A 144179-nucleotide genomic window follows, 5' to 3' on the forward strand; every position below is an offset into this window, starting at 1 on the left:
TGACAAACAAAAAAAGCTATAACTTTTTTTTAGCTAGTCCTCCTCCTTTGTATCTAAGTCTTTGAACTGATAAATTAGAATGCACATTCTTTTCTTTCAAACCACTTGATAATTTCTTTCATACCTGAGGTACAATATGTTCATTAAGAAACATTCTGAAGATGCACAGCTGCACTGGTATAATTTCCATCAGTGCTTTTGAAAAATATTTCCATAATATGCCAAGGTTTTAAAAGACACAGACTAAGAAAAGTATAATCAGTGATGTTTCAAACTAGGATAACACAGCAGCCTTTTGAAGATGAGAGATGAGCTGACATCAACACACTTCACACAGATTGATAAATCGCTATTCAGTATGGTGAAGGGGTCTACAGTCTAACAGACTTAAAAAAATGTTTAATAGATTTTTTCTTTTTTTTTTTTGCCAGTCTTTATACTACACATTTCTTATATCCTCTTAGAATGATAATTTGGTCCATCCAAAAGAAAGGCATAGTGGGCAACAGTCAAATACCCTTTCAGTACTGCTTTGTGATTTTTATGAGAGTATAACCTGTGGAATGATTCACATTAGCTCTGAATTATTAATGGAGTTGAGTGATCAGATTGCTTTTTGTTAAATTGTTATGGGTACTAATAACACATTTACATAACAGTACCAAACGGTTGTTTCTTCAGAGCCCTTCAGATCAATTTTGTAACTCTCCCTCAAAATGCACGTTTCCAACTTCTGGGACTTGAGCGGCGGCCCGGCACCATCCCACGCGTGGGCGCAATCCCCCCCCCCGAGGGCTGCAGAGGCACCAGTCGGCGCCGTGCAGGATGCCCCGCTGCGGGGACAGCCCAGTGAAGAGGTACCAGCACCACGAGCAGTGCCCCCACGTTACCACCGACCGCGGGACCGGGCTCCTCCAGAGCAGCCACTGGCGCCGCAGCCGCTCGCCAGCCGAACTCCAGCCTCCTCTCCCAGCAGCAACCGGCGGGCGAGCGGGGACGGGCGGGCACGCGGCGGGGAGTTGCCGGCGCTGCGGGGAGCTGCTTGCGGGGTGCAGGGCTCCCCTCCAGCCGCCTGCCCCGCGCCGACCCCCGGCCCCGCCGGCCCCTGCGGGGGCGGGGGAGACGCGCTTTTCCCAGCACCGAGCCGAGCCCGGACTCACCAACTCGCTCAGCGAACAAGTGGAATGCGGCAGAAGTTTTACTTTGCCGGTGCCGGCTTCCCCCGCAGCCACCCCCGGGACCTGCCGCCGTAGCACCGGGACCTTTTTCTCTTTTAAGTTTCGCGGCGCGTCGCACGGCCCCGTCCCTCTTCCCCTCGCCAAGCCCGGCCGGCGCCCCCCGAGCTCAGCCCAGGGCGTGATGCGCAGGTAGCCGAGAGCCGGCGGGAGGGTGCGGGCAGCCGGGGCCGAGTGCGGGGGTCCCCGCCGTACTCACCCGCTCCCCAGCCGCACGGTCAGCAGCAGCAGCAGCAGACGGGCCCCGCGGCGGAGGCTCCAGCGGGGCGCGCCCCCCCACCACGCATCCATGGGCATGAAGGCGCTCTCCCTTCCCCGAGTTTTCTCCGGAGAGGCTGGGGAATAGCGACCCTGCCAATCCCACCTTCCCCCCCTTCCCGGCACACGGCAGGCAGAGGGAGGGGAGGGGAAGGGAAGGGGGAAAAAAATAAAATAAAGCACCCAAACAGGTAGGAACCCACTCCACAAGGACCGAGCAACTCGCCCAATAGGCTCATCAGGTTGCTCCATAAATTATCCGAAAAACTGCTGGGCGAATCAATCCCTAGCAGAGGTGGAGCCTCCTTTACTAGAAGGGGAACGTACTTGGGAGAAAGGGTGGCATTGATTTGCTATTTTCTCCGAAGAGGGAAATAAAATAGATCTTATATAGGTATAAATATACATAATATATAAAATGTTAAATAGATATTTAAAGTTATATATATAATATTTAAATCATTTTATTTCTTTTAAAAGCTACTCAGAGGGCGGCTTGCAATCTGAGAAGCTGCCCCTCGGCCCTGCCAAGCGGAGGGGGGAGAAGCGCCGGCACGACCGCGATTTTGGGGAGGGCAGCACCAGCCGCGGAGAAGGGGGTACCCTCCAGCCCTCCGTCCGTCCGCAGAAGAAGGGGCCCACACCTCCAACCGCGGTCCCTAAAGCCGTGCTGGAGGCAGGCGGCACGCTCGGCGCGCAAGTGCAACCGCGGGAACTCCGCATACCCAGGAAAGGAGAGCCGCGCAAGCCCGGAAACTGCAGGCGGCTCTGCGCGGCCGCGGAGCGCCCCCGGGGGGGAAGGGGGAGGAAAGCGGGCGGTGCGCGGTGCTGCGCTATATAATGCGCCGGGGCTTGCTACAACATGCAAAACGGGGTTTTTTTTTCTTCTTCTTCTTCTTGTCTCTGCTCGCTGCTACCTCCTCTGCCTCTGTCGGGAGACCTACGGGGCAAAGTAGAAAAAAAAAAAACCAACACAAAACCACAAACAAACAAAAAAACCCAAAACAAGCCCACCACACGCCACCCTGATATAACGCCCACCAAACCCAAACCCGAGGCAGGAAAAGCAACTGCTGTGGCAGAGACGCGCCGGAGGCTCCGCGCCAGCAGCCCTCTGCCGGGGCGGTGGGGACAGGCGGTCACGTCCGGGCGGGACTAGCGCTTAAATAAAGCGTATTTCTGTGCACGGCTTCATTTCGGGTGGCCCCTGAATCTCTCCCCAACCCAGTTCCCTGGCCTCGGAGATGTCCCCGCTTGCAGCTCTCTATGGGGCACTCCTGGAATAACCTGCGCTGCGTGATTCTCAGCGTAAGGAGCAAACCGTTTGATAGGCATCATCATCCTTTGAGTCAAGATGTAACCACACAGAAATGTAAATAATCCCCCGTTTAGTGGTTATTCTGATGAAAGGCAATGTTTTGTTTTGGGTTCTCCTGCTTCTTTACACGTTATCATCTGGTTACTATTTTATATATACAGTTTACAGCTGCTTTAATGGTTAAAGAAACTCACCACGCTTCAGAGAGCTGCAGTACATTAAGTGAAAATTCAATGACTTGAAAATTAATAGCCAGTCCTGGGGGTACTGGCAGAAGGTAAAGGCACATATTATTGTATGACCTGAGGTCTCTTTATTGGTGGATTAACACAGCAGGCAGCGTCCTAGCGTGATGGCAGAGGCATGAGCTCAGAGGAGAGAATATGCATTTATTACAAAGTGCAGAAGCAGCTCCACTGCTGCAGCTGGTGGCACTGGCTCCAAGGAGCAGGATTGCTGTCCCCCTCAGCAAGCAAATAAGCACAGCTCGTCCCCAAGTCCCTTTCTCTCTGGGAAGTCCTTCTGCCCTGAAAATAGCCATAGTCTTTAGGTTTATTATGGATTGATCTGTCAAATTGACTGCAGTTAGCAAAATATGCAATGAACTCTTCTTATGCCTTTGCATTTTGATGTTTATGGAGCCATTAAAACTCTAATCTATAAAATTTCATCCTGCCACTAAAATACATTATGCAATTAATGTGACTACTGAGGAAGTTTGACATAAGAAGTTTAAAGGTACTTACAGGATTACAAGATGTCTTCTTTCTACATGAGCAGTTTGGAGCATCTATTTAAAAACACTTAATTTCACCCATGTGTAGCTCCAACATCTTGCTAGCACTGAAAGAGGTGGAGGAATACAGCTAAAATAGCATGTAACGTGAATAGTGATAAAATAAATTTTTTCATTTGATTTCTGGGTTTAGAATGTTAAGGCACATAAAAATGTCATTAAAAATGATTTAAAATAAAATCAGCACCAATGAGATTTCTCAAATGACACCAGACTAAGGATAATATCAGGACAAGCTGTTTTCAGATAGTCCCAAATCTGAATTTTTCTTGTACTTTAACATAAACAATAGAAACCCATCCCTCTCAAAACTAGAGAAGAAAATATTCCATGAGTAAGTAAAATACTAGATGAAAAACAGGTATAAAAATTTTGAAAAGCAAACAGGAAACAAAAATAACAAAAATTCTTTAACTACCAGAAGAAAAATTGAGGGAAAAAGATAATCTCAGATTGTCTGTATTCCTAAGGAACAAAAGAAGCAGCAAAGGAAAACTGAAAAAGAGGATATTGAAGAAAAGCTGGGGAAATGACCTAGATGAGTGTCAAAAGACAGAGATGCTGATGCAGGATGATCTAAAGGACAGTGAGTTACCAAGGCCTGCTAATATTCATCAGCCACTAGGTAGTGGAACAGCTGACCTAACAACAATATTTAAATTCTCAGTTAAAATCTTCTTCTCCTGCTCAGAGTAGGGGGGGCTGTCTTGGAAAAAAAAAGAATGGAGGTGAAGAAAGGGGTCAGCCATGGAATTTCGGACCTGCTAGGCATCACTTTCAAAGCAGCAAGTTGAACAATGTTAATGTCCAGGCAAAACTGTAGGATTCAGATCGCTGTTATTACTGAAGAGGCACAAACCAGAATGGCTTCTGCAAAGGAAAACCACTATCTCTAACTTCTTCAGTCATATTTAATGAGTCTGTGAATAGAACAGGGCTACATAATTCACTGTCTTTCAAAGACTTTTTAAGTCTATCAGTTATTTGTTAAAGGAGCTGCATAGTTATGGGATGAGTAGGACACTAATGGCATCTTTCAGAAACTGCTCGAGACTACTATAAGAGTGGTCCACATTCCACATTAAAAAGATGAATCATGAGTTCTTTTGAATCTGCTCTTGAGATTATTTTATTTAACCAATTCCTGACTGATGTAATGGTTTTAAAGACAAGAAATAGAAAAATTTACGGATGAAAGTTTCAGTTTGGTTAAGTCTATAGAAAAAAAAATAGAGAATACTGATCAATTCATCAGAACATAGAAAATTAATTGTAAAATGGGAAGTGATGGTATGTTGGCAAACAGAAAAAGAAAAACAACTCAAGGGTTGAATTTGGTAAAGATTTTAAGTACCCAAATGTAACATCACATCTCAACTCTCAACTCTTCTGCTACCTAATAGTGGAAGATACAGAGAAAGCATTTGTATTTAACTGTGAAATTTCTCCAGGACTGTAGAGCAGCACCCATACAAACACCCAGAAGAGCACTCATTTGAGCAGCTCAGCACGTAATTCTGCCCAAGCTCATCTGAAAGCTTTCTCTACCCTCCAGATTAAGGAGTGCAAGATAATAGGATAATCAAATGCAATGTAAAAGTCCTCTAAAACACAGCCAGGGTAGATCACCCCTTTCCCAACTTCTTAAAAGTGTAAGAACTGACCTGGATTCCATACAAATGCACCTAACCCTCTGGCACTGCAAAAGGAGCAAAGGCACTTGGCACAAGCTTGTGATTTCCAGTCTGCAAGTCACCTATTCAACTTCAAGGTACCTACAATCTGTAATGCATCTAAAATGGCATGAGAAAGAATTTTCATGCTTAAAGCTGAAGTCCAAATAGGAGGAAGAGAAAAAAAAAAAAAAAACAGACTAGCTAATATCACTATATTTTGCACCTGGGAGCCTTTACACCTAGTATTGAAAAAATTTAATTGTTCGAGACCACAGAGGAACTTGTAAACACTCATATGTAATTTTCCATAGCTGACATCACACATCTGCTGTATTTCTCTTGAACATAACTACTTTCCTGACGGGAACATGTGTAACTTGATGGCAGGTTTGTGTGCCTGCATACCACTTTGAGTGCATAAAAAGCTTTTAAAATCTAGCCCTAGTGGGTGACCCGTCTTCATTCACTGTTCTTGAGGGAAGTTGGTGGTCCTCACTCATGTAGCTGAGTAAGGAGCACTTACCATGCTCATCCAGTGCTCATCAAAGTCATCCAGTGCATGGAGATGGAAGAGAAAATTATTATGGTGTTCTGTCCTCCATCAAAAAAAAGTATATACAATAGCAAGAGCTCAAGGGCCATAGCAGCCATGTTTCAAAAGGATAGATTAAAATTTACATAACATTTTTTTGGTGAGGTTACATTTGTAGGCCTTAACTGTGGATGCACAAAGCAATTTCCTGTGTGTACCTCACCCCTTAGATTCATAGAATCATAGAATGGTTTGGGTTGGAAGGGACCTTTAAAGGTCACCTAGTCCAACCCCCCAGCAATGCACAGGGACATCTTCAAAAAGTATGTGCATGTGATTTATGTGCTTGCATTTGAGTGAGCACAAATGCAAGTGCAGAGTCACATGCACAGTATTTTAAACTTGCAGCCCAAATGAAAACAGTTCCATTCTTCTTAGGGCAATTCAGTAAAAGTGTTTTTAAATATGCGTAATCATGCTTAATCCTATCTGAATATTTACTCTTCAATAAAATTCAGGAATGGTATCCTAAACAGCACAGTGGCCTTCTGTTGCAATAGAAGTAAAAAACATCTCAAGAACAAAGAAAATGAATGCAAATGTTTTGGCACTGGCCTTTTAAAATGGGTCTGTAAAGATGAGAATGGTGGATCTCCATGGGAGAACAGAAGGATGCAGAAATGTCACTTCAGTGCAGCTTTCATATTGTGATTGATTAAAATCACAAAATAATTGCATTCAGTGAAACAGTCAACATCTTAATAGAAAATAAATTATAAAACTCTCACTTCCCATAGCCAAATACCATTTTAATTAAGATTTCATCTTCGATACATTGATTTAACTGCTCACTCACTTATGTTATTCATTAAAATGATTACTAACAGTACAACTTTAGCAGTACTTAAAAATTAAATAAGAGAAGTAATCTCAAGTAGAGAACGACATTATGTAGGAAAAGAGAAGACTGCACCCATCTTTGCATCCAGGGGAGAGGGGAAGGGTTAGACCATATAAGACGATATTCCTTTACATTTAGCATGTTACCCTTCTTCTCCATTTAAGCTATGATGAAATGAAAAACAAATTGAAGTGTAGGTAGAGCTATGGTAAGTAGACCGAAGTGCTTGTGTACAGAAAGATAATTTCAAAGCACAAGTAGTCCCTTGGTCTGTGACTATTGTCATCGCCTTTCACTAGACCTCTGAGTATTTTCAACATGAGTCAGAAAACAGAAAATAAATACGTTTTGATCCTTCCTCTTTTACAGGGCATAAATAGACAATCTCTCCATCTTCTTCTCCCCAAGAGCACAATTTTATCTTTGCCTCTCCCTCACCTCTCAAACAATATCCCAGAAAACAGAGGCCAGGGCCCTGGATTTCTCAGAAGCTTGGATTTCCCATCTGCCAAGACACACCTTCAAAGACAGCAGACTTTGCTAGGGAATACAGTGACCAACAAGAAGAGCGACACATCATACTTGCATGTGTGAGGCACAAGTATTCTGCAGTAAAATCAAGGAGTCTTACAGGGGACTGGGACACCAAGATGCATTCTAGTTCATTTAGGAAGGTAAATTCAGCTTGGACTACTTCAGTGTCATGGGCAGGAGGTGAGCACTTGTTCAAACTCTTCTCCAGTCTATGCTCTGTTTTCCCTGGCAAGGAAGTGACATAGTTCACTCCAGTGAACCGCAGTGATGCAAATATGCAAAGAGCACATTATATACATTGGCACTTAAGTTCAAATGAGAAGTGTGCTTTTAAAGTAAACCTCCCAATCACCCCTACCTCCTGAGCTTTACCTGCCATGACAGAGAGGCCCTGGAACACATGAAGATGCTTGCAGCATCTTTTTGGAGGCAACTAAACCGGAAGGTGTGTTCCAGGAGTGCTGGAACCTGCTAATGGGTCTTCAGTTTATGGGACTAGATTAGTGCTAGTCTAAAGTAAAACTCCCCCAAAACACACATACTGTGGGTGTTGGATCCTCAACTCCAACTGATCCTCTCTGAAGACCTGCTCTTTTCTTTTCTCTGATTCCTCTTGTCTCCAGGCAGGATGGAAATTCCCTGCAAATGGTAAGAATAAGAATTGTTTCACAGCTTATAGGATGCTCTTAGGAGACTAATATTTGATTATCTGTCTGCCCTTATTTTGTTAGAGGCTACCAGGGCAGCTGTTCTACCCAGCTACTGCAAGCACTTACTGTTCCAGTCAGATCAGGAGGACAAAGACATGTGAAAATGAAAAATAATGGGGCAGGCAAAAGACTGTGGTCTGTACTTTTTTCACTTTCAAAAAGATTCAGTTGATACTTGGCTCAGCCTTTGTTGAAAGTTGAAAGTGGCTTTTCAGTATACCTTATCCTGAGCAATCCTCTGTAGAGTACAAGTTTTTTAATCTGCTTCAGTATACCCTATCTTGACCAGTCCTCTGTAGAGTACAAGTTTTTTAATCTGCAAAGCATAAGACATAAAAAGGTCTCTTCATAAGACTGGTCTGTCTGATAATTGAAAAACATCCTCTCCAGAATGCTGATTTAAGCTCTTGGTAACAGAATCCCATAGCAAATCTAAATGAAAGGGCGATATAATTACTGTCCAGCGTGTTAACACTCTCTCTGCAATATATTATGTCATTGCTGAACTTCTGTAATTGTTATTAATTGACATCTAGACCTCTCAATTGTAGAAAAAGCCTGAGATATTTAGAGATTGCTTTTTGGTGTGTTAGATTGTATTTTGCTGCCTTTTACAGAGGGTATACGTTCTCCGAAGTCGCACTAATTTTCTCCTTTTCTTTTGCATCTTCATATTTCTTCTTGAGGTTCTTTTTCCATCTTCCCATTATTGTTTACAGTAAGACACTTTAAAAAAAAAAAGTGTTTAATTTCCGTGTTGAATACATCACAATCTTCAGTATTTCCTGTGCTTACTAGAGAAATAAACAGAGATCTGTCTGTGCCTCACATTATTTTAATCATTATGGAGTATTCACTATGTAATCAAACAGAACTGTTCTACAATATAGCTTGGTGTAAACTCAACTGTCAAGTCAACAGTTTTATTTACAGTGGCAGGAATAGGTCAAAATACATGATGTAAAACGAGCATTGCTTCCAAGAATAATTATTGAGAGGAAAAAAAAAACAAAAAATGTTCCTAAATAGTGTGTCATTAAAGGTCCTACTAGATTGTGTAAAGAAAATGCTGTTAATTACCAGTAATCATTTGCTGATGATTTCAAGCATGTCAACATTAATACATGGCTAAGCGACTGGTGCCGCAGGTGGGATTTTGGGTTCTTTGACCACGGGGCAGCTTTCATGGCACCGGGCCTGCTTATGCCGGATGGGGAACAGCTGAGTCAGAAGGGGAAAAGGGTTATGGCCCAGAAGTTGGCAGGTCTGGTTAAGAGGTCTTTAAACTAGGTTTGATGGGGAGGGGGATAAGACCAGGGCAGCCACAAATGAACCTAGGGGTGACAGGCCTGCGTCAGGGGCAAGACCACTAGCCCAGCTGAAGTGCATTTACACCAATGCACGCAGTATGGGCAGCAAACAGGAAGAGCTAGAAGCCACTGTACAGCAGGAAGGTTGTGATGTGGTTGCCATCACAGAAACGTGGTGGGATGACTCTCATGACTGGAGTGCTGCTATGGATGGCTATAAGCTCTTTAAGAGGGACAGGCGAAGCAGGAGAGGCGGTGGGGTAGCGCTGTATGTCAGGGAGTGCTTGGACTGTGTCGAAATTGAGGAAGATGATGAGGATGACAAGGTTGAATGTCTATGGGTAAAGATCAGGGGGAAGTCGGCAGGGCGGACATTATGGTGGGAGTCTGTTATAGACCACCCAATCAGGATGAGCAGGCGGACAAGGTGTTTTACAAGCGTCTGTCAGAAGCCGCCCGGTCGCCGGCCCTTGTACTCATGGGCGACTTCAACTTGCCGGATGTCTGCTGGAAATACAACATGGCAGAGAGGAAGCATTCTAGGAGGTTCCTCGAATGTGTGGAGGACAAATTCCTCATGGAAGTGGTAAATGAGCCCACTAGAGGAGGGGCCCTGCTTGACCTGTTGTTTCTGAACAGGGAGGGACTAGTTGGAGATGTGAGGGTCGGTGGCCGTCTTGGGAATAGCGACCACGAAATGTTAGAGTTTTCGATAGTGGGGGAAGTAAGGAGGGGCAAGAGCAGAACTTCTGCCTCAGATTTCCAGCAGGCAGACTTTAGCCTGTTTAAGAGGTTGGTGGACAGAGTCAGTCCTGAAGGGCAAAGGAGTCAGTCCTCGGGAGTCAGTCCTGAAGGGCAAAGGAGTCCAGGAAGGCTGGATGTGCTTTAAAAAAGAATTGCTAAATATTCAGGAACAGGCTGTCCCAGTGTGTAGGAAGACAAGCCGTCGGGGACAAAGACCAGCCTGGTTAAACAGAGAACTTAGGCTAAAACTTAAGGAAAAAAAGAGAGCCTATTTGCTCTGGAAGAAGGGTCGGGTAACTTGGGAGGTCTATAGGGATGTTGCCAGGTCATGTAGGGAGAAGATTAGAAGGGCCAAAGCTCAATTAGAGCTTGATTTGGCTGCTACGGTCAAAGATAATAAAAAAAGCTTCTACAAATACATTAACAGCAAAAGGAGGGTCAAGGAGAGCCTCCAGCACTTGCTGAATGAGGAGGGTAGTGTAGTGTCAGGGGATGAGGAAAAGGCAGAGGTGCTCAATGCCTTCTTTGCCTCAGTCTTTAATGTCAAGACCGGTTGTCCTCAGGAGACTCGGCCCCCAGAGCCTGAAGTTAGTGACGGGGGCCTCTGTGAACCCCCCATAATCCAGGAGGAGACAGTTAGTGACCTGCTGTGCCAATTGGACATCCACAAGGCTATGGGCCCGGATGGGATTCACCCCAGCGTAATGAAGGAACTGGCAAATGAACTTGCCAAACCACTCTCTATTATCTATCGGCAGTCCTGGTTAACTGGAGAAGTTCCAGCTGACTGGAAATTAGCAAATGTAACGCCCATCTACAAGAAGGGCCGGAAGGATGATCCAGGGAACTATAGGCCTGTCAGCATGACCTCGGTGCCAGGCAAGGTGATGGAACAGATCATCCTGAGTGCCTTTACACGGCACATGCAGGACAATTGGGGCATCAGGGCCAGCCAGCATGGATTCATGAAAGGCAGGTCCTGCTTGACCAACCTGATCTCCTCCTATGACCAAGTGAGCCGGTTAGTAGATGAGGGCAGGGCTGTGGATGTAGTCTATCTAGACTTCAGTAAGGCATTCGACACTGTCTCCCACAGCATCCTCCTAGACAAACTAGCTGCCCGGGGCTTGGATGGGTGGACTCTTGGATGGGTTAAAAACTGGCTGGATGGCCAGGCCCAGAGAGTGGTGGTGAATGGGGTAAAGTCCAACTGGCGGCCGGTCACTAGCGGTGTTCCCCAGGGCTCAGTTCTGGGGCCAGTGCTGTTCAATATCTTTATAGATGACCTAGACATAGGGATTGAGTGCACCCTCAGTAAATTTGCAGATGACACCAAGCTGGGTGGGAGTGTCGATCTGCAGGAGGGTAGGAAGGCCCTACAGAGGGATCTGGACAGGTTAGATAGATGGGTCAAGACCAACGGCATGAGGTTCAACAAGAACAAGTGCCAGGTCTTACACTTTGGCCACAACAATCCCATGCAGCGCTACAGGCTGGGGGAAGCGTGGTTAGAAAGCAGCCCGGCGGAAAGAGACCTGGGGGTGCTGATTGACAGCCAGCTAAACATGAGCCAGCAGTGTGCCCAGGTGGCCAAAAAGGCCAATGGCATCCTGGCCTCTATTAGGAATAGTGTAGCCAGCCAGTCTAGGGAAGTGATCATCCCTCTGTACTCGGCACTGGTGAGGCCGCACTTTGAATACTGTGTCCAGTTCTGGGCCCCGCACTTCAAGAAAGATGTTGAGGTGTTGGATCGAGTCCAGAGGAGGGCGACCAAGCTGGTGAAGGGTCTGTAGGGTATGACCTATGAGGAACGGCTGAGGGAGCTGGGGTTGTTTAGCCTGGAGAAGAGGAGTCTCCGAGGTGACCTTATTGCTGTCTACAACTACCTGAAGGGAGGTTGTAGTGAAGTGGGAGTTAGCCTCTTCTCCCAGGCAACTAGCAATAGGACAAGAGGACATAGCCTCAAGCTTCACCAGGGGAGGTTCAGGTTGGACATTAGGAAGAATTTCTTCTCAGAAAGGGTCGTTAGACATTGGGACATTGGAATGGGCAGCCCAGGGAGGTGGTAGACTCACGACCTCTGGATGTGTTGAAGAAAAGACTGGACATGGCACTCAGTGCCATGGTCTAGTTGACATGGTGGTGCCGGGGCAATGGTTGGACTCGATGATCCCAGAGGTCTCTTCCAACCTGATTGATTCTGTGATTCTGTGATTCTGTGATTCTGTGAACATGAAGCAGTGTTGAGATAGGGTGGAACTTAAAGAATGAAGAATGTAAATATGCATATTCCACTGTGTCAAAATGCGCAAGGCTGCTAATCTTTAAAAGATGTATTTCATGGTATGTTTTCAAAACTACTTCATTGCATCATCAATATAAAAGAGCTTTGATTTTGTTTCTTCACATGTCCCAGAGAAGGGTATTTTTCTCTCTCAAACAGTACCAGAAAAGTAGGCCTAGAAAACCCTTAGTCTTAGGTCTTTTGCTCCTAGACAAACTCTTGCTTCCGCAGTTGCTTTTAGTCACTGACTTGCATATTCTAGCATCTGCATATGATGAAAATTCATTCTAGCATGACAAAAAATTGTTGCTGTGCATAGAAAATTCTAGTGAATGATGTGGAAATCAACTATTTTTAAAAGTGGAAGAATTATCTTACAGTTTATCATATGCTCTCAGGAAGGTCATTATCAGTTATGATTATCAATACCAATTCACCCTTTTGACTGGAGAACAGCTGTTTCGGTTTGTGTCAATTACTCTGTTCTTGAGTATGATCCTTCCCTGGGGTAATTCAACCATTCACTTGGAGGTATCATCTCCTAAAAGAATTCCATGACAAGATTGGTGATATTTGTATTATCTTCTGCTTTAGCTGTGTTGCAAATGATACTCAGGATGTTGTAGTCTTTGATTTCCCTAAGAGCTGTTAAAAGCATAGCATGTTTTTGCAAAGCTTCACCTCAGTTACCACACTGTATTAGCCATGTAAAACAGATTCTTTGTTTGGTCTGAAAAATATTATTATATTTTAATCTGATTTAATAAAATAACATGTAATTTAAAAATTATTTTCTAATCTATTTTGTTTCATAGTTCCTTTACTTTAAAATATTTCTTCTAAACTACTAATCATTTTTCACCATTAAATACTCATTAGTTCCTGGCAAAATGTTGTCCACCCAGAAGCTAGCTTTCCTCTTTAGGAAATATTGCAAAGACTGCAGTATGTTAATAGCTGCCAATCTCAATGTGTCACAGCCTTATCACAAGTGTCAAGTAGAGGCTGCCATTCATGCAGAATTTGACAGTGTGTCCCATAGCTGAGGACTTTCCGCCACCCATCTTCCACAACTCTTTATCATAGTCCCCACTTCCTTCCAGATCAATACCAGGACCTGGACGTGTATTTACAAGAGAGCTTGCAACGCCTCCTGGATCACACTGGTTTTGCTAAGAAAAGATTATTTTAAGAGAACCGTACCCCTACTCCCATTTTTCCAACTGGTATTTTTCTCACCCCAGAATTTCTTCGAAGTAGCTAGTATAATATCAGTTTTCTTAAACTACCTCATTAAATTTCAGTGGTGGCTGCACACACTCCACTTAGTCAAAAGTGTCGGGTTTGAGTGGAAAATCTTACGGAAAGACAAAAAAAGACAGAAAGATATAAAGGCAGTCACTCTCTTCAGTGTCGTCTTTCTGTAGAGCCTTGCATCCATCATGAACCCTGCTTGCCTTTGCTCATTCTACAAATTTCTTTCAGTAAATTGTTATGTCATCTTCTGATAAATTCCTGCCTCCAGGTTTTAACATTTATAGCCTGGGTTGTGAGCATTAACTGAAGTCTAGCTGCGCTCTCTAGGTGAATCACATCAAGTGCTTTTAGCCAGTCCCAGACTTTGCTGTAGCTCCATAGACTGGGTCCGTAACAGAAAGAGATCTACCCCTTGGAATAAATGTAGCACCAATGGAAAAGATACATTCATGCTATCTCTTGGCCCTGAGTCACTGCCACATTACGCTGAGCAGTAGTCCCTGTGTAAGCCCCAGATAAAGTGAGTCATGGCTGCGTAAATACCAGAGATTGCCGGAGCCTACTGCAATTGCAAAATACTTTTGAATAGCAGTGATGTAGTCCACTGCCAAACAGATATCACAGAACATTTTTCTCATGGTAAGTAAACACTAAAATCTGTCTTTAAAAAGTAAAGCCAAAAGTAAATTCTTGCTAGCAGGAAGTATTCTTGCTGGAGCCTTATGTGACTGTCCTAGTCAGGAGCACCTATTTCTTGTTTGGACTCAGAGTGAGCTGCCCGTTCACAAGCATATCACCTTCAAGACTTGTGACAACGTGGTGACCACACACACTGCATCTGTTGAGGACAGATATGTTCATTAATCCTATTCAAGCCTTTCATGATTAAGAAAGTATTGAAAATAAATCCATAGACTAAATTACAGCATAGTGTTTTGATAATATAAAATGGTGGGACATCTTATTAGATGTACCTAATCTAATCTTACCTAATACATGTTGTTGCGAATGCATTTTGTTCTTGTTTAGAGACATTTCAAGATAGCAGGATAAGCTTTTGTCCTGTAAGAATGGTCCCTGAAATACTGTCAAATTTTCATTGGAGAAGTAATCTAGGTAAAAATTTTCACCATACTGAAACAATCTTACTTCTTTTATCTATCCATAGGAAAGAAAAAAAAAAGTAAAGTTTTTAAAAGTCGTATGTATGGTTTGCTAGTGTATGTGTTTGGAAAGCAAGGTGATTGAGTCTAAGTTATACCTTATCTTCAGAAGGGCACAACTTGACTTCATTAATATCAGTGTCTACAAATGGAAAGGTGCTCCTGAGAATAAGCAAAATTATGTTAGTAGCCAAGTGCTAACCTAAAACTAAACTGATTTATTAGCCTAAATTATTTAAGCTACCACATTTCTTTATTAGCACATATGCCTTAGGAGTACTGTATTGCAGTGGTCCTGTTCTCTCAGATGTAAGTATGGCGTTATGACTGCAATGCTGTAGTGCTTCTGGGAAGAACAGGTCAGAAAAAGAAAAGTAACTATTATACACACAAGCACTACTCTCACATTGTAAATTGTGGTGGTGGCTTTTAATAGCAATTTTCCTGATATTTTACAAAGATTAACCAGCTAATCTAGTGGCTTTTTTGTTTACCTTTGTAGAGGTTTTAAGAAAGAAAGGCAAGAAACGGTGAGTATGCTGCTGTAGACATAGCTCCGATATCTTTGGGTTTGGTGCAGACATACAGGTCATGGTAGCACCTGAATTGGCAGCCATGTGGACTTTCATTTACCTGCAAAATAGGTACAGCACACGTAATCCTATTGCACAATATCTTCCTATCTACAGGATGTGAGAGAGTGAAAGCTCAGCTCATTCTTTTGGCCTAGACACGCATGCTGTCTCTGAAGCTGATGACTACATCAGCTAGCATTAACTACGAGGGTCATTCTTCATTCTGAAGAACTACCATCTCACACCAGCAGGAATGACTCATTATTAATCTTACTCTGGCAGCAACTAAGTAGGTGACCACAATTAGAAAGTTCAGTGTTGTATAAGTATGTCAAGCTCTCTGAATTGCAATTCTGCATTGGTTCACTAAATATAAAAATATTTCAACGTTTTTCTGTATTTGTGACCATGAAAGCCAAAATATTTATAATCTTACAGCTATTTTAACAGTTAAACACTTGGAAAGTGAACAACTAAGATGCCAGTTTAGCAAGTAACTAAATAAATGCAACATGCAATTGACTTTTATGTTGTTCTGAAGTGCTTATGTTAAGAGATTTATTTCCCAGGATCCCTATGTAGTCCATGGAGAGGGAGATAATTATCTTTTGGATGATTCAGTTTCTCTTTCTCAGCTGCATAGAAAGCATATAGTTTAGCTGTGTGACTAGTCCTTCCCTCCCGTTCCTTCAGATGAAGTTCACTGCAGATGACACTACTGGTAATTACTGTTTCTGACAAATTAGTACAGTGCACTTAATGCCTGGAAGCTCAATATGATCAGTCTTCCTTCTGCCTTATGCCCCACCATACAGCCTCTCACACTCTTCCCCCCACAGTGCAGATATTTGAAGTTTTGAGGTGGTAAAAGACAAAAAAAAACCCAACCCAATGCTTAACAGGGTCTTGCAGATCTCATGCTACAAGTTTTACTTCTTCCCAGAATTTTTCTGGTAGCTGGGATGCTTTATTTTTTTAGCTCTTTCTCCTAATGGAGCCAGTCCACATTTTTCAGTAAGGAATTACAAATTGCATTTGGAATATGTAACTGTCAAAATGTCTCGTATTAGATGGGAGAGGACTTGGTAATAGGTATATCGGGCTGCCGTTGTTGTACGTTACCAACCTGCTTAAGGTGATGTCATTACCTGTGCAAAACATAAATGGATTTTAAACAACTGTTAAGTTTGCGATCAGAATTAAATCATGTTTGTAGTAACAATGAGATGGAATCAATGAGTTAGGAATCACATCCCAGTGCTACCTACCAATGAATTTTACATTCAAACAGAATTACTCCACCGTTAACCCTACACAGCTTTTGACAATGTGCAAAATACACTAAGGATTTGAGTTCAACAGTTCAAATCTGCTCTGAGCTCTAGAAGCCACTAACTCGCACTGCTGAGTTATAAACTTGCGTTAGGATGGTCACCAAAAGCAACACCCTATAAACTTTTTAAAAGAGCTACTCCAATTCTAGTGACTGAAATCCCTCCTTGTAAAGAAGTTTTGATAACAGTAATACTGCCATAACTAATAGGTATTAATAACAAGTAGTTACCAAAGCACATTGGTATACAAATAGATGTGCCCATGGAGCATACGTTTTGTAGACTGAATTCTTGAATAACCCTTGAACAAGAATGTATGCTTGACTAGGTTGTGCTAATATAATCTTAATTACATTATTGTGAAAAAACAGCTCCAAGCCTTTTGAGGAAAAACAGGGTCTTCCAAAAGTTCAAGCACAAGATGACAGCATGGACCTTGAATGTGCAAGAGCAAGATGACACCAGAAGACTTTAGGACTGCAGACCACTGGATGTAAGGATAACAAAGACAGCAAAAGACAAGTATCTAACACATGAAAAACACACTATATATACTAAAACCCAATGATAACATGGAATTTGCAGACCATTGAAGAAAGAGCAAGTAAGTTTGTCAGTAAACATACAAAAATAACCCCAAGCGAAACCAGAAATGAGGAGGAAGAAATCCTACTATAACCACCATGTTCCTGCCAGTGAAGCACCTGAGATGCTGGATCCTCAGTATAACTCCCCTCTCCTGTTAAATTCTTCTTAAGGAACAGTAACTCCATCGATCTACTAACCCAGAGTGAAAAAAGGTGAGCATAAAAGAGACAAGGATAGATACTAGGAAGTCTGTGTTCAACAATTGTATTATAAATGAGAATAAGCTGTAATTGGATAATTTCAACTGTAAGTGTTAGTATCATTGTAACTAGATTAGTAATAAGTCTTTGATTAGATTTCTAATACTTTAATTGGACTAACCATAAATTATTGACTTTGTGTAAGGTGTATTTCTTTAGCCCACATACACTGCACAGAGTGTTTGGTCTGGTACCCGACCCATGAGGCATGATTGATTGTAATTTGGATGCATCACTCCTAAAAGATACATAACATATCTCAGGTATCTTTTATTCTTTGGCTTCTTAACACATACATTCAATGTAATCATAGACAGATCAACAGGATGGCTTTTCTTTGAATGAATTGCTACGCATATATGAGGGCCTAGTGAGTAGGTGTGTTTCATCACGTTCTATGCCAAAACAATCAAAATGAGAATAATGGCAATTTAGTGAAAAGACTGTCATGACTGCCCCCTAGCCCCTGATGCTCTGGAAACAAGCAGGGATAGCAAGAGCTAACAGCACAAGCCTTCATAGCATTAGCTAGCTGCAGTCACTGAGCAGTGCTCCCTAAATCACTCCACTAAGGAGCCCCATGTCACACACGTACAAGTTAACTGAAACCCCAGCTCATCCATACAGACACCATTCGACCTCCTGGCCATCTCTGAAATGCCTGCATGCTCTTATTGCCGCAATTGCGGATGGCCAGGTAATCCCATCTTGATGCAGGCTGGCTGGAGGTTTTGTTTATCTAAGTCTTGTCCAGACACAGTTCCTCGTCTGCTGCTCCTGTAGAGCACCTGAGGAGGTCAAACTCTTCCCTTTGCACAAAAAGTCCTATTTCCTCCTGCCTGTAGAAGCCTTCTGTCTAAAATTATAATGTTTCTGAGACATAAATGAGAAGATCAAACAAAAACGTTCCTCATATCTTTGATATTTATTTTGGGATACTTAAAGATTTCACTAATAGAGGCAGCTTGGGTAAAACATGTTTATAAAATAGTGGTAAATAATTATGAAATCAGCTGCTGGAATCCTTGATAAAAATCATGACCAGTCAGACCAAGACACAGTTAGTGAAGAGCAACAAACCACTTTGTATACCACAGCATGTTTTTTATGAGGTATCCTTAAAGATAGCAGGCCCTGAAATACATAAATACGTAAACCCCCAAAAGTTCTGATGTGTCTGATTCCTTCAGTTCACAGAAGTTCTTAAATAATCTGTCATTCTAACATAAATCAATAATCTTTGAGCACAATATCTTCAGGAAATTTACCCTTAAGGCAGTAATACAGTAACTTGTGATAAAATACAGCAAATTATTAATGTGTTTGCTTATTCCTTTCCCTATTCTGAATTGCCTAAGCATAATTATTTTATTTTATTTTCCCCTGTATCTACTTCGTAGGTATTCTTTCCATTTCAAAATAGCTGTGTTAGTCATAAAGCATAAAAGAGCTATAAAAACTGACATTAAGTGGTGTCCTAAAATCCCTTAGGGACCATCCAGCACTCAGCAGATTAAAGTAGTAGTTCTTCAAGACTGAAATGACAACTAAGTGTCATTTTAGAAAAAAATAATAACTGTTGGATACTACAGTAGACAAACAAGTCTTAAAAGACAGGTCTTGCAGAGCACAGTCACTACCTGGGTATTAATATATGTCTCATGTCATTTTACATGGACTCTAAATGGAAGTGCCTGGGATAAAAAAAGGCTGCTTGTGCTCCCTCATCGTTTACACTAGGCAGCACTGAACATGGCTACTGCTTAGTCATCTCCCAGCTGCACCTGTTGCTGTGTAAAGGCTGTTATAATGGAAAACAAACTATTTCCACTTAAGATTCATTGCAAAGTTACCAGCTGCGCTTTAACCTCAGCATCTTGAAGGTGCCGTGGTGACTAGATATTGCGTAGCAGCTCTAACACCCTGACAAAATTCTTATCTGCTTACAGACCATAAGTTATAAATGTTCTTTTGCTGATAAACATAAAATGTTTGTGCCAACGCAAACACAATTAAAATGCAAGGAAGTTGTGTAGGTAAATTTACTAGTAATAGAAATCTGTAACAGAACTAAGGAATAACATTTTATAACATATTACTCCAACAACTACTTCTTTGTGTCTGAAGCGCAAGCGGAAGGGGCACTACCTGTGGGCAGACTCCTAGGAGCTTTATAGTGTTGGAGGGAAAAGCCTCATGGGTTAGCAAAAGCCTCATAAAACCTCAGATTCAAACTTGAGAAGAGATACCTGAGAGAGCAAGATTCTGAAGTGTCTACATTTAGACCACACCCAGGGCTAAACTATAACAGTTGTTCTCTCACCTAACGTCCCTTCCCTGACCAAGGAAGGGAATTGGGAAAAGGAGGGGGGTTAACTCATGGGTTAAAATTAAAAAGATTTAATAAAATAAAGAAAACAATATAAATGATAATACAAAACACACAAAATTATACTGAGCTACAAAGTTGCAGCAGGTTGCTCCAGGAATAGCAATCATTGGGAATAAGAAAGAAGAAAGCAAGAAGAGAGGAAAGCAAAAACAGCCCCACCTCTCCCCAGCAAGCCCTCCCCTTTATAGTGAGCTTGATGTTAATGATATAGAATACACCTGTGGGCCAGCCTGGGTCAGCTGCCCTGGATTTAACTGCTAATGGCCCTGATCACCATGGCTGGCCACAAACTGAAACAAAATCCCAATGAAACCAAGACACGAAGATAACCTTTGTTATTATTTCTAGAGAAGGAAATGATGGGACTGTTTCACTCTTCCTGGACAGGCAAAAAAATAAAGTACATATGGGTACTTTGTGCATGGAAAGTAAGTGAGAAGAATTCTTGTGAGGCAAGTTAAAGGACAAGCAAAATAAAATTATTTTTCATGTAATTCAGACTAACTGAATTGGGAATGGAAATGGTGAAGGAAAGGAAATTGTAAAAGTCTGAGCTGTATTTTATCAAAAGCTACAATGTGATCTGCTTTAAGAGAATCCCCTAGAGATCAGTGCAAGGCATTCGAGTGCAAGAATTAACATACTCTCTCACTCTACATTTCAGAAATAATTTGAGACACTAGGCAAGTTTGAGGAGGTAGAAAATACCTTAAATATGCTTAAGTTAAATATTGCTTGTCAGAATATTGTGAGTTTTACAAGCTAAGAAGCTCCTTTAGGGCTATTTAATACTTGTTATGATTTCTAATTGTCTCCCACATTATTCCAATACTTAAACAATCCCAGTTGCTTCTAAATGGAAAAAATATAGCAAGCTACTTTACCAAAATACATCAGGTAAAATGATTGCTAACATCTGATACACGTAGAGGGAATTTTATTCTCAAAGGCACTTCTAAGGCACCTACTATCTTACTATCAGAACAAATATACTTGATCATGTTTATCATAGACTGCTAGCATGGGATTTGCTGGGAATTAATAAGGGTTTGAATCATCTCTAGGCCCTTTCTGGGCAAATTTTGGTTTCTGTAGGAAAAAAAAATCTAACTATATAGATCATCTAATTGACTTAAATGCATGTTCTTTTTTATGTCTTGGTAAGTTCTCCCACTCTCTCCAGGAAACTTACTGTAATTCTCCACCACAGACTTTTGGAATCACTTCATTACTGCTCTTTGATCTTACTCAAGCCTTCTCTTCTGCTGCAGACGGATGAGACTCATTAACCTCCATCCTGTCTTGCACAGTCTGAAGAGAGTTTGCAAAAGAGAAAGAGGGGACAGCAAACAGCCTGGCTGCTCACGCATAGCAGAAGTGGTGGCAGTCTGCCACATGCCCTTGCTGCCTTGCAGGAGCAGGGGACTCACCGCACCTTTCGCACCCACCTGCATCTCCCAAAACCCCTGCTTTATCCCCTCTGTGATCCTGTGACTGAGCCAGTGTAGGGGAACCAGGCAGAATTTCTCAGATGATTCAGAAAAGCTAAGGAAAGGATTATGGCTTTACATACATTATAAATGCCTACACCTTCATACCTTCAAACTAACTGCAAAGGATGTTATGTAGCTGAGGTTTTCCTGTTATTGACTTCTCTCTGATGCATGCAGAAGTTTCTGAAAATAAGTGTTTCTTCCTCAGAGTTCTGTGCCTCAGAAGTAAGAGGTGCATTGAATCTAATCTCCCTTGGGTTTGGGGGGAGATAGGGGACTCGCAAATGCTCTTGTAAGCTCTCACACTTTTATAGAAAGAAATATGATGTTAAGTATTGAAGCCAAGGAAAAATTCATTTCACTAAGCTAAGAAGGAATTCACTAGAATGAAACATGTTAAGAAAACAACCAAAACCCAAACAAAAAAAAATCCAAACCCCAAACCTCCAAGCAAATGGAATTTAAATAAATCAATTTTGGAAAAGCTTGAAGCTGTAAAAGATTGGAAAAGATCTGGAAAATCCTGATGCTAGGGGAGAATTCTTTTCATTAATCTAAGGAAAAATTCACTAGGATGAAATGTGCAAGGAAAAAACAAAACCAAACAAAAAGCCCGTAAAAAAATGGAATTGAAACAAACTGATTTTGGAAAAAGCTATTCCCCTTCAATTGCTCGGCAAGTTTTCTTTGAGAAAGTACAAGTTCAATAGTTTTCTGTTTGTCTGACTTTCTGCTATGAGAAATAAAGCATGAAACCGAAATATTTTTCTTTTGATAAAACCCTCCTTGCCTTCTACATGCATTACAAAGAGCTGAAACACAATAACAACTGTCTTTATCCTGCACAAGTCACCTTGAGAGGTATAATCTAACCCTGAATTTATTTACGGTGACTATCAAGTATGACTATGAAAGGGATGTATAGTACTGAAGAATGAATATGAAATACATTTTAGTTGAGGCAGTACATTATTACATAACCTCTCCTTTGTGATATAGCCTCTTGTAGCCTGATAGAAGGCCGCAAGAACAAAAATGGAGGCACTTTAAGTACAGGAAGGTTTTCTAAAAGTCAACTGCAACAAGAGCTCCCTGTTAAGTATAAAGTTGAATTCAGTACAGCCCCCTCTTCCAAAATCTCAGTGGCATGGCTTCTCAATAAAAAGCACGTCTATGTATTGATCTTTTGGGGAAGAAACAGGTATAGAAGAAGAAAGAGAACTCACAAAAATAGAGGAATGTTTTTGCATGAATTTTAAAGAATCTGCATTTCTCTTTCCTCATGCATGCCCGTATCAGAGGGAAACATGCCCAGGTGAGAACTACACCTCTGCACCATCATCTGCCTGGGGGAAGAAATTAAATCAAGGGTCCATTTATTCAGAGATTTCAACAGGATGTGAGTTGCCATAGAAGTCAGCAATACATTTTCCTAAACACTTGAATACTTATTTTAAATTATTCACAAATAATACAGGCGCTGATATTCATATTCTGCTGCATTGGGTGTGAGATAACTTTGAGTTACTCCCTAATTACCTAACTAATGACAATTCTCTAGACTGAGTTTCTGATTCACAGTGAGGGAAATATACCATGAAATGAAAATACAACTGTCATCCCACATTAAATTTACCGAAATCCAGGTGCCTGTTAAATATTTTTATGTTTTAAAGAGTATTATACAGTTGCATAAGCAGGGAGGATAGAAAAGTTACACAGGTTTTTTTTATTTTTCTAAATGTCAATGATGATTACTTTAAAAATAATCCTTAAAGCATCAGTGATCTCTCTCATATAAGACTTTTCTCACTTATTTTGGTTATAGGTGTTACTTATAAATGAGAAGCTTTGCTTTCATGCTTGTGTATACAGTGTGGTTTGTGCAATCTCCATTTTAAACCCTAATTTAACACTTTACTGAAGTGTTCATATTTCTGTCTTGGCAAGAAAAATGTCTGTTGCTCTTTTTACTGAATTACTTTTTAAAACAAATGTATCAATAAATCATGTTCCTGTATGCAGTCAGATTTTCTGAAGTGCAAAAGAAAATGAAAAGCATCGATTCTTTAAAGGTAGGTCAGTCTCAGAGGCAGTCCAGATTAGAAATAAGAACATTTGCCAAGATTTTATCTTTAAAATCCACTCCAAATATTTAAACATACAGATAATATACCAAATATCTAAGCAATTTGTTTGTAACCTGCTATGAAAATAGTGTGCGTCATGTTCTGAAGTATTCTCGGATGATTTCCCCTCTTTCCAATTATTTCCCAATTGAAGTAATTATTTTCTTAGCTTCTTTGCACATTTTCCTTTTCTTTGATTCCCTATGGTACTGTACCATACAACAGATGTGATTTCCACAGCTTTTTGCTCTTTCGTTTAAACCATTTTCCTTTTTGTTTTGTAGGGAATTCACTGAAATATCATTTGAGTGGGATGCTAAAGAGACAACCAGGTTATTTTACAGCCTCAACATTGCATTATATTTTAAAAGCTTTTATGCAAAATGGCAAAATCTGAACAATAATGGTCCTTGAAGACTAGATAATACCTTCAGGCTTAACTGTTAGCATTGTTCCTTGATTAGATAGATTGAAGACAATTCTTGGTACAATTCCTGTGAAAAAAGTCATTGTCTTTTCTGCGACGAGACCACAGTATGGACCACTGCAATGGGAGGACAGAGCAATGTCCTCACGCTCACTGCACACCACCCTGCTTTCTTTGGGATCACAATTAAGCTTACGAATGAGCAGGTCAAATAGCAGAGAGACCACCATGGACCTTCCCTTCCTGCTGGACAGCTGCACCATGACAGGGTGATTGGCAGGGTGCTTATCTTCCTCAGCCAGTTTTCAGTGGCTCACTTACTATATACCAAACCAAATGAACTGTCACAGATCACCAGAACCCCACAAGATTTAAGACAGAGAGCCATTAAGGTTTGCTCTCCTACGGTGGGTCGCACAACGTGCCTGTTGGTGTTGAAGCGAACCAGAGAACCTGGAGGGGAAAACCAAAGTCACGTAGACCAGACCTGCCCTTGTGGCCCACCTGGGCAGGAAAGTGTTTTGTGAGGAGCTCCATTAATTTAAACAGGATTACTTGAGGAAAGTAACCACCATATGAGCAAGTGAGCAAATCAGACCTGAAAAGAATACCAAAGGGTTCTGCCTCAAGAGAATGCTGCTCCGCATTTGGGTCACTATGAGTTTCCCTTAAATGTAGTGTCTATTTAGTGCCTTCCTCCTGAGAGTATTCTGGTCACTGTTGTCAGAGGCTGAAATGACTCCATGACAGGGAGCCTTTGAAGTTCAGCAGGGCAGGAATGCAACCTACACCAGCCTTCTTCAGCTGTGACCTAGGAGGGCTTGCTCTGCAATTCGAGCAGAAGTCTGAGCTGATGAGGCACGAGGTGAAGGACTGGCACTTAATGTTTAGTTTGATCTTTTCCTCAAGTTAAATGTAACATATAGACAATTACATATGAGAACATCACACAGATCACAAAGTCAAGTGCTCACCAGGTTAAAAATGCCTACTTACCTGTGCAACTGCAGCCTCCTTGGTTGTTTGCGGTATAATGCTGTACTTAATTCAAAAATCAAATGTTATGGTTTTCCTCAAGGAATAGATATGAAGCAGACCTTATCATCTGAACGGTAATTTCCTCTAATACAGGTATGTAACTCCTATATGCAGTGACCCGTTACCCCACTGAAGAAATCTTTAGGTGAACTGAGCCTTTTGTTTCAGATTTTATATGTGGTCTACATTTTAGAAACTGTAATCAATAAGTGAACTTGCAAGTTAAACCATTAATCGGTGTGAATAATACATGTTTCATATATTAATTAGAGATTCAAAACTTACAAGATTCCTTTACCATTGATCAAAATAAATCCTGATGAGGGAGACTTACAAATGTTGTGAAGAGCAGTATTTATTCTGTGATTGCACCACATATCAGAATGAAAAAAAAAAATCATTGTTACTGGAAAATGTAATTGGATGCAAGAATATAATAGTCAATTGGTGCTTGAGCAGGTGTGAGAGATTCAGGTATAATTGCTACCATGAGAAATCAAATGCCAACATCCATAAAAAATAAATGTCAGAAGTAATTCTCGTATGTGGAAAGGGAATAGTTTATGTGCCTCTAGAAAAAAAAAAATCCAGTTAATAAAAACAAGTAGAAACTCTGAACAGAAAAGATCAAGATCTACGATAGGAGTTAGTGGGGGAAGTAATAGGTGAGACATACTTCTTGTCATAACCCAAATACGCTACTAAAATTAACAAAATACCACTCAAAGCAAGTTCTCATTTAATTATGATTATTCCTTTAGCATTGACGATCACTATTTCAACAATAGTGAAATAATTAAAACAATATTGATATGTGCATCATACTTACTAGCCTTGAAAGATGATGATTTGCCATTATTATAACTTGACAACAAAGCAACTACACTTCAGGCATAAATACTTATGCTTTAGCAACAAGTGTAAAGTGTGAGTACTGAGAAAGGCAATAATTTCAAGTATTCAGCTCTCTATGACATTGTAATAAGCTCAGAATAAAAGGAAATAATCTGATTGTCATTAACACTCTACAAGAGTGAATCAATAATTTAGAAATTTTTGTCCTGAAAATGGGGAATGAATAGCAGATGAAACAATGATTCAATTGCAGGATCATAACATAAAAAGGATAATTTCATGCAATTTTAGACTAATAAACATAAGAAATCCAAGTGTAATATGAGATCTAGTCATGCAATGAAGAAGAAACAGCTGACAACATGAAACACGTGAAAAGCCTTCTCACACACTGGCTTTTCCGTGGTGGACAAAAGAATTCTCCCTACCACCACCAAAACGAGGTGTAGCTGCAATTCTATCTGTGTTCCACCATGGGAAATGATCCTTATTAGAGGGCAAGCGTTCGTATTGTTGGTAAGATCTACAACTTTCTAATAACTTTTGTAGATGCTTTTGAATAAGTTCTTCCTTGCCTTACAACTTGCAATATTTAGTTCTGTCTGATTCATAATAGTGTTGCACTGCATAAATCTCGGTTTGCTCTTCTTTTATGATTTCCTCTTTCCCATCTCCTAAGCACTATAGGTATTTGTAGCCTAGCAGAGGAAACAAACCTCTTCCTTTTTTGAATTACTTAAATGATCTTAATTGGAGTACCAATTAAGTAATTAACTGATTAGTCCACAACACACTAAAATGACACTTCTCAGAAGTGATCTATTGAGTCAGATTGCCTGCAGATTCAGGGAGTGCTGTAACTTTTGATATTGAGCATACAACTCAGAGGTTTTCTTTGAAACTGCAAGGAATAGAAACTGTTGTTCTAAGGAAAAATGAGACATCAGCATACGAGGTAAGAAACAGGGAAATAGCAATGGGTTGCCTATTGTGTTGACTGTTGTGGGTATGTAAGAAATCCAGCTAATTTTTCCTAAACTCCCTTAATGTAGGACAAAAATATTTGCAGAATTAGCAAAAATCCTGGCAACCCTAGTGGTACTGTTCTGCTACATACAGATAATACTGGAAAAGACGCAGTCCTTGATGCCACACTTTGATGTGTAATGTCACTCACAAAAATTGTCCCTGGAGTTCAATGGATCTGCTAACATAAGTGAAGTTATTCCTCTCTATAGCAGGGTATGAGCCATGGGGTTTAGACAGACAGCTCTGCTTTTCTGGCTGGATAACCAAGCAGGGTATGGGAGCATGCCACTGAATAGGAGGAGAACTCAGTTGTTAAAAGATGTTGCTGATAGACAGGAAAGATGCCTCCTATGAAAAATGTCATACAAATTTGACGTTTACCAAAAGGCTAAATTACAAACAAAAGTATATGCTAGTAATAAAGTGTGGGACAAACCCTGGAGCCAAAGGGAGCTTCACACCTCGTAGGAATCAGGCCAGGATTTCACCCAAGGATTTGAACTGAAACAGAGCAGGCAAAGCTGAAAGATGTGGTTTCACAGCTATGCTAAGCCCTTCCCTCACCTCTGGATGCTCCTTCCAGTTCCTTCCTTTTGGCCAGCACTTGGTCTCTGTTTTAGCTGAGCTGATCAAATCAAGGAGCTAATCTGGCCAAAAATAGATAAATAAATTTAAAAAAAAATCATCATTTAGCATCACTATCAGTAGTAGTGTTTCAACATCTTGTACTATTATATCTATCCATATTAGGAAACTTCCTTGTTGATGTAACGTTTTTGTTCAACAGGCGTTAGCTGTTCTGCTTTGAATGTTATAAAATGTAATTCCAGCAACAGTTTTCAGTCATTCACAAATTGTAACACAAACATAATTGTCATAAAACTGTAGCTTAGGCCCATAGCTTACGCAGAAAGTTTCTCTGATAATACATGGTTCATTAATATCAGGTATAACTCAGAATCACAGAATCACAGAATCAATCAGGTTGGAAGAGACCTCTGGGATCATCGAGTCCAACCATTGCCCCGGCACCACCATGTCAACTAGACCATGGCACTGAGTGCCATGTCCAGTCTTGTCTTAAACACAGCCAGAGATGGTGACTCCACCACCTCCCTGGGCAGCCCATTCCAATGTCCCAATGTCTAACGACCCTTTCTGAGAAGAAATTCTTCCTAATGTCCAACCTGAACCTCCCCTGGCGAAGCTTGAGGCTATGTCCTCTTGTCCTATTGCTAGTTACCTGGGAGAAGAGGCCGACTCCCACTCCACTACAACCTTCCTTCAGGTAGTTGTAGACTGCAATAAGGTCACCTCGGAGACTCCTCTTCTCCAGGCTAAACAACCCCAGCTCCCTCAGCCGTTCCTCATAGGTCATACCCTCCAGACCCTTCACCAGCTTGGTCGCCCTCCTCTGGACTCGATCCAACACCTCAACATCTTTCTTGAAGTGCGAGGCCCAGAACTGGATACAGTACTCAAGGTGCGGCCTCACCAGTGCCGAGTACAGAGGGATGATCACTTCCCTAGACCCGCTGGCTACACTATTCTTAATAGAGGCCAGGATGCCATTGGCCTTCTTGGCCACCTGGGCACACTACTGGCTCACGTTTAGGCAGCTGTCGATCAGCACCCCCAGGTCTCTTTCCGCCAAGCCGCTTTCTAACCACGCTTCCCCCAGCCTGTAGTGCTGCATGGGGTTGTTGTGGCTGAAGTGTAAGACCCGGCACTTGTTCTTGTTGAACCTCATGCCACTGGTCTCGGCCCATCTATCTTACCTGTCCAGATCCCTCTGTAGGGCCTTCCTACCCTCCAGCAGATCGACACTCCCACCCAGCTTGGTGTCATCTGCAAATTTACTGAGGGTGCACTCAATCCCTATGTCTAGGTCATCTATAAAGATATTGAACAGCACCGGCCCCAGAACTGAGCCCTGGGGAACACCACTAGTGACCGGCCGCCAGTTGGACTTTGCCCCATTCACCACCACTCTCTGGGCCTGGCCATCCAGCCAGTTTTTAACCCATCCAAGAGTCCACCCATCCAAGCCCCGGGCAGCTAGTTTGTCTAGGAGGATGCTGTGGGAGACAGTGTCGAATGCCTTACTGAAGTCTAGATAGACTACATCCACAGCCCTGCCCTCATCTACTAAGCGGCTCACTTGGTCATAGGAGGAGATCAGGTTGGCAGGCAGGACCTGCCTTTCATGAATCCATTGTTGGCTGCCCCGATGCCCCGATTGTCCTGCATGTGCCGTGTAATGGCACTCAGGATGATCTGTTCCATCACCTTGCCTGGCACCGAGGTCAGGCTGACAGGCCTATAGTTCCCTGGATCATCCTTCCGGCCCTTCTTGTAGATGGGCATTACATTTGCTAATTTCCAGTCAGCTGGAACTTCTCCAGTTAACCAGGACTGCCGATAGATAATAGAGAGTGGTTTGGCAAGTTCATTTGCCAGTTCCTTCATTACGCTGGGGTGAATCCCATCCGGGCCCATAGCCTTGTGGATGTCCAATTGGCACAGTAGGTCACTAATGTCTCCTCCTGGATTACGGGAGGTTCACACAGGGCCCCGCCCCTAACTTCAGGCTCTGGGGGCCGAGTCTCCTGAGGACAACCAGTCCTGACATTAAAGACTGAGGCAAAGAAGGCATTGAGCACCTCTGCCTTTTCCTCATCCCCTGACACTACACTACCCTCCTCATTCAGCAAGTGCTGGAGGCTCTCCTTGACCCTCCTTTTGCTGTTAATGTATTTGTAGAAGCTTTTTTTATTATCTTTGACCATAGCAGCCAAATCAAGCTCTAATTGAGCTTTGGCCCTTCTAATCTTCTCCCTACATGACCTGGCAACATCCCTATAGACCTCCCAAGTTACCCGACCCTTCTTCCAGAGCAAATAGGCTCTCTTTTTTTCCTTAAGTTCTCTTTTTAAGCAGGCTGGTCTTTTTCCCCAACGGCTTGTCTTCCTACACACCAGGACAGCCTGCTCGTGAATATTTAGCAATTCTTTTTTAAAGCACGTCCAGCCTTCCTGGACTCCTTTGCCCTTCCGGACCGACTCCCGAGGGACTCTGTCCACCAACCTCTTAAACAGGCTAAAGTCAGCCCGCCGGAAATCTGAGGCAGAATTTCTGCTCTTGCCCCTCCTTACTTCCCCCACTATCGAAAACTCTAACATTTCATGGTCGCTGTTCCCAAGACGGCCACCCACCCTCACATCTCCCACTAGTCCTTCTCTGTTCACAAACAACAGGTCAAGCAGGGCCCCTCCTCTAGTGGGCTCATTTACCGCTTGCTCATATCCCCTGTTCCATGTGCATAATTTTTTTTTGTTGGAATACATTTTACCATTATATTATACTCATCACATGCTTAAAAGCACAAACTTGCATAACAAAATCCAGGCTGTATCGTATTTATAAAGTATGACTGTTGCTTCTAGTGAAATGCACATGGATGTACACTGAATTGCAGCTGTAGTAGAGTATATTAGATTCTGTTTTCTGAGCCAATTGACATTGCGTATCTCTTGTTTGCAGTGTGATGTGTGATCGGAAAGCAGACACTAACCAAAGGCTATGGAAGGCTAGCAATTTGGTCAGGTTTGTCAAAATAGCAAGTTGCATGCGTTAACTCAAGCTGTGCTGAAACCTTTGTCATTGGTCACACTAAATGCTTCCCTCACATCAGGCTCCTCATTTTCTAAAGGAGAAAGCAAATCACTAGTTGGACTATAATGTTCTGTGTTTGTTCCCATACAGAAATGGACTATATTCCCTTTTCTGTGCACAACCATTTCTTTCAGTGTTTTAGAATTTGAAGGTTGAAATATATGCATGCATACCTGCATTTATGTATACTCACGTAAGCCTTCCTACCTTTGATTTTTTTTTCTTTTTGGTTTGGATTTGTTTGGGTTTGGGTTTGGTTTTCTTTTTAAATCAAGACTATTCTTAATTTACCATATAATTCACCAAGAACCAAATTCTGAACTTTTCAGATTAGCTAGGTCACTTGGAGGGCAACAGAAAGAAAGGTGAGTCATATACTGCCTCAGGCTCAATTTTAAGGCTAGGTATATCTTTGGGAGTTTGATAAATTAAGTTCTCAATGTCCCTATAGGCTCCTTTTTAAAAATTTAAGTATTCATTTCTTTTTATAATAGATTTATATGCAAGTCAATCTATTTCTAGAGTTAAAGGGCTATCATTGTGACTTCTAACTTACTCACACTTTCTTTATATAGCCTGTGTTGGTAGTGGGATCTGAAGAAAACCTGGCTGCTGTTCTTACAGATTTGGGCCATTGTTGGTATCAGTCTTTGGTGGAGCTGCATAATCCAAGCGGCCAAAATGATCTCCTCTGACCACAAGCATAGATCTTCAGAGCTGTAAATGACCCATCTTGGGGATCTGTACAGTCCAGATTTAACATAGAATTTGGAGTTGATAATTCCAAGGCAGAAAGCCAAGAACACATTAGCAGAAGAGGAAATAAGATTGAACATAGAGCTTGTTTATTTTTGTGCCATGAGAGACAGTGATCTGCTTGGATCCTTAGAAAGCGATTTAATAGCTGCAAGTTCATCCTTCCTTCCATGGCCAGCTTTGTCAGCTTTTGCACAGAGTCACACAATCACTGAGGTTAGGAGGAACCTCTGGAGATCATCTAGTCTAAACGGCCTACTCCAAGCAGATCACTAACAGCAGGTTGCTCAGCACCGTGTCCAGATGGCTTTTGCATATCTCCAAGGATGGAGACTCCACAACCTCTCTGGGCAACCTGTGCCAGTGCTCAGTCACTCTCAGAGTAAGACAGGTTTTTTGTGTGTTTAAGTGGAATATTCTGTATATCAATTTGTGACCTTTGCCTCTTGTCCTTTCACTGGATATCACTGAGAAAAGTCTGGTCTGGTTCTCTTTAGTCCCTCGGATATTGATGCACATGGATAAGATGCTTTCTGAGCTTTCTCTTTTCCAGGCTGAATAGTCCAAGCTCTCTCAGCCTTTCCTCATATTTCAAAATCTACAGGCCCTTAGTCAACTTTGTGGCACTTCACAGGACTTGTTCCAGTATGTTCATGTCTCTCTTGTGCTATAGGGGAGCCTAACACTAAAGACAGTACTCCAAACATGGTATTACCAATGCTGAGTAGCAGCAAGACTTGCTGTCAGTGCTCTTCCTATTGCAACCCAGAAAGCCTTCTTTGCCACAACAGCACGTTGCTGGCTCAGTTTCTTGTCTACCAGGAGCCCAAGGTACTTCTCTGCAGAGCTGTTTTCCAGCTTGTACTGGTGCATAGGCTTATTCTTCTTGCATTTCCCTTTGTTGAACTCATGAGGTTCCTTTCTGCCCATTTCTCCAACCTGTCAAGATTCTTTTGAATGGCAACACAACCCACTCCTCCCAGTTTTGTATTGTCTGTGAGCTTGCTGAGAGCACACTCCATCAAATCAGCCAGGGCATTACTCAAGATTTTAAACAGTATTTGCCCCAGTATCAGCCCCTGGGTACATAACTAGTGATTGACTTTCAAGTGAACTTTGAGCTACTGATCACAATTCTCTGAGCCTGGCACTTCAGCCACTTTTCAGCCCACCTCACCTCTACTTCATCAGTTTGTCTAGTAGGATGTTATAGGAGATAGTGTCAAAAGCCTCACTGAAGTCAGATAAATGAAATCCAGTGCTCTCCCCTTACCAACAAAGACCAAGGCAAAGAAGGCATTGAGTACCTCGGCCTTCTCCATGTCCTTGGTCACCAGGGTCCCTGCCCCATTCAATGGTGGGCCCATGTTTTCCCTAGTCTTCCTTTTGCTGCTGATACCTATGCAAGTCCTTCATTTTGCGTTTCATGTCTGTCATGAGATTCAACTCCAGGTGGACTTTTGTTTTCTCATGACTTTCTCTGCATACTCAGACAATGTCTCTATATTCCTTCCAGGTCACCTGGCCCTGCTTCCACCTCCTGTATGCTTTCTTTTTTATATTTGAGTTTAGCCAGGACCAATTTGTTCGTCTATACAGGCCTCCTGCCGCCTTGGCTTGACTTGTTGCATGCTGAGTTGAACTTTTCTTGAGCTTGGAGGAGGAGATGCTTGAAAATCAACCAGATGCCCTTGACCCTTTTTCTCTCCAGGGCCATCTACCAAGGGACTCTTTCAATCATATCCCTCAGCAGCCTGGGGCTGAGTATGGAATTAGCACTGTGGGGAGATCAGGGTCAGAGCCAGTCCAGGGATGCAGTCCCGTTTTTTCCCTTAAACGAGGGAGCCCCTTATCCTTAAAAGAGCCCCTTATTCCCTCCTCTCAGGATCCTGAACATAACCATCTCATGTGCACCCAAGGCTTGCACATCCCCAACAAGTCCATCCTTGTTTGTAAGTTTGAGGTACAGCAGTGCATCTCCCCTGGTTGGTTCCTCCATGACTTGTCTCAGGAAGTTGTCATCAATGCACTCCACAAGCCTCCTGTATTGCTTTGGAGTTTTTCCACCTTTTTTTTTTTTTCCTATGCTATGTCTTAGTGTGAAGTGTGAAGGTACTTTCACCTTGGGTAAATGACAGGGTAATCAGATGGGTCTAGTTTTTGATATTCCCAGTACCACCTAGTCACTGGCTCATTACTCGACACTTGTTCTACTGTATTAGTTCTATCAGACTTCTTTTTTTAAAAGCAGAAACATTGACCACCATGCACAGCCCACAGTAAAAGAAGTTGAACTCTATCTGTAATGCAGTGTGAAGCATGGTTTGACTCTAAACTCCCGTCACTGTCCTTTCTGCAAACACTAACCTATTTAGTGTCAGGTGGCTGTGATAGGAAGAGCAGAAAGGGATTTTGAAGGAAAATGTGTTCCATCAGAAAGATTTAACAGCAATATGACAAGACACAACTTAGGGGAATTTTCATTGCCAGTTCTGACTATCTCAAAATATTGACAATTGATGTGGGGGTGGAGGGTGAGGAGTGCAGCACTTAAATAAGTTGCTCTGCACAAAATAGTAATCTTCATAAAACTCAGTCACATTCTTTGCACTTGCCGCTCACGTCCAGTATTAGCAAAAAAAGTTGCTAGTCTTTGGAAAGTGGAAGAGACATTGAATTCCTTTCTCTTTAACAATTTATACCAGGGTCTCAAAAGATCTGCAAAGAAATTGAAAGCAAAGTTGCTTTCAATATTTAAAATTTTATGAATATTCATCTTTCACTTTTACTATGGCTCCTATCCACAACAAATGCAAAGGACAACTGTTCAGAATGTTTTCAGTGCTGTATCTAGTTAAATGCTTCTCTTCTTCCATATGATTTGTCAAGTCTGCAAATATTACTCAGGCTTCTTGTTTACTTCGTATCTGTGCATAAAGCATACTGTTGAAAAACAAATCCTCATCCATTAGAATCTGATTTTTGGATTAAGTTTCCTGAAAAAATGTACTATGTTATAGACCATTTTCTGCATTGCTATTAATCCCTCAGCATTCCTTAAGAGTGTAAAAAATACTCTTTAATACGGGTGAAATATTCAGGGAAAAATATTCTAACTAAAGAGAAACACCTTCCAATGAAACAATAGGAATCTTTGGACAGTTGCTAATAAGAGAGCATTAGAAGCATATTTTGCCCTCCAGGCATATTTTGTCTGCATAGATTTTTGCATCCATGAAGAAGAAAATGTATACAGAGACAAGCAGAACAGACTGCTTCTTCACCAATAACTTCATCCTTATTTTTGTCTTGGCATTAGGATGTTGCCTTGCTTTATATTACAACATTGTCTCTGCAGGGGAAGAAATGAAAAGGAAGCCAAATTCATCTAGTGGCTCCAGGAGGTGTTATTTGCAGTGTCCTAATAAATCAGTAAATCTCTTACTAAGCAAATACTGTGAATAGATACATAAGAAATGTACTGGTCATACAGGTGAGCTTGGACCCTGTCCAGCAACACTCCACAGCTACTGATTTACGTTTCTAGAGAAAAGCAGGGAGTAATGCCCAAATGGCACAAGTACACACCTATCAGTGCGTTTGAAGAACGATGTCCAGCCTCTTGCCAGTAGCAGCCCCATGTGAATCCTGTGTTTCATGGAGTCGGCCAAACTCTCAGCACTGCTGTTTGTTTTGAAGCAGTGGCAAAGAAATGGCCAACTATGAAGTGGCAAAAAGAATTTCACAATATACTTCTCAATATGCATCGTACTTGTGTACTGTTCATAGGCTTTTCCCTGGGAACAATGTTGGTGACAGTGTTGTAGTAGGACTGGAGTTCACTGAGAATGTTGTACTTCAACATCAGCCTCTAATGCAGTAATACAGGCTCTTTGGGACTTCAGGATCAAGACTGGATTAGTTGTGTAAGGTGTGCTACCAAAAAAAAAAAAACGATGACACTTTTGAGCTATCACAAAACAATCCAGAAAAAAGCTAATCCATTAGCAGAAAGGCAATGCCCTCACTCAGCCTATGCCAATCTGCAGATGGGGTGTACATCCTAGTGCAGGATACAGTTAGAGACATGCTGTAAACAGCAATTTGCACTGAAGACTGTAAGTGAACTTCCTTTGATTTTTTTTACTCCTCACACTTAGATTTTCCTTCAAATCCAGGAGACTGGGATGATAGAAGGAAGCTGTATTCTCTGACAAAATTTGAACACTAAGGAATATATTTGTTGGTATTGGTACCTTTAACACTCGTTTACAAGCCTGAAATTCAAGATTAAACATCTAATATAATTTGAACTTCAAGCAATGTAATATCTTGAATTCTACAAGGTATGCCACAGAGCTCATAAAGAGGCCCTAGCCAAGGGCCACAAGGAGCAAGAGGATTTACAGATGTGTTTCTGAACTGAAGGCTGTTACTGATGCAGACACAATGCACCTAACTGGTATAGCCTGCCCTGCCAGCAACAGCTGTGATACATTACCTTGGGACCACAACTGCAGTTACCCAGCCCTGCATTTACAGGTTGGCATCTTCCCGCAGGGAGGTGCTGGCACCAAAGCACAGGGCTTTCCAGACCAAAAGGCTGTGTAAGCAATACAGGGCCCTTTCCCCAAGGGAAGAGTGCACTGTGAGCACTGCCTGCCTGCAAATCCTCCATACATTTTCAGCACCTGTTAAGGGAGGAGTCCTGCTCCTACAGGGCTTCTCATGCAAATGGCTCCAAGGCTGACAGGGCAGACGTTTGGCTATGAAGCATCACGCATTTGTTTGCCTGTGTTTGAGCTGAGGGTTGCAGCTACCTGATCTATAGCACTCTACAGTCAAGTACCTACCTGCATTTGAAATTTAAAAATTAAGTCCATCAGCCACATTGTAACCCTTACGTCATGACCAATGGTAGTCAATGTATAAAAGGGAGGGCTTTCCTCACCTGATATAATATGTATTTTGTATCACCTCAGTGCCTGAAAATTTACTGTGGGAAAGCTGGTGCAAAATCACCCAGTTTGATTATGTGATGATATGTGATTGTAAGCCTCTTCTACTGCATCTTGTTAATTGACAGAAGTCATCATACACATACAATGGATATTGTTCTGATTCACAGAGGCAAGTAGAGTTTGTTATCCACCAGCCCAAATATCTCTTTTGGGGTACAAGCAAGTAGGATCTAAGCAGTGATCTTGCAAGGAAAACCCTAGGAAAGCCAGCCTTGTGGTGAAGCCTGGGCTCACATGTCAGCGTTTTCAAACTAAATTACCAATAAAGCCAAAGCTATAGCTTGGACGGTATATATAGGGACACTCGTCTCAGAAGTCCAAAGTGACAGAGCAAGTGGCAACAGGCACAATTCTCAACATGGGAAATTCCAATCAAATACAAAGAAATGTTTTTATGCTATGAGGGTGGTGACAGGGGAGCAGGGACCCACAGAGCTTGTGTAATCTCCATCCTTGGAGATGCTCAACACTTGACTCGACAAGGCCTCACACAACTTCATGTAATGTGGCTGTGCTTTGAGCAGGTGATTTGACAGGATGACCTCCAGAGATCCTTTCCAATGTAAATTATTACAACTCTACTATATTTATCTATTCGCAACATAGATTGCTCACACACTGTCCTGGCACACCCAGGTATTCCAGGAGAGCATTACATACTCCCAACCCCAATACAAGGAGCCCCAAATCCCTTCTGATAAGCAAAATTGCTTCCACCTTCCATACAGAACATGTATGTGTTTGTTATGAGAAGCTGCAACTATAAAGGAAAAGAAAGGGCCATCCCTGAAATGTTTATAGCCTTTCAACTGAAAGACTTGGAACTCAGAACACTCATTTTAAAACAAACAAAAAACAAACCCACGCCCTACTAACAGTATGTATATTTGGGGTTGTTTCTGAGTAAGCTTTGTTGCCCCATCTACTCCCATTGATTAACCAAGCTGTCTAGTAGGAGGTTTCTTTGCACATCAACTGGTGGTTAGTGTATACCCTGCAGCAGTATGTTTTATAACCTTCTGAAAACATGAAACATTGCCATGCGTAATATGAATATATGAGGACATTGTCATTATATAAATAAAAAACCCTGTTAAACCTCACTAAACTAAGGAATATTTTCTTTCCAATATATTGTTTGCTTCCTTTGGGAAATTCTATCCTTAACAAAAAAGCATATTCATAGAGGCTGTAATAGGTTGCTTAAAAACAAACAAAACCAAACAAACAAAAAACCCACACACAAATCCTGAGAGAAAAGCCATGAGGGGAGTTAAACATTTGTGCCATCAAAGCATTAAAAACAAAAATACAAAGTGTGCTATATTTAAATTAACTTTAATAAGAAGTACAAAAAGATAATGTTAAGCAATATTTTGCATGTGGTTAATAAATAGTCTTCAACAGCAAGCATTGACACATTCAAACATAAATCCGGTTATTTCTTTTACATTTTAGAAAAGTAACAACTTTTTCCAGTTAAAACAAGGTCACAAATTACAGAATATGATCATCCTCTTTAATTATTTATAACTATGAAACCTACTAAATAAGTGAACTGTCACTCAGAAGATTTTATATGATGTTGATGTTCAAGGTTAAGTATACTTACATATATCATGCAGTATCTTACTGTGCATATTTGATTGGTGTTTAATTTTCTTTAAAATTATTGGTTCTATTCTTCCTGTTTCCTCATTTCTTGTTAATATACTGGAAGCATCTATTTTCAAACTCCTATACATTTTCACGCCAAAGTGACTCACTAAAGTAGATTTGTCATCCAATGCATAAATGCTCTGTGACTCCAGCCCAGCTGAGAAATTGCTAAAAATGTCTGAATCAGACTCCATGTTATTTTTTTTAAATCAAGTGTAACAAGATTTGTAATGTAATCACTTCCATTAAAATTAAAGTGCCTTCAAATATTTCCTAATAAAGTGACTATTTGGAGAGGAGAGGGCAAAGGGGTGCTGTTTAGGAACCGATTTTTTAACAGTTTATAGATACAGTGCATATTGTACATATGTATTCTAATAGATGTAAAGTACTACATTGCATTCCGTGCTAATGCTAAGCTACAGTAGTCTATAAACTGATAAATTCAGCCAAAATGAACACCTAATAAAGAATAGCAAAAGCAGTTGATCAAAGCAATATCTTGTTCCATTCTCTATTTCCATCTATCCTCAAGAGCTTAGATAGATGGATGAAGTACTGGAAAACAAATATAACACTTCAACCTGTTGAAGCTCACCTCTTTGAATATCAGATGAATGAAAGCACTCAGTGCAATCATTAAAAACCTTGAATGCATAAAGACGCACTCCAGGCCACCTGATCAAGTGAAGTATTCACAATGTTATATAAGGAATTAAAATTTAATTTAAAAATTAAATTAAAATTTGAAAGCAAAATATAGCTTTTAAATCATCCAACAATAAAAATATATTCATATATATTTATGTAGACACCAACACTACAGGAAGAGTATACATAATCTTGCATATTTTAAAACATCCTCCAAATTCCTTTTTGTGAGTGTTATCACCTACTCCTAACTCATAGCACTTTCACAATATTCTTAAAAGGCATTAATATATACCAGGAATGAAACAGACATCAAGTCCTGTATTTCAGTATGATTGCCTCTTCTTTTAAGGGCTTATTTTCATGGGTTAAAGAACTAAGCACCTCTATCCAAAGGTGTACTCCCCTTCTGTAAAATATCCGTACTGACTTCAGTGACGTAGATGAATATCCTGAGGATGATAATCAGTTTTATTTTAAATTCAGTGCGAATTATGCCCTGATCTCAGTCAGAGATGTCAAGCCCCCAAAATATAGCCTTTTCCAGTAAGATGTAATTACAGACTCCAAAACATGACCTCAAGGATTCACCTAGAGAGATCTGGATTTAGAAAATGGTTTAAAAAGTAGAGGAAAACAACCGTTTTATGTGATTAACATTTGTCATTCATTGAAACAAACTTTTGAGCCTTTAGCTTCTACTCCTAAATTTGGGGGAAGAGTGGTTAGAAAGCAGCCCAGCCGAAAGAGACCTGGGGGTGCTGATCGACAGCCGGCTAAACATGAGCCAGCAGTGTGCCCAGGTGGCCAAGAAGGCCAATGGCATCCTGGCCTCTATTAAGAATAGTGTAGCCAGCCGGTCTAGGGAAGCGATTGTCTGTCTGTACTCGGCACTGGTGAGGCCGCACCTTGAGTACTGTATCCAGTTCTGGGCCTCGCACTTCAAGAAAGATGTTGAGGTGTTGGATCGAGTCCAGAGGAGGGCGACCAAGCTGGTGAAGGGTCTGGAGGGTATGACCTATGAGGAACAGATGAGGGAGCTGGGGTTGTTTAGCCTGGAGAAGAGGAGGCTCTGAGGTGACCTTATTGCTGTCTACAACTACCTGAAGGGAGGTTGTAGTGAAGTGGGAGTTGGCCTCTTCTCCCAGGCAACTAGCGATAGGACAAGAGGACATAGCCTCAAGCTTCACCAGGGGAGGTTCAGGTTGGACATTAGGAAGAATTTCTTCTCAGAAAGGGTCGTTAGACATTGGAACGGGCTGCCCAGGGAGGTGGTGGAGTCACCATCTCTGGATGTGTTTAAAAAAAGACTGGACATGGCACTCAGTGCCATGGTCTAGTTGACATGGTGGTGCCGGGGCAATGGTTGGACTCGATGATCCCAGAGTTCTCTTCCAACCTGATTGATTCTGTGATTCTGTGATTCTGTAAGCGATGAAGTCCCTCACTGATTCACATTAGATGGCTGGAATTAACAATTGGATTTAGAACAGAATTAAAAGGTCTGTTTGTTAGGGAGTTTGGGTTATCTACAGAAATGAGGCAAAGGGAGTCTCGTTGACTAAAAAAACATCAAGAGATGGTAATGTTAAAGGGATATAACTTAAAAGTTATATTGCAAACTGACAGCATTCTACCAGAAGGTACACTGTCGCTGGGAAGAGGTGAAAGGAACCCTAAAACTCTGCTTTCTAAAGAACCACTCCCTTTACTGGGGGCTGAAGCGTGAGCTGACTTTCATATAAATTCACTTAATTACTTTAATGTTTCAAAGTCTTTAAGACAAAAACTTTATACATGACATCAAATTATACCACACTCAGAGATTCTATTTAGATGTGTTTAGACATTTGTACATTTATCATGCTCTTGTGTTTTTTAAATGAAGCTGTTTAACTTTCTTGGCTCGTTTGAAAATATTTTCTTCCTCTGCTTTAAAACCCATTGCATTGCTTTCTAAACTTTTAGCATTGTGTCTACACATAATCAGTCATAGACTGATGATAGCTTCATATCCATACTGAAATCATCTTTCATGCAAATCTGTTAGGAATGAAAATGTTCAGAAGCATAGACTTGTGAAAGGCCAAGGCAAAAATCTGTGCACCACTAAGCTTTTGGAATAGGAATGAGAGGTATGGAGGATGGATGCTGACTATCTGTGCTTATGTGAAAGCCACACCTCTTAAGAAAGCAAAGCTTAGATTTAATGAAGTTCTACTTAATTCCTGAAGCTTCTTTTCCCCCTCCGCCCTAGATGTCCCATACGGCAAGAAGCACACAGCATTTAATGGTTTTCACAAAGCAGTCAGCAGAAGCTTGTCAAAGGCACAACTCATGTCCCTCAAGTTCAGCAGAATTATACAGGACATATTTCAATTTCATATGCTCTAAAAGTTACTTTCCCACAACTCACATATGGTGATGAAGGCTCAGAACTGAAGCTGAAATGAAAATACACATTACCTCCTTCAATGGCTTCTTCCTCAATCATCTCACAATCCACTGACACAGTAACAAAGCCATTTGCTTCTTCTCTTTCACCCTTTCCTCCTCCATACATCCCTACCTCCTCCCAGCTGCTTCTGGTTGCTTTCACGCAGATTGTTTATGGTTACCCCACTTTTAAAAAGTCTCACCACCCCCATATGCTAGCTATAATCACTGGGAAGAGAGGGTGATTCAGTAAGGCTCCTGTTTGGTGTCCAGTGAAGCTCCTTCATGCTCTCTCCTGTGACTATCCAGGCAGACTAGCTCCTTGATTTAGCATAATGTTCAGTCATATGAGTAGTCCTCAAGCTGAAGCTCCTATCTCAGGACATCTACCATAAAAATTTTTTTAAAGATGCTCAACAGTGCAGCAGTTACAAGTTGAATTAACTCAGATATGGAAGGTGAAGGTAATTTCATTGGCTACAACATAACTGAGAACTTTGTAAGCCACTCTTTTAAAAGCAATCTGTTAAGAAGTCTCCAGCAGACAACCCTGGCTGATAAACCCTGCTGATCTCTATATTCTTCATGCTGATTTATAAATTACTGTTAAATTACTGACCACATACATCCAGAAATGCGTGCCCCAGTACTACATTGGAAACCTATTTCATAAACTTTATTCAGAATTATGGTAATTCCAATCCAAGTTTACCACAATAATAAATACCATGGTATTTATTGTATTCATTTCTTAAGTCACATAAAATATGACCCAAGAATACTGGGAAAAATAAATTAGATTAACATGTCAACCAAAAATTGCACTAGTAGATTCCATGTGCAAGTCTTTGACAGTGAAGTGATTTGCGTTTTCTCACTCTCTCTCCTTGCTTTAAATATTTAAAGACCAGCAAGTTTTACTCAAATTAAATGAACCTTCTAGGTATTTGGCATATAAATTTGTGAGACCAGCTTTAAAATACCAGACACAGATTCTATACTGCTAAATGGAAAAAAGGCCTAACTCTTGTATTCCAGTGTTCTTTGCACAATGCTTGCGTTCACTTAAATGTTTACATTCAAATTCACTTATCCAGCTGTTAGTCTTACAAATTTGCAACTTCTGTGTAGTCACTTTACTCACTATGTATGTTTCAGTAGTGAAACAATAAAGCAGACTCCTTCCTCCCACAGAAGGAGTTTGCTTTAACACAGACCAACTGAACTAAATGTAAAAGTGAAAGTTTTCTGGAGCATATGCACTCAAAAGCTTTGATGATGCTTACAATAACTGCATGTGGATGTTTAAAATGTATTATCTTCCACTGAGTGAATTTATATAGTATGCCTATTTTTCTATGTTAGTGCGCGATAAATGTATCTTTAGCATGTGATAAACACCTGTTTTTTTTTCTGACTGACCCTAAGCATAATACAAGCATAGAGAAAATGGTCAGTGAATAAAAAAATAATTGTACCCAATAAAAGCAGTAGCAGCAGAGCTGACTAACATGAGACAGCATCATGCTTCTTGTGCAAACTGAAGGTATGCTTTTTGCATGCAACTTTGAATTACACAGATGTTATCTTCCAGAGAAGAAGTCTTGTTGGAGAAGACTTGTACTGTTAAAAACCCGTCAGGGGTCCCGTTCTTAGATAAGGATGCAAAATCGTTCCTTATCGGATAATTCAACACACCTCTGAGCATACTCACGATTGTAGTGGGAAGAGTTCTGACTAAACAGTGTTGTGCATGGAGCAACACACAACGTCGTTTAAACACTGTGAAAGGTTCCGACTACCTGGGATGTGGCCAAGGGTGAAACACAAACCTGTTTCTCATACCCCAGTCCAGAGAGTCCCTAAATCTTCCTGAGGTGAACAGAAGGTAAGAACTCCCACTAGGTCACAGGAAGGAGACCTCAGCTACAGAAAACATAAGAAAGCTACTCAAGTTCAAGAGAAGTTTAGCAGGGGCCTCCATTAAACTATACAGTCAGAGCCCTTTGCCAAAAACAGAGTTAAATGTGAAGGGATTTTTCTACAGTTCTAATATTTACAATTATTTGTACATATGTACATATTTATATATTTATTCATACCTGGACAATGTGACATTAAAGGGATAATTTATAATTTACAAATGAAACATTTTTAAAATGTATAATTATACCATGAAAAAACCCTCTTTTTTTATTGCTTGCCTTCCAGCCTTATGCTCATAATCACACTATTGCACGCATCTCCATATTACATGGAAGATCTCCATTTATATATAAATATATATGAAAATAAGGATATTTTTATTTTAATGTTCTGAGTAAAGTGCTCATTTTTTTAACTACTGTTGATGAAAAAGGTTTAATCTGATGGTTTAATTAGAGGGACTTCAAGGGTTACACACTTTGTCCATGCTTCTCCCTTTCATTTATAACTTACGAAATGTCTTTATTTTACTGATGTCAACTCTGTCTTAACTATTAATTCTATTCATAATATGCATTTGTGACCTTGGCATCTATACTGTCACACAAAGTACAAAACAGAATCACATTAAAAGCAAAGAAAAAGCAAAAAAAATAAAACAGCAAATGAAAGCAGTCTTTCTCTTTGTTGTTTTTAGCAGATTTCCATGTCTTAAGATACTCTTTTATTTGATTTTAGAAATATTTGTACAACTTTGTTAAACTCTGAACATACCTATTTTATGCACTATACTCAAGTACTGTACAAAACTGCAATAAATGACACTATACGACTACATATGTCTCTACTAGAAGACATCATCATAAAGGTGTATCTTTTTTTAAAGGTCAACTAATAACTGCTAATGTATGTGTGAATCAAAACATTTTTGATTGGCCAAGTATACTAAAATCTAAATACAGTACACAATTATTACTTATGTCATGATTTACCAGGTCTTTAGCGGCATAAAGAATCTTTGCAAAGGCTCAGATGAAAAACAATTTTACTGATCAGTATTAAATGTTCGTATAAAATTGCAAATGGCAGCTCCAATTTTGTTATATTTGTGTATCTGAAATACAGTTGATGGTACCTTGATACCTACTGATGATGCATGACCTTTTATTAAAAAAATAACATTCAAATCTTAGCAAAACCATTTCTAGTATACAAAGTTGTTGTAAAGTTATGTCAGCGAAATGTAAAGTTGCAATTTACAAAAGCAGCAGTAAATTTTATTACATGGACAATTTCCTGAACTTAAATCATGGTTCTTGTTTCCCTTGAAAACAATGCTTTCTGGGACAAATACAGGTAAATATTTTAATGGCAGTTTTTAGGATAACATTAAGCAAGGAAAAAGAGTGTATTCTATTATTGATATACTTAACCCTGAAAAATTTCTGAGTGATTTTATGAACCTAACAATAATCCAATTAAGAACAAAATCAAAAAGCAAAAAAATCCAACTTTGCTGAACCAGACAACCTGGCTTAGCAACATCAAATAAATAGAACAGTGAAAAGAATAAGAGTTTCACTAGCGGAAGTTGGTTGATATTGGAAATTTGATTAACACTTGCTTTTCCCTGAAGTCAATCAGAAGAGTTTCTTACCAACTTCAAACAGGACAGAAGTAAGAAACTTGTGGCTTTTGCCATATAGTAGTCTTTACTACCTCTTCAGCCTAACTAGTATCCAGAATGTTTGTGAACAGTAGAACTGTACGACCTCTGTACTCTGTTATGTACATGGGTACTGCTATTGTATGAAACAATTACACCTTTTTAAAAAAATCACTTTTTAAATGACAGTTTCTTTCATTAAAGTAGAATTAGTTACTTTATAGAAAAATATTTTAACTTTAAATTAAAAAAATACTGTTCCTAAATAATTATGTAGGATCATATCTTCATTTCATTGTACGGAGAGAATATAATTCTGTATATTTGAATCCTAGTTTAACAGAACTCCCCTGGGTATAACTTTTAAAGAGCTGGCTATACTTGCCATGGGTGCTATCTGTTTACAGATCCATGAATTAACTCTGTGTCCCTCCTTTGGAGATACACAGATAAGATATCTATATACACTCTGTACATAATGGTTCACAGATTAGCAGTTATTAGTCGTACTGTACATAGTGAACAACCTATCTGATTAGAATGATGCTTTAAATTTTCAGTGCAATTCAGCTTTTAGGTCGATGGCGCAAAGCCAAGTAAGACAGGCTCCCTGTTTAAATATGTAGCCCAATACACTAAATTAAAAGTACCAAATAAGACTGGAAACACTATTCTAGACATTCTGTCAATTTTACTAACACTGTTGAATGTCTTCTTTGCTTCCTGTGGCTTTGCTTCTGGTTTTGCCTTGTTGGGTTCTGCAGTTGTAGCACTCTTGGAGATGGTTGGTAGCACTGAGTCCTTGGTAATATTTGGAGCATAGTTGGCAACAGCCACTGCATAGGCATTGTTTTTCTTAATGACAGACGCTTTTTCTTTTTTCTATTGGAAGACAGTATGAAGTTAAGTATTTAATGTGTATTTGCCAGAATAGACTTAATAAAACATTATTTCAAATGTAAAAGAAACAAATGAGTATGCATGAGTATGTTAAAATAAATACCAGGGATACCATACGGATAAATTCAAATATAAAGAAAGACACTTCCAGTGTCTATGCAAAAAGGAGGTACAGGCAATATAAGAATGCTCTAAAAACATGGACTCTTGCACCATCTTGCCCTACTGAAGTTTTATGAGGAAGGGTCTGTTACTGGGATTGTAAGTATAACTGGAAAAAAGTTGGTCTTTCTCTAGCTGCTTTGTATCTGGCTCCTTACAACAGAATTGCAAGATCTTTAAAATGTTCTCTGTTAAGAGAACTAGAAGGAGTGAATGAGTAGACTGGAAAAAAAAATTACCCAGCATTGTAATAAAATGAAAGTTAGGCCATCTTTCCCATATAAATCTGGCATCACTATTATTTGAACATCTCATAACATACCACCAATAAATAAATTCCAGTATTGGTCTACATTTTTAAGAGATTCTGGAGAAATATGTGTGTGTTTACATGTATATATACATAGATACACATACACAGAGGTCAGAAAGAGATTGCGATTAAGAGAAAGAAGGACTCCAGCCTGGTAGATGCAGAGGTGAGCTGAGAACTAGCCCAAGAACTATTTATGTTTTTCAGAAATTATTGTTTAAAAAATGCATAACAGTGATTAAAATGGGGATTAAAACCTAAAAAATAAGAGAAGATAAGAAAAGTGGGGTGGAATGACAAGAATTTAGTGAAGTTCAGCAAAGGGAAATTTAAGTCCTGCACCTAGGGAGGAATTACCCCATGCACCAGTACAGGTTGGGGCTAATGGGCTGGAAAGCAGCTTTTCAGAAAAAGCCCGGGGGTCCTGGTGGACACCAAGTTGAACACAAGCCAGCAATGAGCCCTCACAGAAACAAAGGCCAACAGCCTCCTGGGCTGCATTACAAAGACCATTGCTAACAGGCCAAAAGAGGTGATCGTTCCCCTCGACTCAGCCCTGGTGAGACACATCCAGAGTGCTGGATCCAGTTCTGGGCTCACGAGTTCAAGAGAGATATGAACATAATGGAGTAAGTCCAGTGAAGGACCACAAACATGATATAAGTCCTGAAGCATCTGAAATATGAAAGGTTGAGAGAGCTGGGACTGTTCAGCCTGGAGAAGAGAAGGTTCAGGGGGGAATCTTATCAATGTATATAAATATCTGGTGGGAGAGAGTAAAGAAGACCAGACCAAATTCTTCTCAGTGATATCCGGTGGAAGGACAAGAGGCAATGGGCACAAATTGAAATACAGAGTATTCCACTTAAACATACAAAAAACCTGGTTTACTGTGAGCGTGACTGAGCACTGGAACAGGTTGCCCAGAGAGGTTGTGGAGTCTCCGTCCTTGGAGATATTAATAAAAACGTCTGGACATGACCCCAAGCAACCGTCCCTAGCTGACTCTGCTTGGAGTAGGGGGCTTAAATTCAATGATCTCCAGAGGTCCCTTGCAACCTCAGCAGTTCTGTGTTTTTATGGGATTGCACATGCTTTCAAATGGCTGAAGTTCAGCCAATGGCAGTCCAATGAGAGGCTATGTCTATAGATAGATACAGGGATGTATAGGTAATGAGTATAGGCTTGAGTTTTTAGACTAGCTCTGCATTAAGACTGTAATGCTATAAGTTGATTCACAGTTTTGCAGCAATCTCAAACTAAGGAACTTCTAATTACCTACAGGAAAGAATGGAAGGATTTCAGTTTCTCAGGAAGCAAGGCTCTCCATATATAATTTAGAAGCAGGCAAATAAATATTAGATTCAGTACATCTCATCCACAAAATACAGAATTAAACAGATGAAAAAATAGTTAACTATTGGCTTATATAAGAAACCATGAGATGTTGTATTGGTTTGGTTTGATTTTTAATCTAATGGAAGTGGCACAAGTGAGGGAATTCTTGTGACATTTCTTGTACAGGTGCATTCCAATTTTTTACTTCCACTGGGAGGCATCTACTCAATTTCCAGTTTTGGTTTTAAATTAGCTCCAATTTGATATTTATCAAGGCCATCTGCAAATCTTGATAAGATCTTCATGTTTAGATGTTGTGCCCCAAATACCTAGTCTCAGGAGATGGTGTCACATAAAAAGAAAATCTGGGATTGGGTGGGAATTCAGCATTGTTCCTTATTGACTGGAGTGTGAAAAATGGCTGATCAAATACGTAGGTTGTCCCTGCACCTGCTTTTCTATGAGACAAATTCCATGTTGACAGCACTTAGATGGGAATTTCCATATAATGTGAACACAGATGACTGTCACTGAGGAAACATATTTCACTTTATTTGGTGAAGAGTAAGCCTGGCTTTAGGTCCACAGATGCATTTGGCAAAAATAAGAGCAAATTACCAAATCAAATTATGAGAGCAACACTCAAATTGATCTATAATTCCTTCCTTTCAGATACACTTAGTGTGTTTTCAAAAGGTATCTGTAATACCATTAATGACACCTGCATAATAAAGATGAACCATATTTTTGTACGCAAAACTATGAATATGTTAAAAGTTTAGCTTTTTGTTAAGTCAGTTTGAAGAAAATAGAGAACTGGACATGTGAATGGTATATAAATCTTAAAATAGAATGGCTAATTTTGTCATTCCTAAGGAAGGAGTACCTAGCTGTTAATCAGCTGCCACTAAGATCATGAGACAACACTGTTACATTAATTTAAAGGAACAGCCCAAGGATGATCAAAGAGTTTATAAGGGCTCCCTAGATTATTACAATGCCAGGGCAATGTGCCAGTCTGAAAAGCTTCACTCGTGACATGCTGAAAACTTGTAGTGATTCGGTATCTACTTCTAGCATGAGGGAACAGATCCTGAAGCTATGGATAGTTCATGCCCTTCCAGAAGCCACAGGGAATTATAAACAATGTACTCATTTCCTCTAATTCTCCTTTACCATTAACTGAACATTTTGGTTCTTTATGCATTGTGCTTTATGCATTCAAAGAGCTGAGAAACCATCAGTTAATTAAACTTTGTTTCACATCTACTATTATCATCTAGGAAGCAAATAATATTCTACCCTATTTTAGGGAGAACCACAGAAATCAGAGTATTCTTTTTCAGAAGAAATCCTTTTCCATTGGTAGAATTGGGGACTGGGATAGGAAAAAAATTAGATAATATAGTAAGTCAGTCAAAACAACAAGTCAGCATTAACATTTGTTCTGTGTTATTAAAATTATAAACTGTAAAGCTTGACACAAATTTAGGCATATCACCAGTTCATTTTGTTCATGATATAAGAAATTCTATCAGGTTAAAATTTCTTCATGCTATCACACCTACACTATTATCAATACCAGAAAATTAATGCATGACTCTGTTTCTGCGTACTCAGAGCATCAGTACATCATAGGTGAAGAAGTACTCAGAATTTTGTACAACTGCTATTTAAATTAGTTTAAAAATTAATGTCTACATATCATTAAGGATAAGTTTCAGAATACTGAAAATGTTCAAAACTTTTAGATTTTATTATTAATAGTTTTTACACATACGGGCATTCAGTTGTTTTTCTGATCCTTAGTTACCAGGAAAATTCACATACATTATTTCTTTCTGTAATCTTTTTCTTATTTCCAACTTAATTGGATTAAATAATAAAAAAGTGATCAACCAATATAATGTGGATTAAATTTTCTGAATAACCAGATAAACAGTTCTATCTGAGGAGTCGAGAAACAAGTCAGACTGTTCTCAACACGAAAAAAACAATGTGCTTGATAACTACCTCTGGATATTGAGACCAAGTGAGATTAGCTACATCAGGACAGACATAATTTTGTTCAGGACAGAAAATACATCTACTTTTTTTTTTATTTAAAGCATCATGTATTTTTTTTATATATAGCCAATTTTATCAAAACAATATATTACAGCTGTTCTAGTGCAATTGACAGGAAATAGGGCTATTTCCTTAGGACTTACCTTATCATTCACTACACTTTTTCCATCCCAGGCCCATCCTCGTTTTGTGAAATAATTTACAGTTGCAAATTCAATTAATGCAGAGAATACGAATGCATAACAAACAGCAATAAACCAATCCATAGCTGTTGCATATGCTACTTTGGGGAGTGAATTTCGAGCACTAATGCTCAGTGTTGTCATTGTCAACACAGTTGTTACTCCTGCAGGGGGACAAAAAAAATGAACATCAACAATTTTACTTGGATTTTGAATGTTAACAAAAATACAAGCCAAAAATTATTATGTTATGTTTGTGAAACACAAGGGAAAATTTGTTTATCTAAGTTCATGATGAACTGCAAGAACCATATTAAAAATGCTGCATCTGGAGCTTCCTTTGAAGTATTTTAGTTCAATTTTGTTGTTTAAACTTCTTGTTTTTAATCAGCTGAAGATTTTACTTACAGGAGATAGATAATACTTTATTTTATTTTTTAGCTATCAGGACAGGTAAGGGACAAAATGAACAATTCCTTAACGGAATCATAATATTTTGCAGCATTACAGTAATAGTGATTAATATGTTAATGTTTGGTAGCTGGCTTCACTGTAGTGGCTGCAGGTCTGTCACCCATCTTTACTGACAGTATTACACAAATTGACCTTTGTTATTGGAAATAATGATTTTTTTTTTTTTTTGCCAGTAGCTGTCTCACTAACCATCCAGTGACATAGTTGAAGACACAAACAGGTTAAGTTTTCATTCAGGTAACATGGATTTTTTCTAGAACAGCATATTGATTTGAAATGCCAGATTATTATAAATGTGTATTATGTGTCAGAGAACAAGACTTGATGACAGAGGAAGATTGTTCTTTCACTTTGGCAGTTATTAAAAGCACTTTACAATACTTTGGTCTTAATGAAGACCCAGTAGGACGCCAGGAATTGTACTCCAAAAAAATCAGAAAAAAAGATACATGGGAGAAACAGAAGAGAAGAACATTTTTCTGAATCAGTTCTAGCAAGCAGAAACCCACAGCCACAAATGCAGTCCCCATCCCTTAAGTAAATCAGTTCTCCCACCTCAAGCTGAATCACACTTAGACAAACTAAACTATTCCCTTTGTGGCACACCATTAAATACATCTCCAGAATGAAAAGCAATGCCAAGTAACATACTTAGCACATATTGTCAAACCTACACTCCCTTATGACAGGCAAAGGAGATGCCGCGGCAGAAGTATTAGTAACCGCACATCATAGCTTCAACAACTACACACTGATAGAATTGTTGTAAGAGGATTCCCAAGAGAAAGTCACTCTCCCTAAGCCAGATCCTCCACTGTCAGCAATCCATCGTCTGGGTTCTGCAGCATCAACCTCGCTCAAATTTTCCTTCTGCATTTTTAACGACTGTGTGAGGGGGAAGAGAGGCAGTAATTACACCTACTCAGACCTCTTCAGGATTTGCAATTTCCATTCCTCCTGTAAAAATCTCGATCTCTGAGTTTGCTACAAGGGGTGACAAAGCAAACCTAAGTGGACTCAGCCTCAGCACTACTCTCCCTTGATGCACTTCCAAAGACCTGTGCAGCAGGGGAAACAAGGCACAGAAACATCCTGCTGAGTCACACAGTATCCAGACACTGTGGCAAACATAATTCTCTAATTGCTGGTTTTCAGCCTCCATAAATTAAAGTGGATTTGGTCTGGGGTCAGCCATGACACTGTTGGGATCTACTAGCCTATAAAATGAAAAGGAAGCAGCTATCATACTATATTTTGTAAAGAACTTATTCTCTCCTAACACTTATACAACATATGGCTTAATTATTTTCAGCACCTCGGGGAAAAGGCAGTCTATCTTACATTTAAAATTATCACATGCAAATTTTAGCACCGGTCCTGAGCTGCACATAAATAATTTTAATTATACAGAAGTATCAGTAAAGTGATTGTTTCTCAGAGATAAGATGACCTTAGCCACATGTAAATATACACAGTTGCTAAGGTACTCTTCTGTTTAAGTCCTACCTTTTAGAATAAACTAATCTTGTGGAAGCCCCATTGGCTTCTTCAGAAATCTAATTTAAGATTAACTGCTGACCTTTTCTAGTCTCAATTAAAACATCATGAATTTACATCTGTATCTTGCTACCAGTTGACATTTTCTCTAAAAAGTTCAGCAAGCCACACCACTTTGTGACCCAAATGCTAATCAAACAGCACATTGTCAGACAATTGCCAATGCACCTTCATTTATTCCTTCACTCTATAAATTCAGTGATGTTCAAGCTACCACAGTCATTTAACCTGAATTGAGTGGGAAAAAATTGGACAGAAAATTTAATCTGTGACACCTGTCAGTTTAGGAATCTCTAGTATTTTTATACTTGCTATTCTTCTTCAGTCAAAAGACAGATGATTTTGCACATTATAGTTAATTTGAAAAATCTGTATTATCAAGTCTTCCTTACAAAAAAGGACTGAATGGAAATAACCTGTCTCCTTGTCACTGCTAAACCTGAGAGGACTGAAAAATTATTAATGTGGAGGAATATGGTCAACTTGTAAAATAAAACACATTTCTTTCACAAAGATTAACTTGAAACCCCTTAAAACCCATATACTGACCAGATCCAAAACATTCCTTTTTGTGTTATCTAATTCATAACACTAGTGAACTAAAATTGATATAAAAAACAGTGAGTAGATTGTCCCCCTACAATGAGGTAGTCAAAATATCAGAGGAAAACAATCTTCTCCCCTGAATCATATACTACTCTGAACAGCCTAAATAATTGAACAGGCTATGTAAAGACTGCATGATGTAGAAAGACCACAGTTTATATACAGGTCAAGATCTTCTATAGCCCAGCACCCAGTGGATGTGGCACTGAACAGGTGCGAGAAGGACATGAACAGGTATCATCTTGTAAGAGACCACGAGCAGTCATCAGTTTGTCTTTAAAAAGGATCATAAAAATAAACTGTTGACATTTCCCTTCTCCAAAGAGGACCAAGCATTTTATACTTGACAAAAATATACCCCAACATCAGTACAACTTTTGTTCTCAGCAGTGCATGCCTATAAAAACTAAATATCTTCTACCATTCAGGCCAAGACCGGAGCTATTTGATTGCGTAGGATTTTTTTTTATGTTGCTGCGTTTGAAACGGCATCTGCTCACTGGAGAGTGAGGACTGTAAATTCAACACTTTTCACTAAACTTATATACCAGCTCTGTCATATTTTGGATTCCAGGACAGATGGATATCATTCAAGATGTGTTTAATCTTAGACAGCCATCTTTGGGGAAACAATTTCTGTCACTCAATGGGATAAGGCACTGCCACACAACAGCAGAAGAGGTAAACTGAAAAACTAGAAATGCCTAACTAAAAACATACAGTGGAAACTGGAGAAGCCAGCACATAAATATTAAAGGTAAAATCTGTCATGATGACTAGTTTATGCCCATGTCTGTGTGCAAAAGTCAGGCTACTCCTTGAGAGGGACGACTTCTTTGGACCCTAATTTCACCTCTTGCATATCAACTCATTTTTTCTGATTTTAACAGATTTTAGTCAACTAAATCATGTCCTAGCTTTCTCATGTTAGAATGGGGACATCTCCTTTGAAAATGAAAGTAAAAGGCCTAAATAACAAGTTACCAAAGGACATTTCTGTAAAAAAACAGGTACTTCAGCTTTGCAAACAATTTGTACAAAATGCTTAAAATGTGTTCCATTTCTTACAATGTCATGCTACTCCTCCCACAATTTTATCTTTTCATCACAGCACTTTGCAAAGATACACATAATGGTTCAAGAACATATCACAAAAGGACTGATAAATTACTTTTTTTTTTAATTAGGAAGCTAATTCCATTGCTCTATTATTTCATTCCTTCTTTTTTCTTAACAGTAATTGCAAATGTTTTTAGGTAATTAAATCACTCAACCTGGTCCAAAATCTGAATAGACTTAGAAATACAAATAACATAGCAGAAAGAAAAGACTGTTGCCCCTTTTAGAAAGATACATATTACTACTTTATTTTATCACTGTGAACAGTTGGGAGTCTAAACAAAAGCTTAAAACTTCTGGAGAAAGTGTAATTTTAAAGTATTATACCATAATATTTGGCTACACACCATACTGTTTCTTTTTCACTTATGCAATCTATATGTATTACTTGAGAATACAGTACAAAAGGAGTGTACGTTGATTCTGCTTAGACACTGGGAGATAAGTTTGAACAACCATTGAGATAAAGACCGTAGAAAATAGCTCAAGTGCTCTGTCTTCCCTTCTTACTAAAAGAACAATAGAAAAGGCCAGAAGCCTTTTCAAATAGCATGGGAGGCCAAGGACCATAACATTATCTATTTCCAGAAAAGCAGCATTCAGTCAGTCAGTTAAGCTACATACACATATCATGAAGTCAGTGCTCATGTTGCTTCACTCTACCAATACCGAGCAACGGAACAGAGTTCCCCATCGATCGACAGCCGAGCTAATTCCAAAAGATGAATGGCAAGTGCTATTTGCCCCTGTTGCAGTAAAACTTGCATGTCATTATGCCACTAGGGTCTTGGCACATCACTGAGCTGAGAAGACCTGTTAGTTCGTTTGCAGACAGCTCAGTCTCCAACAAGGGCTACAGTTTTCCAGGTATGCTTGCCCACCGCCTACCACTAGTGTGTTATGTCTACAGTTAGGAGAAATTCCCAATTAAGAAATTCTAGACTGAAAGTTGTGGGTGCATAAAAGATAATATGCAGCATGTGAAAGGAGAAGTAAATAAAGACAGCTGAGATTTTTTTCAATAAAATGGGAAAAGGTACTTTGTATATACAGAATTGGACAAAAGGAATGGTCTATGTTTTTTGATTCTCATGTAAAAATAACCAGAGAACAAATCTTTTTCTAGGTTCCCCTTTCTGTAGCTGCACAATTAAAAAGTCTGTTTCAGGTCTAAATGGCATTTTGCTTCAAAATGTACATTAATTAATATAAGTTCAGAAAAGATAAACCAAGAACAAGCAAAACACAGGGATAGGAATGCAGCATAAGAATAAAATGACCACAGAGAACAGAGTCCTGACAAAAGAACATACCTATGTGAATTTACACTTTTGCATCTTGGACAATGTACTAAAAAGAAATATGACTATTAATTTTTGTTCTTGCCCGCCTCATGTATCAAAAAATATATACCTAACTACATTCACTTTAACATTCTCATTCCTACTCCATGTGAGTTAAAACATATAAATAACTGTAGCACTAAGAAAACTGATTTTTCTGTCACCTGCATCTAATGCTGCTATTCAAATATGCTTCTAAATGTTGTGACCCATTAAAAATGAAGCAAGAATTCAATAAGCTGCAGAAGATTAGTTTTGCTAATATTGTTGACAGTAAATGCATAACAATGAACACATTACTAAATGAAACAGATTGTAATCTTGCACTAAATGAAGGCATTATGAACCAGGCTTATTCGCTTTCGTTAAAAATGCAATCAAATGCTTTTCAAATTTATCTGCTGGAGAAAACACATTCAAGACTTATTTAATTAACAATGATAAAACTTTCTTTTTCCAATAATTTAAAGCAAAGTTTAAACAATATAACATTATGCCATAATTCATTTGGGATAGCTTGGGTCAACAATATTAAGTAGATGCCGTAAAGGAAAGCGATTAAAGAGCTCAACTATAAAAGAAGCCTCATTATACCAAGCCCTTAATGTTAACCTAGAACTTGAAACTATGTTGTGAGAGAATAGAAAGGGGAAAGAAAAGTAACTTCTTTCAAACATGAAATAATAAATGCTAAGTGGTGCTTTGAATAACTGGGAGTTGTGTTTCTTTGAAAGGAACAGTACTCCAGCAGTTGGTCCTTTCCAGGACTCAATAGCTCTCAAGAAGGTACTTGAAATAAATTTCTCATTGATTCTGAAAAACACTTTATCAAAACTAATACTTTCTACTTAATCATATTTTTAATATTGAAATATTTATTATGTAATGCAAAGATGGGTATCTAGCAAGTGACTACTCCATATAGAAACTAAAAATTAATATGATCAATAAAAATGTAAAGTAAAATCTCCTGCAAGTTTTATATTCCCTGCCTGAAGTAGCTTGTTTTATTACCTTAGCTGTAGTATGAGCTTCATGTATCACTGGGTGGAGTCTACCTGAAAGTACCACCCAGATGAGACCTTGAGTGTACCTGCCCAGCTCTAACTGTCCAGATTAATTCACTACAAGCCAGAAAACAGTAAGAAGCAATAGATGAACTCTGCTATGAAACTGTGGCTAACTTCACATTTTTGTAATACATTTAGGCAGGAGACCAGAGGGTATCAGAAATCTCAGTGACAACTGCTGCCAGTAAGTATTGAGGAAGACTGGGAGATCTGCCTGGGGCTATATGATTAGAAAGGCCATTGGCAGCTTATGCTGACAATCTCATCTGGAGTGTAAAAAAACCTTAAAAAATAGCTTCTTGGGACACCCAACCCAATGCAGAAGGCTAAGCCTGAGGTGCAAACGCTGCATGCAGGGGCTAGGCTGCTTCATCAGGCAGAGCCCAGACACGTCCTGTTCCCCTGGGTTCACGATGCCAGTCTAAGCAGGCCTGGAGGGGATGGAGCCCCGACTGGTGCGTGAGGTGCACATCTGTGTGGCAGAAATAAAATACTAGCATAGAAATTGCCATGTCCTTGATATACCCATCATGCTTAGTAAACAGATTTTAGATCTTATATCACTGGATGGTGTGGTTCTGTTCTTGCACCCACCCTACCCAGATCCCTCAAGACATCCTGAAACAGAACTCTGTTCATTATCCTTATTATGCAAAAGCCCCAGCAGAGTAAAGCAGCAGGCTGCTATGCAGATATTACTTCTTTCAAAAAATCATAAATTAAATGAAAAATAAATCAGGAACAAGAAAGAGGCATGCAGGAAGGGTCATAACATTCCAGGAAAATTATTCTAGTGCCTTGTTACTGATGACACAGTAACAGAAAGTGCCTTTTAGGAAGAGAAGATGAGAGACTTTTTTTGGACAAACGAGTTACTGTGTCCTAAATGTGTAGGAGGAGAGTACAGAAGAGGGCAAGAACAGAGATACAGAAGGATTTGACAGTGTACTTGCAAAGCTGGCAAACAGGAAGGTGCATTTTGATAAGCAGAAGCGGACAAATTCACAGAAGATTTTGAAGAAAGAAAAAAAAAAAAACACATGCCTGATAACTGCCTGGGAAAACATGGTAGAATTCTGGTCCCACTAAAACTACTGACCCATGTCATTTAACTTTAGTAAGGCTCATATTCAAACCTGCAATTTTCACAGTGCTTTGTGTGGCATTTTCTCTACCAGGAAAGACAGTACGTGCTTTGTTGTGCATCATACTCAATAAGCATTTGAGTTTGCCCTATTTTTTGAAGAGAGCATGGTGTTTACTGATGACTAATCATACGGCTTTAGGCAGCATTTCTGATGGCTGATTCCATACACACATTAATTTTTTTTTGTTGTGCTAGTCTCTTTTTCTTTAAAAGCAAACAAATTAAAAGAACTTTAAGTCATGCAAGTAAGAAAGACATTTGTTGCTTTGCTTTAATAAAGAAGAGAGCAAAACCTTAATGTAAAGAAAACACCATTATTTTGCACTGCTGAAGACATTCGCTGCCTTATAGTACACTCCAATTAGAATTACTGAGAAGGATGTGCCAAGACCCCCAGAACAGGGTTTCTTTTAAACAACTGCAGCTTGCAAATTTAACACATTCAAATAATTCAACAGATTCAAATTTAATTTGCTTAATTTACAAATATATTTAGAAATGTGCTTACCTACCAAGTACCAAAATGTTTGGATAATATCACAGTAAGAAAGACACTCCAGAAAATAATTTAAATTTACTTTTTACATAGAAACATTATCATCTTTTTCCATTCTGTGAAAACTTTTTCCTTTTAAAAGACTCAAGGATATATGGACAGTTCTCTTGTATATGCTAATTTCCAAAAACTTTGGGATTCTCAGGAGATCTGTAAGCTGCACTTGAAAGCTGTTTGGACTGGAAATAGTATCACATTCTACAAACACACTAACTTGAATGAAAAAGGCCTTTACCAAGTAGACTTCAGAAATCCTTCCTAACATCTTCATATGCTGCAAACAAAGCTAATGCCACTCATTATACTCACCAAAGACTGTCCTGGCAGGTACAGATTCTCTGTTCAGCCAGAATGACACTTGAGAGAGAATGACGGTCATGATACAGGGGAGGTAAGTCTGAATCACAAAATAACCAATTTTTCTCTTCAAGTGAAAATGAGCCGTCATTACTGTATATTCACCTAGGTGCCACAAACAAACAAAATACAATGAAACAAAAGGTTAACCTTAAGTCCATTTCTTTGGTAAAACAAAGTTTGGTACATTTATGAGAACCAAATGTGCTAGGGTTAAATTGCACAGAATATATTTTGTAGTAGAAAGCATCCTACAGAATATAAGGAAGTTTTTGAGTACAACTACATCTTATTCCCACTGAGCTCCAGGAAAGATCAGTGTTCAGAAACTTACAGGAACTCTCGTATTCCCTGCCAAGAACTTTTGTCCTGCAGGCTTCTGCGCATAAGCAACTCTCTGCGTTCACACAGAGGCACCCTAAGAGCTTAGTCTACAGTCAGAAGGCAATCATGGGGGTCCATCACATGTAGGAACATAGTCTAGAGTCAGGTAGAATAATCCAGTATTTACAGATAGGCCCATAACATGATGGAAGGAAAAAATGGTTGAAACCAGCATACTTTACCATTTAGTAGACAAAAAGTCTCATTTATCACATGACTTTAAACAATTATCCAAGTCTTGGGTTACAAACATTAGGATTCAAGACTGAGCTCCAGATAGCATTAAAAAAACAGTCACTGGGGAGTTTACCTCTGCTATCACTGGTTACTTTTTAACTTGAAAGAATCAGTAAAGTGCTGCTATGTGTTACTTGTACCATACATTAATAAACGACACCTAATATCTCACACTTTGCAACAGTTTTTTTCAGCAGCCTTCTAACACCAGCAGCAATGCCTACATTCTTCGTAGCCGAGTGAGTGCCTTTTTCTTCAAAATATCTTTCACTAACCTGTACTTGATTTAACTGTCTCTTTTCCAATTGTTTGGCCTAAAAGATCATACTGATTCAATCTTGAACCATCTGGTGCCACCTGCACTGAATCTGAAGCATTATAAGTCCAAATGTATGTCACTTCTGAAGTTGTGTATGCATCTGTGGGAAACAAGATAGAATATTTTGTCAGCAATTTAAATTAAATAGCTTCCATCAAAACTCACAGAATTAGAAGAGCTACTTACTTATTTTTCAAAAAAAAAACCCCACCCCAAAAACCTAAAATGATGTGGTAAAAAAATAGCTTTACTGTTGAGTAAAAGCCTATTGCAGCGTCAGAACAGGGCACTCATTTGTGATCTTATTAACTACAATTTATTGCTATTAAATTACAAACAACTTTCTTCTACACTGTTAAAAAATTTGTCAGAGATTACATATTATATGTATCCTAAAACTCAGAGTAAGCCAGATGGAAAGAATAACAATCGGCAAGACTTAGGGCACACGACATTTTTGAAAATTCATTCCTGTATTGTTCTGACTTCCTATTGTCCCCACTCTCCAGTTTGGGACTGTATCACAAGCATTTTATTATTAGCTGAAATTCATACCTAAATATTGGAAGCCAGGTTCAGTGACAATGCCCTTAACAAACTTGTAGTGGCTCTGTGCCTTGCCCTATGTACCCTCTTAAATTTCACTCCTTATCACAGCATCTTTTAGTGGGACACGCTGACGTTAAGCAGGCTGCTCTCTCAGCACATTCATGATCAAACATACATTTAGCCTAGGGTCTGTCAAAATAAACTAGAATGGAAGCAAATCAACACTCTATTTTAGATAGCATTAATGCCTCTAGAGTAAGTAAGAGAGAAAAATATTGGGCATGTCCTGCAAGGTTTTCCGGTCTAATACGCTACTAACCAAATGGGGTATGAAAGGAAAATGGTAAACCAGTGATGGAAGAGATTGTGTGTTCATTTTGATTGACTGAGACAGGAACATTTTAAGTCTTATACCATAACTGTAGTGAAGTGAAAAAGAAAAGCAACATTTCTGTTGGGCTGCAAACATTTTCACTTGAGAAATCTCTGGAGGCCCTGAAAGAAGCTTCTTCATGCAACTAGCCATAAATTGCATGACTAACAAAATCTAGCAGGTGGGTAGCATGTATTTTTAACACTTCCCTTCTATCTTTCCAGCTTCCCACAGGAAGACCTCTGCTTTAATGCAAACCAGCAGTACTGCCAATTGCTGATTTGTCCCCATCCTCCCTACTGTTGGCTAGGCTTTTTGATGATGATACAGAAAGGCAACCTATTAACCTACAGCATCTCCAACACATTCAGTTTGGTTTTTCTCTTGTATAAAACAAAAAAACTTGAGACATTCGTACAGGCCAATGATCCTCCTAGCAATGCAAGATTAGCATCATAAGAAGAGCTGTGATAAATATATACCACTGGCAGACTTGCCTCAGCTAAACCAAAATCCTCGGGATTCCTGCTTATTTTCATCACTATTCATCATTCAAATTCTATCCCAGAATAAAAGCTGAAAAATGCACAGTAGTCCAGAAATGAGTTCTAGATAAAGAAATAAAATGAGTGTGAAGCAGTTCAAAATGAACAAAAATAATAGCTCCCTGGATGTGCCAACAGGCTGGAGCACAGGTGACTACAGGGGAAATGAAAGACAGCTTTTCTAAAATCACATTGCTCACAGTTCGAATTCTCCTGTTTACTAGAAAACCAGAAACTATGGACAGGGAACAAAGAGCAAATTAGTAAGCAAAAACCACAATGAAATGAACAAGAGAAAAAAAAACAAAACAAAACAAAACTGGTCACACAAAGTCTGACATACCTAGTCAGGAGGGTTTCCAGTTTAGGAATGCAAATGAAGTTGTACTGTAAAGTAGCCTCTTGGCCTGAGTACCAGTTTCGTTATTACAGGGTTTTTTCAGTTGTTTTGAGGCTACACACGAGTCTTTCCCCCACACACAAACCTTATAAATCAAACATACCTTGCTGTGCACATATATGTAAATATTATTAGTCAGTAGCCGATTTTGCCTAATATCTCTGGTGTTAGTTAGTTAAGCTGTATTATGTATTATAAATACAATATAATATTTAGGGGGCAAAAATCTCTCCATGATACAAATATTATTAATTCTAATGATCTTTTATCTTCATAGCTAAGATTTTCTTCTAGTGCAGAAACATCATCAAAAACAGAGGCTTGGTTTAATTTGTTCCAAACCCCAAGGAAAGAGGGTATGTCAGGGTTATGGATAGAGTGTGCACAATGTTCTGACAATGTTTGTCTGGTTAATGATGTCCTTAGTGAAAGTATATCACCTGTTTTGTAACCTGTGGTAGCTGCAATTAATGTAAAACCAGCCAGAATTTAAAGGTATTAACCAGTTTCCTCAAAAAATCATTCCCTTTCCTGGGCCCAGCAGAGAATGTAGGCTGCAGCCAAAGGAAAAACAGAAAACCTTTTAGTGTACAAAATCCAGGAAATACATATAATGTGATCCTAATTCACGAAGAAGAAGAAAAAAGGCTGTAATACAGGTAAACAAAGTTATACTGCTGTTAAAATAATACTAGTGAAATCAAAGTCCACCTATCTAACATGCAGATGTGCTAACGAGTGTAATTTTTTATCACGAGGCCATTTGTTGTTGCCTTCATTGACTAAGAAAGTAAAACCAAATATCTAACAATAAAGAGAAAATATATGTTTCAATAGATGAAAACAAACATTCTTTGAAGTCTTTAATCTGCTCTTCATTAATACATCATGTACATTCTACACAGGCTACATGCAGCCAGGTCTGCATCCATCCATGTGGTTTGCGTGCTGGAATAAAAGTAGACCAGTGCAGTGCCGAATTAGGTGCATAGAGTTTATTGTTAAATGGAGACAAGAAAGCTTTAAAATACATTAGAAGACACAACACTGAATAGAGAAAAAAGATTTCGATGTGTCAGGCTACAAATTTTTTTTAAATACCGTCCCGTGTTTTAAACCTCTCCTGCAACAGCTTATTGAAACAAAGTGATGCTGATCAATGTTAGATATTCACTAACCAAAGGCTGTACTTCTTGCTATATACTTACAGCTGCCAAATTTCAGTGGGCATGAGTGAGCATCCATAGGGAAGTCCTCCAAGTGCATTGGACATTCAGCTTGGACTGTAAGCCTAAAAGGCAAAAGACCGCTCTGCATTTAAGGCAGTTAGCAGGACAAGAAAATCAATTCCACAGAAATGAACAGAGTTCATGCTGATTTAGGAGATGAAACTGAAATGTTATATTAAACTAATTAAAATTTAAATCAGCTCTTGCTTCTTCCCTTTTTTGTGTTCCTTTGGAAGGCATTGACTTATCACATCAAAAACCTGAAAGAGCTGACCTCAAAACTATGAGGAAAGGCCATTTAAATGAAAATATAAATTATGTAACTGCTGGTTGTTAAGACCAGTCATTTTCTGCTCATAGTATTCTGAGTTACATGTGTGATTATATGGGTCTCAAAGGCTTATTACAAAAGCACATAAAATACAGTTAATTTGCCAAAGGACTGTGCTCCATAGTTTTCTGAATTTATTATTTTTACAGTTTGAATGGAAGATGTAGGAAAAAAATTTTGTTCTTTCAAAAGGTTGCTGCTACTCATTCTCCATGTTATTTGTGATTATTTTTATGTGTAAGCATGACAGTATGTTAATGCATTCACTTTTTCTCATTTTGTGAAAAATTCCCAGCATTATCCCAGTATCAAATATGGGGATTAATACAGTAAAAAATCATTTAAAACAGTTTAAAGAAAGTTTTTGACAGACTTTTATTTGACACTATTTTTAAGAAGAAAAAATAAAAGAAAAATAAAAAAGAAAAAAGATCTGTTTCTCCTTCCTGTCCTGTGAGTCTCCTCTGGGTGGAGATTTTTTCTGGACATCTTCGTTCCTCTTCATCCAGCCTCAAACATCAGCTACATCCTCCTGTACTCCCAGTGGCTCATAGCCATTTTATTCCCCACTATGTTCTCTCACCTTCCACCCCAAAATATTCCATATTCCTATTACTCCACTCCCCAGAAAAGCTGTTCTGAAATCAAAGGGGAGAAGAGTCAGCGAACAGCTGAAGGCACAGGAAAGAACTGCATGAGCCTCTGATGTAAACCACACCATCACTTTAAATAGACACAGATAAAAAATGACTGTTTAAAATCTGTACAATGAAAACGGTTTAATCTCATACCCTCAGAAGCAATATACTTACAAGTCATGAACTTATGAACATGTCATGAAAATGCTTAGTTAATTCTAGCTGACATGATTCATCTTATGTTTTTTTGAAAAAATCCTTCACAGTAGTTTCAAACAATATTTCTTATTACTTATAACATATAATACCTTCCGGACGGAGAGAATTTCAGTCAGTTTATACAGATACAAGTTCAATTATTGATTTAAGCCCAAGCGAAAATACTATAAACAGGGGTCTCAATTTATTTCCAACAAACTTTTCTGAACCTCTCCAACCACCACACCATTCAAGATCATTAGTAGTCTAATTAATAGTCTAACACTCAGTACTATAAGGGTTTGGGTGTTGTATACTAAATCAGGTTTAAGGGATGCCGGTATAACTGCATGGAAAACATTACACAGTACATGTTTGCTTTACAGCTCAGGCTTTATATCTTAGACTGGGAATTTTATGTCTACTTTCACAACCTATTCAATTTATTAAATATTCTCAAAGAACAAGAAAGAAACTAAGTAAGGGGTTTACGGAAATTTGAATAAAAAATTTCCAAGAACTTTGTATAGGTAACACTATTGTAAAAAAGAGTAATCAAAGAAGAAATCAGTCTTATAAAAATGCTGCTTATGCCTTTGCGTATATTATGTTTATAATTTTTCATAAATTTTTTTCTAAGCAAATTTAATACATTTTACCAGCTAAATGTTTACCTTAGGTGCTAATCATGCACAGGATGCAAAAATTAAAACCCTAAGTGAAATATTGTAATTAGATATAAAGAAACAATTATTACGAGAGTAAGACATATTTTCCCTGTAGATCTTACTGGAAAGAATTTGAGGCCTTATTTATTCTTTCTTCTTACTTTTTATTTTTTATTGCCACTGGTCTTAATTTGCTTAATGGCTCACATGGTTGGTACAATGGGTGCAGTAACAGGCAAAAGCATATACTACTTTGATCATTCTAAGGTGGAGTTGGTAAACTTTTAGTATTCTTAACAATTCTTGCACAGTGATTCCCATCTGAAGGTCTCAAAGCACTTTATGAAGGTGATCAGCACGTTTTAATACATTACAGAGGTATGAAAACCAAGGAACATGCAGGAAAACTGATCTCATAATCAGCCAACAGACTTGTAACAGAACCGGAAACAAAACATATGTTTTCCTAGCATTTTTTCTGCTGGGACAGAAATGAAACAAAGGAGAGTCCTCCTGGAACCTTATTTAATTGTCATCTGGGAAAATCACATCAAGAAATAGCTTGAGTAGAGAACAGATGAAAAGAGTTACCTCATGGTGTACAAGAGAGTCCCATCATCTTGGATTCGTAGAAGCTTGTTTGGCATTGTCATGTTATGAGCCACTGACTTCTTCCCATTGTGAAAAAACGTATCTGGGGTCCAGATTTTGCTGGCCATTAAGTTGTTCAATCGAAGAATGTTCATTGGGCCCTTAAACTTTAATCTCTCATCCTTCCATCTCTGGCGGAAGAAAACATCTATCGTATATTCCTGTAATGGAATAAAGATAAGCTTTTTTCGACACAATGAAACATTAATCTGCTTTTTGAGGGCCAAACCAGAAAAGTTCTGGTTGCATAAATTCCCTTGGTAAAATTGTCAAGGGAGAACAACCATCACACAAAATTGTATAATACTGGGAATAATAATCAGGAAGTCAATTTATTAAGGATATTACATTCTCCTTCATGATTGCTAGCTGGTTTTGTATATCAAACCCTGCCAATATTTAGATTTCTGTACCTGATATGTGACAAGGGTAATTTCAATATCACAGCTATTTTACATTACGAACGATATTAAATAGTTCCTGCAGCAGATGCACCTGAAGGAGAGTAATCCAGCATTTCAAAAGCACGGAGAATGGCTGAGATGATTGGAAGGAAGGAAACAAGGCTATCCATAACGGGTACAATATATCCAGGCAGATTGATACAAGGAAGATTTTTCCAAAGGGGAAACTGAGGCCCTGTAGTGATACAGATTTTATTAACAAAAGTACATAGTCAGGGAACAACAGCTGATGACTAACAGGGGACACACACTGTCTGCTGAACTTTACTTTGATGCCTAATCTTGGGAAGGAAGTACACTCTGGAGAAAAGGGTGAAAGCGAAAACAGACCGATGACCTATACCAGATGCCTGTGTCACCCAGCGCTGGATATCCCAACTGATGGGTTTTGTTGCTGTTCTCAATTAACAAACAAACAAACTAAGATACTGATTAAACATTGATAATGTAAATTCATCAACTAACTTCAAATTGGATCTGTAAATGAATTTAGTGGTTTGCTACTGTTAGCGCAGTATATAAATTAGAAATGGAAAAGCTTAAAAACTTTTTTGGAAGCAAACTGTATTCTGTGTATTGGCAAATGCTACCTTGGTGCAATTTCAGTTTTGTTGGAGAGGTGCAAAATGGACCCATGATTTCAAAATATTAATATGTTACAACAGTCTGTAATATTGCAATTACTCTGCAAATGCTACAGTTTATGTAAACCATTTTCAAGTAATTTATCTTTGAAGGACAAGTACTGATAAAATTGAATTACTATAAAATATTCAAGTGATTTCAATATAAAAGTGATTTCAAGGAACTTATCAGCCCCCATCCCTTTCTGCTGGATCCCTTGTGTGCTGATTAACAAGGCCTAAGTTTTTCCTCTGTCAATCATATGGTGGTACAAAAGGAGTGCTGAGTAGACAGTGAGAAGCAACAGCCCTTCTCAGCTCCTTTGGTCTATGAGCCCAGGAGCTGTGAGGACCTATTCCAGGTCAGGGCCAGAGGCCGAGAAGAGCATGTGGAATAAAGGAAAGATAATTCTGTTCCCTGAAGGAGCATGGCAGGGGCAGGAGAGAAAGCAGTTGTCATTAGGAACTGTGACAGGCACTTGGGGGACATCTTTTTGGAATGATATAATGGGATACTTATAAACTAACCTGACAAAAACAACAAGCCCAATTTTTAGCTGTATCAAGAGGTCTTAAGTTACCATAATACAATTTTGTCATTTTTCTAATTAAAATTATAGATAAACAAATACTAAATAAAACTAACACTACAGTACGCTGAAAATTAATTTGCTTGGGTTTCTTTAATGCCAGTTGCTATTGTCTCTGATAATATTTTAGTAAACGTATCTGTGAAATACAAAATTATGCACTTCTAAAACACGTATTTCTTTGACATTGTACCTGATCATTTACTGTCTCTCATCACTGCCAGAGACACTGCCTCATGACAAGTAATTTTCCCATTTCTCTATGATAGATCACATACAATTGTCCTATTTTATTTTCTGATTTATATGTTGTTTTATTTGCTAAACATTGTGTGACTTAAAATCCCATTTACAAATTCCAAGCTATCTGTCAGTTCAGTTGTAGATCAGGGAAAGTCACAAAACACATAAAATCATGGAGGATCAGGAACAGCAGGAACAGTGTGCTTGAAGTATCACAGAATCACAGAATCACAGAATCACAGAATGTTAGGGATTGGAAGGGACCTCGAAAGACCATCTAGTCCAATCCCCCTGCCCGAGCAGGATTACCTAGACCATATCACACAGGAACACGTCCAGGTGGGTTTTGAATGTCTCCAGAGAAGGAGACTCCACAACCTCTCTGGGCAGCCTGTTCCAGTGTTCGGTCACCCTCACTGTAAAGAAGTTTTTCCTCATATTTATGCGGAATCTCCTGTGTTCCAGCTTGTACCCATTGCCCCTTGTCCTGTCAAGGGATGTCACTGAGAAGAGCCTGGCTCCATCCTCATGACACTTGCCCTTTACATATTTATAAACATTAATGAGGTCACCCCTCAGTCTCCTCTTCTCTAAGCTAAAGAGACCCAGCTCCCTCAGCCTCTCCTCATAAGGGAGATGTTCCACTCCCTTAATCATCTTCGTGGCTTTGCGCTGGACTTTCTCTAGCAGTTCCCTGTCCTTCTTGAACTGAGGGGCCCAGAACCGGACACAATATTCCAGATGTGGCCTCACCAGGGCAGAGTAGAGGGGGAGGAGAACCTCTCTTGACCTACTAACCACACCCCTTCTAATACACCCCAGGATGCCATTGGCCTTCTTGGCCACAAGGGCACATTGCTGGCTCATGGTCATCCTGCTGTCCACTAGGACCCCCAGGTCCCTTTCCCCTCTGCTGCTCTCCAAAGTAGGGGGAATATATGAAATCGGGCTAGAAATACTAGGTAATTCAAGGAAAACAACTGCCCTAAAAGCTTCCTTGTGGTTTCTGTCTGAGGGGCTTTGCCAATAAATCATTGCTATGTATGAGAAGATTGATGTTTGAGGTATAAAGAAGTGGAAAAAAGAGCCTGAGGGAGTAAGACTTTGAAATTCCACTGAAATTCAACAGAAGTGAATAATAAGTCCTACAAGTTCCTTTGACAAATATCCCCTACACATAAATGATAAGAACATAAATCTTAAGTTTTTGTAATAAAGAATTTCAAAGGTCCTGCTTCTTCACTGCCTTCCAACATATAAAAAAAGAATTACAGGAGATATAAACCAGAAAAAAAGTAGACATGAAATGCCACTAAATCAAAAGAGCAGCATTTCAAAGAAACACGTCTGATGCATGGCAACTGCTTAGGAAGTGGAATAAGCAGGAGAGAATCTGAGCTGCAGCCTTGAAAGATCCCACTGACAAATCTCTGACTGATCCACAGGTAATTCTATCTCTCTATTGCAATTTTCCATTCAGTTCGTGCTGGAAATCTTTATTTGCAGAACATCCCATTTAGAAGATGGAAACGGTGAATAAACCAAGGTTTGGTGTGAATGATCATGAAGACCTTCTTCTTCCATTCATCACAATAGCAATAAAATCTCACATAGTTCTTAAATAACTTATCTTTCTATAGACCTCAATGCATTTTTCAAATGAAGTATTGGGTTCTCAATTTTATATGAAGGGAAACCAAGGCACTGAGATGAAATTAACTTGTCCCAGTCCATTTACAGAGCTATTATGACAAGAAAAATACAATGCATGCCTCTTTGCATCCCAGTGCTATATTCACCAATCTCATGTTCCCTCCTGAGCCAAATCTGTTCTACTTATGATCACAAATATCCCTATGATGAATATCATAAAAAAAATAAATAAGAAAACAGGAAGCTATTAAAGTATTTTGAATATAATCAGCGTGATAAAAAGTCACCTTTTATCAAAAGATGCTACATAAAGATTTTACAACTATTTCCTATTCCTTATACATACTACTTTGTGGTAAATGTTGTATAATGTTTATTTTCCAAGCGAGACTAACGTTCTGTTAGAAATGCAAATCTGGACTCTAGAAAAAAAAGACTCAAATTAATACCTGATACTCTTTTCATACAACCTGCAGATATTCTCCTATATGAAAAAACCTGTGTGATCTCTGGACATTACCAAACCACTCTCCAGTGCATAGTGCAGTGTCTCCACAGAATTACAAGAGCATGCTTCCAGGACCACAAAGGACCCCTGTGATCATTTCTGGACAAGCAAATGGTTCCTACTGATTTGTGTCTGAAATGGTGGTTTCACAGCTGGACTTTAACACAGTACAATTAAACATAATCTTTCAAGTATGTATTACACCAGCTTACAGGAAATTTTAGGGACAAATGAGAGATTCTTACTACAGTGTTAAGAAGCACTGAACCTCTGCCAGTTCAATGGTCAGAAGAATAAAATGGTGAAGGAATTTCACTCTTTTTTAAAATGCAGTTGTTGTGCATAACAGTATGCAGAGTAAGAAAAGTCACTGGTATCTCTGGGAGAAGCTTTAACTAACGTGAGTATAAGCCATCCCTTGTCAATACATGGCAGTCTTCTTATTTGCTGAGGCTAGATTTGTATGGGAAAAGTTCAAACAACTAAAAATGTACTCTCATCCTCTCAGCTAATGGTTGGCAGATTTTAGCAGTCTTTGGCATCTGAAGTAAAGATGGAAGTATTCCAAACATCTCAAAAATTGTGAGTGTCCATTACCAAGCAGTATCATCATGGAGCAGACATTGTATTAATTAGCCCCTGGAACACAGCATTTTGTTTAGTGAATAGTTTAGGCCAGAGTTCCTCATTTTCTGCTTGTAAAGATTTGTCTCAGTTCTCTAAAAGTTTTACTTTTTCTTGACCACTCTTAAAGCCATTGACTGACACACATATATAACCATGAAAGTAAACTTTAAACACTGTAAAATATAAAATTTTTAAAAGGCAAATACAAAAAATCAAAAATAAAGAGAAAATGGCACACATCATCTTATCTATTCCTTAAAGATAGTAAAAAATACTGTGGCTGATACACTGATGAGGCAAACACATAAGATTCATGGACCTAAATCTCACCTAGCTAATATAGGGGCTTCATATTAATATTTATTTTTACATTAGTATAATTCCTTAATTTTATTTCTTAAAAAGCACATTCTTCGTGTTATATCTGCCTTAAGGCAATGTGTAATTTTTCTTCAGTTTAGCTTAAAAACATTAACAATATTAGTATGCAACTAGTACTGTTGAATACTAACATGGTTGGTATGCAACTAAATATCAAAACCACTTCCAAGAAAACAAAGAAGGAGTTTTAGATAGCAGACTCAAAAAATGCAATTATTCAAAGCAAAATAATCTGCCCAGTATCTGCATTCTTTCTATAATCTGATATTTGTGTGTTTGATGAGTGTAAGTTTGTGATGGAACTTCTGCAAATTAATTTACCAAACTTCCTCACTAAGCATTTGGATCTAGCTTTTGAGTGAATGCTGAAATTAGCTTTACAGTGGGAGGATCAAATCATTAGTTTGTTCCCTTGGTCATTTCATTCTCTGTGAAATAGATTTATGCATGATGCAAATGGCGTACACAAGGGCTAGCACACTACAACAGTCTGCAAACCTCATAGTTCTTGAAGTACACCGTTGTATGGCTTGGCTTTACCTAGGCCTGTCTGCCAGATTGAACAAACAATATTTCTACCATCTCCATCTCATTTTCTACTTCTCTCTTCTCTAAAAAAAAAAAGTCTAACAATATCAAGACTGAGAGTGTTCAGGATGCAACTCTCCTCTCCCCAAAAACCCCTTAAGGCTCCAATCACAAACACTGACTACTCAGGCTCTGTAAAAGTATTTCGCTACCTGTGTATCTAACAGCAAACCTTACTGCACAGATGTATAAAATGAGTCCACCTGTTCTTTTCCAAAACTTACCTTCTGATGTGTACAAAACACATCAGCACATAGAAGGAAGTAGCAGACAGCAAGATATTCCTTTCAGGTCTTTGGGAGGTGTGGATCTTATACACCGGTGAACAGAATTCTTGAAAATATTCCAGATAAACTCCCTTATGGAGGAGGGCTGCGGTTTGAAACTGCACTGTTAGTTATTTTTTGTCAAAACTCTTAACAGCCCTGTCAAAAACTTAAACGTTATCCTATCACTGCATTTCAAAGGAACATGTGTTCATTTTTAAGTACATAAATAAAGTCTACCAGACATACACAACTTTTAATACTATAAAGAAAATGTGGTATATTTCTAGGGAATTGTAGCATGATTTTCCTCTATTTGAAGAACTCATTTCAAGCCTTTTATTTCTGCTTCGTCTGCCAACTTCAGTCATTTTTGTCTAAGTGTTTAATCTAAACATGAAGTATTTGAAAAAAATCTGGAAAAAATGTGTTTAACCAGTTTGAATGACAGTGTCTCAGGAAGAGAATGTCTTCCTATTCATATGCATTTATGAAAAGGACCTCCTCTGAATGCTTTTCTCTCCCTTTCTTTCCATAGACCTGATGTAGAATGAACTCTGAGTCTAAAATAAACACTGAGGAGGGATAAGAGAGGAATGTGAAAGATACAAACAGGGATTACTTAGAAAAGAAACTACAGGATATTATTCACACTGCTGCCACTGAAAATACAAATATTTCTCACTACCCTTTTTTATTCAAACATGGAGAAAGAGCAGTCCTGAAACACAATGAATGCCTGGTGCCAGGGACAGGAATCCAAACAAGAGGTACACTGAGAGCTAATGTCAGTGAAGGGCTTGGACACAGCCTCTGACAAATCAATCTCCAATATCGATCCACTTTGGCAGGATGCTGCACAAGGGAACAAGCCTTCCCAACATATAAAAGGATAGAAATTCTGCAAGAGATCATATGAGATATCCTCCTCAAAATTTCAGCCTATGGATTTAACTTGAAAAAGCAATAAGCTGGGCCTATAATAAAAGGGAATAGAGCAAACAATTTACTGACTTTTCAGAAACATATCAACAACAAAAAGACAACCTAGATGCTCCCCAACACACAAGAAAACCAAGTGTATTTAACATTTCTGTTTACCTTTTAGTCTTTAGTCTTCTGTTACCCAGTTAAAATAAAGGCTACAGTAAACTAGTTGCAGTACTTTTTTTTTAATCTTTGTGAAAAAAATAATCTTGGAGCACTCCCTTATTCTGTCCTGACTTACATATTATACATCCCTTGTAAAGCTTCCCTCCAGTTAAGGAACCATAGCTAATAATTAGACTTTGAAACAGCTAAAAAGTAAGTTTCACAGGAAAAAACAAAATCTGAAATACAAAATGAAATGAGGAACTCTGAAAAATAGATGCAGAAAAAGAAATATGGTTCCCAGTTCAGCCACTTTCTCTAAAGAACTATCCTCAGTTGTAGTGAGAGATGCTGTAACAATCCTTGTGGACGTTTTGGGATTTGACCTTCAGCCTTCATTGAAAATTTCTATTCTGGCTATATTTGAAAAATCAGAAATGCTTATTGAAAGTTTAATTGAAAACTGACAAGATGGAAGTGTGTATAGTGATGAACTAGCTGGGTATGATCATCTCTACAGAGAAACGTTCATGTTTCTTGACTCGAGTGAAAAAGTAGAAGTATACTAGCAAGAAACTAGGAAAAATTGTTGGGTACAAACAAATAGGGAAAAACAAAGATGTAACCATAGTAAACAAAACTCCCCAAAGACAATGAAAGGCTAAGGTTGAAAGTTGAAACACAAAACTTTCAGGAAGCTTATTAGAAAGGCTGCTTTGAGGCAAAACCTGGCAAAAGCTTTGCAAACTTTCTTCACAGCAGACCTCATATAGAGGCTCTCAGTGGCTATATGCTCTGTCTTACATACAATAACTATTGCTTAAAAAGTAGATACGTTTCTCATTTATTATTTATGGGTTTTTTTTCTCTCAAGGACATCAGCATTTATGGCTGTCTTGGCTATCTGGGAAATTTTAGAAGCCAAAGTGTCCAGAGAGCTTGGAAAGAAAGTAAGTCTCAGAAAAACAACTGTAAAAGTACTTTGCTTGCAGTGCTAAAATCAGAGCTGTCAGCATACGTATATATATAAAGCTACATCAACCTACTAGACTGCAATTAATTAATTTTGAAAAAAAAAGGGAAATAATCAGTTTTATTTGTTTAAATTAAATAATTTCCATTTTGTTATCCTACAAACCATATCCCAACCAAAATTATCCTTCACCTCAGAATTCTTAAATATTACAGATTTTAATTTAATTATAAATGTTTTAATTAGCCTCTTAAATCACAAATTTAGATCACAATTTTCTACCTCTCTTTAGAAAATTCAGAGATGTTTTGGGTTTTTTTTTAATTGTTCTGTTCAATTTTTGGTTTGTTTGTTTTTCTAAACAATGCAGCTTTTCCTCTCTCAGGCTAATGTCAAAATACGTTTGTGTCACTGATGTGGTTGGAAGCCTATAAGGCATAGCATCGTAATACTGAATTTAAACACTTCAGAGAAATAACAGCTCAAAAAGACAGAACAGTGAAAGTAAAATCTGTTTAATCCCATGTTCTGGTTTGCCTTCCTTGATTCTCATAGTTTGCAAAATGAAGCTGAAAATTCCTGTTGTATATTGGCATTTCCTTTGACATTAAATACTGTGGTTGACATACAATAGCATTTTTATAATACAGCTAATATGAGTACACCCATCTTTTAGTCACAGCAGTTCATTTGAAGCACAGTATGCAGCAGAGTTCTGGCCAAGAGTCAAAAGATTTAGTAGCTAACTATTTTGGGCAGAACAAAGAGTAGCATCTTTTTAACTTAGTCAAAATGTTAATCCACAAGGATGAAAAGTTATTGAATCTTAACACATTTGCAGAAAAATCTCAGCTTCAGCTTTTACCTCCTAAATTTTTCAATGACAACTTCAACTAGACTGAAATTAGTCAAAGATCAAATTCCCCTGGACTGAATTATTTTTTGGCAAAATTATGATACTGGAAAAATACAGGGAATATGAATAAAAACCTATATTCTGTCAATCATACTGATTCATAGATTGCACATGATACCATATTATCATTAATAGGAACTACTATGCTTAGGGAGGAAAACAGAAACCTCACAAACTGCTATCAATTCAACAATAAAGGTTAGGATGACATTTTATCAACTTTGTGAATCAACACTGCTATGCGACAACAGTGTTCTTAGCACCTGTCATTTTCAGTGTGCCACCTCCCTGTTCCATACTATAAAACATGTTAATCATCTCCAATGGCAGTGAGTCCCCTTCCCGTTTTCCACAGGCTTTTCTCCTAAGCACTGTTGTTCTGCACAAGATGCTAACGAAGGGGAAAAAACACAAACTAGAAAATATATAATACAAAGGGGTGCAGTCATACATCTGCTGACTTTCTTTGCTATGAAAAATCCCAGGAGAAGGAATCCAACTGGCAGCAATGACTATGAGAGTTTTGGGCAACAGTAGTGTCCAGCCTAAAAACCTGATATGACTGAGGACCTCACTACTCACGCTATGAAAGCAGAGAACTTCAGGGGTTGGGACCCAACTTTCCAAAAAAGGTCTGAGTTTCAGTTTGGGATCCTCTGGAGATTTAGGAGGACATGGGCAAGAGTCAAACTTATTCTTCTAATGAAGCTTATAAATTGAGAATATTCCACAGCTTCCAACATTTACAGAAGGAAATATCAGTAAACCCTCTGCATAGCAGTTTACATTATCAATTCAGTAATTCAATACCTAAATGAAAGAGTAGTCATGGTAAAAACTCTAATGTCACCTTCATGTTTGACAGAACATGTGATAGTTTGGAAGCTATTATTTCAAAACTCACATGTTGAAATTTTCTAATTGACTGCTCATATGTTTCAAAATGATTTTATAATTATCAACTGAACAAGCCAAATTAACCCTGAAACTTGTAGTAGTGAGTATAAAACTGCTCTTACTTACCTATCTACTTATCTGCAAATAGACCTACCCGTTACAGTAACAGCTGCCATTGTGATGCACTGCACTCTGTTGTGATTAAAACCTCTGCTCAGACCCATGAGAGCTGTAGTATCAACCAACCTGACTCCTTACTGTGCCATCATACCTGTCTGCAAATGGAGTTATCCACAGATTTACACACTGATGTCAGCAGTGATGTCAGCAGTGTTTCAGGAGCCAGGGATTAGGTTCAGGGAGCTTTTCATTAAATTTCCATTCAAGCACAGATGACTTGCACAGCCTTGGGTAAGTCTCCTTGTGCCTCCATATCACATCTTTAAAATTGGGTTAACATCTTCTCTCCATTTCACGGGAATACCGTTAAGTGTAAACACTGTGAAGTCACGAGATACTAGACTAACAAGGTCAAGATGTTCATATTGTTTGCATAGATGTTTGCATATAGCTGTGGATACTTGTTTTTATAATTATTAATAAAAAAAGAATCATTTCAGAAACTTAATATCATTAGGAAAAAACCTATACAGTGACAAAAAGAAAACAAATATCTATTTTTCCAATGAAATGAAGCCTCAGTAATGTATTCATCACAATCAAAACAAAGCTTGAAAACTGAAACTATCACACACAAAAAACACAATAAACCCGAATATATTCTCCAAAGCTATGACTACCTGTTAGTCAGTGAGCAAATAACTTAAAATGCACACCATACTGTGAAATATTTAGTTTCATTGCAACCTAGCTTGTAACAGCAAGATGTTTCCTGTTTTGTGTGATGCATAACCTGAAAGTTTTCATAGAAAAAGTAAATATTGGCTATTTTTAAAAATATTCATTTTTTAATACCTAGAGATACACATAGGTAGTATTTTATATGTCTCGTATATAATCATGAATGTTCAAAACGCTTGAAAAAATAATTTCATGCAAGAAATAATTTCTTGCAGGAATGGCAAGGGCAGCTAAAGTAACTTTCAGATTGTCCTTCCCTTCTTTCCTTTTAGAGATGTTATATCCATGAAGATCTTTCTCCCCAGTGTGACACATTCTCCCCAAGCTGTGTATGATTTGCAGTGAGCTCACAAAGGACGCCTTGCCTCTGCGTTTTTTCCATTGCTGTTTTCATGAAAAACTGTAATCCAGAGAAATATTCTGACAGTTTCTTTATTTTAATGTCACTGACTTCCTTTAAATGGTTACTAAATAGTGCAAATTATGAAGGACAGATCTGCAGAACAACACAATCGTGATGCTGACCCAACTTCCAAGATATGTCTTTCAAGAAGTTTATTTTAGACTGACTCCAGTCAGGTTCCTCAGACTGTTGTCAATATTAAGTGTGCTCCTACAGTGCACTTTTCACTCTAGTTTCATCCAGGAGGAATCCAGTTCACCCACCTCAAGATTGCTCCAGAATATGAACCAAAGTACAGTCAGTGGAGACAATCAGAAGATTCACTGGTCCAAACTAAACAGCTACTACAAGCATACTTATCATGTAATGTCTATAAACCAATTTCCATCTTTAGAACTGCTGGGATTTGGCACTTCCTGGCTTCATTGAAATTATTTCCAATTTGTCCACAATAAGTAAAAGCACAATACAAGTTTAAAGGAAGCTAATAGCATATACCTTATACCATATACCATATACGCAAAAGATTCAGAAACTCACCATATCAGTATCTGAAACAGGTCCAAAACTGGTCACATAGATGTTAGTGAAGACTTCAGTAATACTATCTGATATAAAAAGAAAAAACAAGCAAATATTTTAAATTTATAGTACTTCTTCAAACTCTGTGCAAAATTATGGGATATTTTGAACATGTTTCTGTCCTTATTTACTTCTCCTAACTAGTATCCTGTTGTAATTACTGGGGCTCTCTACCCCACTTAACACAGAGGTATTGGATGAGAGTTTGTCCCACTGAGCAGTTTGTTTCAGTTAGAGGACTATACAATCACCAGCAACTACACACATATTTCTCATTCCTCCACCAGCAGAAATAACCACACTGTCTTGGACTTCACATGGTAGTACAGTTCTAAACATAAAATGCCTTTGTTGCAGAGGTTTTATCTCTGTTGTTCCAGATCATTCCTATTAAAGCCTTTTTAGTTCAAGGCTTCTTTCTTCATCCTGAATGGCTTTTTCAAAGCCAAAGACAAGAAAAAGCTTACAAAGCAATTATTGACCACACCAAATGTAACACCCAACAGCATCCTACTTTTTAATTGGGTATGTTTTTAAGTGGCACTTATTTTAACATAATAGTTCCTTCCCTTGATACATGATGCTCCTGATATATTGTTGTGGTACTGTAAATACTATAAGAAAATGTTCTTCCTAATCATTGTAGTCAGACAGCCGTGAAATCAGAATATTAAATATTGTACTGCAGGGAAAAAGAATTGCTGAGTTTTCTAGCTTCAGTTTTCAATTAGGCTCAAAATGGAACGATATTCACTAAGAGGGATAGCACACACTTGCAGGAAATTTCTTACAGCAGTTGCCAACTACCGTCTGCACTCAAGACAGTCAACACAAGGAATTCTCTGCCTTAAAGGCAGTTGCTGGCTGGAAAAGAAATATTTGAATACAACTAGCTGCAACTTGACTCACCCCAGAATTTTCCATTCCTAAAACTAATACAGCTGCCTGTTATATGAGTGATCCTGCTGTTAAATTATGATTTCCATATTTAATTTAATATGGATAGTCAATACTCTATATTCCTAAAAGCTACCTTTTGACAAATATGTGGCATGGGCAGATTTTACTTTTAATTGTATTGAGGCCAACAGTATAATCACTGCCCTCTCTTGGGAGAAATCAGCAGTTCTCACCCATGATGGGAGATGCTCTACCAGCCACAGGGCAAAGGCAAGACTGTTCCTGAGGATGTACATGACGAGCAGTGTATTTTCAAAGGGATGTAGTGGCACTCAAAGCAGAGATGGGGTGATACAGTACTTTCAGAAAACTTCTGGAGCATGGAGGAGACACATTCTTGCACTCTCATCTTGAAGGAAACTTGAATTTCCTTCTCCAGCTGAACACTAGGCATGTGCTTATTAGAATACAGGACTTTGTAAAGCCTTTCCTAGCCAAAAGAATCTTCTTTCCAGGGTCATCTCTGCTTTTTAAACAAACAAATAAAGGCTGACTCTTACTATGTGTCACTCTGAAAGGTCAAAAAGCACACTTCCCCTGCACATCCTGAGAGATATTTGTGTGATAGAGACTTCTGTAACCCCATATGCAGCATCCATACACAAGCCGAGTTGAGTTGTACTCCAAACATCTTACAAACTAATTTTAAGTCAGTGAACAACAAGAGGTGCAGAGTCTGCACCGTTCTTAGTATTCAACAAGGATAAAGTATGGGTCTGGCAGAAATACCATACGGAAACCACAGGTACAGTTCAGAAGACTAGTGACTGCACGTTGCTTGTGAGAGACTCTCCAGAAAAAAACATTATTCTCTCCAAATGGTTACCTGGCACAGGCTGAGATGAAATGGAAAAGTGACAAGACAGCTACTCTTCAGGGGGTAAAACAGTGCTGCAGGGACTAATTGAAATTTGGCCTGTAAAGTGAAATTTGGCTTGTACTATAAAGACAACACAAAATCTTAAGTACAATTCCATGAAAAACACTGGTATTACAAAAATATAACTGACAATCAAGTATCCCAACAGCAGAGAACCAAAGCTAATTTCATTTATACTGATATAATCTGGGGGAACCCTACTATAGGCAACAAAGTCACTCAGCAAATCTTAATCTGTACGCACAATCCCCTCCGCAATGGTTGGAAGTATGGTCCTCTTGTAACCTCACCCTATTGCTATCAGTTGTTTGCATCTGACGTATTATTTGACAAATGAGAATGACTTTACAATTTGCATACAGTAAACTACAGGACATGGAATCTTCAGGTTTGCCTTGCATTTTAAGTTTTAATTAAAGAAAATGTCCCATATTCTATCATATTATTTCTACATACTTCTGGATTCATGCCCCCATCAGAAATGAGCAGAGAAGACAGAGCTGAGAACGAACAAACTGACCACAACATATCGGTGAATGCTACTACAACAGTCTGCAGATGCCCCTTGTTGGTGTGCATTACTCAGTCCAAAACACTTCACATCCTTGGAGTGAAGGATCAAGACTTGGGGAGTGGAGGGGAGATGGAGAGGAAGAAGAGGGTTTCTATCCACAGATCCTCAGCTACAAGAGCTTCATTTCAGGTTGTCATAATTAAGACAAGCATTTCAATGTATATAAAAAGTCCTGTTGAGAACTCATCCCTGGTAGACTCGGGAATGGGAATGGGCGCAAATTAATCATGCACCTTTATTTCTTTTTTTGCCAAAATGGCCTTAAACCAGCTTAGCTCCAAGCAGTGGTGACAGCAGTGAGTTTCAATGCAACCAGTTGCTCTCCCCCGAAGTGAGGGTTCATCCTGATGGCAGGTGCTCCACCAGGCTGCTTCTCCTCAGGCGAGAACCACGCCACAGCAGAGAGTGAAGGGAGTAGGTAGAACATCTTGAAACAGGGTATGAAAGGGACAAGGGAAGCTGAAAAGTTACAAGAGATGAGAAGACTAAGGGAAAAGGAAGGATAAGAAAACAGAACAAAGGAAGACAGGAAAAAAAGAAAGAGGAAAGTACACAAAAGAGGAACTGGCAGATTTTTATTTCTGCCTTCCATTTTCTCTCAAAATTCTGCATATTTTATAAGTTCCTATTCATACTCTACATACAGGGAAAGTGGTCCTTAAAGAAAAAAGAAGCTGAAATGTAATAAATCTTGAATTATTTACAAATATATTATTATATTGTTACCATCTGTTAGTGTTAGCAGCCTCAGCCTCGTGTCTGTTTCTTCTTTGTTACTTCACATAGTGTAACAATAAAGATTCTTCTGAATTACAAACTTGAACTCATGGTTTCAGAATCAGTGTCTACAGAAAAAAAAAAAAGAATCTTCCTTTTTTACAACAAATATTGTAGTTATTGGTTTGAAAAAATACATGCTTGTCAAATAAGTCTGTATTAAAACATACCACTTTGTCCCACTAGTAACCTACTGAAAAGAATTCAGAGGCACAAAGCACAGCTTCAGACGGACTCTCTAATCAGAATTCATCCAGCAGGCACCACAGTTACAGGCTTTTTATAACTCATGTTCTGCCGAGAACAGCACAAGTCATCATGCTTAGCCCACTGGAGACTCAAACAGTTCTGGATCATCAGTGCTTGTGCAAAAGACAAAGGAATGTACTCAGCTAAAACACATTCAATTCAACATGTGTTCGTGTACAAATCTAGAGTGTATTTTATTGAGATAAATTAAGGACAAGTTTTTTCCACTAGAATTATAAAATCTTTTTCTTCAATTGACATGTAAACACATAACTAAAAGGCTTGATTTTCAAAAGCACTTAAATCAATGGAGGCCTAGTACTTTTGAAAAAGTCTAGTTTTTAAAGAATAATGCTCTGTTGGGAGGAGGGGTGACTCATTTATACTTGTGAGCTGTTAAGTTATTCAGAATCGATGCTTTTAAAGGTTAAACAAAGAAACAGAAACAGGAAAGGGTAAGGATATAGTTTCTATTTCTGATGTTTCTTTTAGGGGAAAAAAAATCTCAGCCAAAGAACATGACATGTAGGTGCCATCATCACATGAAGTGCTCTGAAATTCAGTAAATGCTATTATAGCATTGTTTCTAACTTGCCTTGGTCATAAATGTTAAAAGAGAAGCCTTATCTGACTTAGCTTAGGCCAATTTCTCAGAAGATGGAAGCCACAGGTAAACTACAAAAAAAGAGTCATGAAGTTAAGAATAAAGAGAGGAAGAAAAACACATCCTATAGAAGCAATAAAACCAATAACAATTAAGATCGTGTTTCACATGGTACTCAAGAACTGGTTTCTTCTAATTCCCTTTCTTTACTTGAACTGTCATATCAACACTGAAAAAAAATCAAGAAGTAAGAAAAAGCAATAAATATATCAAATTACAGAAGATTTATAAGTCCTTATCTATCCTTAGCTGGGTTTACTGTGTGCTTTAATTACATGTAGGATTTTACAAACATTAATTAAAATAACCCCTCTCTGAAGATAATAATTTTATTATCTTCATTGTTCTGAACTTGGGAAGCTGAGGCAGAAGGATTAAATGAAGTGCAAGTAACGTGAAGTCCAAGTGTTTACCAAATCTGGCTTCAGCTGTCCAACATTAAGTATTCATACTGGAAAATGTCAACATCATTGACTCGTCAAAAATTAGAAGAGGAGTTCAGAGCTCAGTTACAGCTGGTATCAGTGCCTTTGTCCATTCCATTATGCCAGCTCTCCTGCTGCTGGAATACCCTTTCTGGTGGTCTGAAGTCCTGCTGACTTGTTCCTCAGTAGAAGAGCTGGCTCAGCTGAAGTATGCTGCTTGGCAGAGAATTTGCAGTGGCTGAACTCTAAATCAATCACATGTTGTGTAATGGAGATGGTCAGAAAAGGCAGATGAAAAGGTTCCTCATCAGCATTTACCAATTTGTCAACATTCGAAATTTCCACAGAGGCAATTCACTTTTGAATGAGTTCCTTTGAACTGCTGTCTGACAGGCAGTTTACAAAACTTCTCTGCTTTCTTTCAAATGTCCCTTCTCAGCTGCCTGCACCTCTGAAGGCGTACACAGGGTTCCAGTGTCTGTGACGTGGGGTAGCTAGACATCCAGGGTTGGGCACACCTGAGAGCTCTCCCTTTCCTGGAGAACTCTAAGGCAGCATTATCTTCTTGAAATAAATTTTCTGAATATTTCTCAAATTTGAGAATGATCTGTTTTGCTCATTCCTCCTCTCCTCTCACCAAAATAATGTACAATCATTTCTTCGTAGACAGTAGGGCCAAAACATGCATGGCTCATTCTAGATATGTTTAAAAGAAGAGAAGAAAGGAGTGTGATCATTGTGAAGTCTTCAGAGTGGACCATCAGTAAGGTTCCAGATGTTCATTCACGTGAAGCTGGCTATATTATCCATTAATGTGTCAAGGCTATCTTCACAAGAAAACAGACTAGTAGATTGGGTTGGACTTTTTTTTTTTTTATTTTATTTGAATTTTCAGTCAATAAAACTATAAATCCAGGGTTTGGGCAGCTAAAATAAAAGCCAATCTGTTTGAGTTAATCCAAAACCATCAAAAGTATCCTTGGTGGGACAGAGCTTTTAAAATATACATATGCAGTTCTAATGCATAGCATGAAAACAATTTCTTACAAACATCATTTTAAATGTAAAGTAAATAGTACCCAGGAGAACACTGCAAGGCTGTAAGTGAAGGGTTGCTACAGCATGCAAAAAAAATGTGAAAATAAAATACCGCTCTTTAATTATGTCAACAAAAAATAAAAAAGGAGGTCAAGCTGCAGTGCTGTGGGAGCCTTAACTGAGGATTTCTGAGTTTTTGTGGAAATGCTGTCAAAAGCTTGATGTTACTTTAATTATTTTGCTATAAAAAATACTTAACTGGAATTGACATTGTTCTGACATTGTAATATGGTCTCCAAGGGCATGCTTGGCAATGTTGCCCAAAGGCTTTGAAATTGTCATTCATAATACAAGTCAGGAATTGCACAGGTGAAACAGCCAGGGTCTTAATCCATCAAACACTGTTCCAACTCAACATGCTGCCCTTATCTGACAAGCTCCTTAGTGTTTCTCTTGACAGCTCAAGACAGTTGCTGGCTGGCAGAGAATGGGGGGTTAGAGGAGGCCATGCAATGTGGAGCCATAAGAGAAGCAAAATCCATAGGAATGTAGATATTTCAAAACACTATTCTGACAGTTCTTCTTTATATTTGGTTTTGGTGCTTTATGTGACAGTTTTATCTATCCAATTACTCAGCATCTTCATTCATTATCCACTGTTAAAATACAACAGTTTCAAAGCCACATGTGCATACATAAATACACTTCCAATTTGTAAATTTAAGCCAACTGTGAGAAGAAACAAATACACTTCCCTCCTTGACATCAGCGCTTCACTTCCAATAGCCTCACTCTATCCTCGATTATCAGCAAGACAATTTCTTAATAGGAGCCATAAGTAAACTTTTCTTTCAAACGAAGCATATGTAGAGTAAGCTTACCAGTAAGACCCATTATACTTGTGTTCCTGTTAACAGTTGTTCTCTTGATTCACTTTGGTGTAAATGAGACCTGAATTGGGTGCTGTACTTGATTTCTCATGGTGTTGACTGAAACAGAATATATCCCGGAGAAAGATACAGGAATTGACAGCCAGTAGGCTAACAAACCCCAAACAATTTCCTTCTGAAGAGCTTGTATCTATTAACAGACATTATATCATATACTAAATAGACAGCTCCATGTAAAGACTATCAGAGAACCTCCTGAGGACTACAAAGAACTCATGAAGTTGGGCAACCCTGTAAAGCAATCCTGTAAATAAATATAAAAAATATTTTAAAATAAATAAAAATTACTGAAATAAATACCCTTATTCCATTTAGACTAACTGAATACCTGGTCCTGTGTCATGTTTATAAATATGTAAAGGGCAAGTGTCATGAGGGTGGAGCCAGGCTCTTCTCAGTGACATTCCTTGACAGGACAAGGAGCAATGGGTGCAAGCGGGAACACAGGAGGTTCCGCATAAATATGAGGAAAAACTTCTTTACGGTGAGGGTGACCGAACACTGGAACAGGCTGCCCAGAGAGGTTGTGGAGTCTCCTTCTCTGGAGACATTCAAAACCCGCCTGGATGCGTTCCTGTGTGATATGGTCTAGGTAATCCTGCTCCGGCAGGGGGATTGGACTAGATGATCTTTCGAGGTCCCTTCCAATCCCTAACATTCTGTGATTCTGTGATTCTGTGATAAAGCCCATTCTTGAATTGGAATTTTTATTTCAGAAAAGTAGTATTTATTATTCAGCATATATATATATCAAGTCTGAAATAACAGGAAAATATAAACTTAAGGGAGAATTTACTGTAATATAAAACTTAAGTTAAAAGTAGATGTATCTTTAGAAGTGAATGAGACTTTTTGACCATTAAAAAAACACACATTAACCTGGAAAAAAATGTTTAGCTTAACTGTCAACATCCTTTTCTTCTGTAGCAAAAAAAATGACTTGGGAAAACATTTTCAGGTATGTTTTTAGCTGAGCTAAGGTCTTTTTTAGGGGTAGGTTACCCACAAAATGTGCACAGAATGAAATGTAGGCATATCTGCAACTCAAATAATGTGATATATCTCCACAGTTGGGTAATCACTAAGATTTGTCCTGTATGTAAAAAAACTGGTGCAAACTGTAAGAATACTGTTTCCAGCTAGCAAATGGAAAATTAAAAAGTTCTTTCTGTGCTGAGTGATACATTTACACGTTACTAAGAGAATTTTCATATGCATATGACACATTTGGGGTTTAACTGTAACTCAAAAAGAAGAAAAAAATGCAGATCACATACACAAACATTATCTTTCCTACTTTTTCTTCTCTCTCTCTATCAAGAGACCTTTAATTTGTAAACCTTATTACTTCAGGTAACAAAATTAAACACACTTACAAAGGATCCTATGAACGAAGAGTCTTGGACACAAGTGACATTTGAGATGCAGTTTTAACTTTATTATAGGCTTCCTACACAAGTTTGAGAAAGTCACTCAAGGGTAGGGCTAAAGACTGATTTTGGTGACCAAATATCTCTTTGAGTATATTGGATAAGCTCCACAAAGTTATTTAACCTCCAAGTTTCCACTTAAATCAATAAAAGTTAATCTGAATGACTCTGTGGTCCAGATCATAATGACTACATTTTGCACTTATATTTGTCTGAATCCCCTTTAGTCCCAAATTCCTGTCTAACGTTGTCAGTACCTAAAATTCCCTGTCTGCTTAGATTTCCACCTTAGGGTAAAAATATCCTCATGCTGCCAAGCAGCTTAAAGATCTGGCTCTCAGCCAAGTCACAATGAGTTCCTCAAACTTTAAATAATTACAAATTTACTGGGCCAGAAAGACTTTGAGAGAAAAAGCAAGAAAATAAGCAAGAGACTGATTCCACAGCCTAGCAGTACTCATGGGATGTAGCAGACATAAATTGAAGTCTCTGCTCGATATCTAATTATTTACACAAAGCAGAACAATTCCTTCCAAAGACTGAGGAAGCATGCCCTTAGAAAATTCACCTTTGTGGTAAAGACAGACCCTGACACACAGTAACTTGAGTTTGTATCTCTGCTTTAAATCAGAGCATGCACTTGACAAGAGGTGCTCTCTCTCTCTCACAAGTTTCCATCACCCCAAGCTATCAACTACTCTCACGGATCTTTTCAGGAAAGGAGGAATGGCATGAGGTCTAGAGGGGGCACACCACAGAGAAGAGATGAAGTGGAAGCTGCTAATGTTCTTCCACCCAAACTTGGATGTTTCACCTGTGATGGATAGAAAAGGCTTCAGCTGCATGGCTCTCTTCAGCATTTTTTAATTGGTTAGCTTGACAGATTCCCACTCAGTTTATTGACTTTATGAACTGCTTTTGCAGACAGTTAAAGCTATGCCCACACCATTTCTGAGGTGTGCCAACATGCCTAGCTTTCCCCATCTTCCACAAAGGAGACCTGGATGTTTGAAGCAATGAATGCCACTGTACAGGTGGTCCTGAGAAGTAAGCACTGCCAAACCTAAGCCCTCAGTCTGTATGGGGCTGACTGGCCAAAGACTCTGAATGGTTCTACAATCCAGCAGTACAAAACATCTGCCTCAGTCCATGCTCTGCTCCATATGTAGATATTTTACACACAGTGAAACACCTCCAGTGGAAGAGACCACTCTCACAGAATGATCAAAAGCCCTGTGTCTAGTTAACAGAATTGGAAAGTAGGAGACATGGATTCAGATCCCTTTTCCAAATCAGGTAGAGAATAAATAAGATGTTTAAGTTAGAATGCACTTCATCCTTGATGAGAAGGCTACTGTACAGACTGGTGCAGCCCATACCACATCGAGCCAACCAATCAACCAGCATCTTCCTTGAATCCTGCTTGTACTTAAACATGAGAGAGAGTTTGAAGTAACACAGAAGTGCATAACTTAATTGGTTCTTTGCATGGGGAATAGAAGAAATGTAGATAATCTCGGTCATTACTGTTGGGCTTTATAGACCTTTGGCACCTCAAGCAACATTTTTACAATCTCAGAGGTATCAACTGCCAAGTGATTAAGACAGCAATTAACTATCTAGACATCTTTCTGGATTTTTTCCCTATCTTATAAACAGAATATCCCTCCAATTTACAGGTTCATTCTGAAGATAATGTAACATGGATGCTTTGGTTGTATAAACATTTCAGACAGTTGAGTAATTATAAACAGTAGTCTTGACTATGTTAAAACTAACAAAAGGAGAAACAAAATGTGGAAAATAGAACAAGGAGTGAATGAAGTCATTGGGAAGGGCAATCTAAACACATAATATGAAATCTGTTCCCATAAAAACAGACTATCATGAAATCCACCAAATCTCAATTTGTTCCCTTTTCATTACATCCTCACACATCAAAAAAAAAAAAAAAGCAAAAAGAATAAAAAAGCATCCAGCTCTAAAATACACAACAAATGTGAGTCATTTTTAGTTGGAGTTGCACAAAATGTTCAATAGAAACATGAAAGTGAAAATATAGTTGAGTTTGGCTGGAAGAAATGTGATCTTACTGAGAAGGGTTACTTAAAAGGTTAAAGTAAAATGAACTCAGCTAACACACAACACATGTGGCAGCAAACTAAAACTACATGGTATTCAAATGAAAAATAAAAAATCAGCACTAAACCTTATCCCTTTAGACACTACAGCTTCCATCAGGTTGTATACAATAACGAGGCTGAGTAACAAATGGGACTACTCCATTGTTTAGATCAACTGGATGGGCACGATAAAGCTAAAATGAACCTAACTGCCCCAACACTGTCTAAAGAATGATACAGAGGAAGACAAAGAAAACAAGAGCATTCAAACAAGTCTGGGAATGGAAGGGAGCAGACGTTGATAAAGTGGAGCAGTAATTATTTAGACCAATCTGAATCAGTGTCATCACACAAGTAGGGATAGCAAAGTTATTATTCCTATGCAACTATATTTCCATCCAATCTGCTTAAAAGCTTGTGCTATTAGAAAGGAAACCATAACATGCAGGTAAGTCAGAACAATTCCCAAAATTGTTTCATATTTTAGAAACATATTCAGAAGTCTTTCTATCTCTCTTTTTTTTAACGTTTGAATTTTATGACCTTGGTACTTATTCATGGAATACCCTGTCAAATTCTGCTGCATTACCCTTCTAGGTTAATTTCAGGTTTAATCTCTGTGCTTTATTCCAAGTCACAGCATTTATAATTCGCCCCATTTGATACACTCACTCTGCCAACCCCTCCTGTACTCCAAAACACATCTCCCCATAATAGCGGTATCATTTTAAAAAAGCAGCAGCTTCTAGTTTCTCTTTACAGTCATGAAGTGGACAAGTTTGGCATTCTTAAGATATGTCTTGATTGCACAATAGCTCCTGACTCACTTGATTTTAGTTGCTAGCTTACTTTCTTGTTCATCTCCTCTTGCACAGGCTTTTCTATCCAAGATCACTCAGCCTAGATTTTTTTCAGGTTAGATTTCAGGAGCCACTTAGGCTTATGCTGGTAACATGTCTACTTGCCAGTGAAAGTACAAGGTATGAGAGGCGGCTGTCCTTCAGTACCATCCCACATTCCAAACATTAAAAAAAAAAATAAACAAATTCTCATAATTCTCTGAAAGGGCATCAGAGGTCAAATCTTCCCCACCCAGGACATGTGAAATGGCCACAGAACTCACACTGTAGTGACCAAGGAACTGTGATAATGCATACATAAAACATACAGGATTTCACCCTTTGGCTACACACTGCTTTTTCTAAGCTAAAACAGACGTTGTCACAGTGCTTATTACCCTTGATAATTATTTAATGAAGATTTGAGTAGCATGCCAGAGTGCCCTGAAGTCAGTGGAAAAGGCTTCCACTGGCAATGTCCAGCTTCAGAGGAAGCCTTTGGAGAATGCCTGTCTCTGTGGTCAGCCATGACAAAAAGAGTTGGAACCCTGGAGCTGACAGAAGCCAGGATGAAGCTCTGGGAAGAACAGTCTTGCTTATTCTGTGGCAAACATCATTGTCACCAGAGGCTGGCATCTTCCCAAGGCTTGCTGCTATCAAAGTATGAAATTCATATGTTCCCAAGTTCCAAAGGCTGATTGAGCTCCTCTAGAGATCAACAGACTTAAGAAAGCATTGAAAATTATGATCCTTTCATACAGATTAATTTTACTGTCCATGTATAGTGCCTGGTTACTACAGTCATGGATTGTACAGTCATTAAAAATGGAGCTACTGTTCTTTTATCTTTTACTAGCCTTGTACTTTGCATTCAAGCATGACAGGAACCAATGGTAGAAAAAGGTAGTGCCTTTATTTTAATAGCACTGTGTATTAGTGGGCACTCAATGCATTTTTTGCAGCAGGAGCCTCAAATATATTTTTAATAGGTAACACTCTATGAAATTCTGTAATAGCATTTCAGAAGATTGTGACACAGTCGGAAAAACTAGACTGCATTCTAATCCTTCTATCAAACCCGCCAGCAGTTCATATTTTAAGCCAGGTGAAATAACTATGAAGTACAGGAAATTAATGTTTATTGCGACTACTCTAATATTCTCAAAAAAGCTAGCATAGACTTACTAAAATCAGCTGGAGGTTCTGTGTATGTTAACACCCTAAATACCCAGGGTGCATAAGAACAGGTAGGCACACTTTTTCTTTACACTTCCCTGACCCCACAGTTGCTGAAACGCAGGGAAAGGAGGAATAGAGGTCTGGGTTTTGAGACACAACACAAATCAGATTGGCTGCCAAGCTGCCTTTTTTTTATTCTTAACATTTTTTTATTTGGCAGGACAACCATGGGATGGTCATGGATATAAGCTTCTTGCTAAACAGAAGTCCTGACAAACAATGAGTTCATGGCTTGACCCAGCAGAGAATCATATTCATACTTAAATCAAACAAGTACCCACCAAATGAGAAAAAAATAATAACATGGACAGTAATGGGGCAATCTTTTTTGAAATCCCATTTTAACACGTTACAGAGTTGTCAGTTACTCTTCTGTTATCTAGTTAATAATAATAAAAAAGGTCTTGGATTAAGTCTGTGTATTGTGCCTACAAAAAGTGTGCTGTAGCACTCAAAACTCCCATGGCTGAGTCACTTTAATGTCTCCAAGCTACTTTACAGATAGCATTGTTTCCTAGAATCTCCTCTAAAACATATTCCCAGGCTACTCCCAGAGCTTGGATTAAGCAGCCTCAAATTTGTCTTTTATGGTCGCCTGTGACAAGAAAATTCCCCTCTGGCTGTCTATGGGACTTTCAGAACCCATCAGACTTCCATATGTGGAAAGGCTATATATTTGGGACAAGAATCTGCTTTTAACATTAAATTAACAGAATTTGTTTTTTACAGGCAGGAAATATAAAACAGCATTTCTTTATTTTAAATGATGCCTAATATGTGTTTAATTACAATCCAGTTTTTTAAAGTGCATATTCTTCTAAGCAGATACTACAGCTTTGTGAAAATGCAGACAGCATCTAGCACAGAATATTATTTTAAAGCAATTGGTTATTTTAAAAATAGCACATCAGGCAGTAGCAAACAAGATTATCTGTTCATTTTTTTTTTATTGTCAACTAAAGACAAAATGCCTGGTAAAAAAATAAAGAATTCCCTGACAGCTTTTAGCACCCAGAAGATGGAAAGGGATTATTAAGGCTGTGACCATTCCCTTATCTCAAACAACAGGCATTTATATTTCTCCCTTCTCATCTGTATTTATTTATTTATTTTTCCAGAAGGGAATATCTTCCCTTTTGTTCAGAAACTGCACGAGGCAATGCAGTACCAAGCTCACATTTAAAGATCTAGCAGAAAGAAGTTGACTGTTTGGTACTCAGTTAACACTATGGACACCCATAAGGACGGTCGCTGAAATGCTATGGCATGCCCTCAGGATGGCAGAGGTGTTTTATCAACACAGCACTGAATCTAAGGCTCAAAATTCTGTTTTTCCTCATTTATATACTCCACACTACAAATGCTCCTCAGCCTCTTCTCATCCAGAGGGACTTCATTCCTCATTCAGTGAGCCTATAAATTGTGAAAAATATAAATTACTTCAAATAATGAGAATAAAAAGGCATTTACAGTAGCCTTTAGATTGTCAGTCAGAAGGAAATATCTAGAACATTAGGCTGGTATATTCAGGGCAGGAATTGTCCCTTCAACCCCCGCTAAATTCTTGAAGATAAATGCAGACTCTCCTTCCCCCTCCATTCCCTTTCTGCTCTCTGGTGTTGTGCTGAAAGGCTCACACACTTGAGGAAATGGAAGAGGATGGCTCTAATAACTCCCGATCTCCTGACAGAAGTGGTCTGAAGAACCTATTATCTTAGGACAACTGAGAATAGATACAAGAAAGAAAAAGCAGGAAATGTGTTGGAAGACAATTACCTCTCTTGGATGAGAGAATCAGCACCAAGCAATGGAGACCAACAAAGAGATTAAGAACTGCTAACAACAGGGCAGTCTTTCAGTCAGATGATACATTATTTTTCTGACATTCAGGTATTTCAGGGATCAAGAGAATGCAATTTTTTAAGTTAAAACAGAAGAAGGCATTAAACACAGATAGGTAACTCCAGGAAACTACATTCACATGTAAGAGCACAAATGCAAGCAGTCTTTGAACACTTCAAGAAAAAATTTAGGAGTTTCTAACTAAAACAGATTATTTAGAAGTCATCTTTCCAGGTAGAATATATCTTCTGTATAAACCTCTCCACTCAGGTCAAATATGTTAGAAATTATGTGACCAGTAAAACAGAGCACTGTACTAGGGCTTGGAGACAGGGATCTGTTCCATCACCAGTGGTGGATCATACCTCCCAAATACTTCACCCTCATGTACCTTTTTTTATTTACTCAAATATAAAGGTCACCCCTTTTGCAAAGTAGCCTGAGTTCTCTGATACATTTTCAGTGGTCACTGCTGTGAGAAAAGCCATGATATACAGTTAATGGACATGTAGGGTATACAGCGTACATCAGTTTTTAACTGATTCTTATTGAACAACATGTGTCAGAACATAGTGAAGGTCAGTGGTCCATGGCACTGAATTTGGATTGCAATCAAGTCTATTAGTCATAACATTACAAGATTACAAGATACTCAATTTACAGTTTGTAAAAACCACAGATTAAGCAGATAGAACAGGGGGCATCCATGTTTTTCCCAAACAAATTGCAGATTAGGATGCATGATCTCTACTGGTTCAACAAAAAATGCATGTACAGGACCGAGTATGTATGTATGGACATAAAAAATAAATGTAATTTGGTCAGATGTAACTAAATCCAATCTCTGATTGCAGCTACACAACTTTACTAAAGCATTTCATGTCCTTTGATGTGCACAATAATCCCAGGTAAGAGGGAAATTGATTTACACTGCTTTCACAGAGTTAACTGCTCTAATTATTAAATAGCCCTCAACATATGGCAAGGAATTACGGAATGTAAATCAAGAGCCATGTACTACAACGTAATCACACAAATGGTTCCCAAATAGCAACAGTAGTTACAGAAGATTAGCAGAATCACACCTTCCTGATGTACGGACAATTTCAGAAAACTAAGACTGACATACTCTGCATTATAAAGCAAACTATTATTAGGATGACAGTGGTAAACAAACCTTCCTTTAGCTTGTGATTAATTTAATTTGAGCGCTAACCTGAAAAAAACAGACATAAAAATGTGTTTAAAGATTAATCTTGGCATATTAAATTGCTTTGATTCTTATCATTAAAATTTATTAGACTTTTGACAGTATTAATTCAAAATCTTCTGCTGATGCTTTAATTTAGCAGGCTGGTGAATTGTGCAGCAACACAAAACATTATCTGATGTATCCTCTATAGCTGCTTTTTGAGACAGATGACTCATTGTTGAAAAACATTAATGTCAGAAATTTAAATACATGCATATACCATAATGATAAAACTGCTTACACTATTCCACTTTCAAATTTCCAAAGGGCATTTGAAAAAACTATCATTCCGCTGTCTTAACCTGCCGGTTGTTTAAAAGTGGCCAATGTTTATATCACCATTTTATCTCCCTCCTTCAATCTCCATCTCTTTTTTCCTGCCCTCCTGCCCTTTCCCCTGTTCCTTCCTCATAGTGGTTTTTTACCTTGGTTTGTATTACCCTAATGCTAGGTTTTTGAAAAACAGTGCTATGTTCTACTTCGTATCTGTTTCTTGGAGTCTTTAGAAGCTACTGTTAGATACTAATAGTAGCCACTACTAAGAGCTACTAATATGAACAATTAATACAGACCAAAATACTGTAAAAAGCAAAGCAGATGCAGTTTTAATGTACAGGCAATTACAATGTCCTTCTGCATTATCCTTGTTGATGAAATACCTCTCTCTCTACACACTACTAATTCTAAAAACTGGATGCACTAGACTCTGCATTGTAAAGGTTATTGTTTAAAATGGTCACGAAATGGTGGCACTCCAAGAAAACAGAAGCAGGATTATGTAGTCAGGAATACTGCCAGAAGCAACAGATCTATCTCAGACCACTCAACAACACCAACAAAATTGTACTGGCACAAAAGGAAGGCCACACAATCTGTGGGTAGAGAAGGATCTTTGCTTTATACCTACCCAGGAGGCTGCCTTCGCATCATTCTCAACCTCCCCAATCCAGTTTCATTAGATATGAAATCTTTCAGGCAGCTGGATGTAAGCAACTGTACCTGGGAGGAGGGTAAGGCAAGTCTGGGTTCCACACCACAAAAAAAAAAGAAAAAAAGCAAAATTAGACAGCTGCATCTACATGGCATGTCTGGCCTGGATTTGGGGAAAGCTATATTTAGACTGAGTGAAATAAATTCATGGAATTTGTGTCAGAGGAGAAAGTTGGGCATTTTCTAGAAGAATGCATGAAATAGGTATTTAGAAAGCAAAAAGGCAACTATGAAAACAGAAGAAGAAAAAAGGAAGACCTCTGTCAGGACACTTCAAAATGGCAGGCTTTAGAGGTTCCTGGCTCCTTCCTGAGGAGGTGTTGAGCTCTACAGTGTGGTACAGCTTTTCAGGTCCCTGTACACTGCCCATCTAATGATGACAAAGTAAACTGGGAATGATTCAATGAAATACAGTGCCTCTCTTTAAAATACTGTCTTTTCCCATATATAACCCTTTCTGGAACTCCAGGTTGCGGTGACAGTGGGAAAACATGTGGCTAGAGTCACTTTTAGTCTATTAGTCAAGTCCCAGCTTCTCCTGAATGTTAGAAAATCCAAGGCAAAGACCACAAAAAAAGGATATGTCCTCCGCATTTTTCCAGACCTTTCCCATTTACCTCAAATCTTCTGTTTATCACAGAGGATTGTTTATGAATAATAAGCTCAAGAGTTGCACAACACTGTGCATTCTGCTGTCCACAGGCAGTTTAAATCTTTCATCTACACAGGTATTTTTATTCAGCTATATCTCTCAGAACTGACATTCTAAAATTAATTTTTTCACAGTTGCCAATTAAGATGGAAAACTTCAGCCATTATTTCAATGTCTTGCTGGTTGTAAGTCACAGAATCTTAGAATAATTCAGTTTAAAAAGGACGTTTGGAAGGTCCAAAGCAGAGCCAGCTCTGAAGACAGATCAATTCTGTCAAATTTTCAGTGTCTCCACAACGATGGAGACTCCACCACTTCTCTGAGCAACCATTATCTCTGCGACTGTGTCGAAAATCACCATCATTGGCCTAATAGTTATAAGCTTGCCTCTTAAAGACAATGAGGGGAAAATGAAAGTAATATTTCATCATTTTTTTAGCATTTTAGATTATGTCTCATAAATAAAGACAGTATCACCCACAATCAGGCCTTGAATGGAGTAGAAGCCTCTGTGCTATGCAGAATATAAATACATAGGAAGAGGTGTGACTCATGGCAGTTTTTATTTACGGGGTGCTAAAACACAAGAAATATACTTAAATATATATTTGCCATCAGAGGCTGCAAGAACTGTTAAAAAAACACAACCTTTTCTACAGAAAGAAGCTGAAGGAGTTCCGCATGTCCTTTTAATCCCAGGTTTTTAACTTCCATTGAAGATAAAATGTCAAAACCTCCCAACGAATTATCTTGAAAGTTATGCATGACTATTTGCTTAAATATGGTTGTTGTCACATGAGTAGAAACCTACAGCACTGAAACAGTGATGCCTACTCATATCACAGTATGATGTAACTACCATTTTTCCTTAAATTAAGCATACTCCTCTAAGGTCCATTTTTCCAGCTTTGTGAAGGACAGTGTATTCCAAATATTGTCTGTCCCCTATATATCTAAAAACAAAAATTCAAAGAGCGTCAATGCTTTTATTAAGTGCTGGTTTAATAGTTCTTCACCAAAACTTTCTTAATACCTTCAGGTGATTATCTAATTGAATAAGAGATCTCTATATTTTCCTTCTTAAATTCTTTAGTCGGCACTCTTTTTTTGGCCTACCTTATTAAAGAAAAGATTTGAAACGTAACTTTCTGTGTGTCTCCTATACAAAGAGTATATTAAACTGAGTAGTCCATGGCCACATCATAGCAGCAAACATTAAAGGATTTCCCTGTTACTGTACACCTTTTAGTGTAACCTAGAATACTATTAATTTTGTATTACAAAATATGTCTTTGTTGCTACAGAATAACTAACATTTTTTTCATTGCAAGCAACATATACATTGATTTCTACATTTTAAATTCACTTTTTGCTTGGTTAAAATCCACTACTAAAAATCCATGAAATCCATTAAAATCCCCCAAAGATATTCTGGATGAATTTCTAATGTGTTTCTGAAAACATTTCAGAGTTAGATTATTTAAATAATAATTATATTTCCAATTTAGGTGGCATTACACAAATTGTATCATTTCACAAGGGTAATAAAAAATTTGGAACTCTAATATTGCAGTCTTTTGGTACCTGGCTATTAAAATTAGTCAGCCTGAGTGAGAAGCAGCTCTATATTTTGGATACCAAAGTCATTGCAAGATTTATGCAACATGATAAGAGGTCTTAGAGGGAAGCAGTCAACAGTAGAACACCTTGGATATCAGCAAGGCCACTGCTTTTCAACCAGTTTCTAAATAATCCAGAATAAATGTATTGCTGAAAAAAGGCAATGTTTGTCTTAGCCCATCAAATCTGGTTGAAAAAATAAACCAACCCGTCAGTCTGATTTACAATGAGCTCCAATGCGCTCCACAGGAATCTGCAGTACCTGCTTTCATGTCTTCCTTGTAGCTGAGATAAAAGTAAGCAAAGCCTTAACTCAGCTTTGGTGTCATCAGCAGTATTTCTAGCATTAGAAGCAAATGCTGATGCTTTGCCATGAAAAAAAAAAGTAAGTACTGAATATACATGTTCAGTGAACTGGGAGATCCTCCCAGACAAGCTCCTTTATAGGCATGTAAACTTTACTGTAAAGTACCTAGATTTTTGTTAATTGTTGTGAAGCATAGCATTCTGCCTCTTTGCACAGTGCAACACTTCCCCCGACTGTAATACTCTGCACAGCATACAGTAGTTTACTCCTTTGTATCCTGGCATAACCACATAGGTAGCGGGCTTTCAGAAAATGCAAGTGCTGCTCTGAATTGCTCTGCACTAGCACTGGCAGAGAGACGTCATCATTTCCAAAAGATGAAACTGGAGCAAAGGAGTGCTAAGGAAGCAACCAGAACTGAGCAGGGGAACTGCACTTTTTCCTTTAAAAACAATAGTGAAAGCTTTCCTGTAGTGTTCTGCAGCAAAAACAGTCAAAGGGTCTTCTTCTAGGATACTCTGAATGTGTATTAAGCATGATGAGGCTGACAAACACCACTAAGTTTTGAATGTCCAGCTAGGGGAATGCTACAGCTACAAACTCTTCCAAAGCTGATTAAAAACTCCGAATCGTAGAGATATATAAATACACTGCCCTAAATTTAACATATTCCAGATTATCAGCATATGATCATGGCCTTGTTTCCTGGCAACTGAAGACATACAGCTCTTTGATAAACACACACACACATACACATATATAGCTCTCCTGATCTGGGGAAAAAAAAAAATAAGTGTTTTCTGTGAAAAAATGTTTTTTCCCTTTTAGCTCTTATTGGTGAGCACATCATACAACTTTTAATCACAAAGTCTGATACTCTACGCTACTACACCGATTCTATGCAAGAATATATCCAGTGCTGCAACGACAATGTGGTCATGGATGGCTACGTCCTCTTCAGGAAAGACAGGCCACTAAGGAGAGGTGGTGGAGTTGCTCTTTATGTGAGTGAGCAGCTAGAATGTATTGAGTTCTGTCCAGGGGCGGATCAGGAGCGAGTTGAGAGTTTGTGGGTGCGAATTAAGGGGCAGGCTGGCAGGGGTGATACTGTTGTGGGTGTCTATTACAGGCCACCGGATCAGGATGAGGAGGGTGATGAGGCCTTCTACAGGCAGCTGAGAGCAGTCTTGCAATTACAGGGCCTGGTTGTTGTGGGGGATTTCAACTACCCTGATATTTGCTGGGAGGCCTACTCAGCCAGCCATCCTCAGTCCAGGAGGTTCCTCCAGTGCATTGATGATAACTTTCTGATGCAAATGGTGAATGAGCCAACTAGGAGAGGAGCGCTGCTGGATCTTATCCTTACTAATAAGGAGGGTCTGGTTGAAGAGGTGAAGGTTGAGGGCAGCCTTGGTTGTAGTGACCATGAGATGGTAGAGTTCAGGATCTCATGTGGCAGGAACAGAATAGCTAGCAGAATCACAACCCTGGACTTCAGGAGGGCCAACTTTGGCCTTTTCAAGCAATTGCTAGGGGAAATCCCATGGGACAGGGTACTAGAAGGTAAGGGGGCCCAAGATAGTTGGTTAGCATTCAAGGACTGCTTCTTCCGAGCTCAAGATCAGAGCATCCCAGCAGGTAAGAAGTCAAGGAAGGGTACCAGGAGACCTGCATGGTTAAACAGGGAACTGCTGGGCAAATTCAAGTGGAAGAAGAGGGTGTACAGATCATGGAAGGAGGGGCTGGCCACTTGGGAGGAATAGAAGTCTGTTGTCAGAGGATGTAGGGAGGCAACTAGGAAAGCTAAGGCCTCCTTGGAATTAAACCTTGCAAGAGAGGTCAAGGACAACAGAAAGGGCTTCTTCAAATACATTGCAGGTAAAACCAACACTAGAGGCAATGTAGGCCCACTGATGAATGAGGTGGGGGCCCTGGAGACAGAGGATAAAAAGAAGGCGGAGTTACTGAATGCCTTCTTTGCCTCTGTCTATACTGCTGGAGGCTGTCCTGAGGAGCCACGGACCCCTGAGGCCTCAGAAGAAGTCAGGATAGAGGAGGAATCTGTCTTGGTAGATGAGGGCTGGGTCAGGGACCAATTAAGCAATCTGGACGTCCATAAATCCATGGGCCCTGATGGGATGCACCCGCGGGTGCTGAGGGAGCTGGCGGAAGTCATTGCTAGGCCACTCTCCATCATCTTTGCTAAGTCGTGGGCAATGCGAGAGGTGCCTGAGGACTGGAGGAAAGCGAATGTCACTCCAGTCTTCAAAAAGGGCAAGAAGAAGGACCCGGGGAACTATAGACCGGTCAGCCTCACCTCCATCCCCGGAAAGGTGATGGAACAACTTGTCCTTGGTGCTGTCTCTAGGCACATCAAGGACAGGGGGATCATTAGGGGCACTCAGCATGGCTTCACCAAGGGGAAGTCATGCTTAACTAACTTGATAGCCTTTTATGAGGACGTAACCCGGTGGATAGATGATGGTAAAGCTGTGGATGTGGTCTATCTCGATTTCAGTAAAGCGTTTGACACGGTCTCCCACAGCATCCTCGCAGCTAAACTGAGGAAGTGTGGTCTGGATGATCGGGTAGTGAGGTGGATTATGAACTGGCTGAAGGAAAGAAGCCAGAGAGTGGTGGTCAATGGGACAGAGTCCAGTTGGAGGTCTGTGTCTAGCGGAGTCCCTCAAGGGTCGGTACTGGGACCAGTTCTATTCAATATATTCATTAATGACTTGGATGAGGGAATAGAGTGCACTGTCAGCAAGTTCACTGATGACACAAAACTGGAAGGAGTGGCTGACACAACGGAAGGCTGCGCAGCCATTCAGAGAGACCTGGACAGGCTGGAGAGTTGGGCGGGGAGAAATTTAATGAAATATAACAAGGGCAAGTGTACAGTCCTGCATCTGGGCAAGAACAACCCCATGTATGAGTACAAGTTGGGGGCAGACCTGTTGGAGAGCAGCGTAGGGGAAAGGGACCTGGGGGTCCTAGTGGACAACAGGATGACCATGAGCCAGCAGTGTGCCCTTGTGGCCAAGAAGGCCAATGGCATCCTGGGGTGTATTAGAAGAGGTGTGGTTAGCAGGTCAAGAGAGGGTCTCCTCCCCCTCTACTCTGCCCTGGTGAGGCCGCATCTGGAATATTGTGTCCAGTTCTGGGCCCCTCAGTTCAAGAAGGACAGGGAACTGCTAGAGAGAGTCCAGCGCAGAGCCACGAAGATGATTAAGGGAGTGGAACATCTCCCTTATGAGGAGAGGCTGAGGGAGCTGGGTCTCTTTAGCTTAGAGAAGAGGAGACTGAAGGGTGACCTCATTAATGTTTATAAATATGTAAAGGGCAAGTGTCATGAGGATGGAGCCAGGCTCTTCTCAGTGACATCCCTTGACAGGACAAGGGGCAATGGGTGCAAGCTGGAACACAGGAGGTTCCGCATAAATATGAGGAAAAACTTCTTTATGGTGAGGGTGACCGAACACTGGAACAGGCTGCCCAGAGAGGTTGTGGAGTCTCCTTCTCTGGAGACATTCAAAACCCGCCTGGACGCGTTCCTGTGTGATATGGTCTAGGCAATCCTGCTCCGGCAGGGGGATTGGACTAGATGATCTTTCGAGGTCCCTTCCAATCCCTAACATTCTGTGATTCTGTGATTCTGTGATTCTGTGACAAATGATCATACCCACAAGTGCTCACTGCTCACCATCTTTCTGATAGCAATAACGAGCAATAATCCTTCTCAGTTCTTTTCGGTTTTCCTGCTCAATTTATTTACAAAATGTTGTGGAAAAAAAAAAAGGTTTTGATATGTCTGTAAGTGAAATGCAATGGAGAGTCTTGTTTAAAGCAATCAGAACGTCTGAAAGTCATCTTGCAGCAGAGATGGATCCTTCAAAATGGAACCACAGTGGCATTTAGTTTTCACATTCCTACTGTCTGATCCTCCTCAGTTTTTTAATAACCAACATTCACCTCTGGTTACAATGAGAATGCCATTCCTGAAGCTGGTGAGACTGACAACAGTTTGTGGAAAGATCCTCGAATTGTATAAATTTACAAAGCTCTTTTCAATGTCAATATGGCAGTTGAAAATCTGGCCTCCAGGCTAGGAAGTCCAGTCCTCTATCCTTGTAACTTCCCTTTGTGTTTTTTTTCAAGATTTAAATTTTATATTTTCTAAGTCTTGTATTTCAAGATTTAAATTTTGTATTTTCTAAGTCTTGTATTCAATTATATAACAGACAGAAGTTCTATAGCAGCTGGAAATGACCAATTTCAAATGTGAGAAAGCAAAGCAGGTTGAATAGCTTACGGAGATGGTAAGACTACTGAAGTATCCAACAAGATATCAAAATCTTAGCACCATCTCCACTCCTTCTCCCTTCCTTCCTCTTTTTCATCTCTAAAAAGAAGCTACCATTTTAAAAAAATGTATGTTTTTGCTGATACACCTAATACAAAAGAACAGCAACATATTAAAAGAGGGGATTGCCTTAATCTATGTCCCTTTTTCCTTTAATCCTGTCTGTCCATGGGGCAGAGGAAAGCAGACAGAGCAGACAGATAATTCAATCACTTCCAACCTTGAATGCAGCTGTATCTCAGCTTCAACATTCTGTTGTCTCACTATTTGAAGATCTAAATTCTCTTTTGGTCCCTTGCTTAGTTTTAGTGTTCATTTTTTGTGGATTTCTTTTTCTACATGCTAATAAAAATCAAAGGATTTATGGGAAAGTGCTATCCTAAATGTCTTGCAAACATTACAGCAAATAAATAGAAGAAAATACTTTCATGATTTTGAAGAAAACCATAAACAATCAAACTCTTCATGACTTGTCATTTGCATAGCTATATTTCATACAAATTAGTGCTAATGACATAGGGAAATTGTTTTGAAACCAAACTTGTAATTTATTTTGATGTCTAGACAGAAATGGCATGGAATGTTTGGGTAAAGTAGTTCATGTTAGAACTGAAAGGGCAGTCAAGAGTGTTCCAGCTGCAATCCTGTGCTTAGCATAAAATGAATACAGAGAAAAATTTACCTCCCCTTGAACACCCTCATGCCTATCCATATCAACACAGTAGATCGGGGTATTATTTAAGTCATATGAGATGTCTCTGGCTTCAGGGGACAGCACAGTGTCTTCTCTTCCCTGCCCATACCCATTTTGCAGGCTGTTTCATCACTGTAGTGTTCATGCACCATTCAAAGACCCCAGCTGCTAGGACGGCCAATAGCCAACAGCCACAACCTGTTTATATGACAGAGCTGCATCACCAGTAAAAGTTAAATCTGCCTTAACAGTCCATAGAAGATAGTACCCCGTTCTGAAGTGTATCGCTGTATCAGTAAAACATCAAGTTACATACTATAAGTACTCAAATCAAGTCTCCCAGTAAAATTAATCATAAATCTATCCATAAATTCAAGAACAAATTCCCAAACAGGCAATTACTTAGTTGAATTCATATACAGTCTTCAAAGGAGCTTATACATTTCCATTTTGTTGGTCAATAACTAGCTAAAATGCCAGTGTTAAGCTAACACTTTTCATTATTAAAAACATTTTTGAGATGAATAATTCTTTACAATGAGCTGAATTTTTGCTCTAAGACCTCTCTGAAAACGTCTTTCACAACAGGTGAAAGTGGGTTGGTGAACAATTCTTGCTTTCAGAAGACTTCAAAAGAACCCATCTCAGACCCTGGACTATTTCTGTTGTAGCACATGTTAGGCCAGATTGTGATCTCAGTCATAGTAGTGTAGCAGGATAATGCAAGCTGCTATGCCAAAGTAAATGCTCTACTGGTTTCCACTGAATTATTTCAGATTCATATAAATGCAGGTGGAACAGAATTGAGACACAGTATATTAAATTAATGACATGTGGCATGGTCAAAATGCAATAGTTATGCAAAAACACTTTTAGAAACTACCAGGACTCACTAGGTACATAGTGTTTAAAAAAAAAAAAAAAAAAAAAAAGATGAACAATTTCCGTTTTTCTTTTCAGAGTACAGGTTAATAGAGAAAAAGGAACAAAGTGCTACAAAATTCCTAAAACATGAAACTCCATAATTACTAAGCATTACGTACAAAAGCATTGTTTCGTATATTTCATATCATGGATCATCACAACCGGCTTTTACAAGTGTTGTTTTAAACTATAAGAATCCATCCATCCACAACTGAAGTATTCTTGAAGATTAAGGTTAATGTATCATGAATTATCACGGTTTAATATGCATGACACAGTTTCATTTCACACATGTTCTGCATGGGTTGATTGCCATGTATGCCAATATCAAACAGATGTTAATTCTTTAATTTTTATGCTCCCAAAGTATATTTTAATTACCTAGGAGGCTTGGCAAAGACAAAGAGGAAGGTATTTTGAAGTAGATTTAATGGAAAATCTAAAATAAAAATCCATTAGGAAAATAGCTTTTAAAATTCCTGTTTTCAACAATATAAATTTTAATGTTAAAAAGAATACATGATATGCAAAGGAACTACAAACTGTTCCCGTTAAATGGCACATTCCTTTTTGTAAACAAAAAAATAATTTTTCATTATTTTTCTAATAAAAAACATGATTTTAAAAGCCCTGCCAATTAAACGCGAGCTTTGTGATATGAAATGTTTCTGCAAGTCACCTGCAAGTCATTGTGTGTTTATACTATGTTTAAATTCTTAAATTTGGGTATTTTGCAAAGAAATCGAGTCTCCATATAAATCATCCCTATATAAATTCTCACATCAACAGTGCTGTATGTCTCATTTTATGGATCACCTAAACTAAAAAGTCCTTAAATATAAAACATTTCACAAGTCTCCACTGTACAGAGGCCAGAAACGGAAACATAAAGATATCCTAGGTTAAGATTAATGTATAATGAGAAAGTTCTTTCCAGCCAGCACCAGCTCCCACTTTATGCTGTGTCAGATGCAAGCCAAGATTCTCCAGAACCAGACAGCAGCAGAGCCACAGGTCAGGATGGAAGAGTGCTGGCTAAAAATTGTGAGCTTTAACTAATTCCTAACTTGATCAAACGGAGTTGTTAGAGTAATTTCCATGGAAGTTACAGCAGGTCTCTAGCTTTGGGCCTGATCTTACTGAAATCAACAGGAACAGGAATGGCTCCCAGGGATTTTGCACTAGAATTAGTTTTAGCAAGATGAAATGGTTTCCAGGTTGAAAATTACAATTACCAAAACTGTTACGAATAATAATAATAGTAACAGTGTTATACTCTATACATGCATATTTATGTTAGATAGTAAAAACAGCATATAAACAATAATAGTAGATAAAATATTATCAAAACCAAGATATTCTGCCCCTCGCCATACCATAGAGATCTTTTTGCACAGTAATACTTCCAACACCAAAGCATTTAAGTTTCTTGCTTACACACTTACATGAGCTGGCATACAGCTTTAAAATGAAAATGTGAACTGACATTTTGAAAAGTAACTGGCAGTCACGGCACAAGAGTGCAGTGACCTCTATCCTCCAATATTCCCTTTTTTCTTTTTTTTTTTTTGTCAAATGCCCAAATACATGCAAGGCACCCAGAAACAACACGATAATTACCAGTGAAACCCTAATTCCAAGGAAGCCAAAAATACAACATTCCCATTGAATTTACTGGGACAAGGAATTAATCTAAAATGTGGATTTTACACACGCCACACAAAACACTTGTGCAGATTTCTGAAAACATACAGTCATCGCACTGCAGGGAATCAAGACTGCATTCCTTGCTCAACCAAAATTCCCTGACTGGAAAAACAGCTTTAGATGTTATTTTTGTTCTCATTCTGTTTTACTATGTTAAATCACCAGATTTTTTTTCTTTTTTCTTAAGATAAATGTGTGAAACTGCCTCCTTTCCATTCATAGATGTTATCTTCCTCAAACTTCAAATGATTCAGCTGGGTGAATATATAGCTATAAATAATTTATCAAGATACATACCAGTTGTTAGGAAAAAAAAACCCTGAAGGAAGAATATCACTGCATAAAATCTGAACATTAAAACTAATTTTTTAAAATCAATCTTTAATTGCTTTTATTACCTCCTAATCCAGGTCTGAGACGATTATCATAACCATCCAGAAGTCTGTCTAGAATTCTTGTAAAGATGGTGATGTTATTCTTAGCTTCATCTTCCAGGGAGTCAGCCAGCACTGATCTAAACAGACATTTTACATTTTAGAAAGTGCTAAATGTGTTTTAATGTACACTCAACATGCAGTTTTTGCAGGCTGGCCTTGAGGGTTTAACTTGCTGCCCTCTAACAGGAAGGGTGTAGTTAAGAGTATATGAATGCACAATTTGTATATAACATGTTCAGAAACGTAAGAGTCGACGATACACTATTTAAAATTTCCAGGAAGTCATTTTCCCATAGCCTCTACTTCTAGTCAACATTGCATCACCGTGAGTGCTACTTCAAGCTCCACTAACACATTTGGCTGTGCAGGTGCAAAAGCCTAAAAGAGCTTCCCAGACCTCAGTGGCATGTCAATCCCAGACTGATAACCTGGGTTCCCACAGGCAGAACTCTCTCCTTCCAGGCTCTATCCTATCTGTCCTCATCCAAGTATACGCTATCTCTGGATAAATCCTGTGGATATGCTTCCACCCAACGGTCATGTAACGTACATGACCAGAAGAACTAACATGAGGGAAAACTCCAGCGATCATGCTCAGGGAGTCCTCTGATGTCAGTATTTGGTGGGTGGGAACAACGATGCTGACTAGCAAGCTGCAGGATAGCTGTGGATTGCCTTCAGGTTTCTAAAATGCTATTTTGTTATAAAAAGCACTATCTGATGTTCCACTAGATGCAGCCAAACCTTATAAAAGTTGGACAGAAAAAAAAAATCATAAATGAAGTGTCAAGAAGAATCTATAGATTAGCAATTGTTTCAAACTTCCCCAGTAAAGAAAAAGATGTTACAGCCTTTATGGGTCACATCTCTGTGGAAAACACTAGGGGCTGGAACATGAATCTGCTGCCCAGCCAGCTGTGGTGCTGAACAGTCCTCCCGAACCTGGACACCTAGACCAAGGGTTTTGTGTACGAGGGAAACCCTCCCATGCAGAAAGCCTTACACATGCAAATGTCACTGTGCCAACAATTTTAAGCACCATACTTGTGAAATGCATGAGCTCATCAGACTTACGTACTGAATACTGGAATATTAGTATCAAGAAAGTAAAGCATCATATGCTGCACGCATTATCATTTGCATCTTTTTCAGCCATCTGATTTTTTAACCTGAAATGTTTGAGTATTTATCATCTCTAAATGAACCACTGATCAAGGCATTCTGAATGCCATAAAAATAAGCATGTTTTCTTCCTCCTCCAAATCAAAAGTAGGTTTGGGTGACATTTTCTCTAAAGAAAGCTGTAAAATGATTAAAGACAGGGCTTTATGTTGGTCCCCAATTCAACAGCATGGAGGAAGTATTTAAATGTAAATCATTGCAGTCTGTGCTTCACATCACATAAACCATAGAATGGATCAAAATCAAATAACTTATAAAGACCATACCAAAATGTCATGTGTGATTTTACTGGTGTGTGGGTTTTTCCTTAATTTTAATTACTGGATGGCTCATTTTTTATTTTTAAAATGTATTTCTGCACTGTAAGTCTCTGCCATTTTTTAAGCTTCTTTTTGAGATACAATAGTGTTTTGAATTCAAGATACCACTAAAAAATTAGATCATACAATTATACCAAATTAGGGTCGAATCCTGCAAACTTTACTCAGGCATAAACTCCTAAATTACGCAGGTAGTCTCTTTGACATCAGTGAAATTACTCACTTGAGTAGGGTTTGCAGGATCTGGCCCACTGTGACTCAACTAATACTGCACCATAGTTAGGCATAAAGTGAAATAGGAAACATAGTTTCAGGAAATATTTTCTTCCCTAGGAAAAAGACAAAAATAAATGCAAACTTTTTAAATCATAGGTAACTTGCATTATTTAGCTTACGATCCTTACCATATTAGGACAAGACCTACTGCAGTCAGAACCAAAGCACGTAAACAGAAGTTACAAACTACAATTAATTGCACATTTAGGGACTGTGGGCAACATAAAACTATTAGGTGATTAAAATTACTTCTGCTTATGTTGTCACGTTAGAAATGGAGAACTTTAAACAACATATGAAAAGTTGATTAATAAATGAGGCTATTGTTTTATCATATGTGATTGTGAAGTTGTATGCTATCTCCACCTAGAGGTTTAAAGCTTAAGTATCATTTTAAATTCTGTTATGTTGACCAAAAAAAAGACCAAAAAAAAAAAAACCAAGGCATGCCCATATTAAAAAATATGCGAGCATTATTTTAGAGACTGTGATTTGCTATTTGACTTCACGATAATCTATTTCTCCATCTTAACTCTTCTATATAGCACAGAATCACAGTGATACCGTAACTCAAATAAATCTTTAAGATCCAATAAAGTATTTAAAGGAATTATTATTTTTTTAATGGTGAAATAAAGCATTGATTCACAAACTGTTTAAGGACGAGAGATTAGGCATATATGGTCTCTAGACTACCTTCTCCTACTGCATTTGCTCTGGAAACTCTGTAAGACTACATTCAAAGAGCTAAGAAAGAGGTTTTTTTATTACATTTCTATATGCTATACTTTTATAACCTCTCACATAAGCTTACCCTCAGCAGATCGTAACATACATGTTTGTAGCAAACAACAAAATTAAACATCCTCTCACCTTGTTGGTAGCCACACCAATAAAACGAGAAGAACCAACTGCATCTCGGAGAGTGCCAGCTTCCTCTTCATCGCTGCTCTTCGCAAAACCTAACCGCGCAAGAAAAACACAAACCCACTCTCAGCTCCTGTCAGTCTCCGCCAAGCAGTGCTTTCAACTTAACCCGAGGAAAAATATGTCACTTCAGTGGCGAAAGGAAACCACTGGATTTCTGCAGCACTTTTCACTCTAGCAACTTATTGTATCTCCATCTTTCCCAACGATCCTGCTCTGTGCAAAGAGGCAGCGTATGATCAAAAGTGGCATGTGAGCAGACGCATCAGATGCTTTCCTTTTCCGTATGCTGAAAGCCCCAAGACGAAAAGGAACAAAAAAAAAAACCACAACAAAAAACGTGTGCATAAAAAGACGGGGGTTTAACCATGCCTCGCCTCACTACGGCACACCGCAGCGGGGGGGCGGGCGGCGAGGGGAGTCACGCCATTCGCAGGGGCTCGGTGCGGGGACCGCGGGCGAGCCGCCCCCCGCCGCCGCCGAGCGCCCAACACGTTTGACAGCTGCTCGGCAGAACACCGGCGGCAGCCGCCGCCGCGGGGGCGCGGGGCGGGGGTAGCCCCCGCAGGGTGACAAGTTGCGGACCGCAGCAGAGCCCCGCCGCGGGCAGGCGCTGCCCGCGGCGGGCGGGGACCCCGGGGACCCTACCTGGGAGCAGCGGGCGGCCGGGGCGGGGGCGGGGGGGGAAGGATGGAGGGCGTCGGCGGCGTGCGGGGCAGAGGCGGCGGGGCGCGCGGGGCGGCGGCGTCGAGCGCGGCCAGCACCGAACGGCTCCCGGGCGGCGGGCGCGCGCGCGTGCCTGGGCGCGCGGGGGGCGGCGGGCAGCGCGCGTGCCGGTGCGCGGAGGCGGGCGGGCAAAAGGGGCGGGGGGCGGCGGCGGCTCCGCGGGCGTGGGGCTGCCCCGCGGAGCACGGGGCGGCGGGGGTGTCACCGCGCTGTGCCCACGGCCCCCGGGCGGGCAGGGAAGATGCAAGTCACCCTGCTGCACGGCGGCTCCTGCCAGACGGGCTTCCGCGGCCCTGCAGCCTGCGCGGAGCGGGCGGGCGCGGTGACTTCGCCTGTGCGCGGGCGATAAGCAGGGCGAAAAGCGATCCCCACGCCGAAAAACCACATTTCCCGTGGCCCTTCGCAACCCCTTAATCACCTCGTGTTAACTACGTGTTGGATGGGGCATAACCCAAACACCCGCCCCGCGCTCCTCTCGCTCTGCTGTGGGAATAAGCGCCGGTGCCCGGTTCCCACCCTCGCTCCAAGGCTGTCTGATTAACATTCCCTTCCCCACTTGCCCATTGGCACTGCCTAATTGAAATTCAGAGAGAAGAAAAGTCTGTTATTTAAAATGAGCTCAGGATGCAGGCAGCGGAGAAAACAAACCTTGCTTTTTTGCTCAGATTGCGTTACTTTCCTTTGTATTGTCTTTTAAAGCACGTTGCCCTCCTTTCTTATACCCAGCCCTCCTTTGGTAGTGACTGGACCGCTGCTAGGATTCATTCCCATTGATTTTATCTTTTCCAGTGCAGGTAGATCAGGACAGGCTTGCCAATTAAAAATAAGGGTTTATATTTAGTGTACCCTCATTTTGCATTGTTAACTCAGAAATAATTAAATAACACCAGCAATAACATTGCAGCTTTTTTTGTTTGTTTTAAACCAATCCCCATCCATCTTCTTTCTTTTCAATCTGTTAATTGCAGAAAACACAGCTCTCAATTATCCTCTTAACATCACTAGCGTACCTGCTTATTGAGTTTTGACTGAAGATGTTTTGCTGAAGTTTGCTTCTGAATCATTACTGGTTCCAAAACGAACGTGGAGTTTCATGCACAGATGGTGGGGGGAAAAAAAAAAAAAAAAAAAAAAAAAGAAGAAGAAAAAAAATGAAAGAAAAAAGGGGAAAAAAGGAAAAAAGAAGGAAAAAAAAGAAGGGGAAAAAAAGGAAAAAATAAAAGAAGGGAAAAAAATATTTTATTCAGTTAACTATAGAATCAACTACAAAAATTCTTTTTCCTACTTTCCTTTCTGCTGCTTTTCCTCTGTTTCCTAGTTGTTGCTGTTGCAACTGGAGGTCCCCTTGTTTTCCTTCTCCTCTAGTGGCTTAATGACTCCACAGCAGAGCATGAGAGACCAAAGAGGGAAGAAAAGTGCTTAGGCTGTCAAGATGATCTGTTACTTCCAACTCTGAGAGATTTCATAACTTGCAGTAAGACTAGAAAGACAGAAGGAACAAGCTGGATTTCTTTGTTTTTAAATAACCAGTAAAATGACAGCCCAAACTGTAGGAAATTACAAAGATAATGACACAAGTGCAAAAACTGAAATCCGAAGAATGCTCATCCAGCAGCCATCTGACCCTGGCTATGTCTAAGGTACAAGGCCCTCATCTTTCCCTGTCCAGATGTGAAAATGTGCTCTGCTCACAATTCATTGTCTGATCAGTTAAGCATCTATGGTTAATCAAAAGTCTTCTTTGGATCTGCCTGTAAGTCCCCACATATTAGGAATTAACAACTGATACTAAAGACAGAATCAGCCCTCACAGTAAGGAAAATTAGGTTTAACTACTCGTCCTAAGAAAGGATGACTTCACAAATATCAATATGCAGAATACAAATCATTAAAAGTGAAGAGCCTTTGTGACTTGTTCTTGTGTGAAATTCGTTACATAATAGAAGTAGAATAATTTTTTTCCACAGGTGTTCACAGCATTCCTTCCCAAAAGACACTTCTTAAATATCAAAACTAGAATCTAATCTTTGTATGTGAGTTGCATCAAAATGTAGAAGAACACATTTGTTAAGGAAAACAGTCACAGTGGCTCCTTGTTGCTGTGATAGCATATTGTCATTCTTCAAAAGCCACATGGGGTAGGTAGGTAGTTATAATGAGCACAAGCTCAAAAATGTGCTGGGTTTTAGGTGCTAATTACCTATGATGTTGTCTGAGATTTTCCATAGCTTCATACATTGAAGTCGCGCTTCAGATAAACCACACACCTTAAAAGTATCAGAAACTTGAAAATGACTCCTCATTCCTATTCTCAGACAAGTTGGACTTGTCTGACTTGTCTGAGAATAGGAATGTTGTGGGGCATCCCAAATCACAGGGAAGCTGAGTACAGGGACAGATTCCTGAGGCAGCATGTGGGAGATCAGAGGCAATATAATTACTACCAGAGAGAAGGTTCTCTGTGATAGTCCCACACCCTTATAACCCATGCTGCTGATGAACTGGAAGGCATTTGAGGAGAAAAGTGTGGTATTGCTGGGGTTTTATTGGGTCACGTGCATGCATGGCTCACAAATGCTAAATGTTTTAGCTCTTGTTGATTAGAAACAGCACACCTGGGTTTGTGAGACTCTCCTGAGTCCTGATGCAAGTGCCCTAGAGAAGGTAGGGAGTCATGCCACGTGCCATTAGTTTGAATAGGACTTGAAACAGTCCACTGGAAGGCAGCAGGTCTGCAAATTGCTATTTTCAAAGTATAAACAAATAATATTACTTAAAAGGTTTTATTTCTTTTCTGCTATATTTGCTGAAATATATAATTAGAATTCAATCCGTATTTTGATATTTAAAAATATATTAAAAAATAACCTTACAATCCTATTATTCTCCCTTGCCAAGGATCTTAAAGCTCTGCACATACTGATAAATGGTGTTTCACAATACCTTTGTGGGATTGGAAAGACTTCCTCTGTGAGGACAAATTGAATAGCAGGGCAGGTATGTAAGCGCTTCTTCCATTCTAGCGGTAACAGAATCACAGGAGAGGTTAAGCCCAGGCAATTAATTCTCTGTACCGCAAAATACTAAATTGAATGGTTCCTTTACCATTTTGCTTAAAAGAATCATTTAGATGACAAAGTTACCCCATCCTTCAGGCAGAATAAATTACTCAAAACCAATACCTGCATTTTGTAGCAATTAGGGAGGTAGCAGTAAACATTTTCTGTCAAGGAGTAATATCAAACAGTACTTAACACAGTATGGTGATCTGGGGTATGTTCTGCAGTATACTAGTTCCAGACAAAAATTTTGGCAGATTGAGGTACTCATCATATACTTTGTACTGCTTGAGAATAATCCTCACCCTTATATCTAGGCCAGCAACATTCTTAGCTGTAAGAATAACACAATAATCGTTTGGGTTCAGTAAAGTGATACATATATGAAAATTGAAGTGATATTTCAGAAATTTCTATATGTGATATAGCAATGGACTTTTTTTTTTTTACTATAAAGTGTGCTTTTTATAGATGCTTTAATCTCCATAAAGGCACAAAACATCTTTCAATCAATATGATATTCATTATTGGAAAGACTATTTTATTTATCCTTTAAAAATTTATAAGAATTAAACAGTTAACAATTCACATATAAATGCAAGCATTTGAGGTACGTTACCAAGATACAATGCCTATGTAATTTTAAACATGTATGTTATTATTTTATGTTATGTTGTTTTATGTTACATTATTTATGTGAATAACGACAAAATAAAAAGTTTAAGGGGGAATTAGTTTTTGACCAAGTCAATCCCTAGACTGGTTCATCATGCAGATACATGAATGCTAATCTGAGCAAAAAGAAAGGACAAGCTGGCTCCTTTCAGGAGCAGCTCCACGTTATGTTCCATTGAATTGATGATGGAAATAAGATTTCTGTAAGAAAAGACGACTCGGGTCTCCAAAACCCCTGTAGTCACTGACTTTCTGCAAGATTGCACCCCAAATCCCTCAGAGAGGTGGAGATATTTTGAAATGCACCATTCAGCAATAGATGCTAGTATAATAAATGAGGAAGCAAGAAAAATCTTATGTCCGTATGTGGTACCCACTCTTGTAAGTGCCTGAGCAACTTTTAACCTTTAGGGTAATCCATCTAACTGTGACACTCCAGGATTGGGAAGAGTTGTTGTGCTTGTTCAAAAGCTCTAACTATCATACAGACTTCCTGACTGAAGAGCAGAAGTAAATGGCCAGTGCCAGCTTTATTTCAACCGGGTGTAATTAGCTTTAAGTCACTTTCCAAAGTGCACTGGGAAGTTCAGAAGAGCAGGAAATTGAAATAAGCTTTCCCATCTTACCTGTCAATGAGTGTTTTTTCTTTCCTAGGATTATACTTCCCCAAAATTTGAACCTTAAAACCCACATCAGGATTTTTAGTCTTCTCTAAATACAGAGATCTCTATAGAAAGAATGCACAGAGAGTCTTTGCTATCTATGGTGCAGCAAGACTTGCATCATCTCTTTAGAGTATGTCTTACTTGACAGGACAAACATAAGGCAAGCAGCAGAGGGCAATGCACCACATGTACTGGATGGGACAGGAAAGCTCACATAAATAGAATTGGCTCATAATTCTTGGTTTGAGTGAGAGGAAGGGGAGATCTGCTTTTATAAAAGCAAGTTTTCTTCAACTGCAAATTCCTGTTTTCTTTTCACATCTATGGGGAGGTCATATATCACAGCAGGCTGAAAGTGAGTTTACAGTAAAAGACCACCTTTGCTCTGAGTAGACAAGACAATGCAGAAAATACAAATATATGTTAAATAATTTCATATCTTTACATTTGTGTTACTTGTACAAATACAATCTATTTTATCTTTCAGCTGTTCATTCAAGTATTCATTGAGTGAAGGAATCATGAAGATGTTTTTCGTGTAAAGCAACACAGATCTGTGACGTTTCATGTTCCAGGTGTCCAGGTTGGCAGAAGTAGAGCTTGTTTATTAGAGGGATAGAAATACAGAGCATTTCTAAAAATCAACATTACAACATGGAACTACTTTGAGATTCATTTTGTTTCAATGTATTCTGAAGTTCAAAGACAAATCCTCTTCTATTGCTACAATGAGATTGATACTCAGAGAAGACTTTACAGACATAGGGCCAGTTATGATCAACCTTTTTTCCAGGAATACAAAGAAGGGAGAGACACCAGACTTCTGCCACCTTGTGTTGCCCACAAAATTACCATGTGCTGACTTTACAATCTGGAAATAACAGGAAACATTCATCAATGGTTGTCTTTGCTTCTGCAAAGGCCTCATATCTCCTCTCTTCACTAACAATGGCCATCCTAAGTGATGTTCAATGCACACGAATTTATCAATGACCAATGGATTTGCCTAAGCCTCAAGACCTCAAACGGCTTCTGAGAGGATGTGCTCCTGCACGTCTTTTTCCCCCCACCATAATGCAGTCTGTAGGCAGATGACGCAACTGAGCAGTGATATTTCTGTGCTTAAAATATTTAATTAATTAGCTAAATTCTGCTTCTGGAGACTCAGTAGCATGAAAGATTAGTAAAAAGAAGCAGAAAGTTAAATGGAATATAGCATGACAAACAAAGGGATTACTGAGGGATGAGTTTTCCAGACAAACTGGTTTAAAAGGTACTGTCTTTTGTGAACAAGCACAAGTCACTCTAAAACAAAAAGGACTATACAGACCTTCAGATTGCCTGAAAAGTGCTGAAATTGGCAGTTCTGGCAGTGACAGGTCTTGAGCAGAAAAAATCATGGGTTTTTTTTTTTTTAGTCCCTCTAAGAGGGCATTGAAATTTTGAATTTTAAAAAAAATGGATGCTTTTCTGAAGTCCTGATAGAAAATTTCAGCCTTTGTCCTAATTTCAGTGCTGCTTAAAAGAATGGCCACAATTCATTTAGGAGTCCATTCAATAACTGCTCCTAGTCAGGAAAGCTTTTGTTGCTGATCCAAGATTACCTTATCTTGGGTGGCAAAAAAATCTGCATTTTAAAAATGATTCTGCCTCCCAGGACTTCAAAGCGTTTCCTCCTGTCTGTGACTAATGTTAGCTAAAACACACGCGAAGGTGTTCTACTATCACTAACAACAAATAATCCAGAGACAGTTCTAACATGAAATGTCTTGCCTAGATTCAACAAGAACAACAAAAAAAAATCACATTGCTCCATATTTAGTTGACACAAATGTAGCTTCTTTGTCTATGGAGTCTAGCTAGTAAAATTTAAGAAGAAGAGTGTTGTGCTATGTCCCATGTTTGTTAGAAAAAAACATAAACCACGTAATTGCTTATGGATGTAGCTGTAGCCTGTGACAATTTGCTCACATTTTGCAAAAATATTGAGCTATTTATAAACATATCTGGGTTAAGTAATTGCCATTATAATATTTTTATACATTCGAAAGAAGAATTTAGCTTTTCTGCACTCTGTAGATGACATATTATGCAGACTGAAAATTAAATCATAGTAAAGACTTTTGCATAAACAAACTGCTAGATTTCAGTACCTGCTCCTTGTATTGCTGTTTGCTAAATTGCCCCTTGCTGCACCAACAGGTAGAAAGATCAGGAAGCTCCCTATCTGGGCAGGTGAGAACCACCCTAGCTCCTGAGGAGCTGCTTAGATGGATTCTCAACCAGCTCTGCTGGAGTAGGCTGAAGTACCCAAAGATGCACAAATCCAAAACACTCCTAGCATGCACCTGAGCTGGCAGTATGAATCCTTACCCTACTCCCCCTATTCTTGCTTCAGTGCAAGAAATCTTTATGTGAATGAAGGTTCTCTGTGTCATCTGTACTCACTTCCATACATATAGGTGCCAAGAACAGCCCAGTGCCTGAGAAAAAGCATCAGACTTTGGTGGCCATCAGTTCAGCCACATTTCGTTGCTTTGAGAATGCCCTGGGCTAAAATAAATAAATGGATGACACTTGGTGCAAACAGGCCTGATTTGCCTTCCTCTCCTTTCAAGCAATGAATCACCATTGCAATAGAGGTGGCTCACTAAGGGAATCCAAAGCATGCTTTCTCTTCCGCATGTGAGTCTGCAGTAGCCATCCATGCTCTAAAAGGGGAGAAAATTAGGCTGCATTTTAATATTCATTTCTATAACACTGAGTCAGAACTGCCTGTGAGTGCAAAGGGAGTTTTAAGGAAAAAGAGAGCTGCCCTCACATCTTACTAACATAGGGAGAGTGTATAAATAGCTGTACATGGCAGATTGTGTCAACACAGTATTGTACTTGCGAGCATCTGGGTAGCAACTGCTTGACACGAGAGAGCAATGAAGCGGCTGCTAGCAAAATATTATGCTGCTGCCTACAAAGTAAGCGCTGTGTTACCCAAAAGCTCTGGACAGCGCTGTTCAAATCTGCCACACAAAAAACGGTGCCCAGGGCAAGAGTTTATTAAACATCACCAAGATTATTTGAGAAGAGAGAACTTGTTACGTCCTTTCTAATTGATTCTGTGGTACCTGGCTTTGTGCTCTGAGCTCTTACTGATGGTCCCTACTGTCTAATTAAGAACCTAGATGGGTCCTCACTTCAGCCCGGTGAGAGCCTGGCATGGGTGGGCACAGTTGTACACCACATTTTGGGAACATGGCGACGGGCTCTCCCCTCTTCCCTGGTGGCCCTCCATGCAATTTTCTCACTGCATCGTCTGGCTTCAGGGGCTTGATCTGGTGCATTGCAAGTCCCTTTTTTCCTGGGGAGCTCTGAGGGATGTTGTGGGGGCACAGGGGCAACTCCTTCCCCCCTTTCTGGAGAATGCAGTACCACATCTGATGAAGGAAGCTTTTAGCTAACCCCGAATCACTGCTGTATGAAAAAGCAGGCATGAGCACGGCCAGAAGTCACAAACACGCCTGTTAGCCAGAGAAAGATCCTCCTCAGTGCTGCCTCTCCCTAAAAGGCTGACTCTGTTCTCACAAACACCAGAGGCAGAGGGGCAGTGATCTGGGATGCAAAAGTCTGGAGAGACAGAGAAAAAAAAGTCTTTTTTATCGAATTTGCCAAGTCACATATCTCCAACTTCTAACTCCACACTCTTTGCAGAATTCCCACTCCTCTCATTTGCTTCCCATTTATTACAGGCAACAGTTTAACAGAAACCTCATATCATCTTATCCTTGACTATTTGTGGGTATTTTGAATTATGTATTTGCCCAGCAGGATTACTTCCACAGAGAAGTGCAGATGGCTGTTATGATTCCCAATCACAGTTCCTCTTCAAGGAAAAAATTGGAGCCGAATGAAATTTTAAAGGACTAACAGGAGGCTCTCTTTGCACAAGGACCTTTCTGTTGCTCTGAGCCTAAAGACTCGATTATAATAAAGTATTCAACTAAGAGATCAGTCTGCCAAAACCCACCAACAGCCAACATGCAAAAAATTGAAGAAAATATGCAAAGTAGTCTTTGTGCACTGTTTATACAGCTCTGTTAGAGATGTACCTGCAGCCCAATTTGGCACACTTGTAGCTCTCACACATTTTCACTGGAGTAGTTTGGACCGCAGAGAACAGCTTGCTTCCCTGGTTTTGTGTCACTTAATACAGGCCCTCATGAGCACATTCAGGAAATGTAGGATATTAATTTCTTTTTTTCTGCACAGCAGCAGGTCTATTTTTAATTCAGGTAGAAACACAGTGTTTCCTCAAATTCATTTATATCCTGTATTAAAAAAAAAAAACAAACCAACAACAACAACAACAAAACAAAAATCAAATGGATTGAGCTATCCAAAGAAACCATAAAGGATTTTTTCTTTAAATGCATCTCTCTTACTCAACTGCCTTCTTTCTTCAGGGTTATTTTCTTCTCAGCTTTCTGCATTTTCTACCAGCCTGTTCCATCTTAGGAAAGAAATCACAGGCTTCAAGTTGCTCTTCTGTTACATAATAAATACTTTGGGAAAATGAATATTTCAAAGTTAAATGTTATTCAATGCTTTTCATTTAATTTTGTGTACATTATTTTAAATGAAAAATGAGTCTTTGGTGTTCCATCATTTAAAAGAAACTGAAAAAATATTCTTGCAATGAAGAATTTTGCACTTTGCTAATACACCAACAGTGTTGCATATATGTCTCGAAAGGTGTGAACAGTACTTGTAAAGCCATGGAACTCTCCTCAAATGACACGACATGATTTTATTTGGCTGAAAATGAAAGAGTATATGTAAGTTGATCCTGGATACTATTCCAACACATTATTTAAAAAAAACTCTGCTTGTTTGCAATTTTCATGATTTCATATGCTTTGTACTTCAACTCTGTCATAAATGCACTTTGTAAAATGTTAATCTTAATCATACGCATCCAATTGCACATTGTTACTATGACTCCCCAAGTTCTTATGCATCTCTGCATTCCAGTCATCCGGCAAACCAAGCTGTAGAGTTAAAATCCCGATCACATTGAAATCAATGCTCTTGACTTCCACTAAGCCCATAATTCTTTCCAAGACCTTTCACTTCAGAGGCTGATTTGAAGGTGAGTCCTTTGGATATCTTTCACAGAACAATGTCAGGGACTAGCACATTATTCCACCCAAATACCTGTGCCATGTTTGAATGAAGTTATGCTTGAGTGAGAGCATCCCTGTACTGCAGTAATTTGAGAGGTATAGAGAAATGTGGAACAGCTTTGAAGTAGCTCAGATTCTGTTAGCAGTGTAGAATTTGTCAGTATGAGCCACAAAAGTTGCTCAATAAAATCGGCACTTTTGAGATGGCAAGATGAACACATGATGCAAGGTAACTTCAGCTAACCATGGCTTTAGTGCTATTAATTCAGGTTTGTCTGCAGATTACTCTATACTGGCTGTATCAAGATGAGTTCCCCTAAAAACTTCATGATGCTTACAGTTTTTTTGAAACATATTGCAAATCCAAAGTATGGCCTATGCTCCACAGTCTTTCTCCTATACCTCTTATCTGATGGACTATGTAGAGGAAAATTAACACATTATCAATTCAAAAAAATGGGATTTTCCACATGTATTGGTTTTGAAACAATCCTGAAGTATTATAAGATCATGGAAGGACTATTAGCATAATATATTTATACAAGGACAATGTATATTTAATTAGTACTTAATGGTGATATAATAATAGGTTTCTCCATAGAGAATGACAATATGATTTTCAACTTCCTGAATTAATAATCTTGCAGAATACTGAAGACCATTTTTTCACTTCACTCACATGCAGAAAGGAGAAATCTTTTTCTGTGCAAGTAAGGAAACCTCTAAAACAAATCAAAGATGTGGGCAGACAGTACAGAGAACTAATTAACTCAAGGCGAGTAACTCAGGAAAATTAATGTTGAATTGGAGGTAGTTCAAAGACTTCAAGGGTAACAGTTTAAAATGCAGCATTTATGGCCTTGAGTAGTTAAGACCTTGTGAATTACTATATTCTTTTCAGAAGGCACAAAACATCAAAGGCAAGAGGAATAAGAATAAATCTGTGTGTACAAAGTGATAGGAAAGAGAAAGCAACAGCTCTCGTATTCATAGCAGGGCAAGATTCCTTCAGATCCTCAAAGTCTATTCAGGAGATAGTGACCACTACTACTGCAGTATGAATAGGGCCACGGGTGCAGCAAGATTGTCGAAGCAACATGTGCAGGGGTCTAGGCGTGCTGAGTTCCCCTTACGTGGTATGCCTGGTGGCTGCTCCACTGTGGCAGTCTTCAGTGTACAGTGCGTCCCACATCTGTAAGTAGCTCCTTTTATAGTGTTGCTAAATTCAGTGCTCATTAATCAGAAACAAAGAAGAAAGATGGTTCTGAATCACTAATGTAAAGTGGCACTGTAAAGCAAATGTGATCCTAGGACACACCAGGAAGTTTTTTGCAGGAGAAATAAAGCTTTAGTACCTCTGTATAAGATGCTTGTGTGACCCTGTCAGGAATAATAAGGATTAACTTTTAAATTGGTGTTTTGGAAGGAGGAATTGGAACTTCAAACACATGTCCAAAAGGGCCATTGAAATGACAGGGCTACTTGTATTGCAGAAGGAAGCTGAGACTTGTCTTCTTGTGCCTACTATAGTGAAGGCTGAAGAAAGAGGGGCAAAGAGAGAAAGGAAACTCTGATAAGGTGTCTCTAGAAAACACCAAATTAAAGAAGAGATGTTGCCACTGAAGGACAAAAGGAGTGGGTATCCACTGGTCCTGAATAGATGTACCCAAGAAGTTAGAGGATTTCTAACAAAGTGGAACAGCTGCAACAGGAGACTGAGAGAGGGACAAACACAACAGTTGGTAAGTAAAAGGGAGCAAAGCAGCAGTTTGAACAGCAATCTCCCTTTCTTGGATGTTTGCTATTTTGGGACATGTTTCTCATTCTTTGTTTAAACTTTGAAAGTATTGACTGGAAATCCATCTTTCATCATCTTCAACAGTATGGTCTACAGGAAGAGAGTATTGACAGAGAAAACTTTAGACAGGAGCAAAGTGTTTTGCCTCTATACATCTTGAATGTTTCAGCACTACTGCTTGGTGGTAGAAGAAAAAGAAAAACTAATTAATGATAGCAATAACATTATAATAAACATGGTACAAAACTGAGGAGCACACCTTATCATAAGAGCCTAAAGACACTTTTGATGAACGTCGGTCTGCCAACAATTATAACTTCTATTGCACAGGTATTTAAATACCAACTCTGTCCAGTTTTTGGACAGAGCTGTCTTTGCAGACAATTGTATTTTAGTAGAACAAATAATGTGTATTGAATCCATCTCAAACATACACATGAAATCTGCCCTTTTCCAAGAAACCTCACTCTGTCAGCTGGTTATGGTTAAGAAGAAGACATAATATTAAAATATGTTGGGTAAGCATTTTTATTATGCTAAATGTTTACCATGCCTACTCTAGAGTTTTTAAACAGAGTGACTTTTTTTTTTTTTTTTTAGATTTCTTAGCTAGTTGAGACAAACTCTACTTTCTTCCAAAAGACAGAGAACAGACTACAACTCATTCCCTTGTTTAATAAGCTTGGGATTTTCTCCTTAATGCTCAATATGGATTCAGTGACATCATAGTTGTGTATTTTCTAAAAATACATATTCTGAATGTCTCAGAAAGGTAAAATAAGTGCTTATGTAAATCAGAAGTAAGTGCGGTTTCTCAAGTTTCATGAAAATGTATGCATGGGTGAAGATCAAGTGTGGAGATTTTCTGCCAAATAGGAGAGTATTTTTCAAAACTGCCAAAGTATTTTTAAAACAATATTTTTCATGATATAGTAACTTATTATAATTTTACTATATAGTAAGAATTACTGGTCCTACAACATCACTGTAATTTCTTTTAAATGTTACTTCCTCAAATTTATTCTTTCTCCATCAGAGAGTGAGCGCCATGATTTTTATATATATATATGCACTCTACAAAACTGTGATTGATTAGGCCCATTTTTGATTAAGCAGATAGATATGCATTGTTCATTTCCATCCCAAAAAGGATCAAGAAAGTAAAAAATGAATGGAAAAGGTTAGCAAAGTCATTTAAGAATTAATGTGATTACAATCCATATCCCTCTTGCTATACCCAGACCTTTCAAGAGCAAATGGCAAATATATTCCAGCCACTGGCAAGCAAAGAATAGATAATAAATCTCAGAGAAATGAGAAAGGTTAATGGAAGACCATAATAAGGACAGAAAATTATCTCACAAATTCAATTAGGGACTTTGATATCTAAGGCTAAAAGTAGAAACCAGAGGTTCAAAGATACCTGGACAGAGAATTGTATGTCATTGAAACAGGAAAATTTAGAACACAAATGTTTTTTAGTAGAGATAAGTCAGTTTTACAAAGGTGGAAGAGAGACACAAATAAATACTCCATTGAAAAAGCTTCTTTACTAGCTGGCTGGATACTGTTGTTTTGCTATATTAAAGCCAGATTTAACATTTGCAGATTTCCTACAGTGTGATCATCTGACAAAGCCATTCTTAATGGTCAGGAATCCCCCCTCTCTTCCTTTCTTACAAGTGGATGTATTCCCCAAAGAAGCCTACAACCACCATTTCAACCTCAATTAGTTAAAATAAGATAAATAGGTAAGACTAAATACAGAGAACAAAAAGTTTGCAATGACCTTGTGGTGATATTTATATGGGATGCAGTTAACAGAGTAGTTTACAGCCACTATCAACTCACTTCCAGTTCCTTGTCCTGAATTAAGTGACAGAAATACAGAAAAGTTTGTGAAAAATGTTATTCTCTGATTTTATAACACACAACACCCTTATTTTAAAGAATAAGGTGATAAATGTAGTAGGGCGTTCATAAAGCTAGGAGCTAGAATATATGCCTTTCTGCAGAAAAAAAAAAAGCGATTAAGTATCGGGATAAAATAAAGGAAGTGTCTCCTGGAGCTCCAGGAATAGCTGTTCACACACTCGGCCAGGAGAGGGACTGCTGAAGGCTGAGTCATGGGCTGCCCAGCAGATGCTGCCTTAGTTATGCAGAAAAGCACCTTCAGGGCAGTACTGCTGCCAGTTAAAGAGTTTTGCTTTTGATACTAAACTGCAGCATGAAAGCTGTCCACCCGGAGATTCAGTTAAGTGCCCAAACTGTCAAAAAACGCACACACCACCAAAAATACTGCATTTCCCCCTAATGGATGAAAGGATTTATTTAGATTTAAAATGACAAAGGCACTTCTCCAAGGCTTAAATGAATTAATTATGCAGCAATCAGAATACAATTAAATCTCAGCAGTATTCAGGTTGTTCATGGGTAGGCTGACACCAGAGGTCAGCCAGTGACCAGCCTTTCTCTCCCTTCCTCTACCTCCCTTACCCACCAGGCAAGCCTTTGACCCTCTCTAGACATTATGTTTCATTCAACAAGTCCAGACTGGACCACTAGTTCTTCTGATACCTATGAAAACACAATGATCATCTTTCCAACTTGTACACTTTTATGTTTCCAATAAAGAGCCCAGATTTCCAAATAAAACTTTGAAATACCTACTTTCATCATCCTCTGTCCTTCCTTTTAAATAATGACCTAATACAGTTTGGTTTCAAGCTTTTTCAATTTGCAGCCTCTAAAAACCTCCCGGTGGAGATATATAGTGAATTTAAGCCTACTAACAAAATCATTTTCATGGTTCCATTTCTCAGACCCTTGGGGGAGGAATCCATAGACTTTACAAATTAAAAACCACCATAGTGTCCAAGCCTTATCTTGATTGCAACCAACCAGCGAATGTGTCCTATAGCTCTAATTGTACCATTTGATTTTACAGGTCTGCCTGGAGGCAGAAGGATATAAATCCCATTTAAACAGTGTTAAACTGGTGAGAATTGGCTTACACATATTGAATAGAATAGTGTATTCCATCATCAGAGCTTTGCCAGTGGTGATTCGTTTTAAAGGGATATACCTATTAGAAGTTCTTCCTTCAGTCAACTATAGTCTCTTTATTCCTATCAGGAGAGGGAAAACATATCGACAAACTCAAGAAATCAATTTAACTCGATGCATGTTCTTTAGGGCCAGAGGAGTAGTATTTTGGAGAGCAAACTCCTCCTCTGCACGTGCAGTTGTCACCTCAGATATGGCACGCGGGAGGGAAACAGACCTGTCATGGTCCAGCCTGTCCCTCATTATTCCTGTTGTTGGTATGTGCACAGTCATCAGGTCCTAGGCACACTGTGCTGAGACAGGCAGATGAGGCTCTATCCAAACTAGGACTTAAGCACAATCTAGACCCCATGTTAGATACCTCAATACATAGGGTATGCAGAAAGAGAGAGAGCTCAAACAAGGTCCAGAACAGCCACCTGGTAGTTACATACATCTTCTCCTGAGCTTATAACTGCTTTAAAAATCACGCTGGGATCTATTTTTAGAAAATACCAAGGCACTTGGTTCTTACACTTCTAGGCAGATATTTATATGCCAAAGACATTCTGACCCACCTCTCCATGATGGTACCCCAGTCACTGTCCTATTTCCCTGTGACACTAGGGAAACTTGTCCATCACCAAACAATAGAACAAACCCCATCTCAACTATGGGATCCCCATGCTCTTATGTAGAAACAAAAGGAATGACCAAATAGGAATGGAGATCATGAGAAGGTTCCTGAGTAAAGACAGGTTTAGAAGTCAGCCTGCAGAAACTTTGTGCAGGTTATTTCCGGAAGCTATGTGTTCTGGAGGAAAAAAAAATAAGAAAATTTTGCTTTAAAAAAAAAAAAAAGAGAAAAGTTAAGTTACTTCAGAATTGTCTGATTTGGATGAAGAGTAGTGGGTGTTTTTTGTGGCTTTTCAAGGACAGTTGCTCCAATTGTACATAAAAGTTCAATATCTATCCCATTTTTGGCAGAGCAGAAAGTGTGTAGGTAGCTAGCAAAGTAGAAATATCAAAATCTATAAATGCTTACTTGAACTTAACTTCCAAGCTTCTGCCTATAAGTGACAGACTCCATTCCCCATTGTTGCAAATCCTTTTAATCAATGCATTACCTCAAATTAATATACACTATAAAATAAAGGCATTTTTGTTTGAATTTCTCGTGCTGCAGGGAAATACTATTTTCTTCTGTTACTATTTTCTTCTGTTTGCCAAAGGTGTCTAATACCCAAGTCACACAAAACATTTTTTGGAGAAAAAGCACAAAATCCAATGGCTTAAGCAACACAACACAGGAAAGTATTTCATGAAAATGCAAGCTGTACTATGCAGAGGTGATTGCAAAGTAAGCAATAGTTTTTAAAACTAGTTCACTAGAGTATTTATAAGAGCTGTTAGCCCAATTTCTCATTCCCATGTAGGAGTTTCATAAAAACTAATTTTAAAATATAAAGCAAGTGTCTCCCTAGCCATTTCAAATAGATGTTATCCCTTGTTATTTTAATATGTTAAGATATGATTTTACGTAAAGTTTTAATATGCCTAATAAGATTAAACTAGTGCATTAAATAATCAGTCTTTGAAATGTGTGGGAAGAGAGAAACTAAGCAATTGCTGTGTTCCTTTTGCTCTGACTTTATATATAGTTCTGCTACTAACCTCTAAGTTTTTTATGGTACATTTGTGATATAGAATTTTTAAGGCAGGGAAAAAGAGATAAGAACTTTTTAATAAGTATTCCAACCCAAATAAAGGCTTAAACAGGCAGCTAGAGTATAAACAACTCTTAAATTTCATCAAGCCAGGGGCACAAATAGATTTTATTTGAAACCAGCTACATTAGTAAATTATGTTCATTTAGGGCCTTTCTCAATATTTAAAGGTCACTTTAGTATTAATTTATTTAAGCAGACTGAAAAGTGATTTAGGAAATCCAGCCATCATGGCCCAACAGGAATCTTTTCCCTCTTTGATTTCAAGAGGAATGACAGCTATTCCATCTCATGGGTATCTTTGCCAGTGAACTCTTGTGATATGGACTGCACATTTCAGCCCTGGTATGTAACATTTACTTCCATCCCACACGCACCACTTAACAAATGAATCGCTGCTTTTTGTACAGAGATCACACTAGTTATACAGATGTCTCTGTTTAGCCCACACCCAGGGCTAAACAATAACCCGTTGTTCTATCACCCAATGTCCCCTCTGGGACTGAGAAAAGGAATTAGGAAAAGGAGGGAGACTCATGGGCTGAAATTTAGACAGATTTAATAAAATAAGAAAACCAGTATCAACACTAATACAAAAGACACAAAATTATACTTAGCTCCATAGAGTGGTAGCAAGTCCCTCCAGAGAGGATAACAATTAAGAATAAGAATGAAGAGGAAAGCAGAGTAAACAGCCCCCCCTCCCCAGCAGCTTTCCCATTTATAGTGAACCTGACGTTAATGTTATAGAATACATCTGTGGGCCAGCGTGGGTCAGCTGCCCTGGCTTTCACTGCTAATGGCCTTGATCACCATACCACAGCAGGCCACAAACTGAAACAAAATGTAACAGCAAAGTGATTCTATAATTTTATGCCTGCGAAACCAGGACAGGATTGAGAAGTCTGGGTTACATGTAAACCAATTTTAACACTATGTCATGTTATAAAAGCATAGCCTGGGTTATTTTGCCCACTGTTATTCAAGAGATTTAAAAGACCATTTCCAATAATCTCATTTTAATATTTTTGATTGACACTTCACAATAGCCACAGCTGAGTCAATTAAATGTTTGGGTACCAGGACAGGGGAGGAAGGGGAATTCATTTGAATGAGCAGGACTTTGTCTTTTTCAGCAGTATCATCTGCTCTGTGAAATACATCAATAGCTTGCTCACTGTCCTTGTCCTACTCAAAAGGCACTACCTTTTCTGTAAAATATGGTTTTAGCTTCAACACCAGAAAAGAAATCGGAATGTAGGAGTGTTGAATTATTGACATCAGCTATCATGGTTTCTGCCCTGAAACTGCTTTATCTCGAAAAGAAAGAAACACACTTCTGATAAAACATTTCATTTCAGTGGATCCCAGTGCTTAGAGATCCTACTAGACACTGTAGTTGTTAAAAAAAAAAAACACAAAAAAATAAAGGCTCCCTACTTGATAACATTGTTTCTTCAAATATATTTTAGACAGCTCTGACATAGGGAATGCTATGCAGAAGTGTAAGGGTATGGCTGAAGTAATTTCCACACTATATGTTTTGTGAGGATACTCTTAAGAATAGCAAAGGTTTTCTTTTCTTCACATGAGAATATTTATCATTTTTTTAAGGCTTAAAAAAGAAAATTACTTCAATCCTTTGAAATTTTATTTTCAGCTCTTGAAAAAATCAGAAGAGCCATATAAGATATTTTGAGCCTGTGTCTTTTTTGCACTTCGTTGCTGTTAAAGCCTGTACCAACCTGGAACATACCCTCATTATTTAATGCTCAACTCTGGTGACCAGTCTGATCTCCCTCTCGTCAGGGATATGTGCTTTGGCATCTTAAAGAATATGGATAAACAAATCATGTTTAAAGAAATGCTGTCCTATCATATATCTATCAATCAGCTGCAATCACTATCTATTCTAAATGAACATACTTTTAATGGGACAATTAATAATAATTTCTGACCTTTAGATTAATCTCAAGTTTCTTGTTCCCCAGGAATTAGTATGGCTAACATTATACTCTTCATGGTGGCATGTAGCAGTTGAACATTACTGCACTGTGTATGTCAGGGAGATATTGCTCTCCACAAATAATGTGTCTATGGTGGCACCAGGAGGACACAGGAAGTTAATTTCCAATATTGTCCACTGGAAAGAGACATTTTAAAATGAACAGAGACAGAGTGCATCAGAACATTGCTGGTGTCCCAGATTTGTGATATTGAAATAGCACTTAGGGACTGATTCGTGATAAACTGGTGGTTCACTACAAAGGGCTGAAGGAACAATTTCCCCCCTGTTGACAATGATAAGCAAGAATGAGATTTCTTATTCTGCTGATGTACCTGCTGAAATTACTACTCAACTACTTTCTGCTATTGCTATTTTTCCTTCTGCTGTAATTAACATCAGAGGAGCACCGCTTTCTGCTATGTCTCAATTAAACCAAAGTCAGCTTCTTCGTGCCGTCCTATCCAGGAGGTTTACAAAAGAACAAGAGACAATATACTAACTTCAATACTGTTTCAAATTCTTTAGCACATTCACTATTTAGTGGTGCCTTTATCTCAGAGAACTGCACTTTCAAAGACTCGTGAGGACCCTTTAGTTTTCCTGGGGTCATGTCCTCATTACTAATCTAACTGCAGTAGATTACTGGACCAGCACAGAGGTACCTAGTATGCAGGGGTGCCAGAACGTGACCTGAGGGTTTATTCAGCAACGACTCAGATAAAATTCCCTTTTCTTTTGGTAGCTGATTTGACTGAAGAAAAATAAACATGGAAACACACTCCATGATCGGATCCCGAACTTCTACCAGATTCACAGACTGGACAGTAAATACAATTTGAATGCCAAGATCAGGAGTATTAAGTAATTGCTGAGCAACATTGTCTTTCTTTGCATACATAAATTGGGCTTGGCTGTGACTTGGGTCCTCACCCAAGAACTCAGCCTCTTCATGGATGGACAAGTGAGATCTCGTGCCTGCAGGAGCAGGACCTATTTCACCATCCTGCACACTGAACTAAGTGGTTAACTCATCAGAGGGAGTATGGAGAGTGATTATTGCTTAAAAGGGCTGGGATTAAACTACTGTAGGATATGTAGAGCAATTTTTCCTGGAGATTTTTCTCTAAATCACACCAGCTATGTCTATATTGCTAAATAAAAGCCAGACAGGCATGTGTTCACATAAAGACACTTTGACATAGCCTTAGAAAGTTAGATGGGATGGTCCAAAACAGAGTCAGAGAGCAAGCTAGCTGTTAAGTAATGTGGACAGTCAGGAGACCAATATTTGATCTCAATCTCTGCGTCTCCTTTTTAGCAAAATAGAGGCATGATAGTACTGCTCTGGTACAGTCACTGCACAGGTCCACAGCTAAAGTCACAGTCTTCAAATGCCTACCTTTCTGCAACAGCCGCCTCCGCTGTGGGTGGCAGCAGACTGTTCCCCAGACTGTTCAGAGATCAGTTGGCTTAGGACATTGATCTAATGTTTGGGTCATACCACTGGGAAATGTGCCAGTCATAGGGGAGAAGAGGAAGAAAACAGCAAAAGGGAAATGACAGTGGATGTCAGTAAATATAAAGTCAGAGAAGCTATGTCTATTTAATGTCCAGTTCTACCGACACAGCTGTTTCCTTAAAGTCTGTTAGTAGTTTTGTATCTATGTATATGCATATATGCTTATATGCAATTAAGATGCAGTTTCATACTGCAGCCAAGGGAAACTAACCCCTCATTGCAGACAAGTGCTCCCATCATTTTTCTTATGCTATTTCCTTCTCTTTCATCCGCCTTGCAGAGAACCAGTCCCAAACACTAAACTGGCACAATTGTACCCTAACTTCTGTTGGCTCAGCTCCCTGAACAAATTCACCATTGAACGGGACCCCATTGTGATGAGCCTGTGCTGGAACCCAAAAGGGAAAGTGCTTAACTGGGAGGCAGAATGAGGAGCAGGACTGATCTTTGTATCAGCCAGCAGCTATTTGACAGGCTCAGCTGTACCTCCAGCCATACTTCCATCAAAGATTTTTATTCAACAGAATTTTGCTGAACCTAACAATATCTACTACTAAACATATCATGAGACAAGCAGGAACAGAAATATTTTTATTTCTTGTAGGGGGGAGCAGTATTAATTCCTTAAGACCTGAAAATATGATTAATAAATAGACTCAGACACATGGGTCAATTTGAAACTGGAGCGCTTTCTACTTCCCAGGGTCTGATGTATATCCAGGCTTACCTTGAATCTCATATCAAAGTAAGATCCCAGCATATACCCACTCCCCACTTCCAGTGAAGGATCCGTAAGTACATAAGCAGCAAAAACCCCTGTAGTCTGAAACTTTTGCTTATCCTTTTAGAACATTGCTTTCTGGGCACATCAAGAGTAAATCACATCTATGGGCTGAATCTGTCAGAAGGTCACTGCATTATTAATAGCCGATTCAATTTAGCTAGTTAGAGGAAGAACACTTTCCAAAATAAGACTGGATTCCAACCACCTTTCTTGGATTTATGTTATTTTTATCCTTTAGCATTAATTGCTCTCTGTGCATGGTTTGCCACACTGCTATAATTCCTATATCTCTATAATACCAAAACAAATAGCTGCTAGGCAATGCTCATCCTCTCTACCGTCATGGTGGAGATTTTATGGTCACCCTTGTTTGGATCTTTCCCTAAAATGGCTTTTAAGTTCATCTGGAAATTGGGTTGTTGCATTTCCCTAGTCATGCCTTCCCACTTCTACCACCTCCCATCATAGATGCTGCTGCTGCTAATTTTCCATTGAGGGCTAGCATATATTGCAGAATATCCTCACCGCCAAGACATATGATGTACACTCAGCCTTTCTGATTTGAGAAACCTGCCAGTATGAGGGCTGTCCTCTGTCACCATGTTTTTTCAACAGTGACATTTGTTCCAAGGAGGAAATTTGCAAAGTAAAAATATTACCTCACCATCAAATCCATTTCAAATGGCAATGACAGTGGCAAACGTATTTCTCTGTACCTTTCTCTAAGAGCAAGAATAAGTAGAGCATGTCCTTCAGCTACTTCTCTCTAGACACAATATTTATATTCCTTCTCTATAACTGAACAATATACAGCAACATTTTGCAATAAAGCCCTCATGATATTGTTCTATGTTCACTTAAAAAACACAAAGAGTTTTGTGTCACCAGAGGATATGTTGTTTCTGCTCTGAGGCTTCTTTTGACTGAATGGTTTCTTCATTAGTCATAGCCTTATGTACACGAATAATAAAAAGCTTGCACAATGGATTTAAGTTAACATTTACAAATATCTTAAGAAATTAAGAGTAATGTTTTTTCTCCTTGCTACTTTTTCCATTAAAAAATGGCTATGGATGGTGATATGGAGATCAGTGGATATGGGGATTCCAAGAAAGAGTAATAGCAATAGATTCACAGAGACAGAGAAGGGAAATTACATTAGCAGCCATATTTTTTTCTGGAGAAAGGAAGAAAGTGATGGGAATCTTGGGGAAAAAAACAATAAAGCAGTTTGAGTGCTAACAATGTATAAGAATTCAGGCCTGAAAGTGTTAAGCCTCTGTGTTGAAAAAGAGAGAAAGATGAGGCCTTTAGACATGCTATGGGGGGAAAAAAAGCCAAGCATAAAAGGCAGCTTGGACCTTTGGATCCAGCAAGTACTGAGGGTTGTCTTGCATATTTTATGATCAATCTCCCAAGATAAATAGTAACACTCTGAAAACCTTTGATGCTTTCAGTTTTATTAAATTACAGCAAGTTACTTTCCCATTGATCAATTAAATAGGCAAGACTGGAACTTGATTATATATTCCTCAGTTGGTCTGCCATTAATCAAGCCCACAGTCGAATAAGTGTTTAATTATGTGTTCACAAACTGTTGTGTTAAAAAGGAACATACCTACCAAGTAATATTTTTTACTTTTTATCGGAAGAATTTGTTTCTCATTAACTGATTGCTAGCCACAGTGAACTTTCTCTTGACAATGATAAATAAGAGTCTGGTATCAGGACAGAATCTTACCTAGGAAGATCCTGTATTTCCACTGACTCACGTACTTCTGGCAGCTTGAAGAAAGGACTCCATACCTTGCAGAAACAGGATTCATTCATAATCTGAATGTGTGCATTGCTGGCTTTGTTTATCCTTTGTTTAATTTATGAGGCCCAGGGAATGCATTTGTGAATGGAGTCCAAGACTGAGGAAAGACGTATGACAAGATACAGGCAGCAAACCCATTCTTACACAACAGCCAGGAAAAAATACATGAATAGTAAGGGCTTATTTTATCTATGGCCCCAAGAAAAGCCACAGGATAGAATGTCTTCCAGCACACCCGAGAGCAAAACCATCAATTTTTCCAGAAGGGATTGTGTGCCCCAAGGGTACCGTGACATCCACTTTTTCTAGACTTAGTAAATAGTTGGACTGTAGTCAGTCTTTATTATTTATTCAAAAGCATCAGCCACCTGGGGTCTTTTCTTGCTTTTAGGAATTTTTACCCTAATGGGCAATCATGTGTGATCTGTCTGCACTTCTTCGTCAATGCCAACAATTGAGTTCACTGGGCTTGTTAAGGCTATCAGACTGTTGATAGAAGTATCTAAGACTCCTATTGCAAGTCATTACTGCCACAGAGGAAGATGTTTAGAGACTGAGTTAATACTTTGTAAGGACAAAGTTATTTGGGATGCCAATCCCAAGTTTCACAATCGTATTTCTCTTCTACTGGTATCCTAAGGAATATACTGTTAAGAGCCGTTACCCCATTTTCTCTATTTGGCCTTTTCAATATATTGTTCTTCTCTTGAGAAGAAGCTGGGAAATCCACATTTCCAGAGTGGCTCAGTGCCTGAAGGGTGACATACGATCATTGTTATCAGTTAGTGAACCACTGCGATGAGTAAGTCATAAAGACTGAGAGGAAAAGAAGTTTCTAATACCAAAACTTACAAAACTTAAAAAAAAAAAAAAGGTACATTAGGCAGAATACAGATAATTCATCATCTATGACCCCAATTTTGCTGTGGTTCATACATGAAGTACTTTAAAGGGAAAATCATCACAAATTTTCTTCTGATCTTAAACTACCTTCTGTTGTAAAAACATTCCTTTTCATGGCCAGATAATGACACCATTAAGAAACTTGTATTCCCTTTCTTCCACCATGGAATCATAGAATCATAGAATTGTTTTGGTTGGAAAGGACCTGTAAGATCACTGAGTCCAACCATTAACCTAACACTACCAAGTCCACCACTAAACTGTGTCCCTAAGCACCACATCTACACATCTTTTCAATACCTCCAGGGATGGTGACTCCACCACTTCCCTGGGCAGCCTCTTCCAATGCTTGACAACCCTTTCAGTGAAGAAATTTTTCCTGATATCCAATCTAAACCTCCCCTAGCACAACTTGAGGCTGTTTCCTCTCATACTATTGCTTGTTACTTGTGAGAAGAGACTAACAACCTCCTCGCTACAACCTCCTTTCAGGTAGTCGTAGACAGCAATAAGGTCTCCCCTCAGCCTCCTTTTCTCCAGACTAAACCACCCCAGTTCCCTCAGCCTCTCCTCATAAGACTTGTGCTCCAGACCCTTCACCCCCCTTGTTGCCCTTCTTTGGATTCGCTCCAGCACCTCAGTGTCTTTCTTGTAGTGAGGGGCCCAAAACTGAACACAGTATTCTAGATGCAGCCTCACCAATGCTGAGCACAGGGGGACGATCACTTCCCTAGTCCCGCTGGCCACACTATCTCTGATACAAACCAGGATGCTGTTGGCCTTCTTGGCCACCTGGGCACACTGCTGGCTCATATTCAGCAGGCCATCGATCAACACCCCCAGGTCCTTTTCCACAGGGCAGCTTTCCAGCCACTCTTCCCCAAACCTGTAGTGGTACATGGAGTTGTTCTGACCGAAGTGCAGGACCCGACACTTAGCCTTGCGGAACCTCATAGAGTTGGCCTCAGCCCATCCCAGCCTAGACTGGTGATCCTTCCCAGAATTTGTTTTCTTAGAAGTGGCAGGGCTTTAACAAGTTTGGCTGGTCCCAGGTGCCATTAGAGATGGCAGAGAACAGATCAGCCTGTTACCAGTGCCCTTCAAAATCAATGGAATGCTCTTTAAGAAATCTGCATAAGGGCACAAGCTTGAACTGTAAACTCTAAAATAATGTAGCAATTCTAATTCATGATGCTAAAATCTTTATCCAACACCTTTCACCTCTGCTAATATACGTGAACATGTTTGGAATCCACAGAGGTTCTCACTGGAAAACCTAATATAGCCAGAGATCCCAGAGTTGCCACTAAACCTGTAGCTTAAAATTTTATTGAAGAACAGTTAATTGCATGCTCTTTTGATCGACCTCTAGCCTGCCACAAGAGAATCACATCCACATTCAAACAAGGTGATCTGAGAGAAGTAAAATTGTACATACAGGGCAATTTTAAAGCTTTCACGGAAGAAAGCTTTGGGAGGAGAACGGTCAGATCAAGGCAAAGGATAAGATTTCCAAAAGGCACGAAGGACACAGATTTTTCCATCTTGTACATCTGTAATTAGTGCTTTCTTGGCACAGCCATCTTGGCGTGTAGTAAATGAGACACCGTGCCTATTTTCACCCAGGCCAATGCTTGCTGGCCTTGGTAACTTGCTGGTTTATGTCTGCTTTGCATTTTTTACTGCTGGGAGCCAGATGATGAGCGCCCTTTCTACAATGCAGGATACTCTTGAATGGAAAAAAGGGAGGGAATGAAGGTAAAAAATAGTGTTATGCAGCAGATGGAGTGTGGGAAAAGCTGCTGAAATCATCTGATTATTTTGTGTGATTTTTTGGGGTGGGAGATCCTCCTTCTGCTTTATAATATTGAACCTTGGGCACTGGCTGCATAGTTATGTATCACTGCTTGTACAGAAAAATGTGGGTTGTGATCCCGGGTGTACCAAACACCTGTAATTTCAGTTAGTTTCTGCGCAGCTTCATATGCTCAACATTTTGTCAGATCTGGCACATGAACGGATTGAGTATAGGCTAGTACTAGTGTAGATTCCTAGACAAGATTCTTATTTACAGAATCCCAGGATAAGGGTTCTCCTACAAAAAGTCCAAGATTTTAATTTCCCTGTTATATGTGTCCTTGCCAAGGACATATCAGAAGCTAGATAAGAGCATTCAACAATTTATTACAACTCCAAGGCTTTGAACTAAGATAAATCAAAGGTAGATTTAAAATTTTTAAGTAGTAAGTCCTTAATATCACTTTGCTATTTGGCAAGTGTAATATGTTGTTTTTTTTCAGTGGAGTGGGAGAGGACTGCATATTTTTTCTGAAATTGAAATGTGTACAGTATATTCTTTCATTTAGAGCAAATGAACTTTTTTCCCATTTACTATCTTCATAATTTGTTCTGATTCAGCAAGGTACTCAAATTTAAGCCTACGAATAAGAATATGGAATCAGTAGAACTGCTTGTGTCCCCCAGCTAAGGAACATGCTTAGGCACAATGATGAATGCAGCCTTAATTGGTTTCTAATACTGCTAAGCACTTTTTCAGACAAGGAAGATATTGAGCGCACTTGTGTTGGAAAGTTTCAAACTCAGCGGGAACCAGAGATATCTTGGCCTAGCCATGAATATCCTAAGTAAGTGCCCTTGTGGCCAAGAAGGCCAATGGCATCCTGGGGTGTATTAGAAAGGGTGTGGTTAGCAGGTCAAGAGAGGTTCTCCTCCCCCTCTACTCTGCCCTGGTGAGGCCGCATCTGGAATATTGTGTCCAGTTCTGGGCCCCTCAGTTCAAGAAGGACAGGGAACTGCTAGAGAGAGTCCAGCGCAGAGCCACGAAGATGATTAAGGGAGTGGAACATCTCCCTTATGAGGAGAGGCTGAGGGAGCTGGGTCTCTAGCTTAGAGAAGAGGAGACTGAGGGGTGACCTCATTAATGTTTATAAATATGTAAAGGGCAAGTGTCATGAGGGTGGAGCCAGGCTCTTCTCAGTGACATCCCTTGACAGGACAAGGGGCAATGGGTGCAAGCTGGAACACAGGAGGTTCCGCATAAATATGAGGAAAAACTTCTTTACAGTGAGGGTGACCGAACACTGGAACAGGCTGCCCAGAGAGGTTGTGGAGTCTCCTTCTCTGGAGACATTCAAAACCCGCCTGGATGCGTTCCTGTGTGATATGGTCTAGGTAATCCTGCTCCGGCAGGGGGATTGGACTAGATGGTCTTTCGAGGTCCCTTCCAATCCCTAACATTCTGTAATTCTGTGATTCTGTAATTAACCAGCTTCATGGTGACACTTATTTATGTATGTATTATTTTAAATAAGGAGAGGGACAAGACTCCTAAATTTGGAGTTACCCTGACATTGCTAATGCTACAAAATAAATTAAGGAAAATGGAACAAAGAAAACCCCTAAGATAGGAATGCAACCACATCAGCAGAAAGGATGAAGCAACTTCCTTGTTGGTGAAGAATTCATTTAGGTCATCACATTAGGGGTCTCTACCTGTTTGTTCTTGCAGCTTAAACTGAATGAGTAGTCTAAGTTCTATTTACTTAGTGGAGAGAGTAATTACATTTATTTAGTGGAAAGATGGTGGAGAGAAGAGGGTGGGTTGACTTGCTTTTTGCCAACTTTATTAATTATGTTTAGACACCTTTGTGAATACTAGGGATGCTAGTAGGAAATCCGGGAAATGCAGGAAATGGAGCCCTTTGCCTACAAGACTCCAGGACAGAGAATTTCTATGTCTCTATAGGTAAGACTACACATGGAGAGAGGAGGCAGCTTAAGTGAATTCAAGGAGCAGGAAAATGGCAGGTAAGGAAAGTGAGTTTTAAGAACAGCCTTCTGAGCAATTTTTTAACTGGGTGCCAAACTAATTACAAGTTAATGGAACTGGTTTAAAAACATATTTGTTTTTGCATGCCAGCTCATGTCATGGTTTTCTGAAATCTTCATTGCCACCTCCTCCTTTCTCATTCTTCAGGCTGTTACTCAAACCATGAGACCTCTGCGAGTTGCAAGGATGTATGATGCTTCTTGATTCTCTTCTACTTATTTGTCTGCTATTGGGTTGTGCATTTATTTTACTTTAAATATTCTTAAGTAATTCCCTAATAAGGAAAATAAGAGTCAGAAAAACACTGGAGTAAAAAATTGATTGACAAAGATAAATGTACGTGAATAAAGTAGTGGAAAAAGACAGTGCTATGTATACTTTAAATACAGAAGAAAGCAGCTGTCTGGTGAATTTGCTTTCCCACAGCCAAAGCCATTTAACTTGTGTTTAAGAGTGGCGAATAGTAAAAATAATTAATAGAAACAGATTTCAGTGGGGCTACTTAAGAAAGAAAAACTAATGTGAATAAGTACTTGAGGGGATATAACATTTAATAACGGATACTTACAGGGAACTTTATGTGTTCCAGGAACTGCACTTACAGCAATTAATCCTTAGGACACCCCAGGGAGACGACTTGGTAAGAAATAGTCTGCGGCTCAGTTTACAGAAGGGGTTACAAGTGTGGAAACATGCTGTCATTGTAATATGCCGAAGACTAAACAGCACTTTGATAGGAACAGCACGGCAAGAACTCCTGAGTTTCTCGATTTCTGTTCTGCATTCAAATCATCAAAAGTGGCAGAATCAGAGTGACATGGGAGATAAACATACACACTTAGTTTGTGTGTGTGTCTGGGCGTTCTGTTGCCTAAGAGTGGATCTCATACACTGGAGTCCCATGAAGATATCTAAAAAAATATAGGTGTAATTGTCAGGCTGGAAATCCATAGTTTTCCTTCATGATTTTCAATGCTATGACCAATGGAGATTTAGGTTAATTTCACAAAATAAAAAAAAATAAGTAACAAATTATTTTATTTTCAGAAATAGTAGGAGAGAAGAGTATTTGTTTGCTTATGTTTTGAGAATGAGACAACAGTTGGCATGAGTTGAAAATGTCTCATATTTTCCCTTGACATTTAAGTATCGGTGGTTCATTTGAGCAACAGAGGATGCAAAACAAAATAGAGAGAATGTGAAGAACGACAAAACAGAATATAATCAGAAAGGGGAGAAAAGGAACTCAGCTTGTAATTTAAAATTCCTGGATCATATATATTCAAAATACTCTTCTTTTTTTCCCCAACGGACTCGTATAAGCAGGTGTTCATCTACCTCACCAAGGTTATTTCTTCACAAAATAATTTTATGTACTCCTGTTTAAAAGCATTTTATTGGACATCCCAATTATAGACTATAATTTTTATTACTAGCATTCGGTAGGAGTAGTAGACCAACATGCCATTATAAAGACAACAACAAAATCATTTCTCCTTCAAACAACTTGCATGTTCTTTTTAATGGGATGTGTAAAATGTTATAATGAGAACCACTCTGAATTGCAGTGATTTTCTTGATTGAATGGTGGCACGTACAGAACCTTCAAAGTCGATTTTTTTCTTCTAGTTCTTACATCTAAAATAACTAGAATTTTAAAGCAAGCTTAGTAGAAAATTAATACTGACATAGTCGCTTTTATTCAGTGACAATTAGTAGCATTTTTGTAAACATGAAAGTTCTTGGACAAGTAAAAATGAAGAGTCTGATATAGCTAGTGTCCTGAACATTAAAAATTAAATTATCCTGCCATGAGTGTCAGTGGCATAAGTCTATGGACTTCAGTTTGCATGCTCAGGATGTTTACAGTGATGCTTTCACTGTTACTGCACAGGAGTGATGGATAACCGTTTTTCTTGGGTAATATTTTCTATCAGATATGCTCAGACATTGTTTTTTCTACTCTGCCATTCCAGCTGATAATCCATTCCTGCAAGAAGGGCAGAACAAAGACCAACCATACTGTGAAGGTAAAAATTGACTCTTGAAATCCAATCATGATTTGATACATGGCCACTCTCTTACCACACTTTTCTACTCAAAAAAAAAAAAAAAAAAAAAAAAAAAGGAAAAAGAACATTATTATGGTTCCTGTGAGGCTATGGGCTACACGTATCACAGAATCATAGAATGGTTTGGGTTGGAAGGGACCTTAAAGATCATCTAGTTCCAACCCCCCTGCCAGAGGCAGGGACACTTCCTCTAGACCAGGTTGCTCAAAGCCCCATCCAATCTGGCCTTAAACACTGCCAGGGAGGGGGCAGCCACAGCTTCTCTGGGCAACCTGTTCTAGTGTCTCACCACCCTCACAGTAAAGAATTTCTTCCTAATATCTAATCTAAATCTACCTTCTTTCAGTTTAAAAACATTTCCCCTCGTACTGTCACTACTTGCCCTTGTAAAAAGCCCCTCTCCTGCTTTCCTCTAGGCCCCCTTCAGGTACTGTAAATTGAATCTATTATGTAGTTCTAGGGACAGCAGCTCCCCTAGTTTGTGCTTTTATTATTTTATTCTACAATGTTTCTCATACAGAGAAAACAGTCATGACTTGTCCATACTCACTGACAATTTACATATTGCAAAGACAAGATCTTTCCCAGACAGACAGAAAGCAGGAGAGAGTAACTTTGGAAAAACAAGACTCCGAATGTCAGATTTTTTATTTTTACTATTTTGTCATATATGGTCTCTGAGAAAGAAGGTAATGGTAAGCTGGAAGTCGTAAGCCCTCCGTTGTGCATGAGCAATGAATCCTCCTCCTAATCTAGGAAGATAAAGTTCTGTTATAGACTTAAAATAATTTGCAGAAAGAGCCAGAAGCCAGAAAGACTAGTTAAGAAACACAGTAAAATGTCTGTGTGAGGTTGCTTCAGTTCTAATTAATTAGAGGTGAATTTGGAGGGAAGGGGAAAAGAAACTTAACCCTTGGTAGCAAGGGATGAGAAACCATCCTGCTTACAAGTGTCCAAGTGGCCTCACAAGGGAGGGAGTAACTTCACAGCCATATTTAAGAAAACCAAGAAGGAAAGTCTACCAAGAGCAAAGAGATAATTCAGTCTAAGGATACTATAGTTTTAACAAAGATTGAAAAAGGTCTTATAGAAAGAGCTGCTAAAAAAAAAACAAAAAACCCCACACCAAATAAAAAACTGTCTTATGGGGAAGAATGGGGTAATCCCCCAGCACCCATCCTAGCTGATCTCATAGCTGAGGCAGTGAAAGAGGGAGCTTTAGCAGAATCCATCCTTAAAAAAGGAACAAAGATGTCCTACAAGAGAGGAAGACCTCAGAGCAAGTGGTGTACATGACAGCTGAGCTAGTTGCTGTGTCTCCACACTGGGTAATTTAGAAAAACTAGGAAATCCTTGCAGTGCCAAGACTGATGCAGAACTGCATTTTTGGGGGTTTTGGGGTTTGTGGGGTTTTTTTTCTTTTATTTTACTTTTTAAAATTTGTATTTCAAGAAACTTATCTCATTTTCAGCCTGAACTGAATGTGGTGATGAGCGCTCTCAGGTTGCTCATGAGAAATGCCCAGGGCTTATCACTAAGAAATTACCCCAGGCACTTTGTGTGATATGTTGTGGAGCAACACATCAAAACACAGTGAGGACTGAGGGGAGAACGCATGGCCAAGAGAAGGATTGCCACAGTGGGTATTCCCAGGAACCACTGAGATTTTTGGTTCATATCAGAAATATCCTGCAGAACCATGCTAGATATAAGAGCTGCCTTCTTCAAAGAGAAACTAAGGAAAACTTTAATGTCGCTTTCCTTTCTTTTTTTCCTTTTTCTATTTTTTTTTTCTTTTTTGGTTTGGTTTTTTTTTTTTTGAGGGGAGTTCTTTGGATCCCAGCACTATTTTCTCTTGGAGAAGGGGCCAGGTTTTGCTGGTAAGTGTCAGAGCTATGACTCTCTTTCTTTGCAATGTCATTTGTGAAGTGGAGGACAACGGCCATATGAGCAGCCATGTCTTTCCTCCAGACTTCTTGTACCTCCAAGACAAGTGAAATTCCTAAATAACGTGCTTAGGGCTGGTGTTAGCTGTAGAAGTTCTGATCCTCCACTCATGTAAAGCATGAGTAAAATTAAGCTCAGTAGGAGCAGGCTTGGGGGAGGGCTTCTAGTCCTCCTCCGTAACATCTAGGACCAGCGCTTCACCTTCACTGCCATTTGTTTCTGCAGCACTTCAACGACATGTAATTCCTTATCCTGCAGGTGACAGATATCTTTGGTGTTATTGCTGCTCTGTGGGCAATAAATCTCCACTCATATATAAGCCTGGGTCATGCCATATGACAACTTCCTTATTTATTTGCATCATTGTGAGGCAGCCTGGCAATTATACAGAAAGTATGTTACCATGGCAACACAGGGAAACTGCAGCATCTAAAAAAAAAATTAAGACTGCAGAATTACTTAACATTTTATTCCCCAAAGACTTCAGTATTCTGAGTTTAAACTTTGGACAAAAAAAATCATAACAAATGGTGCCTATTTCATAACTAGTGCTTCCTACACCTTTTAGAAGTAATTGCTTCTTTTCATCAAAGCATTTTATATTTTCATCTTTGTGTAATTACTGAGTACAGAGTTTAATGAGTAAAATATTCCTCCATCCCCTGTCCAGATTTTTTTTTTTTTGGCAACAAATTCCACTTGATTATTAGTCAAGTCAAATACAGTAATTATTTCAGCACAGTTAATGCATAAGTCCCCTCACACAATTCCCACACAAATGACTGCAGAGAGCTCTGGCAGCTCCTGCATCCTGGTAAAGCTCTGGAACAGCACAAAAAAGTAGCTGAGATTTTACTTTTCATAGGATGGGAAGAGCCAAGCAGTCTGAAGCATGAGAAGAGACACAAAAAGGTGAGAGGGACAGAACCATCCAATGCCCAAGCTGTGGACTGGTACTCACCAACTCAAGATAAAAAACACTCTGGCTTTTACCATAAGTCAAAAGACTCCTCCTGGCTTAGTGGCTAACTCAAAACTGAGGCTCAGCCGTTCAAAGATGGCTTTGTCACCCAGGTCCCATCAGCTACACTGGTTGTGGGTGTTGCACGTCACATGATTTATGCTCTGAAACCTTTTAGTCACATACATGGTGATCAGAAAAGCAATGGGCAATGCAGACTGTACTGTCTTCCATATCAACCTGCTACTGCAGATCACCTTGTAAACCTGGGTTTTGTAATCCTTTAGTATAAGCCATTGCTGGCCTATCATTACTATAAACAGTGGCGATACAATGAAGTACACATACAATATTAATGGAATTCAAATAAATAAATAAAAAAAAAATATATCACTGTGTCCCAGAGCATTTTCTCTTGTGCTACTGTTTGTAAATTATTTCATCTCACAAACATGGTCAACGCATGTAAAGGCAAAAACTCTTTAGTGGCCTAAGAACATTCATTATATGCCTCTTTGAACAGAAATAATTATAAGCAAATATGAAGCATAGTTTTGTGACACCTTTCTCACAGATTGTAGGCAGAGTTCACAGTCTGAGCCCATTTTGACAAAAATGGAACTGTGGGACACAGATTCAAAATTTTAGAGAAGTCATTAATGCATAACTAATGCTTTACACTGATGTAAATACTCAGAGTTCTATTTTTTCCTAAATCATTCCACACTGCTAGCAGGCTGCTTTAAATTCTAATTTTGAAAAACACCCCATCCATCCATTCATTGGCATAGTCAATAGAAAAGCACACATGGACTTCTGCAGATCAGAGTTTGAAAAACAAAAGTCTTGCTGTTCAGTGTCTGTGATCCACATCCCATGCTAATTAACCTATATCTTTTAATTAAAAACAGATCTTGGTTCCTTAACAAGAAGCCTAATTATGTTACCTATATTGCATTTCTGAAGTAGGTGATAAAGTCCAGTCCCAAATTTAAGTCTCTTTTAACACCACTAACCAATATGATTCACATAGGGCTGGTTAGGAACAGGAACTCTAAAAATGTCCAAGCATTTGCACAAATAAAACATGCAGAAGTTAACCACCGTGGCCTATCCAGAATTGTCTGTTTCCTTAGTATGCACAATAAATATGCAACACAAGAATTGAAAATAGCCCAGTTGTCTCGAGTAAAATGCTAGAGCTTGACGCCAACAATACAATGAGAAATAAAGTAATAGATCAGGAAAAACTGAGAAATAAAATCAGCAAGGAAAGGTTGATTTTTATTCCAAACAATAGTCTCGATGAACAAGAACCAGAATGCCAGGCACAGCAAAAAGTAGAAGCAGCAGGAGGAAGAGAGGTAACAGAAGGAGATACTTGATGTTGTCAGGGAGTCTACTGACACGTCAACTGAAGCAATAAGCTGAGAGCTGTGAAAAGAAAACGGTAAACAAGAAGCAGCAGCTCAATCATTAAGAAGCAACAGCCAGCTAATGAGAAAAGAAATCCAGATATCAGGAAGCCAACTGCTTGGAATAAAACTACCACAAAGGAAAGATGACCACCTGGCACCACTGAAAAGAAAACAACAGCCAGTTGCACATACTGACAAAACTACTAGAATTATTGAGTGGAAAAAAGCAGCAAGAGAGGAAGCCTGAAGGTAAAATTGTGGGAAGGTCGTGGCCATACTGCAGACATTATTTGAAACTAATTAAATTTTGGCTACAGCCTCACATAGTTGCAATGCAGCATTCACAATGAGATGGACTGATTTCCAGGTGCTGAAAAATCTGGAGGAAATAAGGTATCATCATAGGAATGGGATTACTTACCACCTCTAACTGCTTACCCATTTCTGTTTGTAAAAATGCTTAAATGAATGATGTTTCTGTTCATAGGATAGGATTCCTTTCACACCATGGCAGTATTTCCCATCATGCCAAGCCCCAAATACAACCACATATCTATCTAAAGAGGAGGAGGAAGGAAGGATGATCCAATATCACTGTCATGGGTGTCCTGGTTTTGCAGGGATAAAATTTATAGAATCAATTTTCTGTTACATTTTGTTTCAGTTTGTGACCAGATGTGGTATGGTGATCAAAGCCATTAGCAGTGAAAGCCAGGGCAGCTGACCCAGGCTGGCCCACAGGTGTATTCTGTAACATAAACATCACGTTCACTATAAATAGGAAAGCTGCTGGGGGTGGGATTTTTTTTTGCTTTGCTTTTGTCTCCCTACTTCTTCTCCTCTCTTCTGAATGGTTACTATCCCTGGAGGGACTTGCCACCACTCTATAAGCCAAGTATAATTTCTGTCTTTTGTATTAGTATTGATATTGGTTTTCTTATTTTATTAAATCTGTTTAAATTTCAACTCATGAGCCTCCCTCCTTTTCCCAATTCCCTTTCTCGGTTGGGGAGGGAAGACTGGGTGATAGAAGAACTGGTTATTGTTTAGCCCTGGGTGCAGCCTAAAGGGAGATGCTGGGACATGAGGGGACAAGCAGGTTCAATTCCCTGCCCTGCCACACACTTCTGGAGCAAACTTTTATAAGCCACTTTAGGCAAGTCTGCTTCTCCCAGTAGACTGTGGCTCAGAGAGCCTTGGCATGGCTTTCCACTGGGCTCTGCAGGTGACATGCAAGCCTGCTCTGGCATATGTACATGCTCCTGTGGTCACACTGGAAGCCTTCGTGTCTGTGAAATGAAGATAACTGTCTTCCCTGTCCTATAAAGACATGGTCTGGACAGAGATACAGATGGCAAAGAGCTAGTGAAATATTAGGTCTGTATATCCTCTTTATTCACAGAGTGCAAGCTGTCTGTTAAAAATCTAGTGGATATAGGCTGAAAGGAATGTACAGCCACCTCTACAGAAAACATATGGCTGAATTCAGTCTTGATGTAAACAAAAACACTCTAAGTATCACACAAGTTCTTTTCCTTCTTTTTATTTCACACTTTTTCAATAGCTGTAAACTATCGTCAAAGCCCATCATAGCAAAAGTCATTTCTGAAGCCAAGCTATCCATTTTTTAATGCCATTTTATCTTTTTCCATATGTCACTCCTTCTATTTCTGTTGCTCTTCTTCACCTGTAAGCCAATTATATATCTGGTAATTCGCTCTTCAGTAAAGTCTGATTCATCTGTAACCACGTAAGGACAGATTCCATGATGAAATCTTTAGGTGAGAGGGTTCAGAAGAGGAAAACTTCACAGTTCGCCCTAAAGATATTTTTCCAGAGCGTTCCACTTATAGCAAAAATCTCTCTAAACCCCGTGGAATTAACATAATAAATAACACAGTCCCTAAGGCCAAAACTGCATATAGAGAAGCCTGTTTCTAGACAGGTTTTGTTTCATGCAATATTCCCCTGTGCAGTTTCTTCCTTTTTAAAGACACTCTTGAGAGGGATAAGTTATATTTTACCATATCTACGGTAACTACAGAATTATTTCACCCATTCTAACAGACATCTTTCCACATCGGTGCTCTCTTATTTTTTTGCCTGTATATCCAGTATTTTGACTCTAAATCAATGTTTTCTCTACCATTTACTTTGCCTGTTTGAAACTCGTGGATATGCTTTACCTTTTCCTTAAGAAATATGTTACTTTAGCTGCTAAATTATTAGTCCTTAAGACAGCTCATTAAACATCTCCTACCTTGTTTGACATATTGTTATTTTTAATATATCTGGTAGTCTTTCAGCCCTTTTTTTGTAACAAGCAGTATTACTTTTGTTCAAGTAAACATGAATTAATTTTTGTCAGCTGACTTCATAGGATGAGATAAAACTCTGACATGAAATCCAAAGACATTTCATCTGCTGCAGTCTGTAGAGCCACTGATATTTCTATTGTACTTTCAATATAAAAGAACAATTAAAAACATGCTTGGTAAAAAATAACTTTTATAAGAATCACGATACTTCCTGCTCAAAGTGTTTTTATACATTTAGAGAGACATTTTTCCCTGCTATTCTATTATGGTTCTAGAAGAAGAAGTTAAATGTAAGAAAATCCTGTGACTATCTTTTCCACCCCCACCCTTTCCCGTCTACTCCCAACTCACGAATCAGTACACCTAGGTGTGTTTTCTCACATTTTTCACTGAATGACGGGGCTGCTGCACCTTCTCCCAGTTGAAAAGCCACTTCCACTCCCTTATTCTGGGATCCCAGTGCCATGTGCAGAAAATGTCTGGTGTGTGTGATCCTACAGCAGGATGCAAGAGATGCAGGTATTGAGGCAGAGGAAGAAAGAGAGATCAAAGTAAGCAGTTCATGCTCAGACCACCTCTTAAGTTGCCCCTGGGGCTCTCAAAAATAGCTCATGATACATATATTTGGTTAAGCATTCCCCACAAAACTGCATGCCATAAAATGTCCAGAGCAGCAACTACCCCAGGCTCTGCTACTTCAAGTGTTTCCTCACTTGCTCCCTTGTCCTCCCTTGAAATTATTTCTGTATGACCTTACCTTCTTTCTGATTTGTGTGTGCACATATGACAAAGAAATTTTGCAGGGAATCTCAATCTTTGCCATTTTCAATTCATAATTAATTTACTCCTCCTTGTCACTTATTAATGAACTAATTTCTTGCTAAGGTTAAAGTTACTCGAAAAGGAAAAAGGCAGAACTTTTTCAGTGCATGAAGGTCTCCCACAAGTCAGTAAAGCAGCATGTTTTGGTGGTCTGCTGCCTAAAAGAGTCCACAAACCATAGCAATGAATAACAGATGCTGCATGTTTAGGAAAGTTGGGACCTGGCATTCTTTTTGGGTTTCATGTTTGCCTCTTATTTCTAAACCCTGTAAGTCTGATTAGACTCTTCAGAGGAGGAAAACAAAAACAAACCCCTCAACCATTCCTCTATAATCATCCTCAGAGAAAATCTTTTTCACAGCTGCTGAAGATGTGCCTCCCACCTTCACATCTGGGGGTAGTATTTATTTTCTGAGGTCCAGGAAAGCAACCATTTGCATTTGAATACAAAATACCTTTTATGATCATTATCATCCTGGAATGGAAAGCTCAGGATTTCAGGGGTCTAATTCAGGCTTTATAAAAAGGCAGAGCAGACTGTATGTCCCAGTGCAACTCTCTGCATGTCGGAGCAGCACAGTTGTGCAGGTTTGGCGCACAATTTACATATCTGACTTATCGCCTATACAGTCTCATCATTATGCTGAGCTACGTGTCGCTTCCTACAGGCAATATATTGCAAGGTGAGGGGAAATGTGGGTAAGTGAAGATAATCTATCCATACTACTTGTAGAGAAGTTTTTTGAATATTGCATGTCGCTAGGCATGGATTACACGTCTCCTATTCTCCCTGCCCTCCTCTGTGACTGCGTGTTACACATTGATTTCAGATTACACTCACTCTCCTTTCCCTAACGTTACGTTCTCATTTCTATGTTCTCTTAGAAAATAGGTCTTTAGCTCACTCAACTTCGTGGCATGCACATTTCTAAAACAAAAAATAAGGTCATCCAAGGTCATCATTACTAATGGAGCCTATTCTAAAATTATGTAGCCCAGATGTTTCTCTTTTTTTTTCTTTTCTTTTTTAATCAAATGTAGGACAAGAGTAAAGAGTTCTTGAATTGACACATTAATACAGGAGGAAAACTGTCTGAAGATGGAATCAGAGTTATAATCAAAGCCTGCTGCATAAGAGTGCAGTATTGGTAAGGAAACAAGTTACTGGGACCTGAAAGCCACATTTTAAATTAGAATTATATTAAGATTTGAGGCAATTCATACTTGTAGGTAGATT

The 144179-nt window shown here is 39.1% G+C and overlaps 1 protein-coding gene across 1 annotated transcript; it reads right to left on the bottom strand.

The window, feature by feature from the left end:
* Nucleotides 1–45201: 45201 nt before the first annotated feature.
* Nucleotides 45202–105666, bottom strand: GABRA2 (gamma-aminobutyric acid type A receptor subunit alpha2). The gene is made up of 9 exons (XM_068402937.1): nt 105596–105666; nt 102906–103021; nt 75967–76034; nt 64282–64502; nt 61835–61917; nt 58716–58859; nt 57772–57924; nt 49552–49754; nt 45202–45510 (listed from the first exon to the last, which is right to left on the bottom strand). Exons 1-9 carry the CDS (start codon nt 105664–105666, stop codon nt 45202–45204), a joined length of 1368 nt encoding a protein of 455 aa, XP_068259038.1.
* Between the last annotated feature and the right edge of the window lie 38513 nt (nt 105667–144179).

Source organism: Nyctibius grandis, chromosome 6 (genome assembly GCF_013368605.1).
Source record: "Nyctibius grandis isolate bNycGra1 chromosome 6, bNycGra1.pri, whole genome shotgun sequence".
Taxonomy (NCBI): domain Eukaryota; kingdom Metazoa; phylum Chordata; class Aves; order Nyctibiiformes; family Nyctibiidae; genus Nyctibius; species Nyctibius grandis.

What these genes read in the sequence shown, in the direction of transcription:
- GABRA2 (XM_068402937.1), bottom strand. Translation starts at nt 105,666, where the DNA reads ATGAAGAGGAAGCTGGCACTCTCCGAGATGCAGTTGGTTCTTCTCGTT. An exon ending in TCTCAGACCTGGATTAGGAG is followed by an intron (nt 76,035 to 102,905) that starts GTAATAAAAGCA and finishes TTTTTATATCAG; the next exon opens with ATAGTATTACTGAAGTCTTC. An exon ending in ACTCTCTTGTACACCATGAG is followed by an intron (nt 61,918 to 64,281) that starts GTAACTCTTTTC and finishes TTTGCCTTTTAG; the next exon opens with GCTTACAGTCCAAGCTGAAT.